Source organism: Acomys russatus, chromosome 1 (assembly GCF_903995435.1).
Source record: "Acomys russatus chromosome 1, mAcoRus1.1, whole genome shotgun sequence".
NCBI lineage: Eukaryota > Metazoa > Chordata > Mammalia > Rodentia > Muridae > Acomys > Acomys russatus.
In genome coordinates, this window is record NC_067137.1 from 4,390,986 (window position 1) to 4,535,164 (window position 144,179).

Below are 144,179 nucleotides of genomic sequence, written 5' to 3' on the forward strand. Positions count from 1 at the left end.
GCCCAAGCAATGTCTTCCTCAATTACCAAATCTGAATCAATTCTCCTTACAAACACATCCTAAAATGCAAATTGAGTCAGGTTTCCAAACGTGTCCTCCATCAGTCTTGAACAAATCCAGGATGTCATAGAAGGTTTAGTTTTAAAGAAGCGGGGCGCGGGGGGGGGGGCTGATTTAAAGCAAAAATAAACCAAGTAGCAATTTGTGTTAGGAATGTGAAAAGGTGCCTAAGTTAGCATCTGCTTGCCTCTCCCTCATCCAGCATCCATACAACCTTGGAGGCAGACCACAAAAGTATTCTAACAATTCTTTCAGTGTGTATTGCTAGACATTTCTCAGGTTTGCCTAAGGTCTTGACTGCTGTTCTGGAATGATCGTCTGCCTATCTCCCCAGTCAGTGTCTAGGAATTTTCTGTCTCTCCCAAGATTCATTTGAAGTACTAATATCTTAGGAAACTAATAACCATTAGACCATCGTTGCCGTTTGTTGAACACTAACATACGGCAGTCACTGGAGTCATATCTGAGAGGTTATCTCATTAAATTTAACACAGCTATCAGGAGATGGGTGTTGTTATTCCCATTTCACAAATGTTGTATCTTAGGGAGTCTAAAGTCACAGCTGTAGACCACGTAAGAGGGAGCAGGGTGAAATTTTCATTGCTCACTATTGAATTTTCTAAACCAAGAAATCAATATTCTCTCTCAATTTTTTTTTACTTAATAATAATCTCAACTTGCTAAATTGAGACAGTATTTTTCTAGGTTTGATTATAGCTTTGGAAAGTTATTATCAATCAGACTTCTATTAAATTTCATAATAAAAAATGCATTTAACCTCTAGATATTGGCTGTGTATCTAGGATACTTTCAAAGGATTAAATATTCACTAATTTATAGAACAGAATGAAGTCACTAGAATTCCAGACACTGGCCCTAGGATACCAAATGAGCTTTCTATAGCTCTTCCAGAAAGCATTCATCTGTCTGTAACATTCAACAGTTATAGAAACACTATTACTGACCCACTATGGACTCCGTCCTGTACTTGAATTGCGTGGTGCATAATAGGCCAGGGAGTGGGATTTATTCTTCTGATATAGAATTACTACTAGCAACTGCCCCCCCAACACAAGGACTGTCTGCCTTGGAGGAGGTTTGTTGGCATTGTAGACCAGGTAGCGTTTGTTTGCAGGGTTACCCTGTTCGTTGTAAAACACACAGGAGATTTTCTCTAGGTTTTCTAACCTCTAGATATCAGTAGAAATCATCCTCTCATTGAGACATAAAAGAACAAGGACAAATGTCTCCAGACACTGCTTTTGTCCCCTGGAAGGCAAAACTGTCAGATTGAGAATCACTACTTTAGAGTAAGCAATCACCCTACTTGCAGCCCCATTAGTAAGATGGACTCTACTAGGAAGAATGAAATAAGTATTCTTGCCAGAGACGTAAGATGAATTAGAATCAATGACTTTAGAGCTGAGTTTTGTTATATATTTTCAATTTTTAATTTTTTTGCAATTAAAATATTTTCACCCTCCAACCTTTTGCTTGAATCACCTTACTTTCTCTCAAATTTGAATCCACAGCCTTCATTTCTTTAATTATTGGTGTGTGTGTGTGTGTGTGTGTGTGTGTGTGTGTGTGTGTGTGTGTGTGTGTTACATAAATGTATAAAGAAAATCTGCTCTGGATGTACAATTTTATTATTATGTTTAAGATTTCAGTGCTGAACTGGAGAGATGGCTCAGAGGTTGAGAGGCTGCTCTTTGAAAGGTCCTGACTTCAATTCCCAGCAACCACATGGTGGCTCACAACTGTCTATAATGAGATCTGGTGCCCTTTTCTGGCATGCAGGTGTACATGCAGGCAGAACACTGTATACACTATAAATAAATTTAAAAAAAAAAAGATTTCAGGGCTGACCACTTGGTATTAAATAACCAGTTGGGAGGCTCTTCCTTAGGACAGAGTATTTTTCCCATTCTCAACATCCATTATTTGCCTATAATTCTTTTTGTGTAGTGTTGAGGTCACATAAGATCGCCCCTCTCCCTTCCATGTTAGCATGTTTATTGCTGTCATCCTTGTTCAGGTCTTGTTTGGTAGCCATGTACTAGCCCTGGATGGTTAACTAGGTTTCCAGCACCCACCACAATTTTTCTTCTTAAGTTCCATTAGAGACCTGTTGGCTACTGCCAAGGTATGTGTGTTGTTATTGTATTCGTACAGTTTTCATGTCATGCTCGCCATTGTTTTAGTTCACGTGTTACGTTTTATAGAAAATTCTGTCTTCTAAGTTGTAAAAAATTCTCATTGCTTAGATCAAAGTGAGAATCGAGATAGTGCAGCCCTGTTGCTCAGTCTGTGGTTGAACATGGGAAGAGGAAAGCATTCTCCAAGACTCTCAGACACCAAGAGAAAGAGACAGTCACTGGATTCAGCCTTCCAGGTATGTGACCCAGTCCTTTTGATTTAAGTAATTAGCAATAATATTTTTCCTCCCTTCATTTCTTTTTTCCTTTTAACCATTTTTCCTCCCTCTCTTCCCTTTAGAGCCTAAAATTTATAAAAAATAAAACATTTAAAATTTCAAAATAGCAGCACAATGTTCACCTCCAGAGATTTCCTTTTGCCCTCCCCCTCTCTGAATTATAATTTTCCATCACCTTTCTCACTGTTCTCCTGCTTAGGCTTTCACTTCATCTTTTGCATATATAATAATCAAATCTACTTTTATATAGACACTGTGTAAGCTTATCTTTCTGTGTATGCTTATGAGTTCCAACAAAAAGATATTGGATATTTCATTCTATTTCTAGCATTAATCCATGGTTTTATAAAAAGAGTTTCATTATTTTGGTGTTTGGTTATGTTCCATATGCCCGTATTATATTAGCTGACCCTATTTTATACTATTTTATAGAATTCTGTGTATTTTTATCTTAAATAGTTCTGAAATGGATTTTATGCAAATGTTCACTGTGAGCATGACACGTAAATGAAAATTCTGTAACACAACTATACAGAGAGTATGCATGTGTTTATTTTTATTCAGTACTGATCCTTCCTTCTCAAGAACTGATCCTTCAATGCAAATTTTCATAAAAATATGTAAATGTGCCTCTTTACTCTTGTATCCAGCAACATTTTATATTACCTAACTTTCATATTGTTTTCTGATATGATCCTTAGGAAGTGTAATTCTATTGGTTCCTTTGCACTGCTGAGGATATTAATGAAGGCAAGTGCATGTATAAAATATGTGTGTATATATGTATGCATATATAATTTATATTTATTTCAGAGAATTCTAATGCCTGGATAAAGATGGAATGTAATGATTGCAATAACTGTTTCATAAATTTGAACATGTAAAAGTTATTGTGAAGTAGAATTAACTCTCCTTATTATGGTGATTACTACAAATATTTTTCTTGCTGTTATTAGCAACCAGTCCCTTTCTGTGACTTTCTTGCTCTAAAGTTTTCTCCAAAACTCTACTGAGCTTCTACCCATGTACATACCTTATATTTAGCTATACTAGATATCAAGTGCTGCCTGTTAAATGGAGCAAATATCATCTTCAAATCACCCACAAAGCTGATAGCCTGAGCTGTTAAATGAAGAGAATTATGAAATTGTATGTAGGCAAAGGCACAGCTTTTCCTCTGGAAAGTTTTTCTTTATCCCAGGAGGCAAGTTAGAACTTTTTCATCATCTCAGACTGACATGAGTTTTCCCATATTGTTCATTTTTTTTTAAACTTTAGAGTTATATATTTGGGCCTCTAATCCATCTGGAATTCAGAAATGAGATAGAGGTAAAATTGGGATTTTATGATTTTCAATGCCATGTTCCTATTTTTCTGATACCATTGCTGCAATAATTTCATTATTTACTCCACCAATATGTGATACCACCATATCCTAAAATAGTTTCCCTTCATATATGCTATGCTAGGCTTTCTATGTCTATTTTATTACATTATCAGTCACTGTGTTCTTATGTTAGTGGAACATACTGTTTCTTGTAACTGTGGCTTTATAATAGGTGTTTATATCTAGTATCGAGTAATTTTTTGCTTTGTTTCATTTTGTTAAGGCGGCTCAGGAACACACTACATAGCCAAAGATGCCTGTGAACTCCTGATCATCCTCCTCATTTTCCAAACTCTGCCCCTGAGTATTGGGATGATGGATGTTGGCCATTAATCACAGCCTTCCATCTTGTTTCTTGAAAGCTACCCTCTTTTTTCAACTAAAAGTGACAGTGATAATATTTATTTTTTAATTCTCTAATTTTCTTTTTTTTGTTGTCATTAAAGGTTTTTATTGTTTTGTTTTGTTTTTGTTTTTTGAGATAGCATCTCTCTGTGTAGCTTTGGTTGTCCTGGACTGGCTTTAACACAAGACTGACCTCGAACTCACAGAAATCTCCCTGACTCTGCCTCCCTGAGTGCTGGAATTACAGGTATGTGCCACTGTACCCCACTAAAATTCTCTGATTTCATCAGCTATTTCTTTTTTGCTTTTTAGTTTCATTACTTGCACTAATAGCAAATTTGTTAATTTGCTAAGGGAAAGGTGGCTTGCTGACAGTCTTTTCAATTCTTTTAAAAAAGTGACCTTATGGTGGGGAAAAAGGTCCCCTTCTGTCACAGACCTAGGGGAAAGGGTGAAAGAAAGGTGGGGGGGAGGAACAGGAAGATAAAAGAGAGGGGAAAACAATTGAGATATACTCTGAATAAATTAATAAAATAAATTGTAAAAATATAACAGAGAAAAAAGAAAAGGAACGTGTGTTAGGCTTTGAGAAGCACAGCGCTGTTTTCCACATGTTAGACTACATGAAGTCTGGTAACTCCTTATTTGACCACTTCCCCCTAGTGGAGAGATCTGGTAGCACTCAGAGGAAGGGGAAGCAGGCTCTCCAGATGAGACCTGATAGGCTGTGATTATATGATGGGGGAGGAGCTCCCCTTCTGTCACAGACCTAGGGGAGGGAAATAGGGTGAAAGATGGAAGGGGGTAATGGGAATATACAAGTGAGGGGATAACAATTGGGATGTAATCTGAATATTATTTTAAAAAATAAAATAATAATAAATGTGTTTTCTATGTGGTACAAAGCTTTCTTAGCTAGTGTGAGAAATTAGACCTGTAATTTGCTAGCCAGAATAATCATAATACTAACTTTAAAACTTATGATACAGCAACCCCTTGGAGTATTCCTACTGATTCCAGTATGATTTCTGTGACTGTCATTGTTCCTACGTATCTCAATTTGGAATTATTCACAGAATATTCTGGCATAGAGTTAAATGTTTAAAGTATTTGTCAGAGGATCAACACTGATGAGAGCAAAGAAGAGTCAGCAATGAGTAGTTCACCAGATGTACAGGCCCAAAGAATAGTTTCCCATCTCAACAGGGCACTGAGAAGCTGACTACTGCTTAGTAGCTGATCTACTGGGAACAAAACAGTCAGGAAGTCACACACAACATGCTCGGTAAACAGAAGACAGGTGATCCAGGAAGAGTGCGACATCAAGTAAAGATGCTCTCTCTCTCTCTCTCTCTCTCTCTCTCTCTCTCTCTCTCTCTCTCTCTCTCTCTCTCTCTCTGTGTGTGTGTGTGTGTGTGTGTGTGTGCACGTGCATGTTCAAGCCTGTGTGTATATGTGTATGCATACATACACACAGATGGATAGTCATAACTCTGTTAGTTAGCAATAATTATAGCAAGCATGACAGTAGCATTTCTGAGCTTAAAGGGAAGATGTCCAAGTTTTCTCATTAAATTAAATGAGCTATTTGATGTTCATTAAGATAAGAAAAATACCTTCTATTTCTAGTTTTCCAAAAGTTTGCTTTCTTACTAATGACAATGGGCTGGATATTTATAAACAGCCTTGAGCTCAGGCTGGAGAGATGGCTCAGAGATTAGGAGCACTGTTTGCTTTTCCAGAAGTCCTGAGTTCAGTTCCCAGCAGCTACATGCTGGCCCACAACCATCTATCTACCCTCTTCTGCATGCAGCTGTACATGCAGATAGAGCACTCACATACATAAAAGTAAATAAATAAATCTTTTTGAAAAACAACCTTGAGCTTTCCTATTTTCTCTCTTACAGAAAGAAATGTGTTGGCACATTTGCTGGTTGAAACCATTGCTGCAGGTGATGACTCTACCTTGATGTTGATGTGCACAACAGAATTGCACTTGGGCAAATGTTTTCACACTTAGGATTTTCTCACATCACTAAAATTTGTCTGTTTTATTTTTTGTAGTGGTTGTACATTATAGATAGTGTAGATATTTGGAAATCAAGGTTCTTGTTGTACTGCCCAATTGCTACAAGGGGTTCCTATAACTGCTTAAGGAATATGGGTGTCTACAATCCTTAAGAGCTGAGATTGAGTTAAATTGACCATGGCTTAATATACAAGCCTTATCCTAGAATATACAAGCTCTCAAAGAAATCCAGAGATCTGGAATGATTACATCAAATTAATTCTAGAAAAACAGTTGTCTCAGTCTGGTTATGGAGACAAATTCTTGCCATTTCTTTTGTATTGTCTTCTCTGATACCTAAGTCTTATGTATAACATTAAATTTAATTTAAATGTTTGCTATATTTGCACCTTGGGTTTAGGCATTCAGGTTACCTAAAGTCCTTGCTTGTAAACATATTACAGTGTTTCCATGCATAACCCATCTTTGCTTATTGGCTTGTTCATTGCATTATTTATGTAGTCATCTATTTATGAATAATTGAATTTTTAGTCCTGGTAAGTGATCTAAAATATTATCAGATTTTGTTGACATGATTAATATGTATGTACATATATGTATAATATATCAGGATGATTTTTCTGTACTTATTAATTTGAAATTCTATATGTATTTGTATATTTAAAGTAATATTTTAAATTTCATTATTGAAGCTTTATTTGTTCTACTATATTTTCTTTTTCTAGGTCTAATAGTTATATTGTAGATTGGTGTCTACAGCCTGTTGTAGTAATTACTGATTTTTCTACATCTAATAGTTTTATCAATTTTCATTCTATCTGATTTTAGCCTATAGCAGGTCACATATGCATGACTTTGACTTATCACTCCATTGCTTTGCTTGATTATATAAAAGCAGATACATGTCATGCAGCTATGCAACATAGGTCACCATAATATTGTCAGATTGTTTTACTTGGATTTACTTCATATTTTTCATTCTTTGACCTGTACCCTTTATATGCATAACTATTTTTACATATTTACTAGCTTGCTTATCTGTTTATTCATGACACAAAGATTGACTATCCCAAACTGGCCTTGAAACCCATGATTCATCCTCTTCTGCCTTCTCAGCATGCGACCATACTAAGTATATCTCACATTTAACATTGCAATGTCTCATTCATCTATAAAATTACGTCATACAGTCAAAAGTCACTGACTTACAGCCCACAGATTCTGAAATCTTTGGAAGTGGTTCCTTTTTTTTTTTTTTTTTCCCCACTTATTCAGGAGCAAGACTGGCATTCTCCAAGTGTGCATGCAGGTGAGATAGATCCAACATAACTCACGTCAGTGAGATACAGAGGTGATGCTCCTGCTCAGCTCTGCTCTGACTGCTCATTTTCATTGCATTATTTTCTAAAAGTTACTATGTCTATATATGTTACAAATCCCCCAGTACCTTATGATAATTATTTTATATAAGCTATTTAAGGAGCAGCAAAAAAAAAAGAAGAAAAGCAATGGCACAATTAGAGATTTTGCTGTGTTAATCCTTTGGCCTTGTCTGAGTCACTGTCTTTGTTCCTGTGGATTTGAGTTACTGTTCATACCATTCACTTTCCCAGATGCATCTTAATTCGCTTTTCTCTGTGACAGGAGTAACAAAAACATTTCATTTCTCTATGCCACTGCCCAACCATTAAAGAGAAAATGTAATGTATATGTTTATCTCTGTTTTCAAATTATATGATTATCATTGCCATCACTCTGTGTTTTTCAATTGGGATTTGAATATTTGCATTGTGGTGGTTTGAATAAGAATGGCCCCTATAGACTGTTTTATTTGAATGACTAGCCCTCAGGAAGAGGCACTACTGTAGAAAGTGTGGCCTTATGTGGCCTTCTTGGAGGCAGTGTGGCACTGGAGTAGGATTTGATGTTTCAAAAGCCCAAAGCAGTGCCAGTATCTCTTTCTTTCTGCTACCTTTGGATCTGCCTGTATAACTCTCTGCCATGTCTCCAGGACCATGCATGCTGCCATGCTCCCCACCACGATGATAACAGGCTAAGCCTATGAAACTGTTTTCTTGAGTTGCTGTGCTCGTGGTGCCTCATTGGACAAACTATTTTAGTTTTTTGTGTATCTAGTTTTTGTGTACCATGATTTTGGCATTAGGTTTAAAAGATGTGTTTTTTAGTTATAGAATAATAGGTTGGTAGTTATATTCTTTCAGAATGTGAACATTTCACCCTCTATATTTTGGCCTCCATTGTTTCTGATGGGAAGTCAGCTGTTGAGCTCGTTAAGCTTTTCTAGCTTGTCTGGACTGGGCTTTCACCCGCGGCTTTAAAAGGTTCTCCTTGTCCTGGGCTATGAGAAGCTTCACAATCACATTTCTAGGTGGGAGTCTCCGTAGGAACCAGGCCCGACTGGGCTGCCTGCCTGTCTTGCTGTTTCATGTCCTGTTTCTAGCAGGTTCCATGTCCGTGTTTATCTTGGTTAGCTAGTCGTGTTTACTGCTCTGAGAACGCGCCCCTCCCTTCCTCAAGACTTGTCCTCCTGTGTGCAGTCACCTCTTGAGGGATTTCACCTGGGAGGAGGATTCCTGTTTTGCTGCCTGTAAGAAGGCTCTTTGAAACTCTGGGTGGATGAGAATAATAAACCGCTGCCACGGCTGCTGCTGCTGCAGCTGCTGGTCTCTTAGCACGAAGGACCAGCTGTGTTAGTATGTGTGTGTGTCTGTGTGTGTGTGTGTGTGTGTGTGTGTGTGTGTGTGTGCGTGCGTGCGTGCGTGCGTGCGTGCGTGCGTGCGTGCGTGCGTGCGTGCGTGCGTGCGTGCGTGCGTGCGTGCGTTAAATCCGCAGTCCCTCGCCCTGGACTTGGTACTGCGGTGGTGCGGGCGCCACAAGTCTCTTCATGTTTATCCTCCTTGGGACAAAGGTCTGAGCCTCTCCTCAGCAACTGGAGGTGAAAGCAGTGGCTGGCTTCTCATGTATGGCACTCCCCCTTTACTAGCAGGAAGGTAGGGTCTGATCTCCACTGCTTACCTCTCATATCAAAGCAAGTAGGCCCAACAAACACATTGGTAAAAGGGTAACTGAGCTCTACTGTTCTGTACCTATCACACCTGATAAACTTTTATATTATAAGTTAGAGCTCAGTGGCAGAAGTCGGACCCTGAACTGTGAGTCAAAATACTATCAGCTTCTGCAAGTTGGTGCTAGGAATGATGAGGGTGCCCTGACCCTCTTGATAACTACTCTATTGTTTTACTGTGAAATGGAGAGAGAAAAAAGCTTGGAGGAGAGCTGCTATCAGGCTTAGTTAGGAGAGTGTAACTAAAAAGGCAGCAGCTGTTTCATTCTTGTGTGCACTTAAGACCATTTCTGTAGATTCCAACTACATCTCTATATGATGGTAGTGATTTCATGTTAGCTAGCTATAGATAAAGATCCGTACAGATAAATTGATATATGATAGATAAATAGACAGTAGATAGGTAGATAGATAGATGAAGATATATGACAGAGTACATAAATTCCCTGAAGAACGCCCTCTAAGAAACCCTGCTCTTACAGCAGAATTTCTGAGTTATGTTCTGATATTATCTGACACAGTCTTTCAACCTATTTTTCTACTGAGTTGGATAAGATGGTAATTTAACATTTTTTCAACCCTTCCACATTTCCTATGAGTATCTCCTGACTCCAGAGAATTTCAGTGATTCTCAATCCCAAGGCATACCTTTCTCTGGAATCCTCACATCCTTTATATTTAATTGGTTTTACTAATTATAAATGGAAGAACTAGGAAAGTGGATAAGAATGGCCTATGGTAGTACAAAGACATATAGTTACAGTTTCCATTCTGATAGGAACTTATTGCCCACGGCTAGCACTAGACTGAATCTCCCACTTCTCTCTCCCATGATAACTGTTGGGCACTTGATGACTCCTTAAGTAGATACACTAGAGAGGAAAGGGCCTGAATAGAGCATTGCTTCTGGTAAATTCCCTGTATCCCCTCTTACTGCAGTCTATTTTTCTAGTCCATAATTTTTCTGATCTGTGACCTCATTTCAATTCCCAAATGCACATTGCAAGAGCAGATCATCTTCCTTGGACTGAACAGCATAGAAGAGAATATTGAAGACTTGTTATGGGTTGAGTGTTGCAGTTCCCAGGAAGATGGATAAGATGAAATGGCAATTTTAACGACGTTACTATTTGGTAGAGAATGAAGAAAGATACTGGACTTGTGTTTTCTATTGATTTTTAATGTCTCAGTAGATAAGCCCACAGAATCAAGAGTTAAACACATAATGATATTCATGGTTTTAGAGAACCAGTAAATGGAAGAATGATCTATTACTTCCCAACTTTTTTATATTGATAACTAATGCAAAGGTAAATTTCAGCTTTGCCTCAAGTCTTTTCTTCTGCTAGGTACTGCTGTACTTAAGTGTCTCCCAAAGCAATTGCTTTTTGTTTCTGCTTTCAACATCTCACCATTAATCCAAATGTTGTGCTTGGAGTAAGGTGGTGTGTGTGAATCCAGGCTTGGGAATTATGATAGTTAAAAGCCTGTTTAGAGAGGCAGTTGCAAGATAGGATTCATTTCTTTATGGCATCATGCTTTTAAGCATCAGAAAAATAAAAATCTGCTGGCAGAAAATTTTCAATAAGAGCTGTAGCTATGATTTTTTTAGTCACAATTCCTTCCACATCAGCTGCAGATATGAATCTCATTGGAATAATGATAGCTAGAAACCATGATTGTATAAAATTGATTTAAATTTTTTGACAGTAGGTCTACATTCTATAGCCAATTAAAAAGAGAGTTTTGTGGGCTATAGATGTTATCACTGTAACACAGATATGTCTCTTCCTCAAAACTTGCAATTCAGGGCTCTATTCTCTACTGTTTTGCATTGCAGTAAGCCTAACAGTGCCCTTGAATCAAGCCCATTTACTTGATGTATATGATGAAAAAGTAAAGCTGATTGAGAGACATACATTTGGTTGAGATTGTCATTGAAATGGAAATATTTTTACATTCATATGAGAATGAGAACTTTTACATCAAAATATCTCATACTTTTGAGGGTTTCTAGGATTAAGAGAGATTCATGTAGCGACACAGATCAAACACTCTTTTTCTGACATAGGTAAATGGGATATGAGCCTTCTCTTTGGTCCAGATGCTGCACTAGAAGACTTAGGTTCATCTCTTCACTTCTCCCTCAGACTAGGCAGGGCATGAGGCTCAGACAAGAAATAACCGGTGTCCATGATGAGGTTCACCCTGCATTCTCACTGTTTCTATTTCTTTGCTGGTACCTGAATGATTCATGGTTAGGGTGATTCTCTATCTTCTGTGACTCAGTATATTAAGATCCACAACCACCATATAACAAATCATATGTTGATTTTTCAGTATATCAGTGAATTTCCTAGGGAATCTCTTTTAATAGTCTGGCATGTAAAAATTTACAATTTTAATGATACATATTAAAATACTGATTTAATAATTATTTTACATCTAGCTAGCATTTATATATTTTATATGAAGTGCTATTAAATAGGTTGGTATTATTTTAGAGCTATTTTGTAAGTAAGGGAATGGAAGCATAGAGAGTAAATGAACCAGAAGGTGGTAAAGGTATGGTTTATACTCAATTGTCTGTTTCTGACCTTACTCTAAAAGCAAGTGATGACAGCAGAGATGATTCAGTCATTGCTGTGTTCATAGGTATTGTCTTAGTACTATGAAAGCTAGCTGTCTTGGATGAGGCATTCAGATCACTTCCATCTCAGGAGTCTGTTGGTCAAGTTTCTGAAGTACATTCCACCCTATGGGGGTGGGGGGCAACCAAAGGTAATAAAAATAGGCTGTATTGGAGTCCCTTGGACAGTGCTGAGCAACAACTTAAGAAAGGGCTCTGCATATCTGGCCTTTAGATTTTTCTTAGGTAGGCTCTGGCTCATGTGGGGAGCATTGTCAGCCCAAACAAGAAAAGCTCATTTAACCTATATATGTACATATAAATACTATTGGCTGGAGTTTTGTTTGTTTATTTATTGCTGGTTTTTGTTTTATTTTAATATGTGACTGCTGAGCATATGGATTGTCTATAAAGTATTCTATTTGAAGGTTCATGTTTAAGGGCTTGAACCAAACTGATGGCACCATTGTAGGAGGCTCTGGACAGTTTAGACAGTAGAACACTAGGGAAAGGTCCTTGAGTATGGCTTGATCTTATGGCCCTCCTATTGACCTCTTTGTTTTCTGTCTACGATGAAGTAGTGTTTGTTATATGATCCTACCTCCATGATGCTCTGCTTTACCATAACTCCAGAAGCAACATAGCAGGATAAGATGTTCTGAACCCTCTGGAACCGGGAGCCAGAATGAATCTTCATGCGAAGTCATTTCTGTAAAGTATACTAGTCACATCATGCTGTCACATTGCTATGGTATAAGGCATCCTAATGTGGACACCTATCTGATGAGGTTATCAGTTTGAGTCACTAAGGCAGTGGCTCTCTATGGTGCTCATCTACAGTGACACATTTTCTAACATTCTTGCCTATTTACTGAGCCCTTAAATTTTCCAGTAGAAATCCACAACACATGTTTCTCCTCTTTCTTCTTCCTGCCACTTCCCTAGGGGAAAAAAAACCACAATTGTTTTCATAATAAGATATAGATTTGAAATTTACAGAGAGAATGATGTGGGAGCAAAAAACCTATGTATAGCTTGCCTTTGCGGCTTTGGGGGTGCTCTGAGGATAGGCCCCTGGGATTTGCACAACATGCTTGTTTCTTGCTTTTCCTCACTATCGCAGTAGAGAATCTGCCCAGACAAAGTCCTCAAGCTACAAATTGCCTTAGAGCAGCTAGTGACAGCTCTTCTCTATAAGGAAGCCTATGGCAGGGCACAGGGAGTGTTGATCCTTCAGTTTTCAAAAGCAGGTGGGTACCTCTGAGTACTTAGTATTCAAGAAGAACAGTGATGTGACACGGAGATGCAGAGCTAAATGTAAACTTCTCTGCACACATAGGATACTAAGAACACTCTCAGTTCCAGAGGCTTTCTAGTCCTGTGCCACAAAACCCCACCATACATGTTTGGACTAAAGTGATATATTTTGAAATTCCACCCCCCAAATGCCCTCTCCATGTGTCCCTGATATTTTAGTCAGATAACTTCCATTTAAACATTTTTCAGCCTTCTATTTGCAGCAGAAATATTTTTTTCAGTTCCTCATCATGTGTGGAATGAAACTCTGAATGCACTGACATAGGAGGTAACTCCTGTGTCTCTGTGTTTATGAACTTTTCCTCTAGCACAATGCATGACAACTGAGGACAGTTTGTCTCATGGCTGCTGTAAATCTGTTGGCAAGCAAATAACTGTTAGAGATCGAGATGCTGAGAGTTATCTCACAATTCCCCAAACAGCCTCATAACAGTGAAGTACAGGATACCAATAGTGCTGGAGTTGAGAATCTTGCTGTATACCAGCAAGACTGGGAATTGGTGCTAGATGCACATGCAAACCTCAGTTTGTTTTCTTTGACACTCAGATTTCACTCTTCCTTTTTTTCCTACCACTTCCCAAAACCTTCTTGGTGAAACCCTCCCACTCCCCTCTGTTATTTTAGACTATGTTTGGTATCATTCATGGATTGTTTTCTATGTCTTCAATTTTATCCGCATCACGATCCCCTTTTGATATCTAAGGAATCTATCTTCTCCTTTTCACGCCCCCCCCATTGTTTGTATTATGGAACTGTATATATAAAATGTGCAGAAAATGCTTGTGGTTTGCCTGGACTCAAAAAAAGCTGCTCACTTTGACCGTAGTCTCCCTTTGTAGCATGTCTGTCTATTTGTTATATAATTTGATCACTGCTACCACAGTCATTGAATTCCTAATATATAGGCCCAAGCACAATATCTTTGTTTTAAGACAGTGACAGTTTTACCAAGCCCACAGCTCCGGGGAGCATAATGGAATATTGGTGATCAGGTATGGTCCTGTCTGATTTGTCATGCCTCTTGCCCTGCTATTATCGCAAATGAGTGGCCATGTAGAACAAATCACCAACGTGAAGGACAAGGCAAAATTACCAGGAAAGAAAGCATGAAATGGTAAATGTTTTATTTAATCTAGAATGATATGGAAATGTGTCATCTGCTGCCAGCCTGCTGTTTTAAACAACCTCAGTTTCATTATTCAGAGCCACTCACATTAATGCATCTTTGCAGGGAAAAGCTTGCTAAGTAGGCTGAGGGAGCACATTAGTGCAATTGTGTCTGTGCTAGTGACTACTTCTCATGCACATAAATGGCTCGATTTAATTTAATTTACCAAACATGCATAGAGCACCTAGTATATAAAGTGCACATATGTCTGGAGCCGGGCATCTGTACTGTATGAAGGGAACATAGATGGGCATCTGTGATGTTATAAGGATATCAGTTACTACAAAGTGAACGGTTGTAAAAATGGAGTTATGGGCACTACAGGTGTAGGGAATGCAGGTGAACCCTGCTTTTAAGACCCTAGATGAAGGAAGACTGTGAGAGTTTTGCTTTTTTTTTCTAATTGTTTGAAATGTATTAAGTTTGTATTGTTTTGCCACAGACTGTCATAGTTCACTGGCTTCAAGAAGCAGAAAGGTGGGTCATGAGTTCCACTGTCCTGACTTAAAGATGTCATCGAGAATACATGACTACCCACAAGTTCCAGAAGAAAGTCTGTTTCCATGGCTTTTCACTTGCTGTCCATATTCCTTGGCTTATGCTCACTTTTCCAGCCTCAGGGTCCTTGGTGCTGGACTGAGTCGTAATGCACCACCAAGAGAAAGATGTAAAACACTTCCAACACTCTTGGTTTTTGGAATAACCTGTTCATTGCTCACTATCCATGCTAGTATCAAAAGAAAACCATAGCTGGGCCTTTTATTTACTTTTAAAACTCTACGTAAATGGAATAAAACAAATTGTATTACTTCTATTTGTGACTACTTTTTTATAACATATTTGTGAATGTCACCATCCTTCTACAGGAACAATTATCATTCTTGTTGCTTTGGCCTATTTGATACTGTGGACACTATTTCACTTATTTGATACATTTAGCATGCTTACATCTTCAGCTATTGTGAGTGTAGCTATCATAAACTATTTTTCTTTTTTTTAAATTTTATTAATTTATTCATATTACATTTCAATGGTTATCCCCTCCCTTGTATCCTCCTATTCCTCCTTCCCTCCCATTTTCCCCTTACTCTCCTCTCCTATGACTGTGACTGAGGGGGACTTCCTCCCCCTGTATATGCTCATAGGGTATCAAGTCTCTTCTTGGTAGCCTGCTATCATTATGATAGGCAGATTTGGGCCCAGGGGTCCCGCTCAAACTATGGCACCAGCCAAGGACAATACAGGCCGTAAACTTCAAACCCCTACCCAGATCTAGCCAATGGACAGGACATTCTCCACAATTGAGTGGAGAGTGGGGTCTGACTTTCACACGTACTCTGGTGCCTCATATTTGACCATGTCCCCTGAATGGGGAGACCTCATGAACTATTTTTCATGCCTGTTATTCATACACACACACACACACACAAACACACACACACACACACATGTCTACATATACTGAAAGGGGTTTCTAGTGCAGTTGGACTAATTTACACTATGATAAACCTTGGTAAGTGTTTTAGTTGACCTATTTTCTCATCAACAGATAACGGTTATCACACCTGCTAATTTGATGCTTCATTTTGTTTGGATTTGCATTTTCTTGATGACTAATAATACTGAGCTATTTTTGCTTGTTGTTTCCCACCCTCCCTTTGGGCATAGCGTGTAGCAATGTAGCCTAGCTGACCATGAACTGCCCCAGTCTTCTGAACCCTGGGAGTAAAATCATGTAGGACACACCCATTATTTTAAGCACATTTTCCTATGCTTACCAGATATGTGCACTCTCTCAAAGTATTTCGACCATTTTTAGCTTATTTTCACTTTCATTAAAATGTACACATTTTGAAGAGGTTTTTACTTTTCTCAGAAGAATCTATTGCAGTATGTTTGGTATTTGTGATAGACTGCTTGTTCAATTTATTCATAATCATTTTTCGTAGAGAAAAGTTCGTGATTTTAATAAACACCATTTTAACCATCCTTTTGAGGTTAATGATTTACTATTCTAGCCTATTAATGGAATGATCTTGTTTCCCTGGGTCATCCAAATGCTTTTTAGCTTGGCTTTTCATTAGGACTAGAGCTTATGACAGTTCTCCTTATGGACGGTATGGCATAGGGTCAAGTTTATTTGTTTCCTGTATAAACAACCAGGTAACTAAGAAATGTTGACACTTGTTTTTAAACACTATTTTATTCGGGGTATTGAAGCCTCTACCTCCCTTCCATCAATCCCTTAACCCTGGGGAGGAGAAAGAAGGTTGGGGGGACAGGGGACACAAAGCCCTTTATTTCTCCCAATTGTTTAGGGTCAATGGTTCTTTGGTAACAACACTAGTCTCCGTCAGCAGCAAATGCAGAAAGCAGTCTCCTTCAAACCACTGCATTGAAACATTTCTCTCCATCTATCTCCAAGCTGCCACATCATCCATCGCTGGTCACTTCAAACCACTACACACCATGGACCACATGTCAAACTTTCTCAGGGCTCCTAGATTTATCTCCCTCCATGTCCTAGACCTCTCCCCTCTCTATGATGGATGAGGCGGGCATTACCAGAGGGCAAAGACTATGCCTGGTAGGAGCCAATTATCAGCTGTGGACATACTAAAGCCCAAACTAAAATCTCACACTTGGGATTAAAAATAAAAATGTATTTACAGCTGGGGTCAGATCCACAGATATTTCTGGTTGTGGGGTCTGCTCAGTATTAGAACTCACAGACACTGGATATTTTGTAGTCTCAAGTGAGGCCTAACAGATAGATATAATTCTATAGATAAATAAGGTAAAATAATTAAATAAGGTCTTCAAAATCCTCAGAGACCTACAGAATAGGGCATTTAAATATTTTTTTTATTATTCTAAAGAATCTTTGGCAACAAGACAAGTTAACTCCTGGCAACTCCCTGCCTACCTCAAAAAAGATGATGAGCATCACAGAAACTTGTTATGGAATTGGCTTCAAATGTGGCAAATCAGCCACTGGGCAAAATGTCCTCATTTCTGACACAAACAGAATCCTGCCTAAAAGTGGGCTAGCTTGGATGCAGGCAGATTTGATGGAAGAACTCTGCCAACACAGGATAAGCAAGTTCTCAATAGTTCCTGCCTTGAAAATATGTCTGACAGATATATTGGACTAGAAAGCTGAAGATGATGCTCCAACATTGTAGTCTGTGCTCGGAGACTGTTCAGGCAGCAAACTGTCTTCGTCATTTTTTCATTTTGGAAGCTGCTAACCAACTTGCACTTCCAGTTCACTCAGGTATTTAAGTTTTATTCCTTCTCAAGTCTCTAATGGGGTTGAAGACCAGATAGTTCAGTCTCATAATTAAGCTTAGCTGGTTAGGGGTTAAGATGTTTTTAGATCAAGATGGATATTTTAAGTTAATAGAGATGAGCTAAGATAGATATTGATTTTTCATTCAGAAATTTAGACCCAACATATAGGAAAGATATTTACTTCAAGTTTGCCAAATACAAATAGCCAAATCACTATGAATGTAACATTTATACAATTCCTCATTGTCTCGTGGTTCTTCCTGCTGTACATAGTTTATTTTATTCATGTGCAATAATATAAATGTATATGTTAAAAAGAGAAACAATAAAAAGTTTAAAACAGATTTATATAACATAAGTGAGTTTACAAAATAGTCCAAAACTTCCATTACAACTATATCAATAAACTACCATTTACTGAAAACCTATCCTTTTCTTCCCATATTATCCTGTACTCTGCTCTGTATCAGAAAGATATACATTTATAAGCATAATTTAGGGTCTCTAGTCTGAGCTTTTGGTATTTTTCTCTGCTCTCAAGTCAAATCACACTGCCTGCACATTCCAACATGGAATGCCTTCCTAGGGTATGCAGACTAATAATCTCTACACTGGTTGAGACAGCTAAGAGGTTCTTATGCTATTATACTCATTCAATACAATGATCTTATGCATCAATATTTCTACTTGCAGTTTTTGAGGAAAGCAATTTTTCTGTCTATTTTGTAGTCACTCCATATCTAATAAATGTTCAGTCCTCATTGATTACTGACAGCTGTGGAGTTTCTCAACTAAGACATGAATAGCAATAATGTAGGTGTATTTAAAGGCTAGAGTGTTATAGAAAGGAAGACAGTAAACTGAATATTATTCAGGAAAACTAAGTAGAAATTTATGATTAGACTGAGGAAACTAGAGCTGTAGAAGTGGCTCTGAAGAAGTGTTATCCTGCACCTCCCCAGTCAAACTACTCAGTCTCGTGTGTTCTGTCAACCTGTCTATAAAATGAGAAAATGATGGTGTAACAATGCTTCAGCTTTAGGGGACTGCTGAGAAACTAAATTAAGAAGAAATTCAAAGAGAAAATGCTTGCTGGGAAAAAAATTTATATGGTATGCAACCCTTTTTTGAATATGCAACCTGAAGTTGACATTCTTACTGTGCAACTGTTATTGATATGTATGGTGACAATTCTAAGACCCTGCAAGAGAGAACATTTTAGGTTAGCAACAAGAAAATAAACCTTTGAACAGATACAGAGATAAATGTATTGTACCACACTCTAGCTGAAAACGAGTCATCAAATTACACCGTGCATATATATAGCAACTCTCAACTAGAAGCCCCTTTTCATTAATTTAATCAAGGAAGGGAATATCTATAATGGCTGAAAATAATCTGGAAAGTTGCTGGGTCTTCTGCTGAATTGGAGTGCTGTAATTAGGCACACTCATGTTCAGAATCAAAGGCAAGGAGCAGTTAGGAAAAGAACAATCTCAGAAACACTTCTACAATAGAACAGAGATCAAAAGATTTCTTACCAGTTTGCTGCCCTGGAAAAGAAACAGTTTTACAAGGAAAGAAATCCAGAATATCTACCTCTCTTCCTTTTGATCTTTTAATTTATTTTTAATGTCACTTTTCCTCAGCACCCTGCGCACATCCACCCCATAGTCATTGTTCAATAGTGAATGGCTGAAAATTTGTTATTTTGTTTCAGTTTCCAAAGTCCTGAATATTCCAGTCTTTTCCATTGGAATATGCTACCTTGTGATCTTTTTTTTTTTAATTTATTCTTGTTACATCTCAATGTTTATCCCATCCCTTGTATCCTCCCATTCCTCCCCCCCCCCATTTTCCCATTATTCCGCTCCCCTATGACTGTTCCTGAGGGGGATTACCTCCCCCTATATATTCTCATAGGGTATCAAGTCTCTTCTTGGCTACCTGCTGTCCTTCCTCTGAGTGCCACCAGGTCTCCCCCTCCAGGGGACATGGTCAAATGTGAGGCACCATAGTACGTGAGAAAGTCATATCCCACTCTCCACTCAACTGTGGAGAATATTCTGACCATTGGCTAGATCTGGGAAGGGGTTTAAAGTTTACCTCCTGTATTGTCCTTGGCTGGTGCCTTAGTTTGAGAGGGACCCTTGGGCCCAAATCTGCCTATCATACTTTAATTTGCGTGTTAGTTCCTCCTCAGACACAAAGTCCTTGAGAGTAGAAATTGTCCTTTAAGAGCCATTTTTTACTAAGTTGTTTACCTATTCCTGATTGCTTTCTCCCAATAACCTCATGGAGACCAAAAGAAGCTTTACCCACTATGAAGCTCAAAGACAAGACAGGCCATAGAACAGAGTTTTCATTAGTGACTTGTATTGCATAGTGTGTTTTTCACATCAGTTAAAATGGGAGTGGAAAAGGAGAAGGATTCTCTTACAGTAGAAAAACTATGAAGAAGAAACATCCAGAAACTGTGCTTTCCAACATGCACAGCTGATCTGAGTATGCCTGAGTATGAGTTCTGAGCTAAGCATGTGTTTATGGAATCATTTCTATATGCTACATACTTTGCACTGTCTTCCTTATGACAAAGACTTTATTTCTTTTATGTGTCCTATCTCTTGTGATACAAAAATAGATCTTTTTTTTATTGGTTAAGAAAGTTTTACTTTATTTCTGTCTTATTAAAGTCTTACTTCTAAAGAATGAGCAAATATTGGCTTATATGAAGTGCTATTATATCCGTGCTAGGATAATTATAATGTTATTCCCCTTTATTAAGTGAATTTACTGAGTGACAATTATGTATTTTTTTCTTATGTAAACCAATTCATGAATTCCTTGGATAAAGTGAACAACTGCAGCAGGTTACTGAGAAGAGACTTGATACCCTATGAGCATATACAGGGGGAGGAAGTCCCCCTCAGGAACAGTCATAGGGGAGGGGAGTAAGGGGAAAATGGGAGGGAGGGAAGAATGGGAGGATACAAGGGATGGGATAACCATTGAGATGTAACAAGAAGAAATTAATTTAAAAAATTTTAAAAAAGAGCATTAACAGACAATAAGCCAGTGACCTACAAAATGGACCTCTACTAGCCATTTATTCTCTACTTACCATTAGCCAAAATGTCGACTTGTCTCAGCGAAGGACACAGCATGTTACCACAGATAGTGAGCTATGCTAGGTAGGTGGTCCTGCTGGGTGGACAGAATGCATTCAAGAATATTCTTTTGAATATACCCAGAAGATGCTCCAGTACACAGCAAGAAAATTTGCTCAACCATGTTCATAGCAGCCTTATTCATAATAGCCAGAACATGGAAACAGCCTAAGTGTCCCTCAGTAGAAGAGTGGATAAAGAAACTGTGGTACATATACACTATGGAATACTACTCAGCTATTAAAAACAAGGAATTCCCGAAATTTGTGGATAAATGGATTGAGCTAGAAATGATCATAATGAGTGAGTTAACCCAGAAGCAGAAAGAATCAAATGGTGTATACTCACTTATATCTGCATACTAGCCCAAGGGGCATGTCCCACAAAAGCCTTCACTTACCAGAAAACTGGGACGGAGGGGAAGGCATCTTATTGGGACTCTAAATGAGAGACGCATGGGAGAACAGCAAAATAAAAGGATACAGAGGGTCCTAGAAATCTACAAGTAGAACAATATGATAGGCAGATTTGGGCCCAGGGGTCCCGCTCAAACTAAGGCACCAGCCAAGGACAATACAGAAGGTAAACTTTAAACCCCTTCCCAGATCTAGCCAATGGTCAAAATATTCTCCACAGTTGAGTGGAGAGTGTGATACGACTTTCTCACGTACTCTGGTGCCTCACATTTGACCATGTCCCCTGGAGGGGGAGACCTGGTGGCACTCAGAGGAAGGACAGCAAGTAGCCAAAAAGAGACTTGATACCCTATGAGAATATATAGGGGGACGTAATCCCCCTCAGGAACAGTCATAGGGGAGGGGAATAATGGGAAAATGGTGGGGGGAGGAATGGGAGGATACAAGGGATGGGATAAACATTGAGATGTAACAAGAATAAATTAATAAAAAAAAAAAGAATATTCTTTTGTCTTCCGCTATTTGACTTGCAGAACGTATAGGATGAGTTCCCTTGAGACTGAGCAAAAGACCCTGAGAGGGCTAAGTGTTTGTTTTCCAAATGGTCATTTCCCCAAACACAAGTAATCATGGCTTAATTAATAGCAGCCAGACAGGACCAAGTGGATATGAGCTTAGAGTCCCAGATATGAGGAGGTCTTTTGCATTCATGTAGAGGATTCAATTAGGCACAGGGCATGGTGATAATGGGTGGGGCATGTGTTCTTTTCTAAGCTACTCCTTGGGGAACTAAATATTGAAATTCTCTGTGGAGATAGGAGAGGCACAGAATACAGGTCCACTCCCCTACTGAAGTACCTGCTGTATGACTTGTACCTAATAAACTATCTCATGTGTTTCTCACAATTCTGTAAAGAGCATCTATTGTTACTTCCCTACTATAGATGTTAAGGCTAGTAGTCTAAGAGAGTAAATAATTATTTCAGGCTCATAACATCAGAATTACAGAAATAGCTAAGCCTACTCTTCCACAGCAATAGCACTCTGACTCTCAGAAAGATTTGAAAAGGAAGAAGTGCTTTAGAAACACAGCTTAGTACAATACCACAGTCATTGGCCACCTGTGGCTACTGAGCATTTAACAAGCAGCTGTTTCAAACTGAGATGTGCTGCAAGTATTAAATATACACTCCATGTCAAAGGTTATAGAGATAAGTAAAGTAAGTCAGACATAGTTCCTAAAATATAGTCTTACAATTGAATCCACTGTGGTTTCTTTTTTTACTTTGCTTATGTATCTATTAGAAATTTTTAAGTTAAATTTTCTATTGCCCATTTGAAACTCACATTATTTTTCTATTCGACATCACTGAGAATCGTAAAGCCCCGTGGCAGTTACTGGCACCTATACTGGAAAGCAAGAACAGTGTATTGGACCTCTGGAGTGAAATAAAACATTACTTATCAACCAGGGATAACTTTGCCATCTCCCCAAGTGATGATAGCTTTGCTGGACATTGTGGTTTGCCATGACTGAAACAGGAGCACTACTCATTCTCGGTGTGTAGAAGTTGAGGACGCTGTGATGAATCCCTACAATGCACAAGAAAGCTGCAGAGCTGAGTTTCAATGCTTCAACTATAGTAAAACCTGTATTGAGAAAGCCTGGGTTTGGGTGTGGCTCAGATTAGCAGACAAAGGTGAAAAACTACTGTCCTAACTGAGAACTGAGTGACTAATCCAGAGAGGTGGGCTGCATCAAGAGCTGGGATCCATGCTGGGACCAAGGCACAGTATGATGACTGGGCTTCAGAAAAAAAACTGTATGGGTCTGTTTATGTGAACTGGGACACACTCCAGAGCTGAGCTCCGCCCCCCCACCCCCACCAATGTCACTCATTCCTTTCAGGGAGGAGGGAGATCTTTGATGCAAGGGTTAGAGAGGGGCCAAAGGCGGGACCTGGCTTGTGGCTCTTAAAAAAAGCCCACAGAGGCTCCAGGCAAAGCCTGACAAACCTAACAAATGACATCAATTACATGATTTTTTTCCTTCATATTTCTTCACTGAAACTGTGGACCGGGTGTCAGGCCCCTGCACTTGCTTGTGTCAGGGCTCAGAGAACAATCTCTTCAACCAAATAACACAAATTGAATTCATGAAGAGAATTGGCTGTATGGGTTAAGCCGGCATTTTCTGGAGATGCTTTATGAGTTTCAATAGAGATTTTTCTCACATCTGAGAACACATTTCAAGTCAAAGAGACAGCTAGGCTTTTGTTGAAGGCTGAATTTCAGCAGCAAAATTTGAAACCTGTGATGTGTGCATAATATTAAACCACAGCGGGCTTCACATTGAAGGACTGAATGAGTAAATCTGCATCCTTTCCTGAGATTCAGCTTAGGCAGAAAACATAGTATTCTTTTCTGTGCCCCTTATAATGATGTATCTTTGACACTTCAGATAGTAGTCAAATATATAACACCTCTATATCTCTAAAATGGAGGAAATGCTACCCTTTACCTACTGAAGTAATATGAAAAAGGAACAAAGCCCACACACGGCTTTCCATTCCTGTGTCACACTGATGCTCAGCATTGCGCATGACACAGATTACACAGGGGAGAGAAATTTGAACGGGCTTGAGGATGCGGGCACTGAAGTGGAGTGAGTTCATCAAAGGAGGTGAGGATGAAATTGACTCACCTACCAGTATATGAAAACATTTTATAGAATTTGAAAATCAAGATCGGTTTCTATTGGCATGTAGATAAAGAGGCAGGCCAATGTAACAGAATAGAATTTCCAGAAATAGAATCAAATATACACAAGAACTCAGTATACCATAAAGGTAACATTTCAAGAATAAATGGTGCCGAAATAAACTATGTGCCATCTGGAAACAGATAGCGTTGGATCCAACTTTATACTTTTAAGATTTCAAATGAACTTCTTGATGAAGAAAAATCAAAGCATGGCTTTATCAACTCCCAAGCAACTTTTCTGTGAGTAAATTCCTTACACCACACAAAACAGTAACAAATTAACCTAAACCACAGTTTAGCAAATTGGTATTTCGAGAGACAAATGATGACCCAGAGAAGATAATTGCAATGGTGCATACCACACAGAATCAACTCTTGGATATTAGGATAAAGATAAACGAAATGACAATAATTGAACAAAAATAGCAAAGGATATAAACAGAAATCATGGGAGGAGATGATAGCAGCCCTTAAACAAGTTAAAAGATACTCCCTCATGAAGAGAAATAAATGGAAATTTACATGAGGTACTGCGTGTTATTCACTGCCAGGTGGGCAGCAATGCACAAGTATAAGCATATCCTCTGCCAGTGAGGGTAAAAGATAACACTCACAGCCCATGCTGTGCTGATGAGAGGGTGGCAAGACACAAAGCCCACTGGAAGGATAAGGGGACAGAGATCACATTACATATGCATCACCCTAAAAATCATCACAATGTAGTAGGTCAAAACAACTAAAATTCATCCTTTATTTCATAGAGACTGCAGTGTCAAAGCCAAGGAAATGAAGGGAGTCATTGAACAAGCTCTGTGGAAGAAATCCATCCTGTCTGTTGATAGCTTTCTATAGATGCTGAAAGCCTGTGGCATTACACTGTCTCCTCCAGTTTCACATGCCTTCCTTCCCTGCATGTTGCCATGCAGATTGTCCTTTCTGTAAGGACCCTAGCCCACGTTAAGGTAGTATGGTCTCATTTAATCTTCATTGTATTTCCAACAAAGGCCAGTTCTTAAGGCCTTTTGTCAAACTGGTTTTGAGAGGACATGGTTTTGCTCGTATCTAATTTTCCTTTAACCCTGAAATGTCATTTGGAGAGGTGTTTCTACACACACAAAGTTATTATACGCCTTCTGTAATAACAATTTATTAAGATGGCTTGAAGGGTCACATATAAGGGCCAGTTAAATAAACCATGACACATCTGTGCAATGGAATGTTCATAGCAGGACAGAGATGCAAGAGAGAGTTACTGCAGAGCCTAAAGCTGTTTTTATTTTTTTAACTTTGTGAATATATTTCTTACTCAAACTATTTTGTTAAGATTTCCATGGAAACAATTAGAGCATAAGATGAGGACTGGAGAGTGTGAACACAGACACCCTTGCTGCAATTTCAATGCTGGTGATTTTCTTCCAGAGAGTGCTAATGGAAAGTTTTCAATCTGGAACCAGGACTCAGAATCTGTCTTTAAGTGATTCTCCCAGGGTGTCCAGACTGAGCTGAGGAAGACTTGCCTTACAGCAGAGCTGAGTCTCAGAAAAGGGACAAACTCCTAATGTCAGAACTACATCTTGATGAGAGACATTTACACATATTGAAACTTTCATTTTTTTATTTCAAAGATGTTGAAATGTAAAAAGTGATCAGTCTTAGAAAGGGTTAAATGTGGTAGCATATTGCAAGTCTGAACCAAGGACAGGTCTTCTGACTATCAGTTTGAAGCAGAGGCTGCTGGCCTGACTGTTTCTCTCTATTCACATTCAGCTCCCAAGATTACAAGAATGGGTACATGGGTGGACTCATCCAGCATGGCAGAGTCACCTGAAGATAAAGCAAAGCATTATAAACTAAAGACAACATCTGTTATAATGCATATCACACTGAATTATCCCTCTAACATTTTAAATTGAAACAAAATATAATAGTGAAAATATAATAAGAATTCACAGTAAAAATCAGTAATATCCTTATATGTGGAACAATATACTCATTCCACATATGAATTAAATATGAGCTAAAACTACAAGAAACCAGAGATCCAAGATGGCGGCGAGCAGTGTGGACCGCGTTTGGAGGCTCCAGTGAACAATTCAGGGAATTGCACAGATTTCTGAGCCAGGAACACCGAGGTCCGAACATCACGGCAGCAGGAGTGCTCCACGGTTCGGAGGGACCAGGGTGCGGAGGACCTGCGTGCCCCTGCACACGGGAGGAGTGTGGTTTTTCTCTGATCGGAGCGGCAGCGGCAGAGGCGGCAGCACCAGCGGCACCAGCAGCGGCGGCTGAGGTTTGCAGCTCATAGCCTTCTGGTGGAGGCGATTGGTGTGGTGGCTGGTGGGAATTGCTGCGGGAGAGGGGACTCGGGGCAGGATTTGGGTCGCGTGGAGCCTTTGGACCCAGACTGGACTCGGCGGACAGTTCGGCCCCAGAGTCCCGGGTATTGGCCCGGCCCAGCAAACAATTCTGCCTGAGGCACTAACTCAGCGTGGCCATAGCTCCCCTGCTGTGGCGCAGGCTTAGTTGAGCACGCTGCTTCACACTAGGCACTACCTCAGCTCAGCGGCAGCTCCCCTGCGGTGACACAGTCTGGGCGGAGCACTTGGTTTCACCACAGGCGCTAACTCAGAGCAGCTGCAGTTCTCCTGCTGTGGCGCAGGCTTGGTGACGTGCTCGGTTCCATCCTAGGCACCACCTCAGCTCAGCGGCAGCTCCCCTGCGGTGACACAGTCTGGGTGGAGCACTTGGTTTCACCACAGGCGCTAACTCAGAGCAGCCGCAGTTCTCCTGCTGTGGCGCAGGCTTGGTGACGTGCTCGGTTCCATCCTAGGCACCACCTCAGCTCAGCGGCAGCTCCCCTGCGGTGACACAGTCTGGGCGGAGCACTTGGTTTCACCACAGGCGCTAACTCAGAGCAGCCGCAGTTCTCCTGCTGTGGCGCAGGCTTGGTGACGTGCTCGGTTCCATCCTAGGCACCACCTCAGCTCAGCGGCAGCTCCCCTGCGGGGACACAGTCCGGGCGGAGCACTTGTTCCACTACTGGCGCTAACTCAGAGCAGCCGCAGTTCTCCTGCTGTGGCGCAGGCGTGGTGACGTGCTCGGTTCCATCCTAGGCACCACCTCAGCTCAGCGGCAGCTCCCCTGCGGGGACACAGTCCGGGCGGAGCACTTGTTCCACCACTGGCGCTAACTCAGAGCAGCCGCAGTTCTCCTGCTGTGGCGCAGGCGTGGTGACGTGCTCGGTTCCATCCTAGGCACCACCTCAGCTCAGCGGCAGCTCCCCTGCGGGGACACAGTCCGGGCGGAGCACTTGTCCCACCACTGGCGCTAACTCAGAGCAGCCGCAGTTCTCCTGCTGTGGCGCAGGCTTGGTGACGTGCTCGGTTCCATCCTAGGCACCACCTCAGCTCAGCGGCAGCTCCCCTGCGGGGACACAGTGCGGGCGGAGCACTTGTTCCACCACTGGCGCTAACTCAGAGCAGCCGCAGTTCTCCTGCTGTGGCACAGGCTGGACAGAGCTCTCGGTTCCACCAGCTCTAAGACTCTGGTTGGACACAGTGTACAGTTTGAATCCAGAATTCCTGGCTGAGATTGGTGGTCAGTTCGGGCCCTGAGTCAATAACTGACCACAGCACGCACTTTGGGCCAAAGGCCCTAGTGGAGCTTGGTGCGTAGTCCCAGCCCAAAAATTCTGGCTGGGCCCTGTGTGCATTTTGGGCCCAAAATCCCTAGCTGAGCTTGGCAGACGGTTCTGGCCCTGAGAATCTAGCTGAGTTCTGCCCGTGGTTCGGTCCCAGTGCTCCTGGCTGGACTTGGCAGGGAACACAGAAGGCTGTGGATACCTTGGCCTGACCCAACGCTCATTCAGAGACCCAGAACAATTGCAGGATCCACAGCAGAGGGGGACTGAGGATCACTGGCTGTGAGAGACCAGAACAACAGGGCTAACCTCCTAACATCCACACCAGTGAAGCTTTGAGCTCGCAGCCTAGGGAAATCGTAAGAAAACAAGTGAATCTATCGTCAGACACCCTCCATTCAACTCTGGAAGCTACCCAACAAAAACAAAGACGGCAAGATGTCTAAAGGACAACGAAAAAGCATACGCAAAAAACCCCAAAACAACATGGCGTCTCCAGTTTCCAGCTATCCCAAAGAAAACCACCCAGAGAACTCAAATACAACGGAAATACAAGAAAATGACCTCAAATCCTTAGTAATGAGGATGATAATGGAGGAAACAAATAAAATTCGTAATCAAATGCAGGAAGACGCAGACAAACAGGTGAGAGACATAAAAGAAGCACATAGAGTGGAACTGGAAAAATTGCAGGAAAATGCAAACAACCAGATGAAAGAGATAACTAAAACGGTTCAAGCTCTGAAGACCTATAAAGAGGCAATGGAAGAAACTCAGGAATATACAAAAAATCAGATGAAAGAAATCAAAAAATCAGTTCAAGATCTGAAAATGAAAATGGATTCAATGATAAACACACAGACAGAAGAAAAACGAGAACGTGAGACCTCAGAGAAGAAGGCAAGCAACACAGAGGTGAGCTTTTCTAACAGAATCCAAGAGATGGAAGAACGAATCTCAGGGCTAGAAGATACAATCACAGATATTGAATCAACCATTAAAGAAAATGCCAAATCTGGAAAACTCCTGACACAAAACATCCAAGAAATTAAGGACACCATGAAAAGAAGAAATTTGCGGATAATAGGCATTGAAGAAAGAGAAGACATCAGACTCCAGGGCCCAGAAAACTATTCTCAACAAAATCATAGAAGAAAATTTCCCCAATCTAAAGAAAGAGATGCCTATAAACATACAAGAGGCCTACAGAACACCAAATAGAATTGACCAGAAAAGAAAAACTGCCCGCCACATAATAATCAAAACACAAAACATGCAGAACAAAGAAAAAATATTAAAAGCTGCAAGGGAAAAGGGCCAAATAACATTTAATGGTAAACCTATCAGAATTACACCTGACTTCTCAGCAGAGACCATAAAAGCCAGAAGGGCCTGGACAGAGATCCTGCAAACCCTAAGAGAACACAGATGCCAGGCCAGACTACTTTACCCAGCAAAATTATCAATAACCATTGATGGAGAAAACAAAATATTCCATGACAAAAACAAATTCAAACAGTACCTATCCACAAACCCAGCTTTACAGAAGGTACTAGAAGGAAAACTCCATCCCAAAGGGTCAAGCTACAACCAAAACTACCCAGGAAATAGATAACTATCCCATGGCAAAAACACAACTACACAAACGCTCGACTGGAAACAACATCAAAATTAAGACTCTTAACAGTCACTGGTCATTAATATCTCTCAACATCAATGGCCTCAATTCTCCAATAAAAAGACACAGACTAACTGAATGGGTACATAAACAAGACCCAACATTCTTCTGCATCCAAGAAACACATCTCACCCATAATGAAAGGCATTACCTCAGGGTAAAAGGTTGGAAAAAAATATTCCAAGCAAATGGTCACAAGAAGCAAGCAGGTGTAGCCATTTTAGTATCGAACAAAATAGACTTTCAACCAAAATTAATCAAAAGGGATGAGGAAGGACACTTCATACTCATCAAAGGTAAAGTCAACCAAGATGACATCACAATTCTGAACATCTATGCTCCCAATACAAGGGCACCCACATATGTAAAAGATCTCCTAAAAAAGCTTAAACCACACATCGATCCCCACACAATAATAGTGGGAGACTTCAACACCCCACTCTCACTGAAGGATAAGTCATTGAAACAGAAACTAAGCCGAGAAATAACATCATTAACCAATGCCATGGGTCAAATGGATCTAACAGATATCTATAGAACCTTTCACCCAAACAAGAAAGAATACACCTTCTTCTCTGCACCCCATGGAACCTTCTCCAAAATTGATCACATCGTAGGTCACAAAGCAAGCCTCAACAGATACAAGAGGATTGAAATAATACCTTGTATCCTTTCAGATCACCATGCTCTTAGGCTGCAATTCAACAACAACAGAAATAACAAAAAGCCTACACGTTTGTGGAAACTAAACAACTCTCTGCTAAATGACACCTGGGTCAGGGAAGAAATAAAGAAAGAAATCAAGGAGTTTCTGAAATTCAATGAAAATGATGAAACAACATACCCAAATTTGTGGGATACATTGAAAGCAGTGCTAAGAGGAAAATTCATAGCACTAAGTGCCTTTAAAAAGAAATTGGAAACATCGCACATAAGCATCTTAACAACACAACTGGAAGCCCTAGAAAAAAAAGAAGCAGAAACACCCAAGAGGAGTAGACGCCTGGAAATTATCAAATTCAGGGCTGAAATTAACAAATTAGAAACTAAGAAAACAGTCCAAAGAATCAACAAAACCAAAAGCTGGTTCTTTGAGAAAATCAACAAGATAGACAGACCATTAGCCAAACTAACTAAAAGGCAGAGAGACAGTATTGAAATGAACAAAATCAGAAATGAAAAGGGAGACATAACAACAGACACTGAAGAAATTCAAAGAATCATAAGATCCTACTTTGAAGGCATATACGCCACAAAATTTGAAAATCTAAGGGAAATGGACGATTTTCTTGATCAAGTTCACTTGCCAAAGTTGAGTGAAGAACAGAAAAACAAGTTAAATAGTCCCATTTCCCCTACAGAAATAGAAGCAATCATCGATGGTCTTCCAACCAAAAAAAGCCCAGGGCCAGATGGTTTCAGTGCAGAATTCTACCAGACCTTTAAGGGCGAGCTAATACCGATACTCTTCAAGCTACTCCAAAAGATAGAAATGGATGGAAAATTACCAACTTCATTCTATGAGGCCATAGTCTCATTGATACCTAAACCTCACAAAGACTCAACAAAGAAAGAGAATTTCAGACCAATTTCTCTTATGAACATAGATGCAAAAATACTAAATAAAATACTTGCAAAACGAATACAGGAGCACATCAAAGATATCATTCATCATGACCAAGTAGGCTTCATTCCAGGCATGCAGGGATGGTTTAATATACGGAAATCCATCAATGTAATCCATCATATAAACAAACTGAAAATAAAAAACCACATGATCATCTCCTTGGATGCAGAGAAAGCATTTGATAAAATTCAACACCCATTCATGTTTAAAGTTTTAGAGAGATTGGGGATACAAGGCACTTTCCTCAACATAATAAAGGCTATATACAGCAAGCCAATAGCCAAAATCAAAGTAAATGGTGAGATACTCAAGGAAATTCCTCTAAAATCGGGAACAAGGCAAGGCTGCCCACTCTCTCCATATCTCTTCAATATAGTACTCGAAGTTCTAGCCAGAGCAATAAGACAACAAAAGGAGATCAAGGGTATCCAAATGGGAAAGGAGGAAGTCAAATTATCCCTCTTTGCAGATGATATGATAGTGTACATAAGTGACCCTCAAAACTCCACCAGAGAACTCCTAAAGCTGATAAACACCTTCAGCAAATTGGCTGGATACAAAATTAACTCAAAAAAGTCTGTAGCCTTCCTATACACAAATGACAAGCTTACAGAGGAAGAAATTAGGAAAACCACACCCTTCACATTAGCCACAAGCAATATAAAATATCTAGGAGTTACCCTAACTAAGCAAGTGAAGGATTTGTATGAAAAAAATTTCAAAACTCTGAAGAAAGAGATTGAAGATGACCTGAGAAGATGGCGTGATCTTCCTTGCTCATGGATCGGGAGAATTAACATAGTAAAAATGGCCATCCTACCAAAAGCAATCTACAGATTCAATGCAATCCCTATCAAAATAACTACACAATTTTTTAAAGACATTGAAAGTTCAATTCTGAACTTCATATGGAAAAACAAAAAACCCAGAATAGCTAAAACAATCTTGTACAATAAAAGATGCTCCGGAGGAATCTCCATACCTGATCTCAAACTGTACTATAAAGCAATAGTACTTAAAACAGCATGGTACTGGCACAGCAACAGGCTGGTTGATCAGTGGAATCGAATCGAAGACCCAGATATGAATCCACACACATATGGTCACTTGATTTTTGACAAAGGAGCCAAATCCATTCAATGGAAAAAGGATAGCATCTTCAACAAATGGTGCTGGTCTAACTGGAGGTCTATGTGTAAAAAAATGAAACTGGACCCATATTTGTCACCTTGCACAAAACTCAAATCCAAGTGGATTAAAGACCTCAACATAAAACCAGAGACACTAACTCACTTAGAAGAAAAAGTGGGAAAGAGCCTGGAACATATTGGCACAGGAGACAACTTCCTGAACAGAACACCAACGGCCCAGGCCTTAATGTCAACCATTAATAAATGGGACCTCATGAGGCTGAGAAGCTTCTGTAAGGCAGGAGACACTGTCAAGAGAACAAAGCGACAGCCTACAGACTGGGAAAAAATCTTCACCAACCCTACATCTGACAAAGGTCTAATATCCAAAATATATAAAGAACTCAAGAAATTAAACACCACCAAACCGAATAACCCAATTGAGAAATGGGGCTTGGAACTAAACAGAGAATTCTCAACAGAGGAGTATCAAATGGCTGAGAAACACTTAAAGAAATGCTCAACCTCCTTAGTCATCAGGGAAATGCAAATCAAAACAACTCTGAGATTCCATCTTACACCCATCAGAATGGCTAAGATCAAAAATTCAAGCGACACCACATGCTGGCGAGGATGTGGGGAGAGAGGAACACTCCTTCATTGCTGGTGGGAATGCAAACTAGTACAGCCACTTTGGAAATCTATCTGGTGCTATCTCAGAAAAATGGGAATAGGGCTTCCTCAAGACCCAGCTATTCCACTCCTTGGAATATACCCAGAAGATGCTCCAGCACACAACAAGAAAATTTGCTCAACCATGTTCATAGCAGCCTTATTCATAATAGCCAGAACATGGAAACAGCCTAAGTGTCCCTCAGTAGAAGAGTGGATAAAGAAAACTGTGGTACATATACACTATGGAATACTACTCAGCTATTAAAAACAAGGAATTCCCGAAATTTGTGGATAAATGGATTGAGCTAGAAATGATCATAATGAGTGAGTTAACCCAGAAGCAGAAAGAATCAAATGGTATATACTCACTTATATCTGCATACTAGCCCAAGGGGCATGTACCACGAAAGCCTTCACTTACCAGGAAACTGGGACAGAGGGGAAGGCATCCTATTGGGACTCTAAATGAGAGACGCATGGGAGAACAGCAAAATAAAAGGATCCAGAGGGTCCTAGAAATCTACAAGTAGAACAATATGATAGGCAGATTTGGGCCCAGGGGTCCCGCTCAAACTAAGGCACCAGCCAAGGACAATACAGGAGGTAAACTTTAAACCCCTTCCCAGATCTAGCCAATGGTCAGAATATTCTCCACAGTTGAGTGGAGAGTGTGATACGACTTTCTCACATAATCTGGTGCCTCACATTTGACCATGTCCCCTGGAGGGGGAGACCTGGTGGCACTCAGAGGAAGGACAGCAAGTAGCCAAGAAGAGACTTGATACCCTATGAGAATATATAGGGGGACGTAATCCCCCTCAGGAACAGTCATAGGGGAGGGGAATAATGGGAAAATGTGGGGGGGGGAGGAATGGGAGGATACAAGGGATGGGATAAACATTGAGATGTAACAAGAATAAATTAATAAAAAAAAAATTTAAAAAAAAAAAAAAAAAAAAAAAAAACTACAAGAAACCTCATTTATTATCTGTACTCAATACAGGCCCATATAGGCAGAGTGTCATGGGGGCAGAATGGAAGCTATGTAATGAAGGAAGCAAGGCCACAGGTATGTCAGTGACAGATTTACATCTCTCTGTGATATACTTGTATTTCTTGCAAGTATGTTTCATTTGCTACATACGTTCTATCTCAGCATGCCCCACACGACACTGTAAGCTCTGAAAGTGTAATAATGACAAGACAAAAAAGATCCTTCACATTCCTGAATTGTATTCAAATTCCCTTTGGACTGTACTTTTGTCAGAGTGAAACAACCATTCATAAATAACAAACAAAAACAAATGCCTAAACAAGAACAAAATCTAATAATGCTCAGAGCTTTGCAGAGAATTAAATTATGGTGAGGGAGGCAGTGTGGTGGCTCAGTTGGTAAAGCACTCACCACATTTATTCCTCAGGACCCATAAATATTTCCTCTGTCCTCCACCTTTGTGTCATGGTACACTTGTGCTGTCATACCCCACCCCTCTCTCTCATACACACACACACACACACACACACACAGACACACACACACACACACACACACACTCCCTCTCTCTCTCTCTCTCTCTCTCTCTCTATATATATATATATATATATATATATATATATATATGTATATATATATATTTACTATAACATATATTATAGTAAAAAGAAAATTATATGAGAAAGATGATGTGGTCAGCTAATATATTCAAGATAGTGAGGTGACCTTTATACTGGGATTTGGATGACAAGAGTGGCCTGGCCATGTGTACAACAAAGGGGAAAAGTCAAGTAATAAAAGGACATGTGCAGAGTTGGCTTGTGTAGACTACAAAAAGAAGCATTATATGGTAGCGGAGCATGGTCTCTGAGTGTTAACATGGGATACATGAGAGATGGGAAATGGGAAAGGCCAGTGGGCAGCCAGTCATGAAAGTTCTGGAAGCCAAGGAAAGGTGTTAGATTCCATTACAAATACCCATGCTGTGATAGGATCCAGTTTGTGTTTATAAATGCTCAGTCTAAACTAGAGGATGGGGAAGGGTTACAGAAGAGTTAGCAATGGAGAGTCAGATCTCACTCTCCACTCAACAGTGGAGAATATCATGTTCATCGGCTAGGTCTTGGTAGGGGTTTGAAATTAAATGCCTATATTCTCTTGGCTGGTGCCTTAGTTTGAGGAGGAGGACCCCAGGACCCAGATCTGCCTATCATAAAATTCTTCTTGTAGGTTTCCAGGACCCTGTGGGTCCTACTATTTCCCCATTTGAGGCCTGGCTGCACTCAGAGGAAGGATAGCAAGTTACCAAGAAGAGACTCGATATTCCAAGAGCATATATAGGGCGAGGAGGTCTTCCTTAATCACAGACATAGGGGAGGGGAGAAGGGGGGAAGCGGGAGGGAGGGAAGAATGGGAGGAAACAGGGGAAGGGCTAACAATCGAGATGTAATATGAATAAATTAATAAAAAAAAGAGTTAGCAATGGAATTAAACACAAGAATTAGCAAGCTACTGCGCTAATATGCAGGAGAAAATATTGTGCTAAAATATCAAGATGGAGGAAAGTAGACTCACTTAATTCCTCAAAACTTTCCACTTTTATATTGGCCAGTGCTTGATCTTTTCAAAAGCCACATATAAGAGAACAGAAAAAATTCTTTGGGGAGATGAGTCCAGCATTTAAATAGCATCCTGTATTTTATTTTCCCTGTATTCCACCTTATGAGTCACAGAGGCAATGTTTTGTGTAGCAAATGTTCCATTATCCAAGACTTAATCAACTGGCAATAGGCCATTCACTAACTGGATGAGAAAAAAATGTGGAAAAAGGAAAGGGAAAAAAGAAGAAAAGGAAATGAGAGGGAGAGAGGGAAGGGAAAATAGAGGGGGAAGGAACAAAGGGAAGAAAGGAGAGCAAGATCCCTACACTCTGCTTTAAGGCTGCAGAGAGAGCATCATCCAATTTTAGTCTGGTAACTGGAAAGCCATATTTTTTAAGGATATTCAAGATGTCTTTTGTGAGGACCATTTGAAAAGGTAACATTTCTATTCCCATGGAAAATGATTAGACATATTCTGTCCTAATTTTCTCAGCCTCTGTGAGGTAATGAGCAAACTGATCTCCACTGCATGTTATAAATGATGTGGGCATTATCACTACTGAAAATCTCCCAACTGCCTTTGAGATCATGGGATTTCACCAAACAAATAACCTCTAAAATGAAGGGTAATGTTTATATCTGCATAATATGTGAAAAAGGAAAAGAAAACACCCTCCAATGATATGACTGCCTTGGTCTGGAATGTTATAGTAAAAAAGCCTTTGTAACAATTGGAGGAGAGACAAAATCTGAAGTTGGAAACATAAATTCTTTTGAAAAAGTGTAGGTGAAATCAGCTCAGCCTTGTACAGTGGAAGTATTCTTTGGAAGATACCCAACATGGGTGGTTGCTGGGCTATCTATTCAGAATACCTAATTTGAAGAATATTTTGGGAGGAATAATGGTATTTGACCAGAGGACCAATATTTATACAAATTACATTTCTATGGGCAACTACACCTGTGCAATTGTTGTCTTTGGTGACACTCTTGTTCACTAAAATTAAGCCTAACCTCAGCTGAATGTAGTTAGCATGTAAACAATTTTATTTCTATGCCTTAAAAATTGCTTTAAAATTCCTCTCTATGTTGGCCAGAATTCCCCAGGGGTTACAGAAACAAAACTAGTCATAGATTGATGCTGGAAGTATCAAATTGGAGAAAAGATGTCCTCAAACCAGATGCTTCTCATTTACATAAAGGATTCTAGAGACAGTCCTACAAATGAAATGTAGCAGGCTATCACTGATATTTTTAGGGACAATTATTTTGGTAAAATAAATTAAAGCTACAAATCAATCACTAAGCGGAATTGTAATGCTTACTAACTGACTAAATTCTCCACATATAACATTGCTCTAGAAACTTAAAGCCTGTCAAATTTCTCATGACCTACTGGCAAGAGTTATGACATTTTACCTGCTGTCTACTAATGTGCCTATCTGTAAAATGAGCATTCATTTGTTTTGTACTTGATGATCCCAAATAGCAAAGGCATAAGCTGAGAAATGTGTTTGAAACATTCTGTGGTGAAATTAAAGCAGGCAGGATGGAAGAATGTTCTAGAATCCAATTAAAATGGTGCCAGTGAAGGCTGGTTTGTGCTGAAAATATGAAGCAGAAAATTCTTCCTTCACAATGCAAGAAGGCACAGGGTGAAGCAGGAGAGATGGCTGTTCCAGCATCTTGTCAAGGGGAATATCTGTCCTGCACCACCATCTTCAGGAAACCAATGGCAGAGAAATAACAAAGAGTCTTTCAGCAAGCAAACAAGGTCTTCACCCATCTATGCCTGTGTGCTTCCTGGAGAAATTCAGTTTTGCTGAGACCTTTGTTGATCTAGTTCAACATGTTTCCTCCATACTCAACATCAGCTGTATCTGATCATTTTCAGTGCCTCACTGTTCAAGTTTGAAAAATGGTACAAATCAGTTAAATCCATTAAACACAGCCATCATTGAAAATAACAGTTGAGTGGAGAGTGTGATACGACTTTCTCACATACTCTGGTGCCTCACATTTGACCATGTCCCCTGGAGGGGGAGACCTGGTGGCACTCAGAGGAAGGACAGCAAGTAGCCAAGAAGAGACTTGATACCCTATGAGAATATATAGGGGGACGTAATCCCCCTCAGGAACAGTCATAGGGGAGGGGAATAATGGGAAAATGGGGGGGGGGAGGAATGGGAGGATACAAGGGATGGGATAAACATTGAGATGTAACAAGAATAAATTAATAAAAAAAAAAAGATAGCTTAAAAAAAAAAAAGAAAAGAAAATAATGTTATATAAATTCAGATAATTAAAATCGAATACCCAGAACATAATTCTAATTTTTAATTTACTTGTGCTGAAATGGGCCATGGTAGGTAAGAGTGCTCATATTATGGAAATCAGTGAATGTTCGGCATATAGTCTTGATATAATCTAGACTTTTTAAAGTGGTAGAGATGGTAGCATTAATGCACAGTTAACTTATTTATTTACACTATAGTTGTTACATGACAACATAACAGCACAAAAATTCAGAAAATGTCTTTTAATTCTCAAAATCGTTACTTGACTTAAAAATTAAACAAATATTTTACATGATTGATAAATGTGTTTCCCAGTGTTCAATTTCCTGGTATTAACTTCTATCTTTGGTTTTAAAGAAAATTGCAGCCAATATTCATCCATGTTTAAATCACCTTTCTCCATCATATACAGATGAAGGTATTCAACAACATTCAATGAAAATATCCCATGATAATTATTTATCATTTTAGAGTTCTAGGCAAGGTATCACTATTATTGTAAGTGTGTGCCATTTGGCCTTAATATGTGGGTATCAATGGTCCTCTCTTCAAATTAAAAGTTTTAGAGATTCAGATAAGTGAAGAGAGAGTTTTATTTTTGGTTCTCCAGAAGCCAGTCATTAGCCTGGACAAGAGGCATGTCTTTCAGAAAGACATAAAGCAGAAACTATGAAGTATGAGAAGAAGGACACTTCAATTCTGAACATCTATGCTCCAAGTACAATGGCATCTATATTTGTAAAAGAAACATTACTAAAGCTTAAATCACATATACATTCCCACACATTAATGGTTGTAGGGGGATGGATAAAAGTACTAGGAAGTGACAGGAGCTCCACAAGCAGGCCAACACAGCCAACTAACCAGGCCCCAGAGGGGCTTGCAGAGACTGAAGAACCAACCATGGACCATGCATAGACTGAACCTCTAAAGGCCCCCTACACAAATGTAGCTGATGGACAACTCAGGTTTCATGTTGGTACCCTAGTAAGGGGAATGGGGGCTAATTCTGATGTGGACTCAGTTGTCTGCTTTTTTATCACTGCCCTTTGGTAAGGCAGCCTCATCAGGCCACAGAGGAAGAGGACATGGGCAGTCTTGATGCAATTTGATAAGTTGGGGTGGATGAGTAGGGACTCCTCTTGTTTCAGGAATAGGGAAGGGGGAAAAAGGAAGGGAGGATATAAAGGTGGGGGCCTATGATAGGAATTTATAGTGAATAAATTAATTAATTAACACACAAAAAAAGAAAAGAGAGGAAAAAAAAGGAATATGAGCTTCTCTCTTCTGGTATCTTTGTCTCAAGTGAGGATATTCTCAGACCACGAATTCCAGGTCTTTGCCTTACATGGTCTGTTTCTATCTCATGTTCTTATCAGTATGCATGAATATCTGGGTGTAAGAAAATCGAAAAATGGAAGATTAACATGTAAGTGGTAGAAACAGACAGAATTGCCCTTTATTTTGTCTGAGAGCACCTATAATTTTTGTGCATATTTTTCTTTCTTCACAAAAATTAGTAACACAAAAACTACTATTTGAGTGTTCATATACACATTTCTATTTGTCGAATACTGTGCTAAACCTATTGGGTGGATTGTGTATTTAATATGATAATCCAAACAGTCATTATGTCCAACCCCCATTTCTTTAAGATAGAAACTGAAAGATCAGTGTTATGTAAAAATTTGCTCGGAGATACAAGCTACTTAACCCTTTTTTATCCAATATTTTAAATATTGAATATTTAAATATCCAAGAGAGGATATTTTTGGATCACAAGAAGAAGTGTTTATTATCCCTATTAGAAAACACACAACAAAAATAAGTACATATTTCTCTGGCAAATTGTTGAGGATTTTAACCAAGCTTACAGGCAATACCAATGTATTGACTCTTCAGGAATTTATTATGTGATTAAACCTAGCCATTTAATCTCTTACACATGTAGTTCCTATTTCTTACTCTTTGACTTATTTTGGGAGCCTTTTCCTCCCCTTTAGGAACTCTAATACAAAATCTCATCCACCTTTTAGGCCTCAACTCAAATGCAACTTTATTGTTGGAGGTCTTGGTTTTCCAAGTTTACAAGAAATCCTTTACTGACCCAAACAAATTGATTTTCATCTCCTGTGTGTGCTTCCCCAGTGCACACACTGCAGCCTTTCCAAGAATTCCACTCAGTGGTCCTTCGATCTCAAAAGCATTGCTATAGAAATGTTCTGAAGTGATATTGTGGGGAAACACCACTTAGTTTTTCCCAATGTAAACCCTGTTTATATTAGCTCAAAACTCATTTTATCCAAATATACATTAAAACTGCATGGCTTTAGTGTTCCTAAGCACAGTTTGACAAACACTGGAACACAACACGCTATCATCTTACTAATAGGCAGATGGATACATTAACTCCCACACCTAAGACTCAGGGATCATGTGGAACAGGGGTTGGAAAGACTATAGGAGCCAAAGGCACAGAGAGTCTGCTGTGAGACTGAGTCACTGTACCCATAAAGTCTCACCAACATGGGACCTCATCCCTACATAAGGAACTTCAGGCAACTAAAGAATGCTAAGAGTAGGAGAAAAAGTCTTCTCCAGGCACCAGCATACCAATTGTTTATCCAATATCAAATTGTCATCTCTGAAATATACACATGGTCATTGGAATGAGCATGATTTACCTATTTAGGTATGTGTATGTGTGTGTGTGTGTGTGTGTGTGTGTGTGTGTGTGTGTGTGTGTGTGTGCATGCACATATGCTTGCACATGTGTATTTAAAACAATAATCAATGAAAACGGAAGTCATGAATTTGAAAAAAGAGTATGGGTTGAGTATGGAGGGTTATATGGGAGGATTTGAAGAAAGAAAACTAAGGGATTTATGGGATAGTTATATTATATCTACAAAAATAAAACAAATAGTATCTTTTTAAAGCCAGAGACTGGGCCATGCATATAGGGACACAAAAATGGCTTTTGTTTATTTTCACATCACTGGCAGATTTACTCATTGATTTACATGTAGGAACTTGGAAAGTAGTAGTTGATGAAGGAATTATACATTTGATTTAAGGAGATAGAAATGGCCATGGATGAAATGTAGGCTCTGAATGCCCTTCTGTAAAGTTGGCATTTAGAAGAACTGAGTGCCACAAGAGTGGGTAGCATCTCAAAGTCAGGCAACGAGCAGTCTAGCCAGCAAATGACTGAGGCTACCACAATTTTGCTAATTTTTGCACAACATATCTATGAAGCGGGGAAAAGAAAATGAAGAAGTTGAGGAATAGTCAAGATGCCTTGTCACTGCCCTCAGCTCTCTTGCACTGGATTGTCCAATCCTAAAATGCTCCTATCATTACACCTTCTTTGGTTAAGACTTTTTGTCCATCCCTTCTAATTGTGGTATTTCTTGATAGATGGCTCTTATTCTCCACATTACCATGTTATCATATTGTCATCTATTTCTGATTACATGGAAAGCTACAGTTAAACGTGAGTATTTTCCATAGAGTGAGTTCAAGAAGGTGTATAGGAGTGGGTGTGTAAAACATATGGATCTGTGTGTAAGAAGATTTTCTCCTAGCAGGTAACTCTTGAAGCTGTTAGCAGACCTGAAAACCTCAAACAGTTAGAACACGTGTATTCTTAATAACACAAGTGTTCTTTTTTCCTTGACCTAGAGCTATGTTGAGCAAAGCTCAGTGAGAGTCTGAAAGCTGAATACAATGAACCCACACTCTGTTCAGTCTAACAGAATGATGCAGCAATGAATCTTCATTACCAGTTACAATCTGCCTGCTGTGCTTCTTGGAAAAAATGATGGAATCTGTTAACCTCCAAAGCCAGCCACTGAGGCACGTTCTGCCCCAGCCCACCACCTGGAGCTGCATAACTCCAGCCCGGAGTCCAAACACAACCTTAAGACATGACTTAGAGAGAGTAGGACTGCTGAGTGAGCTGTGTATACACACAGAAGGGCACTGGGACTACAAGCAAAGAAAACATGAGGATGGAGTGAACAGAAAAAAGTGGAAAACTATTAAATAATTCAAGATAATTGCCTGCAGGAAAACAGACATTGAGTGAAATTGAGGGAATAAATAGATCAAGGTATATAACAAAAGAGGAAAAAGAGTGAAAAGAAGAAGGAGATAAAAGATGTCACCCATGGGAGAAAAGCAGGAAGGCATTGCTAGTTCTGGCAGGAATATTAATAACTTGGTATTGAATACAGAAGAAACAGCATATAATTTCCCAGCACCCTCTGAAGAAGCCCTCAGCAGTGTCTCCTTGTTTTCTCTGCAGGTTTGTAATGCCTCAGAAAGCTGATTTCTCAGAAGCAGCTCAAGGTTCTTTAGCAAAAATACTTCCTATGCTTACAGGACAAAGGGGAACTTATGGAAGCAAGGGACCTCTAGCAGAAAACAGAGATAAGTTCAGGTTTCAAGATTTGGGACACACACATTCTGAACTCAACCATCTGACTTAACAATGTAGAGTTCATCCCAGTGTATCATTTCAACATAGCAAGACTTGAGCAAGGATAGTTTACCCTATCTGTGGGGGTTGTATATAAAAGACAGTCTACTAAGACTGTTCTTACAGTAACTGAGTAATGATTACAAGGAGTATGAGACCATCAGTACCCAAATCTTGTTTGGCAAGAAGGGAAATATATGAGAGATCCAGTCAAGTAGCAGGCAAAGGCCTTGCTACTGAGCTTTATAACCAAAATTCAATTTCCAGAACCAAATTGGTGGAAGGAACAAACAAGTTCTAGCAAGTTGTCTTCTCACCTCCACATGCATTCTATGTTACACTCCTCCACACAAAAAAATATTAACAAACACAATCATACAAATATTATCAAATAAATATACACAAAAGTAAACAAATGCACCAGAGTCCTCCTCCATAGAAGGAGAAACTGTGTTGGTGAAAGATGTTATTTTAAACACACAGGCATACACACACACACACACACACACACACACACACACACACACACACACACCACACAAAGAGAGAGACAGCATAAAAGCAGACATATATAAAATAATAATAAAATGTTAAAAAATAAATTAAATAATAAAAATTAAAAATGAATAATAACTTTTAGAAACAAAGAACATAAACAAGAGAATTTTACAAGTATTCTAAAAGTAGGAAGTTAGATAGTTTACCAATTATGCACGATATATTTATTGCATATCTGCTATATACCAGTTTGTGTCCCTTCAGAGTTAGTGAAGGAAAACAAATGAAGCAAGCCTATAATTCCCATGTTAGCAAGCACTTGGATTGATACTGGGGTGAAAATGCAACTGTTTTCTGGAATATTCTCTTATAGTAATATATCTCAACCTTTTTTTCAGTTAGACATTTTCTTCACAATCATGTCTCTCTATGGACATGCAACCCCACACATAAACTGTCTCTTAGCTCTCATGAAGCCACTTTTCACCTTGCAAGAATCAATATTTTTACTCTTGCAGGAACATTTAAACTCCCACTGTGATACCAACCATGTTCTCCTTGTTCACTGAAGAAGAGATTTCCCTTAAACAGCTGGATTCAATAAACACTCACTGAGCACACATGTGCCAGATGTTGAAATGTATCTTGGTGCCACTTAGTGCATAGTTGATTTTCCCTCTCCCCACCCGGCACTCTCAGCCATACAGAGGCGATACATGAACAGGTCCACTCTAACAGAGGAAGTGAAAGGACACAGTGCCTCTCCTCACTCTGTAGAGTGTGTGTCAGTAGATAGTCATTGGATGAAGACATCTGAGAGAAGGCACCTAAGGCAAAGTATGACCTGAGGGAAATCAGCCCATGAGAATGACAGCAGCAGTTATCTGTCATCTTGAAACTTGTTACAAATTCACATGCTATGGCTTTGCCCAGAGCTTATGAATTAGAGACGCCACAGGTACAGACAGCAGCTTTTGATGAGGAAGCCTTCTACACTTCTGAGAAGTGCAGAATCAGACCATTTGACCTCTCAGAGCAGAGTTCACTGAGTTATGAAGTGATACTAATGGCCTGTCTATGGCCTATCTGTGACTTTAGGATTAACTTCCTAGAGAAGCTTGCAGAGATCCAGACATAACACTCACAATCTGGAATTAACAAAAATCCACTGAAGACATGGGTGTGGAGAGAGTTAACAAAACTCACTCCTAAGGCAGGACTCAGTCATCCACCTGTTTAACATGGAATGAATAAACCAGAGATTAGAAAATGCACACCAAATTCATGACATGGTATGATACCTGTGACCATTCTCTCTCTCTCTCTCTCTCTCTCTCTCTCTCTCTCTCTCTCTCTCTCTCTCGTTCTCTCTCTCTCTCTCTGTCTCAACACACACACACACACACACACACACACACACACACCATTATGGGGAAAGAAAACACCGTGAGCCTTATAATCTAAAACTATTTAGAGAAGATATTATCCTTTATGCAAACACATTGCTATACACTGAGCCCTCCTGTCAAATCTGTGTTAGGTGCTAGTGTATTCACTGTGCAAGGCTTTGTGCATGAGCAGTGCTAAAAGAATATATGACCTACTTTCTTCTCTGCTGTAGTCCAGAGATAACAGTAGGGTTAAAGAAAAATGACAGTACAAAGGCATGGCCATTCATGTATTTATTGAAAAGTAGATGAAATCCAGCTCAGATAAGTATGTGCTGAGTAAGTCACCATGAGTGGTCCGGACAAGATTGATCAGCAGTGACTGACATGAAAAAAGTTGAGGGACAAAACTGCCTTTCCCCTCATGTCCCCAAGACATTGTAACTCTCTGGGTTCCATTACTGTCTCATATATGCCTATAGTTTCACCTCTAAGTTCAGCAAGAGATTTTAAATATGATTTATAGCTCTTAGGCACACACAATCCACACATATACACCACATATACACAAACCATAAACACACACACACAAACCACACACACTTCATACACACATAAACAACACACAAATATACACACACCACATATCACACATATACACAAACCACACAAACACACATACATACACATACCACACATATACACAAACCATACAAACACATAAACCATACATACACACACAAACCAGACACACACACACACACACACACACACACACACACACACACTCACACACACCACATCACACATATCCACAGCACCACAGCAAGCTTCTGGGGTGGCTTCAAAGTCTTATGTGGGAGTCTTTCTTTAAAGGTTTTAACTCTTGGTTCCTAGTTTCCTAGTATTGGTGACATTCACACTTACTCTTCAGAAATAGCTATATAGATATGTCTGTATCTTGAAACTACTAAAATGGTGGAATTTTCCAATTCTAAGTCTATGCTTTAGGTCACATGGAGACAAGAGCCCTAGGGGACATGAGCAAAGAGCTGTGCTCTGGCAAGCACAGGGTTCAGAAGCCAAGAAGAGAAAGTATCTTCTAAGAACATTAAGATAAGAGGGAAAGCAGTGGGCATGGTGTCACTGGAGAACAAAGAGGTTCATCAAAAAACTAGGGCCATTTGTATTTATTCTACTGAGAAGTTATGTCTTTGAGAGAAAGAAAATGACTAAACATTTCACAGGATTATTTTGTTATGAACCACATTATTTTACTTATGAACCACAAGTTTAAGTTGGTGAGGAATGCTGTTCTCCAGGTAATATGAAGCCCTCACCATCTTACTTAGAGCATCTGTGATCATCAAAGCAAGACACTTACCAGATCAGATTGTTGACACTCCCTCATAGAAGCAGATTGGGAGTGTTCACCAGCTTTCATCTGAGACCCCAGCTATACATTCTCTCTGGCTCTGCTCTGCTCCTCCAGCTGAGGTAATTATGTTTTATGCTATCTCCAGAGATGCTACAACATAAAGGAGATAGATGGGCCAATGAAGGGAAAACTCTAGCTTAAACTGACAGTGGTATGGAGGAATGGGAGCGTAGAAGGACCTAGAGGGTTCAGAAACCCGCAAGGAGACCATCAAGGCTGCCATATCTGGACGCAGGGTGGAGTGGGGGCACAAACTGTTGCACCAGCCAAGGACAATGCATGCAGTAAAACTAGACCCCCTGTTCAGATCTAGCAAATGGACAGCTCATCCTCCATGGTTGTGGGGAGAAAGGGGACTGTCTTTGACATGAACTCTGTTGCCTGAGATTTGATCACTTTGTCTTGCTGGGAGGCCCTGCAGGCACACAAAGGAAGGGTATGCAGGCTATCCAGAGAAGACCTGATAGGTGGTGGTCAGATGGTGGTGTAGGAGGGCCCCCCTGTCAGAAGTCTAGGGGAGGGGAATAGGCCAGAAGAGGGAGAGAAAGTGGGAACAGGAAGATACAAGCAAGGGGATAACAATCAGAATGTGATATGAATAAATTACTTTTTAAACCATAGAAATAGTATAAGAGTGTTTTTGATTTAACCCCAGGTTCGGCGATATGGGGCTGTTTCATAGCAGCTAACTGTGATGTGCCGCCAACAGAGGCATGTTTTCCCCACTGCGGATAATTTCTGCAATTATGTGACATTTGGAATTCCTGGGATTTTTCAGAGAGTACATAAATGCTAGAACACCAAAAGGATTGCTGATCAATTCAGATGGTTTAGTTGTGATTTGTTAGTAGGCATGCTCAAGAAGAAACCAGAAAGTAGTTTCACAGATTTCTCTCACTCTCTCTCTCTCTCTGTCTCTCTCTCTCTCTCTCTGTCTCTCTCTCTCTCTGTCTCTCTCTCTCAGTCTCTCTCTCTGTCTCTCTCTGTCTCTCTCTCCCTCTCCATTCTATCCTTCTTTCTCTTCTATTAGGAACAGAGGGTGAAAGTGAAACTGGGGAGAGATAAAAGGTGGAAAAAGAAAGAATCCACAAAGTAGCAAAGACCAGCTATAGCAGCTCAGTTGCTGTAAGAATTTTTGGTAATGTGATTTTAAGTAACCTCTTACCTATATTCCTCTAAAAGTGTCCAATGAACTGCTTGCTACACTGAGCTATGCTTATATGGAATTATTCCTTTGGTCTGCCATTCCTTCAGGATCCATGATATTTATTTGTTCCTGTGTCTCAAGGAAAAGTCTTCCAGTGCCATCCACCTGAGAATGGTGTTTTCACTGCCATAAAATTCAGAGGAGACAATTTAAGGAAAGTGCTGCTGGCTGTGGGCAGAATGGGCAGGCTGTATGCCGGGGAAGGTGTGGTGACCATAGAACAAAGCAATAAATCAAGGAGGTCCATGTTCTGGAAGATTATACCAAAGCCCTGAGGCACACCCTAAAATTATTGGGGAAAGTCCCAACAGCCTAGAGGCCAGGAGAAACAAATCCAGGTATTAATTGGGTATTGGTAGGCAAATGGCAGCACCAAATAGTTCAAAAGGGATCAGAAGTGGGATCATATATGTCCTGAACATAGGCCAATCATTTTTCACCAAATTTGAAAGAAGGAAAGTTGGATGGAAATATATTTCAGGAATATACAGGAAGACAGAGAAAAGATGTGGGACTACCAAGGAATTGAATGGATAAATCTAGCCTGGAGAGGATTTTCTTACAAAGTGGAAGTTAGGCTGGGTAGTGGTGGCACACCCCTTTAATCCCAGCACTCCAGAGTCAGGCAGGTGAATCTCTGTGAGTTCGAGGCCATCCTGGTCTACAAAGCAAGTTCCAGAACAGTGAGAGATACACAGAGAAACCCTGTTTCAAAAACCAGCCAAACAAACAAAACAAAGTAGAAGTTGGTGAAATACGTGTGGTCTCCTGCCATACCCCAACCTATGTTCATTCTTCAGAAGTGTAGGAGAAATTAGTTGAAGTACTCTGCCTAGGTAGAGAAGATGATTTCTTCAAGATGATAATTTGGCCATCAGGTGTAACGTTGCTTTGGAGAGGCTAATAAGTTTTCTTTTCTCAATGTCCTCATAGGTAAATGGAGAGGTAATTCACCTAGAAAGAAAAAGAAATTCATTTATCCTTCTATATTTTTACTGACCTGTCTAAAAAAAATATAATTAGAAGCTGACCAAATCCAGGACAGAGATTGTTTCTGATGAAGACATATATTCGTATTCATATATATATATATATCCACAGTGGAGCTGTGGGCCCAACAGAAGGAAGCCTGAAATAGCAATAACCAGAAAAGAGGTGCTGCTGCGGCTCCTTCTTTAGCCTCATGCATTATGCCTTTGTTTTAAAAGAGGCAGAAATCTAAGGAAGGAACTGGAACAATTTGCTCTGGGCTGGTAACAAATCCTATGGCTGGCTCATGGCAAGAGTCACTGCTCTCTCACTCACTGTCAGCCTGCTCTCCCCTTCACTGCTATACCAAGAAAATTCAAACGCCTTAAAAACTGATGCTAGTTAAATAGGAATTGGGAACCTACCATGTGGTAGATAAAGTAAAATTTAATGATTTGGTTTCCGCAGTTGAAAAACTCACAGTCCAGTGAGGGACATATATACACACACATGCATAAAATTTTAAATAAACAATACAGATGAATAAAATTCATGAGCCAGCTTTAAGAAGTTCAGGCTGGTTGATATCCATAGAAAGTCTCCTTTCTCTGAGAGGAAAAGAGGGGAGGCATACAGGGAGATGCAGTGAGAAGGAGGGCCTAGGAGGAAGAGGAAGTTGTGACCAAGAAGAGAGGAGGAAGAGGAAGTTGTGACCAAGATGTAAAGTAAATAAATAATTACAAAACAAAGAACAACAAGCCAAAAAACTCATCATTTGTGTGTGTGACTTTGAGTTTGTAGAAAATGTTATGTGTGTAACTGACAACAGTAGCTTAAAGTAGAAAAGTGTGAAATGGAGTTGAAAAAAACACAATTTATGGGGACATAAGACGTTGGCATATTTTCTAGCATCAAGTGCACTGTGATGTCATCATAGGCCACAATCCTTGGTAGAGGGTTGGGGACCTAGCTGTCACCAGTGCAGTCTCAGACTATACACAGCACAGGAATGAGGCTGCATTGCAGGACCCTGGCACTGCCTCTATCAGACATGTGTGTTTTCTCACAACCGCCCCACTTCCACATGAGTGTTCTAGGCACGAACATAACAAACTGCACTTTCTAGTACCAATTTATCAGTCTTTAAGATGGTCCTGGGTATGCTTCAGAGAGTGAGTTATCAACTAAGGCTTGAGAGACACCATTGAGATTACAAAAAAATTAGAAGCAATGCAGTGTTTCTTTTAAGAACAAAAACTGTTGTATTTATTTTAGTTTGTATATATTATATGGGTCATATTTTTTCAATTTCCTCAATAGCACCCAACTCCATCCCCAGTCCCCCAAGTTCATGCTCTCACTCTCTCTCAAAGTAAATAAATAAGTACTCCAGACAAAATAAAATGGAAGTCCAGTAACACAAAACAAACAAAATGAAACAAAAAATGCACAAAAACACACTCTCTGTCAGCATCGCCAAGACCTGCACAAGTGCACTCAGACAAAACCTTGCCTAGAAAAGAATATGGACAAAAGGCCCTACCCCTAACCAAAAGGCTGTTTGCAATTCATACCTGCTGGGGGAAGGGTGTTCTCCATGGGTGTCACTGGGTGTATAGGCCACACTCCAGGGCAGGCCCCATACCAAGGAGCAGTTGTCTAACTGCAAACAATGCAGAGGATAATGCAAATCACCAAGATCCACCACAAAATAGATGACTCTTCTTTTCTTTATAATCCTTCTAGACTGGTTAAGGAATAGTAGAAAACACATAATGTTTGTGCTACTAAGGGTTTTCCCAGGGAACAGACTGATATGAAAATGAAGAAATCCCATAGTATTTGCAAACTAGGAAACAAGTGGCATGATTTGGTTCTTGTCCAAAAGACAGCAGTGACTGTAATGCTCTTTCCTGCTTAAAGCATGGGAGTGCTATGGTCTTTACTGTTAAAACATCCTGCAATCCAAATGTCTGACACAGTAGATGCCCAAGAGTGGGAGAAATCGGTGTCTCAATGGAGGAAAATAATACATCACTCTTTCTGCACCTTCTAATGTTGTGGTCCCCGATAGACTGGATGAAGTCTGCTGCCCATATTAGTTGGAACACATCTTTTCTTTATCAACTGACACAAATGCTAATCTATTTCAATAAATCTTACATATACAACCAGAAATAATGTTTGACCAACTTTACCTGGGTATTCCTTAAGGCAATCAAGTTATGCATAAAAAGTTAACAATCATGATAATCTTACCTTTTATGATTAGTCAATCAGCCTGTGCATACCAGATAAACTTACAGGGAGCTGAAGGCACAGCAGCAGTTCCTATTAGAATGCCCTTCTTAATTCAGTAAGGATGAACTATAGGCTTCCTTCCTGCCAGGCATAAGTTTTGGCACGGTGAAATATAGAAACAAAGAAGTTGTGTCATGACTTCCTAAGCCACAATGGTTTTCAACTTTCCTAACACTGTAAACCCTTAATACAGTTTCTCCCATTGTTGTGATCCTCAAACCATAAAATGGTTTATTAGAAATCTCACTACTGTGCTTTTGCTATTGTGGTTAATCGTAATGTAAATATCTGATATGCAACCCCCAAGGGGTTGCAACCCACACATTGAGAATGGCGGTCCTATTGAAAGCAAGATTCATTCCTTTAGCTCACACAGCCACACACACAGCAGGATCATAGAAGTGAGCTGCCCCCAGACTGTAGCCTAGGAAGATGTTAACATAATAATTAACAAGCATAAAAATCAAGTTCATTGTCTTAAGGTCAGGAAAACCATGGAGTAGTGCTAAAACCTCTAACCATCGGTGCACTTCTGTGCCTGCATTTGTACTGAGTCCCTTTCACTGGGAGATGTGGGAGCTAGTCTTCTGCATGTAAGTGACAGATCAAATCTTCCATCCTTTGCCATCTCCCATCCAACATGTTCTGTGCATTTTGAATTTATGACTGAATGTCTATTAGTTCCCCCACAGTCTTTGCTAGATTAAAGCTGCATCAGAAATTGGATTTTTTTTTTCTACTTTTGCCCCTGAAGAGTGTAATAAAAAATAACTCAATAAATCTAGCAAATTAGCAATAAGATCTCAAACTTTGGGGCATATGTACAACTGTGCTGTTGGGGAAGAAAAGTAAAACTATTGACACCTGAGCCAATCCGATTACACATTACTATTTACAAGCGCTATGATGAAAGACAGTCTCCCATCTAAGTGGAACCAAGTTCACCACCAAGGAAAATCCATCTCAGGGGTAGAGAACTTCATTGTTTTATTTCCATTGTAGCTACTATAACCTTTTGTGAAATAGGATATTCAAAAGGTCGTTTTATAACTTTTTATTTTACTCCAAGTTTGGAAGCCTTGATAGCTATGGATCTGAGACCATTTCTTCATGAGACTCACTGGCCCTAGTATGGGGCTAGAATTGAACAAATCCCCTTCACCTGATCTATGGTTCCTTGGTTATAATAAAAAGGGTACTAACTCCATGCTTCTGAATAGCTCTTAAAGGAAAAAAAAGTAGAGTTTCACTTAAGGAAAATCTTATTATGCATAGCAGACTAACAAAAATCCATTTTTTAAGAGCCAGAGTGACTGTGGAAAGTATTTTACTTGGGATAGTAACATTGTCTACTCCTGTCTTCAGCAATAATATTTCATAAAGTCACCTCTTTCTTGACAGCAACTTATAGATCTTTCTGCAATTATCTTTATAGACTTAAATATCAAAACAAAACAATTACCCTCCATATCAAATTATTCAGCTTCCAAACTCGAGGGGCAAAGTATGAGTGCCTCCTGACTTGGTCAATAATCTCATCTACGCACTCTGCAGTCATTCTGATATACACTGAAACAAGCTGGACATTAATTGGCAAATGGTAACATCCTTGCTCCAAAAGACTCAGGCATATTCCCCAAAAGGAAGAAGCTTTGAAAGTACTGTTCCCATCTATGGGCATGTCCTTTTATGTTTCCCTTACGCCACATTTTCAACAACACTATCACAGCCCAGCACTTCTCCAAAACATTTCCTGCATCCACTCGCTCCATCTTTCCAGCTTGTACTACCCTCTGAGTACCTAACAGTTCTTAATCTAACTCATGACATAAATATTGTCACCATTACTATTTGACATCTGATATTTCCCATGAGTTTGCTTGATTTTTCCTGGACTTAGAATGTATTACCCTCAAGGAAGAAACATCTTCATCTATGATTTTTCAAATTGTTCAAGACTCTGGACAATGCAATATATTTAGAAGGTGTTCAATGACTATAAAGACAGGAAGAAAAGAAGGAAAGGAAGGAGACATGGAGGAAGTATTCAACTATTATCTACTAATCATGTTCATCATGGAGATAAGGAAAGAAAAACATTGAGGCTATACTGCTTTGTTTTGCAAATTATAAAGGTGAGTTTAGTAGCTTTGTATCATGATGGGAGTTTTATTCCTCTTCATTTTATAACACCCACTATCTCTTAGCCAAGTAAGTTATTTATGAGTGATCTGTAGGGAAGTATGGCACCTGACAACAAGTGCAGATGGAAGATTGGCCCAGAATACCAGCTCAGCTTTTGAGAGGAAATTTTGGAAGTTGCAAGCACAGCTATCCCTCCCAACAAAGTCAGGCAACACAATTTGGACCCTTTCTTCAAATGAGATGGTCTAAGCAAGAAACAAGGTTGGCAGACATGAACTGAAAATTCAGGTTTTATGTGTGCAATCTGATCAATATGTGAGCTCAGCAAGATGCAGAAGCCACTGATAGACTTCAAGCCTGAGGTATAAGTTCCAGCAGAAGTTTGGAGAAATAGAAGATGGAGTATTAGCCAAGTGCTGCGGGAAAGCAACTAGTTCTACATCTCATTACAGGTTGCCATGGCAAAGCTAGGATGCAGTGAGCAATTTAATAGTTATTTTGATCATACTTTTGACTAAATATATGAGAAGAAACAACTCAAAGGGAGGAGGATTTTGCTGTTTTTGTTGTAGTTGATGTTGATGTTGTTGTTGCTGATTTGGTCCCCAGCTGGAGGGCACAGTCTGTCATTGTGTCGGTCGTGGAAACAAAGCATGGATCTGCTTCCTTGCACTTCTTTAGAGCACAAAGTAGAATGGGGTGATTCAGGATGCTTCTCTGGATTTTCTCCTTATATTGTCTGTGTTTCCAGGCTTTGGAAAATGTCACCAATAACCAACATTTAGCTCACTGTTCTAGTGAATCACCACTGAAAATGCCCTCACCCCATGCCCAGAAACATCTTCTATGTAATTCTAAACTTAGTCACATTGACAATGAAGACTAACCTGTATAGGCAAATAAATAACATTAAATGGAAATTCATGAGTAATTTTCAAATGCATAAGACATTGAAGACTAGTACTTATGGTCTCAAAGAAACACACCTGTTTTCTCCATTTCTTACGTTTTAGAAAAATTTATGCTAACTAGACTTACAGATATCACAAACTTAGAAAACATCTGCTTAAACAGTTGTGAAGACTTAGTATTTCTGGGCAAATGACAAGATATAGAATTCTCTATATACCAGGTGTCTAACACCGAGCCAACCTTTGTGATTTTATTTTATTATTTTATTTTATTGCAAAGTGGAAAAAAATATCATAGGAGCCAAGTTCTTTCGCCCCCCACCCTTTGGTTTGCCTTTGGGGTTAGAAGTTTCTGTATTCCAGGCAAGAGTGCTGCACACAGTACATTTGATTACACACATAAAAAGCAAACTTAATCTTCTGAGGAATAGTAATAATTCTTTATTTAGATGAGGGGATTGAAGCTGGATCCCAACTTTATAGTGATGAGAGACCTCGAAGTAAAGTGAGGTCTATGTAAAGTGAGGTCTGATCCTTGCCAGACGGCAGACAGCAGTTGAAGAACTGGTTTGTATTCCAGAAGTAACTCGGTAAAAAACAGTGTCCTCTCCAGAGGATACAGCAGAGACACTGGCAATGACCATTGGCCATCATTGATATGCAAAGCACCAGGAGCCTAAAGACTCTTGCAGAAGTAATGGTAGACCTAAAGGAATTCAGACTTGGAAACAAGAGGGCATAGGCAGAAGCTCAAATGGCTCCAGAAGCCAAAGCTGGGGTGCTATTACCCGAATCTGAAGAGCACACCAACACCAATACCAACACCAACATCAACATACAAGGCACAGGGTCAGGTTTGGAAAGCTTTGGCCTCAGACGGTACACCCAATATGAGAAGACTGGGCCCTGAGGGTGGTAATCTCATAAATAAATTAGACCATTGGTGACCTGATGAGTTCACAGCTCAGTGTCCACTAGGAGCTTGAGCCTAGATGAACCCTAACCCTAACCCTGACCCTGACCCTGACCCTGACCCTGACCCTAACCCTAACCCTGACCCTGACCCTGACCCTGACCCCAACCCTAACCCTAACCCAACTGGGGACCCGCCTTTGAAGTGAGATGCCTTTTCTGGGGCACCTTATTGCTTCTCTTCTGTTGTGTCTTGGTCTTTATATAGTGAGAAACTCTTACATGCTCCAGTCACTGTGCTATTTTACTTTTCCTAAAGCACATATCAATGCAGCTGCCCCAAATCACACTGAAATCTCTGGAACCATGAGACAAAAAGTGACTTCTCTCAGTTATTTTGTCAGTGAGTCAGCAGTGAAAAGCTGACTCATGCAGAAGTCTGGCATGGGAAGTGGGTCACTGCTCTCGATCTCTGTCTGCATGCTGAAGAAGCCATTGGAATAGGTTTTGGAAAAAAGTTTGGAAAGATGTGAACCCATGGGCCAGGGAAATCCAAAGCTGTTTAAGCAGAGCATAGTGGATGATCTCAGTGTAAGTTCCAGTGAGCCCACTGCTCATATGAGTGTGGACAGTAAACACTGTTTTGCTAGGAGATCAGATAGAGACAGAGATTCTGCTAGGAAATGGACATAGAATAGCATGTTTATTGGTCACTGTGACAAGACGTGAGACATGGCTTTAGGGAAGAAGCACTTATTTTGGCTCACAGTTTCAGACACTTGTAGCTAATAACACATTTCTTTTTATGGGGGGAAGGGGGTGCCTTGAGACAGGGTCTCTCTGTGTCATCCTGGAATTCACTTTGTAGACCAAGCTGGCCTTAAACTCACAGTGATCTGCTTGCCTCTGTCTCCCAAGTGCTGGGATTAAAGGAGTGGGCCACCACGCCTGGCAATAACACATTTCTAATAGTCCAGTTGTTTCTCCATTTTCAACCACCCAGGCACTCCGAGAACACTGCAGCCATCCTCCTGCTGGTGGCACAATTTGTAACCATCTATTTTTTGCAAGGAACCTGGGATGTACTGAGAAAAGTTGCAGGTAGTAAGTAAAGCCAGATGAGGAGAATGGCATTGGTAAGGACATTAGTTTAGGGCTACCCAAGACTTTGGAGCTCATGTCTACATGTGGTCTGGGTACTAAACGTGTCACTACAGGATTTCATGTTTCTCCTGCTGGCTTTTGGCCTGGCTGTCACCTGACCCTCCTTTTTATACTCCTAATAAGACCTCACTGGCTAATTGTTTGCCTTTGTTCTCAGATGAGACTCAGAGCTTGGATTTGAACTTTACAACCATGCCAGAACTGTTGACACTTGAAGATTCTTGGAGCTAGACCAAATGCACCTCACACTCCAGGCAGGCACAAACCTTTCAGGACCAGTAGCTTGTGATTTGAGTGTGAATTATTCTGTAAAGATTTATGAAGATTTGGGTCCCAAGCTGGCTACTCTATTTAAAAGGTTATTGGAATATGAAGGTGCTATTTTAACAACAATCAATCTAGGCTATTGATCTCATAGCTGAACAAGCTACTAGGAGGTAGAGGCCCTTTAGAGTAAATAGAGACTTGGAAGATGACTTTGACATGCATATCTTATCCTAAGCACTTTTCTCTTTCTCTCTGCTGCACAGTTATGAACTAAGAAGTCTCCCCACCATGTACTCTCACTTATTTAGGCAAAAAAAAAAAAAAAAAAAAAAGAAAGAAAGAAAAGAAAAAAGAAAAAACAATGGAGCTAACTGATTTTGAACTGAAATTGGGATCCAAAATGGACATTGCATTCTTTACATTGACTTTTTTACTTATTTTGTCACTGCAACAAAAGGGTAGCACATGCAGAAAACAGGAAGAAGAAATGAGCCCAGTTAGTGTAAGGTCAGAATGGTCCCCGCTTTCAGTAGACTCTGACATGCTGAGTCAGGATCTTGACTTCCCGAACTTAACTGGTGTGAGAGCTGCACAGGTGACTAGCAAATCACCTGTTTTATAGTCTTCCACTGTTCATGCTTGGCCTGGGACACATGAGTTATACCCACAGTTATCATATTATTAGTTTTGTTTTTCACTGGTGAAACAAGATGCTTGACAGAAACAATGTAAAGAAAGAAAGATTTACTCCAGCTCTTGTTTCTGAAAGACTACAGTTTCTCATAGTTGTGATGCCATGGCAGCAATAGCAACCAAATCCATGGCAATGGGGTGGCAGCAGCCAGAGGACAGGACTGGGTGGGAGTCTGGGCTCTGGCCTTAAGTATCACCCCTCAGCAACTCCACTTTGACAGCTAGGCTCCACCTACTAAAGGCACAGCAACTTCTGAAAACAGCACCACCATCTGGAGACCAAATGTTGAAACTCGCGAGCCTGAGGGGAGTATTTCGGTGTCAAACCTTACCCAAATATAATCACAGTGGAAGACTATCCCTGTGTTCACTCAATAGCAATATAATGAATGCGTACTCACCTAGGACTGAAAGACAAGTCTAGAAAGTGTGGAAAGAGAGATATTTCATAGCACTGCATGGAGATAAAGGGTACATTAGTATTTTGTTCTGAAGTTCACACTGAGTGAGATACAGTGTATAGTAATGTGGTATGTTATAGCATAATTATGGTTAAATTACTGTATTTAGCTAACTAGATGTAACTGACTCTGAGGTGCAGAAGACATTCAGGATCTCTTCTGTTAAGTTGCAATGCTTACATTAAGCTGACAAACTCTTAAGGTGTCTAGAAAATCAACACAAAAATTGTTAGTCAGCTATAAACCCTCTTATCCATATGTGACATATCCATAAGGCCTCTCTGAAAGTATATGATGGTTTCCCTTTCCCTTGCCTATTACATGTGGGAATCCAATACTACACTCACAGAGTGTGGACCAAGTGAATATTGAAATTTGATTGGTAATCAGGTTAACAAAATGCTTACATTAAACATTTCTCCTTGACTATTATAGAATATTTTTCACTATTATACTTCTACTTTTTTTTTTTTTTTTTTTTTTTTTTTTTTTGGGACATTAACTTCTGGAAGTAGGGCAAAATTGAACTATTGCCTAATTTTGAGAACTGGACCAATAAAGGGATAGATGCCCTGAAGGCATCCTTAGGAAAGAAACTTAAAATAAAATCAAGAAAATTGCACATGTCCAGAAAGTTAGCTCAGACCCATTTTTTCCCTCTGGCTAACTGCAATATGATCTGGGATTTGGAGTCAAAAATCGAGGTTCAGGTCTGTTGTTTAACATCGTGTATGACTTTGAACAGGGACATTTGTTTTTTCAATGCTTCAACTTTCATAAATTTAAAATAAAATACTTAGGATAAGCAACACATGGGTTCATTCTGATCATTAAGTGCAATCGCATGCTTTAGAAACACTATAAAATATCTTTACCAGTAATAACTAATCATCACCTCTAAGGAGTTTGATTTGTAGTTAAAAACAGAAGCTAAATTAAACTAGTCTGCACTTACCGTGTGGGCAAGATGAGTCGGGAAATATTTGTAGAAAGGAAGGAATGGCAGGAGAAAGAGCAAAGTAAAGAACATTGCCCCCTTCCAACCCTCTACAGAACCTGTGAGCACAGACTTCCTAAGTGTGATGCAGGAAGTCACTCAGTCCTATCAGATACAGCAATCACAGTACTATTATGTGTTGCTCAATACTTCAGGCCTTACCCTCCGATGTGCCTGAGGTAATACTTGCACACTGTCAAAGGGTCAGAAACATTGAATAGGTGAAGAATTAAGCTCTTGGGAAATCTATTCAACTAAATGTAAGCCTGAAAAGAGTGAGAGGGGGAAAATCTCATATAGAAAGTGTTTACGGGCAATGGAGGGCATGAGCTGTGGAGGTGAGCTGCTTTATTTTTCTGTACACTGTCTGCAAAGCAATCTGTTCCCTTAGAAAATGATGTTTCCGTTGGACTGAAAGCTATTTGTCATTCTAGGCTCCAAACAAAATATTTTTCATTAGAAACATCAGAAATGCCATGCTGGATCAAACCAATGGTCCCTCTAGGGCCAGGCTTTGCCTTTGAAAGTGGTACCAAGAGAGAGTTCATGGGAGGATACAGATGCTCTCTCTATTCTAGGGGCTTTAAAACATTTCTGACAATGGCCCAGCTTGCATTGCAATATCGCTCTCACCCTCACACCTGTGAATTCTTGTGTATATAAACTTTCCTTACACCTCAGATTGGATTTCGTTTATTTGAAGCTACTGACCCCAACCCACTAAATTGATTTCATAAGCCACTAATAGGATCACAACCCACAGCTTGAAAAATTTTGCTCTATTTGCCGTCAACCTCGAAGGCTAAGGACAAATATGTAGCACTCTTATTTTTCTTTAAGTCAGGGAAACCTATCAGCAGAGACTTTACCCAAAGTCATCTGTTGGGGACACAATTTCTTCTAGCATGTTTGGAACCTTTGGTATTCACTCTATGTCCACAGATGACTAACTTGTTCTAGGAATTGCTTTCTTTCCAAGGATACCCAAATCTGTGGTTTCCAAATTCCTTCTAAAAAAATAGTATGGCACCTGAACTTAAACTATGTCTTTCTGGTTGCTTTTTGCTTGTTTGGCAGTATTTTCTTTTATCATCATCATCATCATCATCAATTATTATTATTATTATTATTATTATTATTATTATTATTATTATTATTATTATTATTTCACATTGCATATCATTGTGGTTTTCTTGCTGTTATTTTCTTGATCCCACCCTCCCTCTCTTTTCTGCTCTATTCCCCTCCCCAGGACCTCTGACAGGTGGGGTCCTCATCCCTTACCTTCTGACCACAGGCTATCAGGAATCATCTGGATAGCCTGCATCTCCTTCCTCTGTGTTTCCACATGACCTCCCAGCTAAGGGGTACCTTGATCCAATAGCAGACACCAGAGTTCTTGTCAGAGGCAGTCACCTCCTCCTCCCACTTCACCTTGTGCAGAATGAGCTACCCATTGGCTACATCTGTACAGGGGGTCTAGGTTCTCTGTTCGCAATGTCTTTGGTTCGTGCATCAGTTTGTACAGCCCACCTGAGTCCAGGTCTATCAGCCTTGAAAGTATCCTTGTGGAGATACTGAACACTGCCTCCTTCCATTTCCATCAACTAACTCTTCCATACAACTCTCAGCTCTTCACCCAGAGTCTGGCTGTAAGTCTCAGTATTTGTCCCAATCCCTGATAGGTGGAGTCTCTCAGAAGACATCTATGTTGGGCTAATATCCACTTATAAGTGAGTATTTACCATGCATGTCTTTCTGGATCTGGGTTTCCTCACTCAGGATGACTGTTTCTAGTTCTATCAATCTGCCTGTAAATTTCAAGATTTCCTTATTTTTGATAGCAGAACAATATTCCCTTGTGTAAATATACCAAGGTTTTTTTTTTTATTCATTCTTTGGTTGAGGGACATCAAGTTTGTTTCCAGATTCTGGCTATTATGAATACGGATGCTACGAACATAGTTGAGCAAATGTCCTTGTATGGTGGAGCATCTTTGGGGTATATTCCCAGGAGTGGAATAGCTGGCTCCTTGGGTAGCAGTATTTTCAATTTTCTCAGAAAAAGCCAGGTTGCTTTCCAAATTGTTTGTATAAATTTGTACTCCTGCCAGCAATAGAAGAGTGTTCCCCTGTCTCCACAGCCTTGCAATCATATTCTGTCACTTGTGTTTTTGATCTTAGCCATTCTGATAGGCAAAAGATGGAATGGAGTCTTTTGATTTGCATTTCCCTGATAACTAACGACATTGAGCATGTCTTTAAATGTTTCTCAGCCAGTCGATATTTCTTGTTGAAAATTCTTGGTTTAGATCTGTAACCCATCTTTAATTGGATTATTTTGTTTAGTGGTGTTCAATTTCTTGAGTTCTTTCTGTATATTGGATATCAGCCCTTGGTCATATGTAGGTTTGGGAAAGATTTTTCCCAGTCTGTAGTTTGTCATTTTGTTCTGTTGACAGTGTCCTTTGTCTTACAGAAGCTCTTCAGTTTCATGATGTCCATTTATTAATTGTTGATCTTAGAGCCTGAGCTATTGGTGTTCTGTTCAGGAGGTTGTCTCCTGTTCCAATAAGTTCAAGACCACACATTTTGCACTCCTCTCACCTGGGGATCAACAGCACTGGTCTTTTGTAGTTCTCAGTTTGGCCCTTCAGTCGCTGTACAGTCACTGCTGTCTTGCTGATCAAACAAGGTGTGTGTTCAGCTCCACTATCTTGGATCCTCCTTTCTGGTTGATTTATCTGTAGTTTACTGGTCATATACAAAACAATGTGAATTAATGATTTATTGGGTGTTTGAAGAAGTAATGACAAGAAAAACTATGTCCATGTTCAGAACACACATGTTCTTTTTCTAATATTTCTGATACGCTTGCATCTGCACACGTGAATATAGAAGACCAACTTTACTCAAAACATAAAATATGTGACTGACCCTCACTTGTGACTACATAGCAGTACAGGGTATATAAATTTGTCAAAACAGCTAGGTAAATGACAGTAGAATTGGTTCCTTTCTCTTCTGCAGGGATCCAGTTTCTGTGGCAGAGAAGCTGCATAGAAACTTTACTGGATTCATCCTTTTCATACTAAGCATTTATAAAAACTTAGTCAACACTTTTATAATAAAGATCTTTGAGCACTGCTTTATCAAATACTTATTAACTGTGTCGTGAATTTCAGTTTTCAAAGATGGCTATATTACAGGTTTATTATCTTACATGTTTTTGCTTTTATGTGACCTCACCACATCCTATTCCTGTCTGTTTCTCCACTTCAAATCTGAGTGTACTCTGTTTCCTGTTTGACCAACAGTGTGTGAGGAAATACCCTGTGATAGTTACAGAGTCAGACTCTTGGTCACCATGGAAGGCCATCCACCAGGCAGATGGAACATCTGCTCAAGGCCTGTTAGGGACAAGCACAAGCTATGTAATGAGACCCTAGATTAGAATGTTGAGAGGAAGAGTAGGAAGATCAAAACACTGGGAAATAAAGCAAAAACCTTGGAATACATATGACAGTCCCAACTATAACAAATAATGCAGTCAAATCTTTCCTGAATCCCCAATCACAAATTTAAACAAAACAATAAAATTTTATTATAAGCTTATAGGTTTTGAGATAGGTTGTTACACAGAAATAAAAATTTAAAATAATTGTGTGTGTCATAGACATCTGAAGCTCTTTGATCTCACAAAGAGACTGGAACTCATGACTGACCGGGGGATTTGTTTATTGTACAGCAACAAAATTAACATGAATACTCTGACTATGTGAGTCAAATTATAAGTTGCACATTCAATAGATGGTTATATATAATGGCACAGTTTATGTTTATTAATATCTTCTTAGCACCTATTTCCCCATTTACATTTTTCTGTACCACTCAGTATTTACTGTGTTTTCAAGTATTTTGCTTGGCATGGAGGAAAACAGCATTTAAGGTTCCATCTTTGACCTGGAATGAGCCAATTTAGTAAAATAGAGAAAGAAAGGGATCTTTTATTTTAACATTAGGATGGGAAGAATTATCCCAGAATATTTCAAGAGGTGGAGTGTAAGTTGGATCACTGGGCAAGAGATGCTAAGATGACTTACAAGGGAAATATGATACCGAGAGTGAAAGAATGGTTCCTGAGAGAAGGCGGTATATCAAAAGTCAGGAGATATAAAAGTGTGTGGTGAAGGTGTATTCTTAGGTGTAGCATGAATAGACAAAGGGAATAAAAGCTTAGCATGGCTAGGACTTTGTTTAAAAGGACATCAGATGCCATGCTAAGAAGTGTGTACTTGAACCAGAAACCATTATAGATCCATGGTAGTGCCTTTGAGTAGACATGAATCTTAAGTATATGTTTACAAGGAGATGCAGCAGGGGAAATCACAATAAAGCATGCACGGAAGAGTACAAGACCACAGCCTCTGAAGCCCTGGTTTATTCCAGCACAGAGAGGTACAAAGCAGAAATGTAGTTCTTTCCTGCATCATCAGGACAGAAACTGGGCAGACACTTCCTCATAGGCCATCTAGTGTCATACAACAAGAAACCAAGATGTGGCCAAAATTAAAGGAGAAAACAACTGAAATTGCAGAAACTCCAAATAAGAAACTTTATACTGAAGATGTGTGTGTGTGTGTGTGTGTGCTTGTGTGTGTGTATGTGTCTGTGTGCATGTGTGTGTGTGCATGTGTGTATGTGTGTGTGCATGTGTGTGTGTGTTGGGCACTAGGATAATATACTTTTGCATTGTGTCTAAAATTCTATTTTTATTATAGCTTACAAAACCAAACTAATAGGCTTTTAACAAAAATGTAGCTATGAGGGATTTTATGGTTTTTTTCCCTCTCCTATAGCAAATAATTTAGCTTTTGAACTTATACTTTTCTAACATTAAAGGGCATTATTCAGTGATGGCAAAAGGTCAATATTTTGGATTGGTGGAGTTAACTCTTCTATTACTTCGATGGAAGAAGACTCAAACAAAGAAAAAGCAAGTACAAGAGTTTGTCTATGGCTAATTAACATGTGTGAACATCATAACCTAAGAAATCTTGATGCTGGAAACAAAGAAATAGAAAAGAATGCTACCCTCATCACATGCAAACCCCATGAGAGTGACATGGGCAAAATAAAATTCTCCTCAGTGACATAAAATGCCTTAGTATGATGACCTGATCCCCAGGCTATTTAAAATTCTGAACTCATGTTCGTTGAGTTCTGATATTCTTTTCATCAAAATCACTATCCTGATTTTCACTGCACTTCCCTGGAGGGAGAAAACATCAACTCACTGTATTTATAGCTGGTGCATAATTACTATATGCAATATTTATCTGGCTAGTCATCTGTTTTCATGTCTTCTCTCTAACTGGTAAGACTGTCAGTAGACAGAGCTCTTAACACCTTGCACAGGGACACATCATTCACTATATATTCATGCACTTAGCTTGCTTGGCTTGCTCTTTGGTACCTTAAAAAAATGGCCTATATTTAGAAGCAATTCTTGAGATGTTTTCCTTTGCTCCATATTGTGGCTTAGAGACCAATTAGATTTTATTTCTATCTAATTATTCTGATCACTGATGTAGAACAAGATACCAAGTTATATTTTCATTATTCTGTTACTTAACTTAGCTCCTTAATTCACACAACTACTGTGCAATTTTAGGCTACTTGATTTAATAAGGAAAATATATTACTGTCACTCTATCAAATTGTATGTAAAAGTGCCACCTCCATACTTCCTAGAAATACTGGCCTATTTGTGAATGAAGTACAGACAAGCCACATGAGATTTCCCTATATGTGCTACTTCTCCTTTCACTGAACAAGTGAGCTAAGAGACTATGAACAGAGCACAAACTTGTCCATCATAATAGCATCTTCTTTGCTCTCAATTTTTACTATCTCTGGGATATTAATAGATAAAATTCAAGCTAAACCATAGAGTGGATATTAAGCCTAAGCCAGGTGCTAAAGCTACCACATTTAATAATTATCATGTCAAAATGTAAATTTTTCTTAACTCCTTATTTTCCAAAACACTTGACTTTAGGACAACTAGACATCCCAGACTGACTGTGATTGAGCTAAAATTTGCTGCAACAAGAATGGTTGCACTCATAAAGGAGTTCTTTGGTGTAGGCTTCAAAAATCTACTTTGTGTAAGGTACTTCAATGTTTCTACCTCAGTTCCAACCCCACCAACCAGAAGTAGGAGAGGACAAAGTTTAATAGGGGCAGGGAATGTGGACCTTTTTATATGTAGTTCCATAGGCCAATTGCACTGCATTGTCAGGATACCAGCAGTCCAGTCCAATAGCAAACACCAAACAGCAACATGAATATACGTAGCAGCAATATGATGCAGCAGAAACAGCAAGGTGCTGACAAATCAGCACATGTCATCAGAAACAGCCAGACTCAGCTGGAGTACCATAAGAAGTTCTCTCTGCAAAGCAAAGACTAGTGAAGTGATGTAAACCATTAAAAGGGATAGAATTTCTTTAAGTGTTTCTCAGCCATTTGATGTTCCTCTGTTGAGAATTCTCTGGTTAGATCTGTAACCCATTTTTAATTGGCTTATTTGGTTTGTGTGGTCTTTAATTTCTTGAGTTCTTTATATATTTCAGCTATTAGCCCTTTGTCATATATAGGGTTGGTAAAGATCTTTTCCCAGTCTGTAGGCTGTTGTTTTGTTATGTTGACAGTGCCCTTTGCCTTACAGAAGATCTTTAGTTTCATGAGGTTCCATTTATTAATTGTTGATCTTAGAGCCTGAACTGTTCAGGAAGATGTTCAGGTGTTCTGTTCAGGAAATTGTCTCCTGTGCCAGTGAGTTCAAGGATCTTCCCCACTTTATCTTCTAACAGATTCAGTGTGTCTGGTTTTATGTTGAGGTCTTTTAATCCACTTGGACTTGAGTTTTGGGCAGTATGAAAATTATGGATCTATTTGCATTTTTCTACATGTAGACATCCAGTTAGAACAGCACCATTTGTTGAAGATGCTACCTCTTTGCCATTGTATAGATTTGGCTTCTTTGTCAAAAATCAAGTGTCCATACGCGTGTGGGCTTCTTTCTGGGCCTTCAATTCAATTCCACCCACTGATCAACCAGCCTATTTCTATGCCAGTACCATACTCAGTCATCAGAAAAACGCAAACCAAAATGATTCTTAGATTCTACCTTATACCTGTCAGAATGGCTAAGATAAAAAACTCAAGTGACAGCACATGCTAGTGAGGTTGTAGAGAAGGGGGAACACTCCTCCATTGCTGGTGGGAGTAGAAATGCATACAACCACTTTGGAAATAAATCTGGCTTTTTCTGAGAAAATTGAGAACACTACTACCTAAAGACCCAGCTATTCCACTCCTAGGTACATAACTGAAAGATGCTCCACCTTCCAACAAAGACATTTGCACAACTATGTTCATAGCAGCCTTTTTTGTAATAGCCAGAATCTGGAAACAACAACCTAGATGTCCGCCAACCGAAGAATGGATAAAGAAATTATGGTACATTTGCACAATGGAAAACTACTCAGCTATTAAAACCAAGGAAATCTTGAAATTTACAGGTAAATTTATGGAATTAGAAATGATCATCCTGAATGAGGCAACTCAGAAAGACATGGTAAATTTATGGAATTAGAAATGATCATCCTGAATGAGGCAACTCAGAAAGACATGCATGTTATATACTCACTTATAAATGGATATTAGCAGAACATAGATACCCTCTGAGAGACTCCACCCATCAGAGGATCAGGACAGATGGTGGGACTCTCTGTTGGACTCTGGGTGGAGTGCTGAGAGTGGTATGGAAGAATGAGGCAATGAAAGGACCCAGAGGATTCTGGAGCCCCAAAAGGAGACCATCAAAGCTGGTGGAACTGGACCCGGGGGGCCTGCACAAACTATTGCCCCAACCAAGGACAATGCATGCAGAGAACCTAAATCACCTGTTCAGCTCTAGCCAACAGACAGCTCACTAGTCAGGGTTGTGGGTAGAGCAGGGACTGCCTCTGACATGAACTCTGGTGCCCCGATTTGATCACTTCCCCTTGGTGGGGATGCATGACAGCACCCAGAGAAGGGGGATACAGGCTATCCAGATGAGACCTGATAAGCCTTGGTCATATGGTGGGTGAGGAAGTCCCCTTTTGTCAGAGGTCTAGAGGAGGGAAATAGGGCGGAAAAGGGAGGGAGAGTGGGGATGGAAAGATACAAGTGAAGGAGATAACATTCAAGATGTAATATGGATAAATTATAATAAATTAAAATTTTAAAAGAAAGGCAAAAAAAAGGCATAGCAATGCAAAAGCATTGCCTTACTGTCTGTGGGTTTCAATTTATATACTTTCTATACATCTCATACCTTTTCACCTGTCTCTTTGCAGCAAAACATCACATCCCCTCTCTCAAGACTGCTTCCCGAAAAAGACATCACATGCTTTCTCACAGGCAAGCTTCCAGGAAAATGTTATGTGCCCTCTCACAGGTCTGTTTTTTGTTTTTGTTTTTGTTTTTCTTTTTCTTTTTCTTTTTTCTTTTCCAACAAAGGCCATGTGGCTCTTTTGAGTCTCTTTTCAGTAGACCAAGATCATGTGCCTTCTCATGAGTTTGTTTTCAACTGAGGACGAATTAGAAACATTTCTACATGCCACATTTGGGACCAAAATAAAAACACATAAAAGAAACCAAAACATTCGTTACAGTTTGGCCCCACTTCTGTTTTTCTCTAAGCTGTGGGTTTCTCTTCCAACAAAAAGACCCATGCAATTAGCCAAGCCAGCTTTATTTTCACATTCAGACAATCTTTAATCCATTTTAAATTTGAGTGGGGATGACATTTTGATTATTCTTGCCCAACAAAGTGATTAAAAATAGTAGATCACTAATATTTCACTTATAAGATTTTTCTCCTGTGACTTGGTGAAGTATTTCCCTCCATGAGCACAGTCCTGATGCTGTTTTATTTCCTTCCATTAGCATAGTCCTGAATGTCTGTCTTCCTTTATGTCCACTGTCTCCATTTCTATCTTGCCTAACACCTTTCCTGATTTTCCTTTTCAATTTCTTGCATGTCCCAGCTCTCCTAATTGAAGTCTGAGTTCTGGAATGTCACTTAAAACCATGGGTATTGAAGAGCAGGGGTTGGAAATGGAGCAGAGGATGAAGTGATCTGATTCAAGAAACCCTCTTCCTTTGAGTGCAGCCTCTATCCCTGGTGACCCAGAAGTCTCTGCTCTGCCTCTTCTCTTGTGACTACTATGGGCCTGTGCCTCCTATACACCCCAGAGATGGTTCTTGTAGATTCCAAATTCCTATTCACATTTCCTGTCTGTTATAGCTCCCAGCACCCCCACATCTGTGTGTTCAATACACTCCATGACTGACAATGAAATTGACAGAATTGTTTTAGGAGCCACAGTTTCCTTCATTACCCATGGAAGATTAAGTGCTAACAGCTAAGTGTGGGCCAGAGATCAGCTAGTAATCCACAGTTTCCTTGGAGAATTCCCCTCTTTTTTTTCAAGTTGGCTGCCCTTCCATCATAATATCTGAAAAAAATAGAATCACTATTATCTTCACCTGTCTTCTCCCACTTGCACTTAGAAAGAGAAAAAATGCCTAGTGTTCTTTTATTATTTTATTGTAAAACTGAAAATGCTAGGTGGTGAGTAAACTGTTGGACTTGGGCACTCCAGAACCCTTTTGCTATTTATAGCCCATGTCAGGATTGTATTTATTACTATTGGCTCTTCTCCAAACCACTTAAGCAACCTGTAAATTCTCAATGGCATCCGTGGAAACAAATTGGCCAAATGGACAGAGCACTTAAAAAATGGAAAGGAGGAGGTTATGGTTATAAAGAAGGAGAAAGGCCTTGTCGTAAAATAAAACTAGGTTTCTTTCTAAAATCATACTCTGTCACTTCTACTTTCCAAAGCTAGAAAGCAAGGCTGTTTTCTCATGCATTACCTTTTCTCCAGAGAATCAGGCTGATGTGGTCCAAGAGAAAGCAGGGCAGAGCCTACTGGGAGTCCCACAAAATGGAGTTCGCTTTGCTTGTTTCTCCCTCCCTCTCTCTTTTATTTCCTTCTATTTCTTCTCTTTCTGTACTAACCACTCTCCTTAGAGAGCAACCTCATGGTAACCTGCTTATATCAGAGGCATAGAGAAAACGAGCATCTGTCCTGTATGTTGAGGAGAGCTTTCCTAACACAAAAAGGAGACCCAACAGTTGGAACTTGAAGGTTTGTTTCAGAAATCTCAGATTAAAGATGAATTCGCTGTCTGCAGATGACAAATAGCTTTAGATAAAGGGAAGAAAATTCATTTACTTACTCTTCACATATATTTCCTTGAGTGACTTTGTGTTCTGTATGAGGCAGTTGGGTGGGTGGTACAATAGCAGTGGGAGAGAAAAATAAAAACAAATAAATAAAAGATATATGTAAAAGAATATAAAAATATACATAATTAGCATAGTAATAGCTGGCGTTTATCCACCTACTAAGTGCTGGACACTAAGCACTTAGTAGGATAAACTCATTTAATACCCACAAAAACCTGTGCCTCTTCGCAGGTCCACTTAAACAAGCTGTAAAATTTCAGTGGTTTCTATGGAAACAAATTGGTAAAATGGACAGTGCACTTAAAAAAATACTGAGACTACTGGAGACCAAGAAGACTTCATTAAAAATAAAATTTGTCTCATTCTAGAATTGCATATAAACCCAGCAATGCAGTTACACTGTCAAAGTCTGAAAACAGGAGCAGCACCCCCTCAGTTCCTAGACTCCCTCTTGCAGAGGAAGGCCAGGAAGGCTGCTTGAGAAGCAGAACTGACCTACATTACAAACTCACAAGATTGGAATGTTCATTATGAATGTTCCCTGCTTTATATCAAGAGTCTTCTCATTTTCAGTCCAATGAGGGACTAAAATTACACACCATTTAGGGAGGAGCAAGCCAGGACACAGAAAGGCAGGGAAGTTTTCCCAGTCTCACAGCTCATGATGTCATTTTGATGAAATCTACCGGACCTAGCACTGGAGGACACTGTACTGTCCCTTAAGTCACATATCACCTCATACTACAGAAAGAATTTGATGTGCCCAGAAGCCCAAAGGCAGCAAATCACCCACCTTGCACATAGCACACACAATAGAGTATGCCACATTTGAGTCACACAATTCACCAAGAAGGACAAGGCATTTATAGACACCAAAGGCACATGCATGTCAGTCAACATCACATATGAGCCCCACTACAGGGATGCACATGCACTTCCAGTGCAGATGTTTGGAGCACACACAGTGTGACAAGTAGTGAGAACCAAGCAGTCTGCAGCTGTGAACTTGTGAAACAGCTTCTACTTGCCCTGGCTAGACCCCATGTGTCCCAGAGATTCAGCTCATGCCTTCATTTTCTGAGAACATCTTCCTCTATCCCTGTATCTTAGACTGAGTTCTGGATTGCCATGGTACTTAATTATCCCTGCCTTCCAATGCAGGCATGTTAAAGATCTTAGGTTCTTAACCTTCTCCCCAGTGTCCTTTGGTTTCCTTTACAAAAAAAAAAAAAAAAATTAAAATCAACATTATGGAACTTGTCCTTTGTTTTTTTTTTTTTCACACTTAAAATTACGTTTTATTTTTTTTAATTAATTTATTCTTGTTACATCTCAATGTTTATCCCATCCCTTGTATCCTCCCATTCCTCCCCACCCCCTCCATTTTCCCATTATTCCCCTCCCCTATGACTGTTCCTGAGGGGGATTACCTCCCCCTGTATATTCTCATAGGGTATCAAGTCTCTTCTTGGCTACTTGCTGTCCTTCCTCTGAGTGCCACCAGGTCTCCCCCTCCAGGGGACATGGTCAAATGTGAGGCACCAGAGTACGTGAGAAAGTCATATCACACTCTCCACTCAACTGTGAATAAGAGCACAATGTGCTGAATATTACCTGTATTCTCATCTACTCAAGAACCCCACCCCTGAGAACACTTCAGCTTTCTTTTACATAGTCATTTCCTTTTCATTGAATTATTCACAGCAACCAGAAAAGGATCCTAATTTCTCTCTTATTTTAAAGCCTTTTGAGTTTCTGAGTTTTAAAATTTTCATCAAGAAGTGTTTTAATGTAGAAAAGTAAAGGCTTATGAAAGTGCTGGGAAGTGTGGGAGATCCCAAGAGATGTACACATTGGAGGGGAGCTATGGCTGCTGGCATCCCAGGGGCCAAGAAGTACAGACATCATGGATCACTCTAGTCTCAGCCTCAAGTGCCTCACATGGGGCATCAGAAAGTGATGGGTGAACCCTGACACCATGTAAAGCAAGCCCTCCAGTCTGCGACCCTCGTTCTTTCAGTCCCTCCAAATCTGGAATAAGAGTTTTTCATTTGCAGCCCACACATTGGAACTCTAAACACAAAAGAAACCTGTCAACCTTTGTTCCAAGGCTTCTAGCTCCTCCTAAGGAACAGCACCATGTGTGTCTGTGAGACAAACTGCAATGGAAAATTTAGAAAACCGAATTCCACAGATATTTTATCCATCTAATCCAATCTACCCATCTCAATCTTACCAGTCTCCCTAATGCCACCGATTTTCTTCATCTTGCTTCACTAATCCCACCTTCTTGAAACAATGTTTTTTATTTTCTCCCACTATTTTCTGAATGACATGAGATATGGTCCTGGTTTCATGTCCTTCTCGCTCTATCCTCCAAAAATGAATTGGTGGCTTCTTTCTTCAAAATCGCTCTTTCATGTCCTCCAACTCAGCCAGTAGAGACTACACAACTACTCAGCCAACAAACTAAGATGATGTTCTCCATTTGATGTAAAGAATGGGATTTTGTCTGTGCATACATTCCATCATTCACCTTGATTTCCCTGGTATTACCCTGTCCTATATTGCTACCTCTTAGATTGTGGCAAGTTCCTTTTGTCTCTCTCCTTTTGTCTTATACCACCAGTCTTTTACATCAGCTTGTCCTATTTTCTAAAGTCATTTTTAGTATTGAAATGAAACACATGTTTGGGAAGTGAGTAAAACATGAACATTTAGCCAACTGAATTTATATAAAATTAGCAGCCATAGAGTGCATCACTTGGCAGTTTAAGGTTTAGACTCTTACCAAAGCAAAGATCTTCAAGGTACTCCTCCCTTCTTGGTTATAGTTATCACCTACTTTCATACATGTAGCCAGCCATTTCTTGGTTTGTACAGTAAAACAGTAAGTAGATTTTATATATATAAAGCTTTAGGATAATCCAACTAAAAAAATTAAACAATATGTATTTTCTTTAATTATGATTTCATTCATTCCGTATTTCATTCATAATTATCACAAATATTTGTGTCTGTAATGGTAAACAATCTAGTTCCAATGCTGTATATTCAACAGAAATCCACTGTGACCTGATGTCACCATTTTCCATCACATTGGTGTGGATGTCTCTAGTTTTGTATCATCACAGCAATTAATACTGCTCTGAGAATGTTTATGATGTTTCCAACAAACACTGCAAACATTTCTGTGGGTACAAAATTGTCAATAGAATTCTTATAATGGGTTATTTTTATCCTTAATTCTGATGTAGAAGAAAAACCTTCCAAACCATTTTCCAAAGTAAGGTCTCCAATTTAAAATGACCATAAACACTATAATATGCATTTCTTTTTTTAAAAATTTTTTTATTAATTTATTTTTGTTACATCTCAATGTTTATTCCATCCCTTGTATCCTCCCATTCTTCCCTCCCTCCCATTTTCTCCTTATTCCCCTCCCCTATGACTGTTCCTTAGGGAGATTACCTCCCCCTGTATATGCTCACAGAGTATCAAATCTCTTCTTGGTAACCTGCTGTCCTTCCTCTGAGTGCCTCCAGGGAACATGGTCAAATGTGAGGCACCAGACTACATGAGAAAGTCATATCCCAATCTCCATTCAACTGTGGAGAATACTCTTACCATTGGCTAGATCTGGGTAGGGGTTTAAAGTTTACCGCCTGTATTGTCCTTGGCTGGTGCCTTAGTTTGTGTGGGACCCCTGGGCCCAAATCGGCCTGTCATAGTGTTCTACTTATAGGTTTCTAGGACCCTCTGGATCCTTATACTTTGCTATTTTCCCATGCTTCTCTCATCTAGAGTCCCAATAGGATGTCCTCCCCTCTGTCCCAGTTTCCTGGTAAGTGAAGGCTTTCGTGGGACATGCCTCTTGGTCTGGTATGCAGATATAAGTGAGTATATACCATTTGAGTCTTTCTGCTTCTGGGTTAACTGCATTATGATCATTTCTAGCTCAATCCATTTATCCACAAATTTCGGGAATTCCTTGTTTTTAATAGCTGAGTAGTATTCCATAGTGTATATGTACCACAGTTTCTTTATCCATTCTTCTACTGATGACACTTAGGCTGTTTCCATGTTCTGGCTATTATGAATAAGGCTGCTATGAACATGGTTGAGCAAATTTTCTTGTTGTGTGCTGGAGCATCTTCTGGGTATATTCCAAGGAGTGGAATAGCTGGGTCTTGAGGAAGCCCTATTCCCAGTTTTCTGAGATAGCACCAGATAGATTTCCAAAGTGGCTGTACTAGTTTGCATTCCCACCAGCAATGAAGGAGTGTTCCTCTCTCCCCACATCCTCGCCCGCATGTGGTGTCACTTGAATTTTTGATCTTAGCCATTCTCATGGGTGTAAGATGGAATCTCAGAGTTGTTTTGATTTGCATTTCCCTAATGACTAAGGAAGTTGAGCATTTCTTTAAGTGTTTCTCAGCCATTTGATATTCCTCTGTTGAGAATTCTCTGTTTAGTTCCAAGCCCCATTTCTCAATTGGGTTATTTGGTTTGGTGGTGTTTAATTTCTTGAGTTCTTTATATATTTTGGATATTAGACCTTTGTCAGATGTAGGGTTGGTGAAGATCTTTTCCCAGTCTGTAGGCTGTCGCTTTGTTCTCTTGACAGTGTCTCCTGCCTTACAGAAGCTTCTCAGCCTCATAAGGTCCCATTTATTAATTGTTGACATTAAGGCCTGGGCCGTTGGTGTTCTGTTCAGGAAGTTGTCTCCTGTGCCAATATGTTCCAGGCTCTTCCCCACTTTTTCTTCTAAGTGACTTAGTGTCTCTGGTTTTATGTTGAGGTCTTTAATCCACTTGGATTTGAGTTTTGTGCAAGGCAACAAATATGGGTCCAGTTGCATTTTTTTACACATAGACCTCCAGTTAGACCAGCACCATTTGTTGAAGATGCTATCCTTTTTCCATTGAATGGATTTGGCTTCTTTGTCAAAAATCAAGTGACCATATGTGTGTGGATTCATATCTGGGTCTTTGATTCAATTCCACTGATCAGCCAGCCTGTTGCTGTGCCAGTACCATGCTGTTTTAATTACTATTGCTTTATAGTACAGATTGAGATCAGGTATGGAAATTCCTCCAGAGCACCTTTTATTGTACAAGATTGTTTTAGCTATTCTGGGTTTTTTTTTTTTTTTTTTTTTTTTTTCATATGAAGTTCAGAATTGAACTTTCAATGTCTTTAAAAAATTGTGGAGGTATTTTGATAGGGATTGCATTGACTCTGTAGATTGCTTTTGGTAGGATAGCCATTTTTACTATGTTAATTCTCCTGATCCATGAGCAAGAAAGATCATTCCATCTTCTCAGGTCATCTTCAATCTCTTTCTTCAGAGTTTTGAAATTTTTTTCAAACAAGTCCTTCACTTGCTTAGTTAGAGTAACTCCTAAATATTTTATATTGCTTGTGGCTAATGTGAAGGGTGTGGTTTTCCTAATTTCTTCCTCTGCAAGCTTGTCATTTGTATATAGGAAGGCTACAGACTTTTTTGAGTTAATTTTGTATCCAGCTAATTTGATGAAGGTGTTTATCTGCTGTAGGAGTTCTCTGGTGGAATTTTGAGGGCATTTCTTTATCACTAAAAGTAACTATGATTATTTATCATCACTCATTTGTTTAATGAACATCATGATTCTCCAGCTCTAAATCTTTCTGCACACATCTTAAGAGAACAAACATTTTCAAATGTATTGCATTTTCTTACTAATCAAATTCCAGAACTTTGCCATAAATAAAATACAGTTAACTAATAGAGTGTGGCCTAAACTTTCAAATGTGCACATCATCTAATGAGTCTTCTTAGAAGTCATCCCTGTCTGGGATGGCATTTGGATATCTTTTTCTTTGCAATGTTATAGTCTCAACATTGGGCCTTATAAATGCTGGGGAAATGTTCTAACATTTACCTAAACCCCAATCTATGCTCACAATTTGCATGTGATACAAGATCTCCTGAAACTCAGGCTGGCATCAAACTCACTCTGTAGACTAGAGTAGCCTTGAAATCATAGAGATCTGCCTACCTATCTCCAGAATCCTGGGATTAAAGGTGTGGCTCACCACACCCATCCCACATCTATTATTTTAAAGACAATAATCAGGGTTTCACTGTGGTTTGCCTAGGTGTTGATTTGTTGTTATTCATTTTGTTGTATTTTTCCAAGGGGACCATTGGAACTGGACTTGTGCCACTTTAGCCCTTGAAAACTCCCAGGCCTGAGAGGACTTGGGAGTAATGCTGTCTATTGAACAGTTGTTTTACCTGGCACTGTCCCTTGTGCTCCTGTGAAATTCTGCAGGAGGTATATAGGAAGTCATCAGATCTGTCCGAGCAGCCTTTCTGTCAGAGGGCCCTCTCATCTCCCAGACGTATCTTTCAATCAATAAATGCCTCCCAGACAAAAACAGACCCATGCACTGAGGTCCCCATGACACTGCTGGAAAGGTCTTCACTGACTCGTTGTTCTAACACCCTCCAGCGAGTTAAAATAAAAGCTGCTGTATATTTTGGTCTCAGTAGACTGGCTAATCTGAACTACTTCATCAAGTGTATTCTGAAGCTAACATATCGCTAATCTTTTTTAAACTGTGGTACAAGATTTTTATCTGAGGATCAGTCAAAAACCACCATGAGATAGAAAGGATCAGTGGCAAAGATTTTTTTCAACATGAGTTTCCAAGGAACCATTTGACACTGGGCCACAGAAAAACCAAATATACTAAAGAATTTAAACAACAACAGAAAACCACAGTAGCCTTTCAAGGGGGAAAGAGGTAATCTCTTGATTAGAGAAGTGATTTATGAGACTAGTTTTCAAAATCAAGAAACATTTGTAGTTAGAAAAAAAAAAACTGAACTGATTAGATCTAAAACATCCTAAATGACAGGCACGCTAAAATATCTATGGTTTTAAGGAAAAGAATAGCCCTCCCCCAGCAGTGATAATCCAAGGTACACACACACACAAACACACACATACACAACCCTCAAACAGTTAAAATCATTCTAGGTCAGAAGATGTGCTTCTAGAGGCAAAGACATCTCAACAGAGGGTCTATATGGAATACACTGTCAAAAACAAAACAAACCACAGCAAGAGATTGGAGGGCTCAGGTGTGGGATTATAGAAGCATTATAATCAGAGTGCCCAGCTACAAGTCTTAACAACCCAGGAAGCACCATTAGGGAATAGGCTTTCTCCATCTTTAGACAAAGGAGAAAGCAGTCCTATGATGCAGATGCAATAGGAACACTTGTGCATCACCACCCCTCCTCTTTCCGAGCACCACAGCCCTACAAAGGCCTACAACAGCACTAGAAGAGTAGAACCACAGGAGAGCATGCAAGGAAAAGGCATCTAATTATACGCTACTCCTTGGATGCAAGAAGTTTCATTGCGATGGATTATCTCCACTAGATAAAGGTTAAAGTCTTTAGGATATTGGGGCAGAAATCCAGGGTTTCATATTGAGTTTATAGTTGTCATTTAAGATGAACAGGAGCTTTCATTGTTTACAAGTAATCAGAAACTTCAGAATCCCTAAGGCATTCTATCTAGAATCAAAAAATAAGCTTTTGGTAAATTAATTATAAAGGGTCAGTGAGAGTTAAGAATACAATTTAGATGATTTTATGATATTCTATTTTTCAGAGAAAAGGAATGAAAAGAAAGTTTGAGTAAAATGATTACTGGCAGGATTCTGTAGGCTAGAAGAGAAACAAGTGGATCTAGGAAGGTCAGCGATATACCTGGTACAATTATCCCACAAGGATAAGTAGAGAAATGGACTCTTTTCAGCTTGGGCCACTTGTAAGTAGGGCATGTTCATGTCACTCAGTGCACAGCTATGAGATGCTAGAAAGAGAAATCAGATTATCTTGAAGTCCTCTGTGTTTGTTCTGCCTATATAGTTTACTTTCAGTATTGCTGTCAGTTAATTGTTACCATTGCTAACTGTTAATTCACTTTTCTCACAGAAGAAAAATGAGAAAATAATACCTGAAAAAAATGTTGTAAAATGTATAGCTATGTACAAGCCTGTCATAAATGAAATGATCGTTAAATTGCCAGAATAAGAAAAAGAAAGAAAGAAAGAAAAAATGAAGAAAGAAAGAAAGAAGAAATGTGAATCCATATCAGGAGCAGAAGGAATAAATCCTACATCCTACAGGCCCTTCAGCAGAGCTGAACTTTCTCACGTAAATGTATATTCCTCTGCGTGTATGTGTGTGTGTTTTCAATAATCAAAGTGGTGTTTAAATATTAAATAGATGTTTTGATTGCCACAAGGACTATTCTGAAGAATTCCCCTACCCTGGCACGAACCTACTGGGGTGAGTGACCCTACTTGCTATTCAGCTTAGTGTTTGCCAGCAAGCACTCAGAGCCCTGTGCTAAAGGCTGCTGGCAAGCCTTCCAGTGATGGCTGAGTTGAAATGAATAGCAAGGCAGTGTCAGCTGCCCGCTTTCATTACATCCTCTTTGACTGAGCTGAATATTAAAACAAGGCCACCTGATAGAGTCATCTTGGATTCCTGCAGGAAGGGGCTGGAGGTGCTGGAAGCAAAATAAGGTGTAGGTGGGATAGCATAATAAGTCCTGCAATTTACAAGCGTTAATACGAAAATCAAAATGAGGACCTCACTGGAAAGAACCTACAGGCTATTTATCCACTCAAAGTGACCTTGTAATCCATCAGTCATTAAAAAGATAGCAAAGAACGTGAATGCCACCCTGTGGCTACCAGAAGAAATTATATTTAATATAACATAATTTTACATAATTAGAGGGTAATGAGAATGTGATTAAAAGAATTCATGCAGATGTCATGGGGGAAAGGCGGGGAACAGCTCAGATAAACTGTCGTCACTGCTAGGATATGATTCATGGAATATTACTCAAAGTGCTGATGAGGAGAATGCCCTAATTTTGTCTCTTCAAAGAAAGACACAAAAATAAAATGAACAAATACTGATTAGAGCCACACAAACCATCAGACAGAGACAAGAACAGATTATTGGCAATGGCACCAGAATCAAGCAGGTTTTCAAGAAGGTAGGTTTTATGGTATCCCTGTTGATGAGGACATAAAAATGAGGTGAGCTTCTGGTGTATGTTCATAAATACTTCTACGTGCATTTATATGCCAATTTAGCTGACCATGAACATACCTATTTATTCTTCACGTGAGATTTTTCCACATCTGGAAAGAACAAATCATTTTTTAAAATTATATTCATTTCTTCAACAAATTTTTATGGAGCTAACTTTGGGCCATGACCAATCCTACAATCTGAGCCTATAAAACAACAGAACCCCTTGTGCTCATTGGTCTTATATTCTAAGGAGCTAACAAGATAAACACTGAATAAATGTGTATCAGGTAGTGAAAAGGGCTATATAAAAACATAAAAATTTATTGTAATTGGAATAATGAGTGTTGGAGTAGGGAGGACAGGCAATGGTGTCACTTAAAGTCAATGAAGGAGTAAGCTATACATGCAGAAAAGTAAGAAACCTTCAGGCCTCAAGTTGGGCCAGTCATTAGCTGACAATTCCCTCAATCTCTGCTCCATCTATATCCCTGCAAATGTGGTAGGCAGGACACATTTTGGGTCAAAGCATTTGTGGGTGAATTGTTGTCCCTCTCCTGCCACTTGAAGTTCTGCATGGCTACAGAGGGTGGCCATTTCAGTCTCCATATCCCCTGCTGATAGGAGTCTCAGCTAGGATCACCCCCACATCATGGATGAAAGCCAAACCCTAAACTATTAATGATACTGCACTGTGCTTGCAGACAGAAGCACAACGTAACTGTTTTCTGAGAAGCTTTATCCAGCAGCTTATGGAAATAGATGAAGAAACCCACACAAAACACTAAGTGGACCTCAAGGAGTAGTGTGGAAAAATCAGGGGAAGGATTGAGGGAGCTGAATGTGTCAAGGATACCACAAGAAGACCTACAGAGTTAACTAACCTAGGTTCATTGGCACTCACAGAGATTGAATCACCCAACCAAAGAGCATGCATGGGCTGGACCTAGGCCTCCTACACATATGTATCAGATGTGCAGCTTGGCCATGATGTGGGTCCCCTATCAATTGGTGTGAAGCTATCTCTGACTGTGTTGCCTGCTTTTTGCTTGTTTGTTTGTTTGTTTGTGTGTGTGTGTGTATACATGCATCTGTGCATATGTATGTGCTTGTTTGTGTGTGTGGATGTGTGTGTACATGCATGTGTGCATATGTATGTGTTTGTTTTTATGTGTGGATGTGTGTGTGTGTGTGGGTGTTTAGGTCAGAGGACAACTCCTAAGTATTGGTTCTCTCCTTCCACTATAGGTTCCTGGTATTGAACTCGGGTCATCAGATTTTCCCTCTAAGCCCTTTCAACTGATTAAAACTAGAACTTCTAAAATGTGTTAACTTAGATTATTTTATTATTATTTATTTTATGTGTGTTTTTCTATTTGCATGTCTATATGCACATACATATCTGGTGCCCATGGATGCTAGAAGAGGCTGTGAGATCTCCTGGGACTGGGTTTAGAGATGGTTGCCAACCACTGTTTGGGTGCTGGGAATTAAACCAGTGCTCTTAACTGTGGAACTCTCTCTCCAATCACTGTCTCTTAGATTTCAAAAGAATCAGACTATCTTCAATGTTGATAAGGAACTATAAGGATAAATGTGATATGGCTACCTCAATTGTCCAGCGCATGACATGTCATAGAAGTGATCAGATAGTACACGGATAAGTAGGGTACATTCAAAACCATTTATTACCAAGTTTAATCAATATAATATGAAAAATCCAAATATTAGTAGAGTTCAAAGGTCTACAAAACTTAAAAGTGAGTGAGAATACTAGAGAAAGAAATGCCCATTGTCCTGATCATGTATCCTTCAATATCACTATAAATAACTCTCCTGTTACCCTCCCTCAAACCCCTTCTATGATGCTCCCACTCTTAAGTTGATAACCTCCTTTTCCTTGGCTGTATTTGTTACATATGTATGTGTGTGTGTGTGTGTGTGTGTGTGTGTGTGTGTGTGTGTGTGTGTGTGTGAGAGAGAGAGAGAGAGAGAGAGAGAGAGAGAGAGAGAGACAGAGACAGAGAGACAGAGAGAGAGAGACAGAGAGAGAGAGAGAGACAGAGAGAGAGAGAGAGAGAGAGAGAGAGAGAGATGGATATATGTAACCTGTTGCATCTATTTTTGTTGCTTGTGTGTGTATGGTTTAATAATTGAGCACTCTGTGTTGAGCAACCAATAAGGGGCCTATTCTTTTTTTAATATATTTTATTAATTTATTCATATTACATCTCAATTGTTATCCCATCCCTTGTATCCTCTCATTCCTCCCTCCCTCCCATTTTCCCCTTACTCCCCTCCCCTATGACTGTGATTGAGGGGACCTCCTCCCCCTGTATATGCTCATAGGGTATCAAGTCTCTTCTTGGTAGCTTGCTCTCCTTCCTCTGAGTGCTACCAGGCCTCCCCACCCAGGGGACACAGTCAAATATGGGCACCAGAGTTGGTGTGAAAGTCAGTCCCTACTCTCCACACAACTGTGGAGAATGTCCTGTCCATTGGCTAGATCTGGGTAGGAGTTAAAAAATTTTGCACATATTGTCCTTGGCTGGTGACATAGTTTGAGCAGGACCCCTGGTCCCAGATCTGCTCATCATAAGGTTTCTAGGACCCTCTGGATCCTTCTATTTCCCCATTATCCCTTGCTTCTCTCACCTAGAGTCCCAATAGGAAGTCTTCCCCTCTGTCCCACTTTCCTGGTAAGTGAAGACTTTCATGGGACATGCCCCTTGGGCTAGTGTCCAGATATAAGTCCTAGGACTCTTTCTGCTTCTGGGTTAACTCACTCATTATGATCATTTCTAGTTCAATCCATTTGTCCACAAATTTCAGGAATTCCTTGGGTTTTTTTGTTTGTTTGTTTTGTTTTTGTTTTTAAAGATTTATTTATTATTTATACAGTATTCTGCCCACACATGTGCCTGCTCACCACAAGAAGGCACCAGATCTCATTACAGGTGGTTGTAAGCCACCATGTGGGTGCTGGGAATTGAACTCGGGACCTTTGGAAGAGCAGCCAGTGTTCTTAACCCCTGAGCCATCTCTCTAGCCCCAAATTCTTTGTTTTTAATAGCTGAGTAGTATTCCACACTGTAAATGTACCACAGTTTCTTTATCCATTCTTCTACTGAGGGACACTTAGGCGTTTCCATGTTCTGGCTATTATTAATAAGGCTGCTATGAACATGGTTGAGCAAATGTTCTTGTGTGCTGGAGCATCTTCTGGGTATATCCCAAGGAGTGGAATAGCTGGGTCTTGAGGAAGCCTTATTACCAGTTTTCTGAGATAGTGCCAGATAGATTTTCAAAGTGGTTGTACTAGTTTGCATTCCAACCAGCAATGAAGGAGTGTTCCTTTCTCTCCACATCCTTGCCAGCATGTGGTGTCATTTGAGTTTTTGAATTTAGCCACTCTGATGCATGTAAGATGGAATTTTAGAGTCTTTTTGATTTGCATTTCCCTGATGATTAAAGATGTTGAGCATTTATTTGTTTCTCAGCCATTCGATATTCCTCTGTTCAGAATTTTCTGTTTAGTTCTGAGCCCCATTTCTCAGTTGGGTTATTTGGTTTGGTGGTGTTTAATTTCTTGAGTAATTTATATATTTTGGATATTAGAACTTTGTCAGCTGCAGGGTTGGTAAAGATCTTTTCCCAGTCTGTAGGCTGTCACTTTGTTCTGTTGACAGTATCTCCTGCCTTACAGAAGCTTCTCAGCCTCACGAGGTTCCATTTATTAATTGTTGACCTTAAGGCCTGTGCTGTTCAGGAAGTTGTCTCCTGTGCCAATATGTTCCAGGCTCTTCCCCACTTTTTCTTCTAACCAGTTTAGTGTCTCTGGTTTTATGAGGGGCCTATTCTTGGGAAAGGCTAGTTCTCATCCTCCCAGCACTCAATGGTTGTTTATATTCCTTTGACTAGAAGTAGAACATGCTCAAAATTTGCTCCCTTCTATGATAACATGTCCAATGACATTGCAGGTTTCCTGTCTTATTTAGGTAGCCATTTCTAAGGGACATTCACAGCAGAGTCCCTGGTATTCTGGCTTTCGCAATCATACTGCTCTTCATCTGGAACATTCCCTGAACCACACATGTAGGAGTTGTGATTTAGATGTAGTCATTGAGGCTGGCTCATGGATTGTGTCCAGCTGTGGTTTTCTATGATGTTCTCCATTTTGCTGTAAAGAAAACGTTGAAGGGGTGGTAGCCACACTTATCTGTGCACATAGCGATGAGATTTAGAAACCAGTAAGGAATTATGATGTAACAAAGCTGCAGCAGCATGTTCCTTTCTAAAGCTCATCATCTCGCTAGACCCAGGCAGCTGGCTAGGTTTCTAGTACCAGGCATGATTTTCCTCCTTCTGCGTGGGCATTAAGTCCAATTAGACAGATGTTGGTTGCCACTGGCATATGAGTCCCACATATTTTACCTTTATGCTTATCTTACCCTGCTGTAATTGGCACAGTTCACAGTCAGGGAGAACTATCATTTTTCCCCTTTCCATTGGCAGCTAGCATCATAATCTCTGGAACCATGAAAGCTAGATCCTAGGAAAGAGACTTTCTTATCAGATCCAGGGCAAGTCATCCAAGTCATGTAATTTAAGGGTGTGGTATCACCAGCAAAAGGATGCCACCTTCAACCCCTGAGAAGCAATGAAGGACACATTGATATTCAATTGTTTTGGGAGTAACTATGGCTACCATGACCAGCCCTTCAAAAGTGATTTCCTGTGTCCGGTACTGGGGTTTCTGTTAGTCTATTGTTCTTATGCAAGCTCAAATAGTGTAATGTCCATATATATGTATGTAGTATGTATGTATGTATGTATGTATATATTACATTAATATATATTAATATATGTGTATTATTACAATTTGGGGTAAATATTCAAAGATATAATTCTTTGATGTTTCATAAATAAGTAAAAATATCATGTATCTTTTTAAAATTAAAAGTATATGCTAGTGCATCTATTTATAACATTTGCAGCAGTCTGGGAGCCATTTTTCTTGGATATGGGACCTTCATATTTAAAGATTGAGAGTAACGAAAGTCTCCTAGGGATTCTCAGATATCCCCGTGGCTCTGACATGGTGGTCAGACTTCAACCCGCCCCACAATGCTTCATTAGTCTTTGAACAAGTATCACAATTATCTATGCTTGGGCCTCTCATATAAGAGAGCAGCTCCAGTCTTCCTGCCCAGCACAGCTCATTCCCCACACACTACTCATCCAATGTGCCAAATGAACCATCTTTTCAGGATTGAGATGTGAAGGGACGAGATCGCATGCCCTCCATCCTGGGTCACCATAGTAGCCTGGATTATTAAATTACTTAATCTGCTTTCAAACTCCATCTCCAAGGTGAGAAAAATTAATGTTAAAGAAGACACATTAGGCCAGTGGAGCACAGTGTATGTTCACATTTTAATGCCACAGTCTCAAAGTTCAAGAGAAAGAAAATGAAGGTTTGCCTAGATCTCCATTTTATTTCACCCAACAAAAAGTTCGCTGGATGTCACAAAGTAAAAGAAGCCCTTACTAACACCAAATACAGAAAGCAGTGCATCTCTTTAGAGAGGTAGGGTAGATAAGATGTGATTCACATTTAAAAGATGAACATGTATAGAGAAAGATAATGAGTTAAAACATGATATTGACCATTTTTGTGCGGTAAACACAATAACAGTGTACAGTTCAATCTAACAAAAATATTATGTTATTTAACTAAGTAAATACTGCTTTTGGAGGTAAAAATACTCTAAGGGCTGTGACTCAGAACTAGCCTCTACTACCACAAATAAAAGCACCATAGGAAACAAGAGGATGCCCTTGTCTGCACTTAGAAAAGGGCCAAGAAAATGCCATCTCCTCATCTTTTTTTATTAATTTATTCAGATTACGACTCAATTGTTATCTCATCACTTGTATCCTCCAATTCTGCTCTCCCTCCCACTTTCACCCTATTCCTCTCCCCTAGGTCTATGACTGAGAGGGACCTCCTCCCCCACTATATGGTCATAGGCTATCAAATCTTGTCTTGGTAGCCTGCTTATTCTTTTTCTGAGTGTATATTACAAATGGATAGCCTAACAAACCTCTACATGAAGTCAGCCAGGCACAATGGAGATCAACAGTGGAAATATTCTGTGTAATTTTGTATCCAATTCTTGGCACAAATGATGATGAACAGTCAGACAATCATTGCAGAGATATAACCACTTTGGAAAAAAATGAGAGTACCTGAGAATTTAGGGACAGTAGAAGAAGAATGTTGGCTCAGAAAATCCATTCATAAAAGTTGCCGGCTGATCTACAAAGTAAGTCTAGGACAGCCAAGGCTACACAGAAAAATCATGTCTTGGAAAACAAAAATAGAAAAAAAAAACAAAAACAAAAACAAAAAAGAAGTATATGTGTTCAAAATCATCAGTACTCAAAAACTGTTCTTGGAGGGTCAGGCCTGGCCTGAGAAGAAAATCTCAAAGTCCACTTTGAGGTAGGAAGTAAAGAAAATCAAGAGTAAGAATGAACAGGAGAAACAGGGACTTAGTTAAAAGTGTCATCTGAAAAGCTCGTCTCTTCTCACTCATGGGAATGGCGAAGAAGCTTCTGTGGCATATGTGGAACAAATACATTAAACCTTTTCAGAATCTATGGCTTAAGACAATATTCTGTAAGATGTTTCAGTTTTTAAAGCACTTTCTAATTGTTTTTATTTTCTATCAGCCCCATGAAACCAGGAGGAAGAGCAATGCTACCACTGTGAAGACAAAAATGGGGTGTTAACTTTTTCCTTTGAGGAGGAAATGGAAGGCCAGGTATTTGGTCAAAACCTTCAAGTCATCACAAGGCCTCTAACAGAATGAAGAAATTCTGACTGTTTTTCTTTAGAAGCAACATGCATCATTTCTGAGAGAGTTTAATGTTAGCTATATGAGCATTTTCCTCCTAAGTTTTTTGTTACTTGTAAGATGGGGGAGAAAGGTATCCTGCTGTAGGGCTGTAGTGAGTGTTCAAATAATTTGGGGCATGTTTCTTCTTGAATTCTCCTCAAGCAGGGAGAATGACATTGTGGGGAAATTAAAGTCAGATGAGAGGTATTCAGATCAGCTAGCAATGAAAAGCAGTGAAAATGGTGTTTTAGGTGAAAATTTGAAACTGCCTAAGTATCTTTTGCAGTATGGACCCATCTCAGATGGTGTTATCCTACCAGCTAAGATCAATAGCTTCAGTCTGAAGCTGATATCCTTAAGATTGTTCATTTTCTCTACTGAACATGAATAATATGCTTTAACTGGGAAATAAAATATGCTTTAAACCCTCATTAAAAATGAAGATTACAATGTGCTGCCCTTATCCAAGGAAAACTAAGCACAAAAGAAGTTGCCCTTGAGGTTAATAGGAAAAGAAGTTGTTATCTTGAGTCCTTTACATTTTAAAAAAACATTTCAAGATTCAAGCCTAAATTGAATATTGGATTAGCTATAATAAAGAATGGTAATGTATTGAAAAATGTAGTATGATCCTCTCTGGATGATTTTTTTATTTACATGTTGAAACAAACAGCTTAAACTCGTAGATTTTGCTAAAATATTTCTTATGGCAAAGCTCAGACTACAGTTAGATGTGTGACCGGAGACAATCCCAACCATCTCTTCATGAATACGTGCATCTTAGTGTATAATGAACACGGCAAACTGTCAGGGAAACATAGATGTATTCATTAGTCTAGGTAGCTACTGCCTCCTATTTGCTCTGCAATCAGGATATCAGAAGCATGAACATGGAACATCTGGTTTGATGCAGCAATACTGAATTCAAAGGAAGTTCCCATTTCCATGTGCTTCTAGCCAGCAGGAAAGTACTAGGCAGGGGAAGAGTGACAAGCAACACCAGCCTCTCTCAGTATCTTCTGACTATGCTGGACACTGCATCTATAGGTTAAGTGTCATTGTTCTAACTTATTATTAAAAGCTATTTGTTTGTATGTTTCTTGCTCAGTAAATGATTCAAATTAACAACTATTTGTAACTATAGTAGAAGAGCTTGTTAATTTGTATCCAGTCCTTTCACTGAGCTTATAGTGATCCATAAACATGCTAAAATATGTGTTCATATTTCTTGAGTCAGGTTTAGAAATTCATTAGAGAGTCATCAATTGAGTATGAAAAATAAATTGCAAGCATTCCAAACAATAAGACCTTAGTCAAAAGAATGTTGCATATGTTCAAATGCAATGTGATCAAAGCATAGTGATTGAATTTGGTTCCTGAACTCTAATTAAGAACACATAACATTGTTTGTAGAATCCTAAATCAGAAGTTAGGTTTTGAAAACACTATCAGTTGTACCCTAATTTATTTAGTGTTTGAAAATAACAATATATATCATAAATTTTTTGGTTGTTAATAAATCCTGCTGGGTTCCCCTGGCAACTATTTATGCCTCAGTGTTGTGTCGTGACTCTCCCAGGTCAACCAGGGCCTGGTACATTTGGTATGACAGAGATGACTGTGTTTCTCCATAAATGTTGTCTTTTAACCTCAAGAAAGCTAAACCATAACCTAATTAAGGCTTCTAGTTGCATGTTTCCCATTGGCCAAAGCAAACCCTATGGCTAACCCCACAGCCAATATGATAAAGGATTTCCCCCGGGGCTTGTGTTGCATATCTGGATGACTCGATGGAAGTCATAACACACAGACTCAGCAGCTACAGGTTGAATGCATCTTGGATGCACATGCTAAGACCCACACATTTTAATACACAGTCTGACAGAGGTAAACCAAAAGACTAATTCATCTTCTTAAAAAGGAAAAAGTGAGATTACAAATATTTATTTTTCTTTTTTATATGAACTAAAACTTCTACAATGAAAATGTGTCATACATTGTTTCTATTAAAGATTCCAAGGTCTTTCAAAAATGCTGTGGATATATACTATCTAACAATTGCAGAATTAGGAAGGCAAATGGTTTAGTGCAGTGGTTCTCAATCTTTCTAATGCTGTGGTCTTCTAATATAGTTTTCCATGTTATGATGACCCCTCCCAACCACAAAATTATTTTTGTTGCTACTTCATGATTGTAAGTTTGCTACTGTTATGAAATATATATGGATGTGTTTGTTTTCCGATGATCTCAAGTGACCCTTGTGAAACAATCTTTCAACCCCTAGAGAGGCCGTGACTCACAGGTTGAAAACTTAGTTGGGGCTTAGTGAGTAAAGGCATTTGTAGGCAAACCTGACAATTAGAGTTTGACCCTTCACAAAGTGGAAGGAGAGGATCAATTCCCACAAGTTATCCTCTGAACTTCACACATCACATATGTATCAAAACACACACACACACACACACACACAGAGAGAGAGAGAGAGAGAGAGAGAGAGAGAGAGAGAGAGAGAGAGAGAGACAGAGACAGAGACAGAGACAGAGACAGAGACAGAGAGACTGAGAGAGACAGAGACAGAGAGAGAGATATTAATAAATACATAAATAAATAATGTAAAAAACAGTTTAAGACTATGGAATCAGTTCAACCTTGGTATCTACCACAGTGCACATTTCAGGGTCTCTCCTGCAGACTTTACCACTCCTCATTTTTATGGAATAAAATCTGCAGTGCTTCAAATTCTCATTTTTTTCATAACTTTGACAATGGATTTTACTCATCCATTTAGTTTTGCGGGGTGAAATTAGATATGGGTCATATACTATTCATCAAAAATTACAGTAATATTAGCATGTGTTCAGACAATAATTAAATACACACATTTGTAGCACAGTAGAATAATACTCGGAAAGTCACCTCACTTTCCAACTTTGATATTAGAGTCTGAGTTCTGGGTTGTTCTCATTCCTTTTGTGGTATCATTTTCTCAAGTTCCACGGTACTCCAAAGCATTACTTAGCAAGTTCAGGCCACACCCAAGTCTTTTACTTCCAATGTGCTTGGTCATTGAGTTCTTTGCTGTTTTCTACTGTCATTAAGTGGCCTATCTTCTACATTATATATATGTGTGTGTGTATATGTATATATATATATACATATGTGTGTATGTGTATACATATATGCATATTTATATATACACATATATGTATGTATATGTATGTGTGTATGTATACTCTGTATGTGTGTGTATGTGTGTATGTGTGTGTGTGTGTAGACCCTCACCAAACACAGGGTTTATTTGACTATTTGAAATATTACATACATATCTGAGTTCTTCACATCAGACTTGAAAACAATTAATTGCTTAAATGCCTTCAAAGTATTGTTACTCAAGCATTTGCCTGTTTGTAGGGAAATAGCAATATCCGATTCTATCTTTGGCTTTGGGAAATCCATGTATATTTATTTCCTATTTGTCAGTGTGCAGATTTTTTTTCTTCCAAGTGATGATGCCAGTTTTTGCATGGAAAAATTTTTCTTCTAAGTGGGACTTGCTGGTGTCAGGCAGATGTTCTCTTGTTCGGAAAGTTGCAAATGACATGGTGCTCACAAGTAAAGCCCTTCACAGTGGTAGCTCTTACCTCTGAGAAACTGAACTGACTAATAGTAGAGATCCTTTCTCCTCCATTTGTCTCCTTGCTGAGGGCCCTGCCTGTCACCGGGCTGAGAGAAGATGGTTTTGGCAGAGAAAAAAGACTTACTCATTAATATTTCCTGGAACCAGAGCAAAAGCAGACATCCCTTGTTGCATTATGGAGATAAGAGGAAATGGGGCTCCTTCAGAAGCAATAGGCCTCTCCTGTATGGCCCCTCTTTTCTTCACACTAGCTGCTTAATTCTGAGGGTTCTCTTGCTTTTTACAGATGATAGTTGGTCTAATAAAGTGTGTGTTGTTGACTGTCCTGTGTCAACACTTTCTTCCTGCACACCAAAAATGATTTGGAGCCCTTGTTCTCTTTAAGTGTTTTCTTTTGCTTTCTCTTTTTAAAGCTCTGCCACTCCTCAGGGGTTCAACGTACACATCTGTTTTCTGATTCTTTCAAAGCATCATGGTTACTCTCAAACATCACAAAGTAGGCATTCCTAGGAGTCTGCCAAGTTCAAGAGCAGAGACTAGACTCAAACAGACTGTGTGGTCAGCAAACTCGCTTTCAGTAGTGCAGGCTCTCATGCTTAGAATGACCTGTTTGTGATTTCCAGGCCAGTCCGTCTGCCTACTTTCTCTTTGCCTTCAACATTAAAGAAAGATGGCTTGTTCACATGCGGAGTGTTGTGTATGGACCTGGTCTCGGGTCCTGAAAGTCATTTCCAAGGACAGGAGCAAGGAGAATTGTTCTATCCGCTATCTGAATATAATTAAGGCACAGAGGGACAGAGGAAATTTTTGTTCTTATTGTGTTTTTAAAAATCTATAAAGTGGTAAAGAATACTAAAACCCACCTCAAGCTTGTTGTAATGATTAAATGAATTAATATGTGAAAATCAATTTATATTGGGAGGGGCTGGCATGATTCTGCTTCAAAGTCCAAGGAAGCTGTGGCTGGAAGACCATGTGTGTGAGGCTAGCCTGGGCAGGTGTTAAGATCTTGTCCCAGAAAATGAAACCAAGCCTAAACAAGCCAATCCAAAACAGAAGGAATATACAAACACCAAAATCACTTTAAAGAAAAGAAAGGGAAAAGGGGGAACAAAATGTATTATATTTAAAAATGTAATAAAATGTATGAAGCAAGAGTGTTGTTCGCAATGTTAGGAATCAATGAGGATTGTAATATCTATGTTAATTTCTCCATCCACCTGAGAGTGGTTCCCTTAGCTAATACCTTTATACCCCATGAGTATGTATAGCTGAAAAAGGCATACAAAAAAGGCCAATACATAAAAAGGAAACACAATGCTATACAAATTTAATTCATGCAGCAAGCTTTTGTAGAGTAGCAGAAGTGGTAAATCAAAAATGTTTTAACGTATGATTATCAAAAATGAAATGATTATTAACTAGTACAGCGTAGAATCTTTAAATATATGTTCATACGTAGCACATTACTTTATTTTTTCCACATCTGTCATAATGTTAATGAAGCCACAGTAGTGGTTCTGATATAAAGATTCTTTGAGGGTCACACTGTGTATTCTGGAAAAATCTATCAGATGACTCTAATGCATCTCTACCTATACAGTGTCTACTGGCATCTACCTATATTAAACCAGTTTACAGAAGAGGAAATGAGAAAAATTAGGCTGAGAGATGGAAAACGGCTTTGCCAACGATGTGATTCTAACCCTGCATAACGAGAGTTTCTCTGATTCTCGCTAATTATAAGCAACTCAGAGTAGCTTCAGGAACTCCATGAAACCTATCAGACTCAGTAGGCCATTCTCTTTCAGAATAAACAAGCCAAGCTACAAAGGTGAAGACTCTGAGAGCAGACATGCTGCCTGTAAAAGGGCTAGAACAACCGAGTCACGTGGACAGGACACACGCCAACCTAATGAGCTGCCCACAGGCAGGCATTGCGCTCCAGGTTGCCAGGCTTTGCGAGCTGTCACCCATGCTGGGATGGGTTTTAGTCATGCAGCTGTCTTTGAGTCATTTCTGCCTTTGTAAGTAATTCTAATAAAAGTCATTGGTTCACCAGGTAGGATTTTGGTGGTATCCATACTTTGGTCTATTGTGAGCCTCCTGTCTGGGGTGACTAGACATATGCGTAGCATCTCCCCAGGAAAAGTCTTATCACAAGCCAGGTTTCCAGTCTTTAGTAATATATGTTTGCCCCCATATAAAAGTAACCTCTGAAGTTTTTAGGGATACCATACACACACCCAGAATGGAGACAACCATTCTAGCCATTAAAGGCTTCCTGATCTGTCTTCTATTTGTCCTGGTCAACCTTGAATTATTGGTGTCATGTTCCTGACACTAGTGGGCAATGCCTTCTCCAGATGTCCTATGGCAATTCTTAATTCTCACTCCTCCTTCTCGACATACTGCCTATGTTGGGTACTGATGCCTACTTATTGGTGTGATCATTTTCAGGTGGCACCACTGCCTCCTACTAGAGACTGAAGCCCATTGAATCTCTGAGAACTTGAAAATGCCAGAGGTCTGTGCTGTGTAGAACAGCAAGCAGTACATGCACATTGTAGGCTGCCACTTCACTTCAACATAGGAGCTCTGCTTTGATTAAAGCCTTGCTCTGTTTTCCTTTACCTGTAAAAAGAGCATTCTGAAACTCAATTTATTAATATTTATAATAAAGATAATATATTATTATTGTTACTGACGTTATTATTATCATTATTCAATGCTGTCTGAACATATACTTTGTCCAGGACATGGTGCTAATTACTTTCCCATCAATTCATTTAGTCTTTATACTCTTCATGAGACATATGTATGATTATCCCAATCTATTGATGAGACTCTAGGTTGTTTCTTGGTGTGCCCAAGAGCTATCAGCTAGAATCAGGCACTGCTGAGATTCTACGCACGTGTGCTGCCTGATTAGTTTCTCGCAAGCTGACACAAACCAGAGTCACTTGGGAAGAGGGGGAGCTTCAATTGCACCCTCAGATGACTTTGTAGGTTTATCTGATTGCTGCTTGATGTGGGAAGGCCTACACCCTTGGTAATGAAATATAGCCGGGTAGCTGAATAAACCCTTGCCTCCTCAAGTGGACTTGCCCAGTGTTTTGTTACTGCAACAGAGAAACAAGCTAGGATACCAAAATATACTGCCTCCAAAATGCAAGGACCCAGCCTTCTTATCTTACCACTTAGGTTTCAGAGAATTTCTAATCTCATTAGTCCTATATGTAAACAGCTTCCAATATAAATTTTTTTCTTTCTGGAGAAAGATTTTACATATTCAAAGGGTCACAGAAGATCTTAGAGTTGTGTGAGCTTTACAGTAGGAAGCTCTAGAACTTGTTATGGAAACAAATGCCTGCTCGCCTGAGGGTCAGCACCCTTGTCTGAATACATCAAAACCTGGCTAAGTACTAGCTCAGGCTCCCATTGCAGCTCCTGGAAAAGACAAGCAACGAGGTCATGAGTCTCTTGTTTTCATTTGTTGATAGACTTTGTATCTGCAGTCTTCCTGAATTACTGAAGGCACCATTGGGGATTGATAAGATGAAAATAGAAATGACTCTATGAAAGCTGGAAGTCCGGAAGACCAGTCATTGGAAGCCTCTGTCGTGATCATAGGCAAGAGTATCTGTCCCCATTCAGGTCGGCTCAGGCAGCCTTGAGAGGTGACTTAGAATGCTCCAACTGTGCAGATTTCCATCTCTGATAAACACTCGTCAGAGAGGTATTTGCTGATAATTGTCAACAATCAAATGAATTATAGACAATGTTTGTAAACAAAATGCTGCCTTGATGAACGATGAGCTGGCTCTGGTCTGACATGACTGCTAAGTCATTCAAAGCGCTGATTAAACCCATTACTGTAAAGTAATCGTCATCCATTACCTTTAATGTCGTGAACTGACAACCTAGTTAAGGCAGCTGATGGTGTCGGCAAGATGATTTGTCGCTTTGCATGTCCATCGCCAATAAATCACCATGGTAAATCAATGAACAGTAGCAATAAAACAATATATTTTCATATTTCTTGACATTCAATTACAGAGTGTGTATACGGACTTATTCTTAAACACAAACACTGATAGGGAAGGATTCAGCTTTCACCAGCAGTGAACATAAGATTAATTCTATTTTGGCCCAGACTGCAAGAGGTGTGTACATTTGTATGTGTGTGCACATCTGAGGCTTCCTCGGCTACTGGCCAGACTGCTGACACCAGGATGGCACATTACATGCATAATGATGGCACCAAAAATGTTGCTCATTCTGAAATTAAATAAAGGAAAGGCAGTAATACAGATCAGAGAGCAGTAGACCAGAGGTTAAGGGACCTTATGCTCGTTGGAAACAGCTGTCTGACCTTGCACAGGTTGCTGAGCCTTCCCAGGCTTTACCTCTTCGTCTCTGAGTAGGGAAAGTATCGACTAACCTTCAGCGACCTCTTTACAAAGCACAGCTACCTCTCCCAAATTCAGTATTCATTTCTCTTATTCTGAAGCTGTTACATTAACTTCCAGATTCTCTCATTTTAGATTCCAAGGGCTTTTTTTTTTTTTTTTCAGTTCTAGAGGTCTCACAGCAATTAAATCTTGGCTAACTTAATTTTTAATATGGTAATATTTTATACTGAATCTTTCCTAATTCGCTGACATGTTATCTAGCAGTTAATTTTGTTCCAAGCAGTGAGCTAGGCTCTGCGAAGACATTAGTGAAAAAAAAAATGCTTTGCCATTTCATGCTAGAAACAGAAAAGAAAAGAAACTAAAAGAGGTCTGTGTGAAATCTCATCATACAGACATTAGTCTCCCCAATACCTAAAAAGGGTTTTCCTTTACACATTACAGTAGAAAATTTTTGAATTATATTGCACACTCTGAGCCATCAACTCAGTTAAACAAGTATTCTTCAGAAAGCCCTTAGGCAAAAGGGACCATGCAGGATGTTTACATGAGTGTGCCTTAGGCCTTCTGAAGGTCCAGCTTTGCAATAGGTAGGGGGAAATCACAGTGGCAATAAAGGAAGATGAGATGAAGTTTATAAAGAACAAAACTTTTTAATTACATTTGAAACGACGAATAAGGAGAAGCACCTATACAGCATCTCATTACAGATGGTTCTAGAAGATCAAGTAAAATTTCAATAGAGAGTGATGTGTTATGAAGTAGAAAACTTGGTAGTTCAAATAAGGTAGTTACCAAGGAAGAGAAATACAAAAGCAAAGATCAGAACATAGCAAAGTACAGAGCCAGGCATGTGTCACCTTCCTGTGATCCCAGAATTTGGAATAGAGATTGAAGGATCAAAAGTTCAAGGTCATCCTGGACTACAAGACCCTGTTGGGAAAAAAAATAATAACCAAAAGGAAGAGGGGGAAGGAGGAAGGATGAGGAGAAGGAGCTCGGCTTGGAGCTGGAGTTGAGACATTAACCAGCATTGGTTGTTGTGTTAGACTCAGCTATCTACAGTAATAATTCACTTCATGCACACCAACCAGTGCCTCAGAGGGTTAAGTCCTGCTCATACTGCATTTGACCACAGAGCAATGGGTATTCAAAGTCCGTATTGTAGCTACACAACATGAACTTGAAAACTTCTCTTGTTGCTTCAGGAAAAGAATAAAAAAGCATCAAGAACTGCCCCCATCCATCTATGCTGGGGTGCAGAAGTAACCTTGTCTTTTCTGCTAAGAGCTAAGTAACCACAACTAACCATATGGCCTGTGCAAATGCAAGGAGCTGACTAACAAGGAGAAGACACATGATCGGTGAGCACTGCAGTGTTTTCCCTGGATGGTCTGTCAAATATGTACAGTGGACTTGAAAGGATGTGCCAGTCACTTCTACCCATGATGAGTGATTCTCATTTCCCTTAAGAGAAATGAGGGTGACATTGGAAGCATGTGGCTGGGGGAACAACAGGATGCAGTTTGCTTGAAATCCAGCTGCTAACCAGACAGAGACAAAGGCACTTTCCTAGATACATTCTGAAAGCAAAAATGTTACTCACTTGCCTTTCTCAGAGAGGAGGCATAGTTGAAGCCTATGTTGGTGCCACAACCACGATAACATAAGGAGGGGTTGTTAGGGGCTGAATAGATGGCTCAGAGGTTAAGAGCACCTACTGATCTTCCAGAGGTCCCGAGTTCACTTCCCAGCAACCACGTGGTAGCTCACAACCATCCATAATGGGACCTGATGCCCTCTTCTGGGCACTCACATTAAATAAATAAATCTAAAAAAGAGAGGGGGGTTGAGAGGAAATTGTGAAGGTAAATGCTAATAGGTGGGACCTTTACAGTGATACAGTGCCTGAGTATCAGTGTGTCATTGTATAGGTGGCCCAGAGGAGACACCAAATCTAGGTCAGTTAGCATTGTAAGAATACGTGTTGAGCTGTGACACAGCAAGCCAAGGAAATGAATTCCACAGTGTTTGTCTGTGGTTTCTAACAGGCCACTTCTATATAAATACTACACAATTCGTCACTATAAAATACCATGTTCCTGGAACATCAGCAAACACAGTGGTTTTCAAAAGGCTACCAGGCATCTTATCATTCATCAATAGTTAGTGATGGCTGAGGATATAGCTCAGTAGCTCAGTGTAAGAGTGCTTGTCTGGCACGCCTGAAGGCCTTAAGTTCAACCTCCAGGATTGCAAGTAGTAGTTAATGGTAATAATAATAACATCCAGGCAATTACTAGCTGTTATACAGCTACCAGGTAAGGTTCTTTGAAGTTTTTATTTATCACATAGTAGAATTGGGGTGCCTGTGTTCCACCTTTTGCTCTATACATCAGACTTGAGGAAAATTATTTCATGACTCTATGTTTCTGTTTCCTAACACAAAATATGTGTTCTTCGTTGATGCCAGTTCTGACAGTTGAACAATTGTCACTGTTGTCACCTGATGTGGGAAATGTTGTGCATTTTATCTGTGTCTTCCACTGATACAGAAGCTGCGTGAAGAAGGAGAATGGTGCTTATTCATGGATGTTCAGTGCACAGACGTCATTCTTTAAATGCAAGTAATTGTAAAAATAATATTGCTATAGAAAGCCTTGTAATAGGCCTCCTGGTGGATTACAACAAATGGTTGGAGAAGCAACAAATTGGATCCATGAACTGTATCTGCAATGCCACTTGAACAGAGCATGCATCTCCCTGGTCACCACTGTGCTTCCACGGCAGCACTTGAGAGATCTGTCTGATATTCCCACACAGCTGCCTCCTCCATGTGCAGTAGTGGTTCCCTATGTCCGATTATGTTTCTATGACTTAACCTATAATCAATCAATCTGCACATATTGTCTTTCATCCTCACATCAATCCTACATAAAGAATCCCTAGGTAAGACTATGTGAATACCTTAACAACTTTAGCAAATAAACTGGAATTTTCTAAATTGCCTCCCAAAAAGGAAGAAACAATTTATGTTCCTTTTAAGTTCCGATGGCCTGGCAGTTGTGAGACTATAGTTTCTATCATATACCCTGCAAGCCTATGTTCATCTCCCCCTGCTGAAGCTTCTGGGCCAGTTACTGATTTTAGTTCCCACATTTGTTTTTTGTTGTTGTTGTTGTTGTTGTTGTTTTGTTTTTTGAGACAGGGTTTCTCTGTGTAGCCTTGGCCATCATGGACTCGCTTTGTAGACCAGGCTGGCCTCGAACTCACAGTGATCCGCCTGCCTCTGCCTCCCGAGTGCTGGGATTAAAGGCGTGCGCCACCACGCCCGGCTAGTTCCCACATTTGAAAACAAGTAAAATAATAGAATTTGTCACAGTGCCATTCCGAAGTTTTAGTTTGAAATATATCTAAAGTGCAAAATCAGATCTGGCACATAGCATATATTAAATAAAATTTAGCCACTTTTGTCAATGTATGACACTATCTTTTTCCCATACTTTTCTTAACACTAGATATTTTTCTTATGTGGTGTCAAAGTGAAAATATAACTTTTAATCAGTTCAATTGTTATTTATTTGATCATTAATGGAATGAATATTATTTTTATGGTTTTGATTTCATTTTTTCCATTGGGGTTATCATCTATTACTGGCTTATATATTTTTTTTAATTATTAAGGAAATTAATCCCTTATCTTTGCCCTCTAGATATTAAGGAATGCATGTTAATATTATGGAATTGAAGCTCTTAAAAGTGCTTTCCAGACTGTTACTTGCTTTTTAATTGTGTCTGTGGATTTATTTGCCTCATAAACTTGAAATTTTTATGTTATCAACTTGATCAATACTTCCCCTTATAAGCTCTGTTGCTGGGAATGTGGCTAGGCTGTTCTCTTTTAGCAAGGGTAAAATAATTATTTAATTATTTATTCTAATGCACTCAAGCTTATGTTATTTATATTTAAAACTCCAGACCATCTGGAATTTATTTTGGAAGTGTGCAGTGAGAATCTGGATTATTTTTTTTTTTTACATGCTAATTCAGCTGATTGTGCTGTCTGTCTTTGCTTTTATTCTTTGCTTTGTTTCACTGGTACACTAAGAAAGAAGTAACGGCATCAGGGATGAAATATTAGCCCACTTAATTAAGGCCAGATCATTAGTGTATAAGGCAGTCTAAGGTACAGGCCCTCCTGTCCTGTCTCTGTGAACTCGGTAACAAAGCGCATGGGCTTTGTGCACTCTCCCTGATTGCACTTTCTGTTCATGTCAGCCAAGCTTAGTCTTCAGATCACCTTGCCTTGAGGATCCCAAAAGCTCCATGAGCCTTGGTACCATAGATAGAACCCACACAGCGACACTGGCCACTGTGAAGAAACTGAAGGAATATTTCCTAAGAGTACAAGACTACCCAAGTAGATATCTGTTTCATAGAAACCTGATTTGAAAACACTGATTTTCTTCCCTAAGGCAGTTCTTTCTATTACCTCAAGTGATAAAGAAAGAATATTCAAGCATAACTATTTGAAGCCAAAGTTTAATGTTTTGAAACATAATTTATTTTCATTGTTTTTTCTTTCCATTCTTGGTATCAAAGCTTTCCAAAGATTTATCTGAACATCATAGTAGTAATAATTTATCTGAAGAACTATTTCAGGTTTCTTTTTAGTTCTGTTGTTATTGTTGCTGTTGTTGCTGTTGTTGTTAACTCAGCCATCATAAACTCTTCCCCTAGTGTCTAAGCTCTAAAGAAATCCTGTTGCCTTGGCCTAGTTGATCACTGAGAGCAGACATTATTCGTCAAATGGACTCTTCCAGAACTCCCAGCCATAAGCTGTATAATCAGACAATTGAGATCTCAAATTCTTGATCCAAACCTGACTTTGACACTTGGTGCTAGCCTTTCTTGGGCTTCGGTCATCTTCATGTAGATCCCTTCATCTGCATTTGAAGCATCCTTATCATTGTCAGGATAGCTTGTTCATCCAGGGATCTTATTTCCTTGTAGGAGATGACCAGTTACAGGAATTGCTGTTGTAGGTGGTGAATGACTGATGGCATTGCCATATCAGCTTATATAAAAGGCTCATCAATCACATTTTATTTCACATAGTCATCTCTTTTTATCACTTTTAGTCCCTTGTTTATATTTTACCTGTTTAAATACCCTGACTATCTTTTTATGTCCTCTACTTCCAAATTATAACCATTTATGTGCCATTAAAATAATTTCTTCATCATGAATCAAATTAATTTTCTTTCCTTCTTTCATTTGTTTATTAACTTTACATCCTGGTCATAGTCCCATCCATCTTCTCCTCCCAGTCCCACCTTCACATCCTCTCCCCCTCCCCCCTCACCTCTTCCTCAGAAAGAAGAAGCTCCCTCCCTACCCACCCCAGCTCACCAAGTAGCACCAGGACTGAGCATTTCCTCTTCCACTGTGGCCTGACAAGGCAGTCCCACCAGGAAGAAGTGATCAAAAAGCTGAGAACAAAGTCCATGTCAGAACAGCCACCACTCCCATTTCTAGAGGACCCACATGAAGCCTGAGCTGCCCATCAGCTACATCTATGTTGGGGCCTAGGTCCAGTCCATGCATGGTCCTTGGCTGGTGCTTCAGTCTCAGCAAGCTGCTCTGGGCTCCAATGAGTTGGCTCTGTTGGTCTTCTTGTGAAACGCCGGTCTATGCCAGATCCTTTTCTTCCCTTTCCCTTTTCCACAAGACTTCCTATGCATTGCCCAAAATTTGGATGTGAGTTTCAGTATCTGCACCAAAGCTTTGCTGGGTGGAACCTCTCAGAGTACTAGTCTTCTAGGCTCTTATCTGCAAGTATAGCAGAGTATTCTCAATAGTGTCAGTGGTTGGCTCTCTCCAATGGAGTGTGTCTTGGGTTGGGCCAAGCATTCCTTCAGTCTCTGTTCTCTCTGATTTATCTTCATCCCTGCACATCTGTAGGCAGGGAAAATGTTGGATCAAAGTTTTTGTGGGTGTGTTGGCATTTTCCTCCCTCTACTAGGAGTCTTGTCTAGTTAGGGGGTGTCCTCTTCAGTCTCTATGACCCCTGCTACTAGCAGTCTCTGCTACAGTAATCCTCATATCTTTTTAGGAGCCTACCCTGACTTAGGTCTCCAGCTTGTCACAGAGATGTCCCCACCCATATTTTCTCTTTTTTTCTATAGGCTTTTTGTCCTCCCAGCCCTGCTCTCCCCAGGTCTGATCTCCACCCTCATATTTCCATGTCCAACCTTGTTCCCCCCTTCAATGACAACCTCTGTCTATTCTATTTGCCCTTATGAGTGAGATTTAAACAACCTCCCTTGAATCCTCCTTGTTACTTATCTTCTTTGGGTCTGTGAATTGTAGTATGTTAATCCTGTACTATATTACTAAAATCTACTTATAAATGAGTATGTACTGTGTGCATGTGTGTCTTTCTTGGTCTGGATTACCTCACTCAGGATGATCTTTTCTAGTTCAATCATTTGCTTGCAAATTTCATGATATCCTTACTTTTAATGGCTGAGTAGTATTCCATTGTGTAAATGTACCACCATTTCTTTATCCATTTTTCAGTTGAAGAACATCTGTGTTATTTCCGGTTTCTGCCTATTACAAGTAAAACTGCTATGGCCATAGTAGAGGAATGACTATGTTGTATGGTAGAGTATCTTTTGGGTATAAGCCCAAGAGTAGTATAGCTGGGTCTTGTGATAGAGCTGTTCCCAGTTTTCTGAGAAACCATTAGAAAGATTTCCAGAGTGGTTGTACAAGTTTGTACTCCCACTAGCTATAGAGGAACGTTCCCCTTTTTTCACATCCTCACCAGGATGTGCTGTCACTTGAGTTTGTGATCTTAGCTATTCTGACAGATGTATAATGGAATCTCAGAGTCATTTTTATTTGCATTTCCTTGATGACTAAGGACATTGAACATTTCTATAAGTGGTTCTCAACCATTTGAGATTCCTCTGTTGAGAATTTTTTTCTTTAGCGCTGAGCTCCATTTTTTAATTGGGTTATGTCATTTTTTGCTTCTTAATTTTTTGAGTACTTAATATATTTTAGATAATAGCCCTTTGTCAGATGTAGGATTGGTGAAGGTCTTTTCCAAATCTATAGATGGTCATTTCATTCTATTGACAGTCCTTTGCCTTACAGAAGCTTTTAAGTGTCAAGCAGTCCCATTTCTTAATTATTGGCCTTGTGAACTGAGCTTTTAGTGGTCTGCTCAGGAACTTGTCTCCTGTGCCAATGAGCTCAAGGCTCTTCCCAAATTTTTCATCTGATAGAATTACTGTATCTGGTTTTATGTTGAGATGTTTGATCCACTTGGACTTGAGTTTTGTGCATGGTGATAAATATGGATCTATTTGCATTTTCTACATGTAGACATCCAGTTACACCATCACCATTCATTGAAGATGCTGGCTTTTTTCCATTGTATGGTTTTGACTCCTTTGTGAAAAATCAAGTGTCTATAGGTGTGTGGGCTGTTTTCTGGGTCTTGATTTCAATACATGCATAGACATTCATATCTCAGCCAGTTTCAGAGCTATTCCCATGTAGTGGGGTTAGCAATAAAAGTTACCTGTTTGTTCTGCAGTTTGAAGTCTTTACATCCTGATTGCAGCCCCCTCCTTTCTCACCTCCTGATCCCATCCCCTCCCTCATCCCCTTTTCCTGTCTCCTGTAGTCCTTAGAAAGAGGAGCCCTGTTGCCCTATCATCTGACCTCAGCTTATCCAATATCCTCTCTACTACCTGTACCTCTTCCTCTGTGGCCAGGGGGAAGTGATCAGTGTTGGCGGGTCAAGAGTGCATGCCAGAGGTAGTCCCTACTCCCCATATTGTGGGACCCACAAGGAGACCGTACTGCCTATCTGCTACATCTGAGCAAAAGCTCTATGCTGACATCCTACATTGACCTTAGTTGGCACATTAGTCTCTGTATTGTAATGTAGTTAATCTGAGTTCAGTGGGCATTTGAAGTAAGATCTAATGATTCTTTGGACTTCCTGGGTGTCTGTTGTTATGTCTCCCTTTTCATTTCTGATTTTGTTAATTTGGTAATGTCTGTCTGCCTTTTAGCTAGCTTGGCTAGGGGTTTATCAATTTTCCTGATTTTCTTTAAGAATCAGCTCTTGGTTTCATTGATTCTTCCTATTGTTTTCTTTGTTTTTAATTTACTGTTTTCAGCTCTGAGCTTCATTACTTCCTGCCTTCTACTCCTTTTGGGTCTGTTTGCTCAAATTTTTTCCTGAAGCTTTCAGGTGAGCTGTGCAGTTGCTAGTATGAGAGCTCTCAAATTTCCCCATGAGGGCACTTAGTGCTATGAACATTAACCTTAGCATTGCTTTCATGATGTCCCATAAGTTTGGGTATGTTATGCCTTGATTTTCATTGAATTTTAAGAAGTCTCTGATTTCTTTATTTCTTCACTGACCCAGTGTTTGTTGAGCAGGGAGTTGTTCAGTTTCTCTGTGTATGTAGGCTTTTTTGTTATTTTTGTTGTTGAGGTCTAAATTTGATCCATGATGATCTGATAAAGACCAATGGGCTAAATCAATTTTCTTGTATTGATTGAACTTTGCTTTGTGACCAACTTATGGTTGATTTTGGAGAAGGTTCTGAGAAGAAAGTATATTATTTGTGTTTGGGTGAAATGTTCTGTAGACATATATTAGGTCTATTTGATCATGACATCTGTTCCTTATTCCTTTATTTACTTTCTTTCTCAATGATCTCTCCATTGGTGAATGCGGATATTGAAGTCTCCCACTATTAACATGTGGGAATCAATGTGTGATTTAAGCCTTAATGATCTTTATTTTACAAATGTGGGTGCCATTGTATTTGGGGCATCGATGTTCAGGATTGAGATGCCCTCTTGATGTAATTTTCCTTTAAAATGGAGTGTCCTTTTCCATCTGATTAATTTTGGTTGAAAGTCTAGTTTTTTAGATATTAGAATGGCTACACCAGATTGCTTTTTGGGTCTGTTTGTTTAAAAACCCTTTTTTAGCCCTTTACTTTCAAGTATTATCTACTTTTATTGCTGAAGTGTGTTTCTTGTATGCAAAAGAATGCTGGGTCCTGTTTACGCATCCATTCTGTTAGCCTATGCCTTTTTTTTTTTTTTTTTTTTTTTTTTTTTTTTGAGATTTGAGTCCATTGATGTTGATAGATATTAGTGACAAATGACTGTTATTTCCTTTTTTGTGGTGTTGGTGGTGATAGTGTGCTTATGTGCTTGTCTTCTTTTGGTATTATTGTTGTGAAGTTATTTATAGCTTGTGTTTTCTTGGGTGTAGTTGAATATGTTGGATTGGAGTTTTCTTGTAGAATCTTCTGTAGGTCTGGGTTAGAGGATGGATATTGTTTAAATTTGGTTTTGTTATGGAATATCTTGTGTTCTCCCTCTATAGTGACTGAAAGCTTTGCTAGATATAGTAGTCTTGGCTGTCATGTGTGGTCTTAGTGTCTGCATAATATCTTCCCAGGCCCTTCTGTTTTTCATAGTCTCTGCTGAGCAGTCAGGTGTGATTCTGATAGCCTTTTCCCCTTGCTCCTTTTAACATTTTTTCTTTGTTTTGTAGATTTGGAGTTTTGATTATTATATGGTGGGAAGAATTTCTTTTCTTGCCAAACCTATTTGGTGTTCTGTAAGAATATGGTATGTATAAAGGCATCTCTTTCTTAGGTTGAGGAAATTTTCTTCTATAATTTTCTTGAAAATATTTTCTTGTCCTTGGAGCCTGAAGTCTTCTTTTTCTTCTATTCCTATTATTCTTAGGTTTTTGTCTTTTCATGGTGTCCTTGATTTCTTGAATACTTTATGTCAGTAATTTTTTTATTTAATATTTTCAGATGTATCAATTTCTTCTATTGTATTGTCTGTGTCTGAGATTATCTACTACTCCAACTCTTGTATTTTATTGGTGAGGCTTACCTCTGTTTTTCCTGTCCTATAAGTTTTCCATCTCCAGGATTTTCTCCCTTTGTGTTTCCTTTACTGATTCTATTTCCATTTTCAGGTCTTTAACAGCTGCAATCATTTCCTTCATCTGAAAATGGAAATAGAATCAACAGATAGATCTGCAGGTCTTTGAAGTCTGGAGTCCTCTTCAGGATAGCAGGGAAAGTTTGGAGGAACACAAGAAAGCATGTTTCAGGGTTAGTCATAAAGCAGGTTTCTAGTGAGCAGATGCTGTGCTCTCTGCATTTAGATTCAGCAGGGTTCCACCATCTTAGACATGTGATCCTGCATACTCCTCTTGTCTAGTTGGTTTCCCATGGAGGACCAGTGAGATTGTAGTTTGGAGGCTGGGGTGTTGTCTCCACTATTCAGACATTGCCCTTGGTGAAGTATTCCTACTTCTGAGCTCTGGTTGCTGGATTGGAGCACCCCTGGAACTGCAGACCAGTGCTCAAGTAGGCAGAAAGTGGCAAGCTGGCAAAAGTTCTGGTATGAAGTGATCATTACATGTTGTTCACGGGGATCTAGGAATCTCCTATCTACTGCATTGCAGCTGCAGCTACCTGGGCACAGTGAGTTCATACTGAGATTTTATCACTCAACAGCATACCACAAATCCTTTTTCAGTTTTCCACAGTCCTTCAGATGAGACTGACACTAACAATTAGGGTGGAAAAGTACTTATAAAGCTTAAAATCTGGGTTTCACGAAGGAAAATATTCCAGAGGAGTCCCTGCAAAGCACCAACTCCAAAGTTCAGTCAGGTCCATAAGGAGGATGCTTCATAGGTACCAGAACACTTGAGTCTTCCTTTCCTCCTCAAACACAGGGAAATCAGGCAGTAGATGTTATTCAAAGAAGCAGGTGCAAGGTTGGCATTCACTAATGCAACAACCAGTGCTATGGTAATTGGAGCAGTGAGTCCATACTGAGCACAAGCAGTCTTTAATTCTTTGAAGTGTTTCCATTCTAAATTGGCATACTGTTTGATTTGACTGTCCTGAAAATCTAGTGCTACCACAACTCTTGGCATTCCAGTCTCTAATGGGGACATACTCTGAGGGTTATTTATTAGACTGGAAGCCTTTTCTCTCTGTCCACAATGATTTTTCTCAACATCATCATCAATTTGTATTCTAACTCCCTCTCTAATTGTTTCCATCTCTTAGCTAAACCAACTTCTTTCTCTGGGCCCTGAACCTGTCCCTGAAGTTTTTCAATGGGATCCTGTTGCTCTGGGGGTGCTGTAGACATGGGATGCCAGTCATGCTCCTGAGAGCGAGCAGCTTCCCTTTCTAGATCTTCCTTATCACTATTGCTGGATTCTCTTATGTCTCCTTCCAAGACATCTTCAGCTTGTGATAATGAATCTCTCATTTTGTCACTCTCATGTCTGGGATCAAGAATGTCCCTGATCAAAACCCAAAGGGAAAAAAACCATGGCAGGTATCTCTTCAGATCCATCAGTAACATAGTGACCCTGCAATCTTTTACCAACTGTATCCCAAGTTTTTAAGCTAACCACTTCTTCCTCAAGAAATCATGGACATACTTCACTGACAAAATCTAAGAATTCATCCAACCGTCCTTTATTTACCCTTATTCCTCACATTTGAAACTTCTTTTCCAATGTCTCTCTGAATAAATCTTTACTACTGCTCTGTCCCATATTTGTGTTGCCTACCTTGCCGTTTCTCTGCAAAGCTGGTGAATTCGGGGCAAACGGTCCACTTGTCTTTCACTCTTCTTTCCACCCAGCATCCCTCACTTAACCCCTCATTTTCAGTGCCCTGCTCAGGCACCAAATGTCGGGTCCCGGCCCACTGGAAATTGAATCAGGGTTCACCTGAAAGAGGGAGTGAGGATTGAAAGTAGGATACAGGGACGTGAGAAATAACAAATCAAGTCAGGAAATTTCTGATCAAGATTCACTTTATTCCCAATTAGCAGGAACATATATAGTGCAAAGTCCATAAGATCTATTCTAATCTCACTCACCCTAACCCCCTGGGCAATAACGCAATAGCCTAAATCACTCCCTGTAGAACTTCCTAGTTCTTTGGGTAGTTTCCTGTAAGAACTTCCTAGATCCTCTGGGTGGTTCCAAGTTCTGACTTCCCTATTTCTTTCAAAGGTAAATAGTCCAAGGATAGCCTGGAACACAAGACCTCATGAGGCAAAGACCAGCAACTCGAAGGTCACAGCATACAGCCTAAGCACAGGATTTCTGACATGGCAGAATTTGGCATGGCTTCTTCCCACACAATAGCAGTGTCTCCAACCCTACTACAAAGTGGTCCAGTGCAGTGACTGCCTAAAACTCTTAAAATTCAGCCTATGAAGTGTCCATTTGCACACTTTTCCTTCTCACTAGCAGCTCTTCATCCAAATGAACCAAACTTTAAATGAGAGAATAATATCATGTTTTTGACAGAAATATTGCTGTCCTTTTATACTGCTTATACATGAGGTTTCTATTTGAAATTAGTCAGGGAGCTAGAGTACAAGGGTGTTCTGGCTCCTTAAAAAATGCAATAAAGTCCTGGGATGGTAGCCAAGAGCCCTGGCAAGTAAATACTTGACATGGGCATAGGGTAGGGGATGATACTGGAGCCATATTAGTACCATCTAATTGCTACTTTAGCTCTCTCCATTTAGCTATCCTGGGTGTCTTGGCAGAAACTCAACACTTCAGACAGAAAACCAGGCGCCAAGTGAATTTATCATCAGTTCAAATTTGTTTGTGTCTGAATTAGTCTGAAGCTCAGCCATGAGAAATCATTTCCTTTGATGTTCTTCCAGATGTTCCAGCTGCTTACAGATCATATCACTGTGGATTCAAGTTGCTCCTGGAACTAAAAATGATAATAGATCAACCTGTGGAAGTACAATCCTGGGTCAATTGCTAACAGATCTGTATGCATTCTACAAAGTGGGGCATTGGAAATAATATTTACGTATTATACCAAGAGAAATACATATTTAAATACTTTTGGTATGCAAAGGGAATACAACAGCAAAATTTAAAATGTGATACTTTTGTTCTCCATCTCTCAAGTATTTCTCCACTGTCTTCTTCAATTCTACATTAATTACGGTAGACTCTTTATAAAAGCAAATTTTCTTGGATGGGAGCAAATCCTCCAAACACAGTCAGTGTGGTGAGTGGGAGTGCCTGAATACCAGATGAGGTAAATATGCAGAGAATAGGAGCTATAAACCAAGGTGAATATTAACCTGTAGATAAACATTCTGCTAGAGTGGGAAGAGCTACAATCGTGTCTCTTGAGTTTGTAATACACCTTGTTAAGTCAGTGTTGCTCACAATGTCTGGTGGGTCTCACTGGAGTGTGATGGTACATATGGGTAGTCTCAGCACTCAAAAGGTAGAGTCTTGTGTGATTTTTTTAGTTGGGAGTTGTGAAGAAATGTTTTTTTTTTTTTCAAAATGGCACTGATGGCAGAACAAAGAAATCAGACTACAGAAGTGTTTCTTGGTGAACCAATGGCTTTATTGAGTTTTTTTTTTGTTTGTTTTTTTTTTTTTTTACAGGAGCATGTGTGAGTCTCCTTAAAAAGTACTATAGTCCTACCAGTTGCTACATTCAGACACCACATTTAAAAACATAAGCATCACATACCCAACTTACAGAATACCTCCTATAATTGAAAAAGATAATGCCTTCCATCCATTTATCATACTGCCTCTCTGTTTGTAGGAAATTACAATTACATTTATGCCTTTCTTCAGGGAGCCTGAGGAAGTATCTCTAAAGTCAGCATTTTACCTTTTGCCCGTGCTACAGAACTGATGGAGGGAAAAAAACCCCTCAAATTTAGAGTCCAATTTCCCAAGCATTCTTCACAGGGAGAGTGGATGCTGTGATGAGTCTTCTGCACTGTTTCAACCACCTCCCTTAGTTGCATGGCTCTCTTGTCCCCCATTCCAAACATTTCACTTAGTTGTGTGAACAGCAAAAGAGACATTTGTAGCATCTTCCATCAACTTTAGCCTTTCCTGTGTCAACTTCTCACATCATGAGACACCAGCCCAGACTTTAACATCTGGAAAAGGAACTAAGGAACAGAAAGAGGTAACAGTGAAGTGAAACAGAAGAAAAAAATCTAACAACTTTATCAACTTCTCACAGTGTTTCCACTACTGACCCTGTCCTCTCTTAGATGCTACCTGCCCTCCCTTGTATTCCTTTTTGAAATTTTTTTATTACATATATATATATTTTTTACATTTATATTATTACACATATGTACAATAAGCTACTTAGAGCAAGAAGAACCATGAAATAATTAGGAATTACATAAATGTCACATTCTTAGTGTTTTGGCTATTTGTATTTGGCAGCCTTGAAGAAAACATCTTTCCTATCTTGGTGCATCTAAAATTCTGAATGTAAATCAATACCTCTCATATCTTATCATTATTAACTTAAAACATCTATCTAGACCTAAAAACATCTTAACCCCTGAAAAATTAAGCTTAATTGTAAAACTAAACTATCTGGTCTTCAACCCCATCAGAGACTTTAGAAGGAATAAAATTAATTACCTGAGTATACAGGAGGTGCAGGTTAGCAGCTTCCCAAATAAGATGACAGAGACAGTTTACTACCTGAGCAGTCACCCAAAACTCTCTATAACATTGGAGTATCATTTTCAGCCTTCTGGCTCATTATATCTGACAAATGTATTTGCAAGGCAGGAACAATTGAGGACTTGCTTGCCCTGTCTTGGCAGTCAACTCTGCCAGCATCGAAGCTTGCTCTTTTTTAGACAGAATTCTGTCTGTGGTAGAAACAAGAGGCATTTTGTTCAGTGGCTTGTTTGCCACATTTGAAGCCGTCTCCATAAAGAAGCTTTTTGATGCTCATCATTCTCTTTGATGAGCTGGGTATTCCCAGGAGTTAACCTGTTTCATTGTCAATGAATCTTTAAAATAATAAAAGCTTTTTAAATGTCATATTCTGCATGTCTCTGAGATTTTTTGAAGACCTTATCTAACTATTTTACCTTATCTTTTTATAGAATCATATCTACCAATTGCACCTAAGATGTATATTATTGTGATAAAAATAAACTAGTAATTGATATGACCATGATTTTATCAACTAACAATTAACTTGTATAATTTTTTATCCTAAACAGCCAACAGTAGCACTTTCAAAGTATCGGAAGTAAACCTTGCATTACAATTCAGTTATATGGGCACAATACCACATATTAGATTAGAAATATATATAATGTGTGTGAAGAATAGTCTTAAACTTGAATTCTATACCACGGTATCTAAAATTAAACTTACTTTTCATCTGTATACAAAATTCTGTACCAGTGAATTTAAAATAACCTTGTGAGTGACAATTAAGGCATAAAGTTGAGGAGTAGATGATTGACTAATCTACTTTTTGTCCTATCTTCTCTCTATATTTCTACATTTCCCCTTCTTTCTTTTCAACCCCTATCTCCAAACCTAAGAATAGAAGATAAAGGAAAAGAGACACACTCCTGAATCCAATCTTGCTTTCTCTCTAAATAAGACCAATAATAATAACCAACTCCCATTGAAAATAATGCTCTATAGCCCAGGAAAACAACCTAAAACTTTCTTGACCCCTTAAAGGACATGAGGAGTTGTTCTCTTAAGGTTTCTTTTGGCTGATTTGGGATGAATAGTACCTTTGTAGGGCCCAGATAAAATTGTGCAAATGGTTAAACAAGCTAGAAATAGCTTTTGTGGTCCAATTACTAAATGTTAAGAAATTCCAGGCTTAATTAGAGTCCAGTGTGGAATAGTCTGAAATGCTGGACCAATGGGGATTGGACACTTTCTTCAAGTGTGTCCTAGGAGCTGTCTTTTTCTGATGAGGAACAGCAACTGAAGCACATGTTGCTGGAACATGACAGAAACAGGATGTCAGTGTCCAGCATACTGAGTGGAATCAATCCTGTCAGGTCTGATACAATGTCAGTGTCTGTTTCTTTTGTTCTGAAAGCATATAATTTCTCACAAGCATTATACAATCCTAAAATTATAAGTGTATAAGGTGTATCAGATGCACAGAATAATTAAGGCTGGTTCTCTGCTCTTTGTATGATAAGAAAAAAAAAAAAGATATCTGTAAATCTCCATTCATGCCATACAAAGAATGGCATCTCATAATAACTCACAAGGATTCTGTAGCCAACAAGAAGCTTTAGCTATGCATGGATATCCATGTCTCAGCCTGTATATAGTGGGATTAGCAATAAAAGTTATCTGCTGGCTCTGTGGTTTAAATTCTTCCCATCTTGATTGCATCCCCCTCTTTCATCCCCTCCCTTTCTTTATCTCCTCTCCCTCACTCCCCTTGTCCTCAGAAAGGGGAGCCCTCCTCCTCTAACATTTGACCTCAACCTATCAAGTCTCATCTGTACTATCTGTATCCTCTTCCTCTGTAGCCTGGCAAAGCCACCCTGCCAGGGGAAAGTGATCAAAGTTCAGTGGCCAGAGTCCATGTCCAAAGCAGACCCTACTCTCCACATTGTGGGACCCACAAGGAGACTGCACTATTACATCTGAGCAGAGGGTTTAGGTCCACATCATACATGGTCCTTGGTTGATGTATCAATCTCTGTATTGTAGTGTAGTTATCCTGTTTATGTAGCTAATATTTGCTTATGAGTAAGTATATACCATGCCTCTCTTCTGGGTCTGGGTTACCTCACTCTGGATGATCTTTTCTAGTTCCATCAATTTGTCCTTCATTCCTTTCAAACCATCCCTCAGCTTCAGGAAGTCAGAATGGAAAGTGGATGTACTGAGAGGCATCCAAGCAGTGATTTCACTTCCAACATAAAAAATAGTTGCTTAAACTATTTTTTATATGGTCAGCCACATGGATACTAACTTGACTACTGAGAAATCAAAGTTTCTATCATCAATTGAGACTCCCTGGTCAAATGTTGCCTACTACCCAGTTATATCTTCGAACTATATTGAGATTGAGATTGAATTGAGATTAGGATAGATGATTTCCTGAACTAGAATGTATAGAAAAGAGAGTGTGGAAAAAAATGTGATCTCAATGGAGCCACAAAGATTGAGAGAGAAATGAAGACATGGTCTTTGGGAATAGAGGCTTTTGGATGGAGAAAAAAATCATGCTGAATGTGTTTTCTTATAGGTCAATATTCATCTCATAGGATCATAATAAGAATTAAATATAACATGTGTGAATGCTTTGGAAAGCTTAGTTCACAGTACAATCACCAGGGTGAGGAGGACAGCAAGGTTAGAAGTGTAAGGCATGTTTTGGAATGAATAAACCATCAGATAATTTCAAGTAGATCCAGATGTTCAAAGAAGGTGGGTGACAAAATTTGAGAGTAAGTGGAATCTGATTGCAGGAATTTCTTCATTCCTGGACAGGGGGCCCTGACCTAAAGGACTACAGGTGACTCTTGCTTTTGAAAACATTAAGACAAGCTTAGGAGAGGTTAATGTAAGACTCTATATGTCTGCCTATAGTGTAGATGATAAGAGAGATTTTAAACACTTTCCTGTGTTATTTTATAGGTCAAATATATTCAACCTTTTTCTTTTTTTAAAAAAATATCTCCAGGTTTTCTGTTTTTTTTTTTTTTTTAAAGATTTATTATTATATATACAGTGTTCTGTCTGCATTTACACCTGCAGGCCAGAAAAGGGCATCAGACCACATTATAGATGGTTGTGAGCCACCAGGTGGGTGCTGGGAATTGAACTCAGGACCTTTGGAAGAACAGGCAGTGCTCTTAACCACTGAGCCATCTCTCCAGCCCCATTCAACATTTTTTTAACAATGGAATATGTGCATTAGAATACATTTTTAAAGGATAAAATTCTCACCCATTATCCCAAAATATAAATAAAAAAAATTTAACATAAGTTTATATGAAGAAGCTATTTACTGAGTACCAACTATTAAAAAATAAAGCTACCAAATAATGAATAAAGGACTAGCTCACTATGTTTATGGTGCCTAGCTTCATAGAAGACATAGACACAGATAAAATAAATATAACTGTATATTATATGTAATTGGATAATAACACATATATGCATGTTTTAAGCATATTATAAAGAGGGATTATAAACAGCTATGATAACAGTGATAGGACATAAAACGATCTGCCACAGACTTAACTATGTCTTCCTTAGACTGATTTACTGAAGTCCTAATAGCCCCAATTTGATGAAACCTGGGCTTGTGAGAGTTATTCAGGTGAGGTCCTGGCATTGTTCTCCCTTCCCCTGAAACAGAAAAGGAGCAAGTCTATATACAGGAAGTGAGCCCTCACCAGAAGCTCACCATCTATATCCTTATCTTGTATTGCCAGCCTCTCATGCCATGAGAAATTAAATATCAGCCATCAAACACCCAGTTCATGGTATTTTGCTATGGCTCCTAGATTGATTAATACACACTCTCAGAATTTTGTATCCTTGATATCTACTTATCTTTCCAGCACTGAATACAAATTTGGATTTGTTCCTCTCGTAATCTCCAGAATTGACCCCTGAATGATGTTAGCCAATTTGGGGCCAATTCTCTTTCTGCCTGGAGCAGATGCCTCTCGGATACCCTACTTTACCTTCTAACTTCATCTTCTCTTAACATTCAAGTATAATTCTTACCACTTAGCTATTTTCAGGTGTGCATTTAAATGGTAGGTGTCATTTGGTCATATATGAATACTCTTTCTGCTGTGTACCTCGTATACACTGTGGTCAGTATCTACTGTTTGAGTTGACTAGTTAAGAAAAATGAAAAGCTCCTTTTTTTTTTTTTTTTTTTTTTTTAGCTTGACAGTTTACTGAGTTAAAGTGATTCCAGAGAAAAGTCAGTTGCTGATGTTCTTTTGATTCAAGTTTCTTAAGCAAGAGAAGAGAGTGTTTCAGTTAGAAGTCAAGTCAGTGCTACTGACTCTGTGTTCTGATGCCTTCACCAAGTGAAAACCTTGGAATGTCTCCACCTGACCAGTGCCAAACCTCTAAGCAGTCTCTTGTCACTGTCTTTCCTTTTCTCCACAGGGTATGCAGAATCATATTAATAAGCATAAATCAGATGTTCATAAGCAGAAATCACATCCTGTACAAAGTGCCCCAGTGGTTTTCATATGATCAGATCCAAACCATTCACTATAGTTCACATCTGCTCAAATCTCTGGCCCTGTGTGACTATGAACCTTACTGCCAATGGCCTGCTACTCTGGCAATCTTCCATCCTTCACCTTCCTGGCCCTGTTCTTGTATTAGGCCATGCTGAGACTAACCATCTGAGCTCTGCTTTCCCACATTTCCTAGCTGCCCAAAAAGGGCCCTGTCAGGTTTCAAACATGAGTATTACTTCCACAGAGAAGGTTGGCAGTAGGCAGTCTGTCAAGTGACTTTTTGTCTTCCTTTTCCATGAAACTTTGAAACAAACATTATTTCCTTTCTGGGAAGAATATATCTTTTTTTTTTTTTTTGTCATTATAGTGTCAGAATCCAACCTTGTATCCTATATATGGCTGGCATTCAGGGGATTTTTAACCAGTGAATGTATACAAACATGGGTGGGAGACGGGTAGTTGAGCAGATGGGTGAGTGGCTGAATGAATGGGTGATGGATGGGTGAATGGTAGAAGGCTAAGGACAAAGACATGTGAATAAGGTAGCGATTGAAAATTTAAAGCACTTTTACTGGGCCAGCACAAAGCTCTCTGTGTTTGTCCCCTGTTTGTCCACCTCCCTGACTCCTTGTAGTACTAGAAGTCACTACTTTATGCTTAGCCTATTTACCTTGTTTCACATGATTCTGTTTACCACTTCATTTCTGGCTTATAGAGCTATGCCCCACATTGAGAAGTTTCTTGGTATACATTATTTTTTTAATAAAACAAACCTTGGTAGCAAAAACTTCCTAGGTAGTTTAAGAAATCAAGTAACATGTCAAAGCATGAATTGGCATTAATGGATCTGGGCAATAATCCTTAGATACGTAAACATACTAAGAACCCTGAAATACAAGATGCTGATTTTTGTTATTTCACATGTAGGCCAATGAATTTAATTTGATATTTTCTCTGTGTCTTGGGATTACTGATGTCAATATCATTTATTGTTTGCTTCTGTCTTTAAGGAAGTAAAGGAGGTCCATAAGTAAATGTGGCTATCACAGCTTCATCCAGCCAACTCTGACAAGTAACCCAGAGTATGTAAAATGGAAATTCTAAAGTGACCAAACAAATGATTTTCACTGAGAAAGACAAATAGATCCAAATGAGAGCAACTTTTATTTTTCCTTTGAAGGCAGCAACACAGACATTGAAGTTCTAGAGTAGGATGTCTCTCTATCCTTATTTAAACTTATATACAATTAAGAAAACTTTCTCGCTCTGCTTGTAAATTCCTGCTGTCACTTTCAGAATGATTCTGAGAAAGTACACTGGCAAGAGCACTGTGCATGAAGGCAGATGAGGCTGAATCTGCATTTGAGGTTGGCCATTACAAAAGGCATGGTGGCACACACCTTTAATCCCTGCATAGCTTCCCAAGACCAGCAAATGCCTGACTCATGGGCTTTCTCATTCTATTTCTGCCTCTCATAAAGGATTCCTGTCCCTTGTCTGGAGGAGGTGCTCAGCTTCCTTGCTTTCTCCTTCTGTCTTGTGCCACATTCAGACCTATAGAAAGAATGTATTAATTGATTTAAAGGTACTAAATGCTACAATTACTAACCTTTCTGGTTTTTACTCTAGAAGTATTTGTATCTGCGATGGAGATGATCAATCCATTTATCCATCAGCAGCTCTTTAATAATAGATTGTCAAGTACTATAGTAAAAATGTTGGTACAGTTACTTTAGGGTGTTGGTTTCCTCATTGATATTTAAAGTGAATCATGAGGTAGTGATTGCTCTGCCTTCACACAAAGCAAAGACTTGTACCACATTTCTTAATATTTATAATTAAAACTTTATGATCATATCTCTGATTATATATATGAACTTCCTTCAGATGTAATATAGTAAATCTTAGCTGATGTATTTCCTACCAGGAAAATCATGTAACTGCTGTGTCTTTATATAGCTGCATCTCATTCTAACTTATTGAAGGATTTCAGCTTTTTATAGAGAGGGTTTTAACAAAGCCACTTTAAGCCCTTTTTAGGTTTGAAATGATCAAAGCAATGGCACAACTTATAAGAGATAGCACAGGGGTTTCCATATGAACATCTTTTAACAGTGGAAGCTTGCCCTCATCCAAAGAGAACACTCTGCCATTTACCAGGACTTAAGGAGGAGGCCGAAGTGCAAGCATGGTGTAATTTTGAAAGGCCCCCTTGAAAGCAGGCATTTCTATGCCCAGTACAAGGAGGATTGGTTTGTCTGAGAGTCTGCAGGAGGCATGTTTTCTATTTTGGTGACCATTAGAGGCTGATTCCTAGAATGGAAGCTAAGTTGGGACATTCTAAGGTTTCCCCCTGAAAGTAGAGTATCTTTTGGATAAACTTTTAGCAGGTATGGCGCTTCATATGGTGGTGACTTTTACTAAACATATGGGCTAAAACAGAATACTGTTATAAATGTAACACCCAAGAAGTAAGCCTGTATTGCAGGGTAGAAGGGGAGGTAGTTTAATTTCTCTGTCTGTTATTGATTTTTAAAGCAATGATTAACTGACATCTTCTGAAGTGGCTTCAAATGATCTTCACTTTCTAGTACTCACACACCTGTGTCATCCCGCATGGCTTGAATGTAGGATACATACAGTGACCTGCTTCTATTTTTAAAAATACAAAAAGTGTGAGTTGTCACCTCTAAGACTTGGTAGTAAAACACTGAAATACAACCACACTTCCAGGCTGTTCTTTTGTGGTTGAGGTTTTGACAGAGGCTCTGAAACAAAACACTCAGCCAGGCCACACAAGATCCCTGAACCGTGGGTACTGTAGGTTTAAGTCACTAAGTTTGGGGGTGATTTTTTTACATGCCAATCCATAAGTGTTTCAAGAATATTTAAAACTAAAATAATTTTTTATTACAAGAATGGGAGAATTAAAAAGTGATATACATCTACAAAATATCAGAAAGACTAAGGTTGAAGGCTGTTATATCTCCTGTAAGTGTGTATCTAATTGCATGCATAACTTCCAAATAAGATACACCAATTCACTTAGAAATCTACAATATAAAGGACTCAGAGCATCTGGATAATATAAGACATAATTTTCCAAAAAATTCCATAGATAAATCTTGATCATAATCTTAAAGACCTTTATTCTTTTTTAGTCAATGAGTATTCAGAGAGAAAATGGGAATTGTTCTATAAGCATATGTAAAGAGAGACTTAAGACAACAATAAAAAGTAGGGTTGGGGGTATGACTTGTGGAGTAAAGTGCTTTCTGAGCAAGAGTAAGGAGTTGAGTGTAAATCGCTTGGACCAGTATAGGATCCAAACAGGGTAGCTTGGGTCTGTAACCTCAGTGCTTATATAGTGTCACTGGACGTTGAAGCAGGAGAACTCCTGTGAGTGCAGGCCTACACAACCTGGTGTACAGAATGACATGCAAGATGACATCCTGTCACAAACAGGACAAAACAAGAACCAATGTGACGTCCACTTGTGCCCTGTGGCACAGGACATACCCGCACTCACACTTGTGAACCTGCACACATGCAACAAGATTAAAACAATCATAAATTAGAAAGGAAAGTGTCAAAAGATATGAGGGAGTAGAAGCTTGAGGGTGGCATTGCCCAGACGTCAGGAATGCAGCTAAGGATATTCAATAGGAGCTCTTGCATTAAACTAAAAAGAAGTGTGAGGCTCATTCAACCAGCAGAACACTGAGTATATGGTAAATGACACATGACATACATGTGAAGCCAGCTTCAATAGTGGCATGTATTCTTCAAAGTTACTACACAAGGAATCATTATACAGGGCTCTTCTAGTATTTTATATAAGTTTTACAAAATGAAACACAAAATTACCACTGTATTCATATGAAGATAATGTAACTGGTTAAATACATCAATCCAATAATATATAAAACTTAGAGATTCTGGATTTTAAATTGCCACTCAAACCTTTTATAGGAATGAGATTTTGACTGAACAATTTAGTTAATCTAGTCACAACAGTTTATTCAGAAATACCTTATATATAGTTGCTTACCAGCTTGATCTGCCCAGATTTAGATCCCTATTTCACTGAGATATGGAAGCAAAAATATGTATGCTTTGGGAGGCAGAGGCAGGAGGATTTCTGTGAGTTCGAGACCAGCCTGGTCTACAAAGTGAGTCCAGGATGGCCAAGGCTACACAGAGAAACCCTGTCTCGAAAAACCAAAAAAAAAAAAAAAAAAAAAAAAAAATGTATGCTTACTTGCATTGATTTCAAATCTAAATATTTTCCTTGTCTTTGTTCATTTATAAAACTTGCATTCCAAATATTCAGCACTGCTATCTTCAAATACATCTGGCAATACTCATTGCCCCTGACTAGCTGACCTTTCACTCTAGACAAATTTTGCCCCCATGCATTGGGAGAAAATCATATTATTAATTAATTAATATGATTATAAGTCTTATTTTTCTTATCTTAATTTCTACTGCTTCTATGGATATATTAAAAATCCCTTACCTCTTACTTTCTAAAGAACGGACCACATTTTCAATTTAGTAAGTATTTATTAATTATTAAAGGCCATGGAATTCCATGTATAGTAGTATGCACTAGGCCACCTCTTTTGAGGATCTGTAATCTGAGAAATCTCTGTCTGGCCTAGTACTACTTATAAGTGAATAATTATCAAACTACTGCTCAGATCAATAAAACATACAGACTCAAAGGAACTGAGGGCTTTCCATTAAACAAGTTTACCTTTCACTGCAACAACTTTATTTCCAATCTGTCCACAGAATGCCTGGTAACTTCTCAGTGGCTTTGCTATTACAGAAGATGGGAAAAACCATCTTGTTTTTCTTTGTGGTTTGGTACAGGGGATTTGATCTCTTCCTTCTAGAGACAGATTTAGAAAATCATGTCTCTGTCCCTTTCTCTTAAATAATTTCCAGCACACTTGAACACAATGTTTCCACTCCTCATTGAAGCCTTTCCTAAGGAGGAGAGCTAAAAGAGACTTCTGTTTTTCTATGTGGGATTGCCATTTGCATCAGAAAATCTGGACTGGACACCATAATATTCTGTAGCAACCTGGAGTAAGGGAAAGCCATTCTTACCAACACAAGCCATGATGCTATTTGTTCATTCAGATGAGGGAGTCACACTGTCGATGTTGACTGAGTAAAGGCTGAGGGTCTGGCTCAAGTGCAATGAAAGATGGATGGTGGCAGAGGAGGCATAAACATCACTACCTCTGGTCCCTTTAGGACCCACTGAGATGATAAAAAGCAAGTTTTCACAGGATTAAATTCTTAAATAAAAGAACAGGAAATCATGGCAACAACCGTGTAAATATTGGAGAGAGATGTGCCAGAGCAAACCTAAAAATTAGGAATTATGTGAAGAAGAGAATGCTTAGAACCACATTCATGCTGCAGAACCTGACTAAATGCTCAGAAAGGAGGGCACCTAGCTCCTATAAAGGTAGGGATGATGGTGGGGCTACGTATTGAGGTTCAAGTACATTTATAAGGTATTTGCAGCCTTAGATTTTCTACCTGGCTTCCTGTATGTGTCACCCCATTAGAAGACTAAATATCTGTTCCCCAGAATGGAAAAGAAAAGAAGTGCAGCAAGGAGGATAAATGTGATAGCAAAATGGAAGAAATGGGAAAACCTGCATATATAGATTCATGAGATATCTCCATCTCCATTCCGGTCCCAGCCCCTCTCTTGTCAAACCTTTACAGTGTTGATATAAGGTTTAACATCCCCTAGAGAAGACTGGGAAATTCTACCTTTGGAAATCTAATTGGTCCTACAGAAAATATCTCAGCTATGACATTGATGGGTTGTCATCATAATAACACTATTTGCTACAGGTAGGAATCAAGCAGTTTGTACAAATGGAGTTTCCATTCTCTTAAGTATGTCAAGGAGCCAAGAAATGACATAAACTTAAAAAGCAAGAAACCAAGAAACAAATAAAATAAGGCAACTCTATTTGAAAGGGCAGAAACCAAAATAGAGAAAATAACATGGGTAAAAAAGATTAAATGAAAACATTCACTAAAAGGCTTAGAAAATTAAGAAGTTATTGTGCAAAGGAACCACCAAGAGAAGGAGAACAACTTCTAGACCTCACAGCTGTGACAATGCATTTCAAATATTTAATAGAAAGAATAAGAGAGGACTTCCAAAGATTACAGTGCCCATCATTCACCATATCTGAGTAACAGAAGATCAGAGATTGCAGACCAAGTGAGTGACCTGGTTGCTAACTGCAAATGTCTATGTTTCCTGGACAAGAGAAGGCATTCCAGGAGCTAGGAAAACACAGTTCCAGACCTCACCCCCATGGACAACTCCTTGGTCTTAGAGTCACACTCAGGTCTAGACTCCTGGCCCCCAGCACTTTCTGTCTACTCAAAAAATGATTTGGAGTTCCAGAAGTACACAGCTCCAGAATCTGGACTCCAGACTCCTCCTGCCTCCCAATGGACAACTCCTGGATACCAGGATCAGGGTCCTAGTTACCAGTCCATAATTATACTGGTCCTCCCATGGAGACTACCTGGGCATTATGAGCAGACAGGGTTCCCATTCCAAGATGGAGGCATCCAACTGATTCTCAGAACCAGGAATATAGTGTCTGCTAGGACAGCAAGCCACCATGCTGCTGACTCCCAAATGCCAATCTCTGTTTCTGTTTCTCTAGAGAGATGAAGAATCCTAGCTGCCAGACATGCACAAATACCACCTCAAACTTCCCGGATACCCCTGAAATCCTAAATAAGGTTCCATATTCTAGAAGCATGCAGATCTATCCTACTATCTATCTTAGAGACATTTGCAAGACCTCACTGAATAACACAGGTTAGAAACCCACACCCTAATTCCATGCCTATAGGTCCAATTATGACACAACCAGGAGAGCAGAGATGTGGGCTACAGGAGGAGCTTCAGCCCCCATCACAAAACCTCCTCAAGTATAAAACACACACACACACACACACACACACACACAGCAGGTTCTGGAGAACAACCAAATGATGCCAGGGAAAACCAGATGTCTAAAGGGCAGCATAAGAACAGAATTAACAAAATCCAGAGGAATATGACAACAAGCTATGGCTATACTAACACAGCTGAAGCAAATGAAAATGACCTGAAAACTATGCTTATGAGGATGGTAGATGCACTTAAACAGGAAATAGGTAAATCACTTAAAGAAATATAGGATAACACAATCAAATAGAGGCCTGTAAGAAGGAATTGAATGAATCACTTAAAGAAATACAAGAACACACAATTAAACATATTAAGGAAGTGAATAAAAAATTCAAGACCTGAAAATGGAAATAGAACTAATAAAGAAAACGCAAATGAGGAAAATCCTAGAGATGGGAAATTTAGAACAGGAAACATAGAGGTAAGCATCGCCAACAGAATACAAGAGATGGAGGAAAGAATCTAAGCCATAGAAGATACAATGGAAGAAATTGATACATCTATCAAAGAAAATATTAAATTGAAAAAATTCCTGACATAAAACATCCAAGAAGTCAGGGACATCATGAGAAGATGAGACCTAAGAATAATAGGAATAGATGAATAAAACGTTCCTGGCTCCAAGGAAAAAAAAGTATTTTTTAAAAATCATAAAATAAATTTTCACAACTTAAAAAAAAGAGATGCCTTTCAATATGCAAAAGGCTTACAGAACATAAAATAGATTTGACCAGAAAAGAAATCCTTCCTGCCACATACCAAACTTATGGGACACAATGAAAAGTAGTGCTAAGAGGAAAGTTCATAGGACTAAGTACGTTCATAAAGAAATTGAAGATATCCCATACCTGCAATTTAACAACACACTTGAAAGCTCTAGAACAAAAAGAAGCAAACATACCAAACAGGATAAGATGACAGAAAATAATCAAACTCAGGGTTAAAATCAATAAATTTGAAACAAAGAGAATAATGCAAGAATCAATAAAATCAAGAGCTGGTTCTTTGAGAAAATCAACAATATAGACAAACTCTGACCCAAACTAACTAAAAGGCGGGGGAGATTATCAAGATGACAAAATCCAAAATGAAAAGGGTATAAAGCAACAGACACTGACGATATTCAAAGAATCATTAGGTCTTACATCAAAAGGCTATATTCCACAAAATTGGAACATCTAAAAAAATGGGTGATTTTCTTGATATATTACATTTACCAAAATTAAATAAAGATCAGTTGAACAGTTTAAACAGTCCAATAACCCCTAAGGAAATAGAATCAGCCATTAAAAGTCTCCCATTCAAAAAAAAAAAATGAAAAACTGAAAAAAATCACAGGGGCCAGATGGTTTCAGTGCAGAATTCTACCAGACCTTCAGTGAAGAGATAATACCAATACTCCTCATACTTTTCCACAAAGTAGAAACAGAAGGAACATTGAAAAACTCATTATATGAGGCTGGGTCCATCCTGATACCTAAACTACACAAAGACCCAACAAAGAAATAGACTTTCAGACCAATTTACCATATAAATAGTGATCCAAAAGTATTCAACAAAATACTCACAAACTGAATCCAAGCACATAATACAAATATCATCTATCATGATCAAGTAGGATTCATTCCAAGCATGCAGGCATAGTTCAATATACAGAAGTCCATCAATATAATCCATCATGTAAACAAATTGGAAGAAATCATGTGAAAGTCTAATAAGATGCTGAGAAAGCAATAAAACAAAACAAAATAAAACAAAAAACACTCCTTTGTCTTAAAAGTCTTGGAATGATCAGGGATATAGGGCACATACCTAAACACAATTAAGACAAAATGCAGAAAGCCAATAGGCAACTTCAAATTAAATGAAGAGAAACTCAAAGCAATCCCTCTGAAATGAGAGACAAGCAATAGAAGGCTGTTAAGGCTCACCATATCTTTTCAATATAGTACTTGAAGTTCTAACCAGAACAATAAGACAACAAAAGATCAAGTGGATACAAATGGGAAAGGAAGAATAAAAAATATCACTATTTGCAGATGATATGATACTATACATAAATAACCCCTAAAACTCTTATAGCTGATAAACACCTTCAACAAAGTGGCTGAATACAGGATTAAATAGAAAAAAATCAATAGCCCTCCTATATATAAAACACAAGTGGGCTGATAAAGAAATTAGGGAAACAACACCCTTCAGAATAGCCACAAATAATGTAAAGTATTTTGGTGTAACTCTAACCAAGCGTATTATAAGAACTTCAAGTCTCTGAAGAAAGAAATTGAAGAAGATATCAGAAGGTGGAAAGATCTCCCATGCTCATGGACTGATAGGATTAATGTAGTAAAAATGACCATCTTACCAAGAGTAATCTACAGATTCAATGCAACTCTCATTAAAATACCAACACAATTCTTTTTAAAAATATTTTATTAATTTGTTCATATTACATCTCAATTGTTAGCCCATCCCTTGCATCCTCCCATTCCTCTCTCCATCCTGCTTTCCCCCTACTCCCCTTCCCTACATCTGTGACTGAGGGGGACATCCTCCCCCTGTATATGTTCATAGGGTATCAAGTCTCTTCTTGGTAACCTGTTATCCTTCCTCTGAGTGCCACCAGGCCTCCCCATCAAGGGAATGCCAACACAATTCTTTATAGACCTTGAAAGAATACTTCTCAACTTCATATATATATATAAAAAAAAAAAACAGAAACAAAACCAAAAACAAAATAACCCTCAGAATAACTAAAATAATCCTATACAGTCAATAACTTCTGGAGATATCTCCATCCCTGACTTCAAGTAATACTATAGCGCAATAGTAATAAAAATTACATGGTACTGGCATAGATATATACTGCTTGGCCAATGGAATCGAAATGAAGATCCAGGAATAAACCCACACACTATGGACACTTGATTTTTGACAAAGGATCCAAAATAATACAATGGAAAAAGACAGCATCTTTAACAAATGGTTCTAATCTAACTGGATGTATACAAGTGGGAAATTGTAAATAGATCTGTATTTGTCACCCTGCACAAAACCCAAGTCCAAGTGAATCAAAGACCTCAACCTAAGTCCTAATACACTAAATCTATTAAAAGAGAAAATGGGAAAGAGCTTACAGATTGGGAAAAGATCTTCACCAATCCTACATCTGACAAAAGGCTAACATCCAAAATATATTCAGAACTCAAAAAATTAGGCACCCACAAACCAAATAATTCAATTAAGAAATTAGAGTATATAGATAAACATAGTTGCTATTTCTCAACATAGGAATATAGGAAAACATTTAAAGACATGTTCAATTCCTTATCATCAGGAAGATGCAAATCAAAACAAATCTGAGATTCCATCTTATACCCATCAAAATGGCTAAGATCAAAATTTCAAGTGACAGAACATGCTGGCAAGGATGTGGAAAGGCAGGAGCATTGCTCCATTGCTGGTGGGAGTTCAAACTTACAAACCACTTTGGAAATCAATTTGGTACTTTCTCAGAAAACTGGAAACAGCTCTAGCTCAAGACCCAACAATACCACCGCTGGACATATACCCAAAATATGCTCCACTATACAAGATGACACTTGTTCAACACCCATTCAAAGCAGCTTTAATTGTAATTGTCAGAAACTGGAAACAACCCAGATGTCACTCAACTGAAGACTGTATAAAGAAATTGTGGTACATCTACACAATGAAATAATACTCAGCTATTAAGAACAAAGAAATCATGAAATTTGCAGGCAAATGGATGGAACTAGAAAAGAGCATCCTGAGTGAGGTGACCCATACCCAGAAAGACACACATGCACATGGTATATCTTCACTTATAAGTGGATTTTACCCACATAGTACAGGATTAACATATTACAGTTCACAGACCCAAAAGAAGATAAGTAACAAGGAAGACCCAAGTGAGGATCATTAAATCTCACTCAGAAGGGGAAATAGAATAGATAGCAGAAGTGGTTGAAGAGAAGGAACAAGAATAGAGAGGTAACACAGAGAGAAATGAGGGTAGAATTATACCTGAGAAGAGTGGGAGGCAGGAAAACAGAGCACCTGCAGGAAGAAGAAAAAACTTGGGTAGAGTCATCTCTGTGACAAGCTATAGGCAGAGGACAGGGTAGACTTCTGAGAGGATAAGGATGTGACTCTAGCTGAAATTCCTAGTAGCAGGGGTAATGGAGACTGAAGAAAACACCCTCTAGTGGAGGGAGGGGAACACCAACGTACCTGAAGAAACTTTGATCTAAAATTTACATTGCCTACAAGATTTGCAGGGATAAACATAGAGCAGAGATTGAGGGACTATCCAACCAATGCCTGACTCAACCTGAGACCCACCCCATGGAAGAGAACCAACCACTAACACTATTAATGATACTCTTCTATGCTTGTGGACAGGAGCCTAGCACAGTTATTTGCTGAGAAGATCCACTGAACAGAGATCCAAACAGATGCAGATACTCATAGCCCAACATTGTAGGAAACATACAGAGTCTTGTCAAAAAGTGGAGGGATGAAGAGAAGTACCTGGAGGTGACAGGATCTCCATAAGGACACCAACAAAGCCAACTAACCAGGGACCAGAGGGGCCTGCATAGTCTGAACCACCAATCAAGGACAAAGAATAGACTTGACATAGGCCCCTTACAGAGATGAACTGATGGGCAGCTCAGGTTTCATGTGTGTCTCCTAATAAGGGGAGCAGAGTTGCCTCTGAAATGGAATCTGTTGCCTGCTCTTTGATCCCTTCCCTCTGGTGGGACTGCCTTGACAGGCCACGGGGGAAGTGGACATTCTCAGTCCTGATACAACTTGATGAGCTGGGTTAACTGGGTGAGGGGTGTTCCCTTTCTCTGAGGGATAGTGAGCTGAGTGAAGAGATGAGTGGGACCAGGAGAAAAAGAGAAGGGTGCTATGCTTGGGGTGTAAAGTAAGTAAGTAAGTAAATAAATACATAAATAAATAAAATTTTAAAATAAGAAAGAATAAAAGTTTAAATCTGAAGAGTTTTCTCCCTGGAGTGTACAACATGACAAAATAGAAAATTGGGTCTTATTATTGTTCTTGTATTTTGTTTTGTTCTGAGACATGGTCTCATTTCTGGCTGTCCTGGAATTCACTGTGTAGAAAGGCTGGCCTCAAACTCACAGAAACCTTCCTTTCTCTGCCTCTTGACAGCTAGGAGTAAAGGCATGCATCACCATGGCTCAGGGAAAATATTTTTAAAGTGTGGCATGATAGATGAGAGTAGCAAATACTCATTTACTATTGGGAAAGAGGAAAGAGAGAAGTGCTAGTATCGGAGGTAAGAGAGAGTAGTAATAAGGAACATATAAGTAGCAACAGTAATGCTGTGATAACCAAACAAGATTGTTGGCAGAAGTTGTATTGGGAACTGAAAATCAAGGTCATGTGGCAAAGACTGCTAGTTTTCATAAGAAACTTTGAATTGCTCTTCTAAATGTTTTTGCTCATAACTTTAATAAAATAAACAGTGTTTTTCTAAATAGCACAGTGTATTTAGATGCTTTTTAAAATATTGGCTCTATTTCATACATTTTAAACATGTTATTGAATTATCTAAGTGTTCCTTATCTTTATATGGGGAGGAAATATCACACCAAGTTTTGTGAACGTCAAATATGACGTATGTGAAGAATTAACCAAACTAGTATGTATTAAAAAGGCACAACACCCATTAGCCTTATTTTTCTTTTATTTTTTACTTAATTAAAATATAATAACATCACCTCCTCCTCCCTCTTAAGCTTTCACACACCCTTGCTCTCTTTCAAATTTATAATCTATTTATTATTAATATTATACAAATAAGCAAATAAATACAATCTGCCGAGTTGTTTGTATGTGTGTCTTTTAAAGCTGACCCCTTGGGACAGGATAACAATTTAGGGGCTCATCTCTGGGGAAGAGTAAGTTTCCTTCTCTTGACTGTATTCACTTGCTTGCAGTTCTTTTTCTAAGGGTAGGGCCTCATGATATTTTCCCCATCTACATTGTTATGTCATTTGAAGGCCTTATTTTAAGCAGCCACATTGCTGATATTTTTAGTGGCAGAAAACATATTCATTCTTCAGCTCTTCCCACCCATTCTTCTGTGATGTTTTCTGAGTTCTGGTAAGAGTTGCACTGTAAATGTGTCAACTCAGGCTAGGTCGGGTTTTCCTTGCATCATGTACTGCAAAAAGAAACTTCTTTGATGAGTGGGAAAAGCTACAGTTATCTCTGGGTATAAGGACTAATATTTAGAATGCATTTAGGAATTATACTGGTGTAGAGAATGGCAGCACCAGGTTCTCTTCTGAGATCTATGACCTCACTAGCTACAAGATACCAAGTATGATTTCCCTCCTGTTGAGTGGGCCTTAATTCTAATTAAACAAGTTATTGGTAACCACAAAAATATAAGTGCCACTATTGCCTGCTTAGTGATATCTTGGTGTGATGATTATTGATGTGGTTAATAGAGGTCACACATATGTAAAAGTATTGCTTTCATCAACTGGCAGTTTGCATAGGATTTTCCTCAGGAGAAAACCTCTTGTCATATCCAGCTTCATTCCTCCTTGTCCTGTATCCAAAGGGTATAGCAACGTAAACTTCTGAGAGGCAACCAAGGACAGCATTAGCTGTCACCTTTATTCCCAAACTTAAGTAGGAATATATTTCTTGGTCAATTTACAAAGGATTCTTTGCCTCCACCTTTAAGAAGACAAAGATATAAATGTTTGTAAGAAAATTCCACTTTTAGGTATCTTTGGACTTTGTAGGAAAAAAAAAAGTAAATAGTAGGTTTTATATCTCCTCTACATCTGAGATCCAGGCCTATGGTTTAAACCAGTATGTGAGAAAAAAGTCATCTGGGCACCCTTACTTCATGACAAAGAACACTTTATTATTTAATTCTTCTTCTCACTCTAATAGGTTTCAGAGTCTTGATCATCAGAAGAAAGAAAGGTATTAACCATTTTTTTGTGGATGACAGAATGGTTCTCCAAAGATGCCCATCCCCAACGCCTTCGACACTGAACCTTGTCTGACTTTGCATAAGAAGTTTGCAGATGTTACTAAGGTTTCTAACTATAAAACAAAGATATTTTTCTAGATTATTTTAGTTGCCAAATCTAACAAGAATTCTTTTTTTAATTAAATATTTTTGTAAATTTTTTATATATACATTTATATTATTACACATTTATACAATAAACTATCTATAGCAAGAATATCCATGACACAATCAGGAATTATATAAATGTTACATTCTTGATGTTTTGGCAATTTGTGTTTGACAGCCTTGAAGAAAACCTCTTTCCTATCTTGGTGAGTCTAAACTTCTGAATGTAAATCAATATCTATCATATCTCATCATTATCAACTTAAAACATCTATCTAGACCCAAAAACATCTTAACCCTTAAACAATTAAGCTTAATTTTAAAACTAAACTATCTGGTCTTCAACCCCATGAGAGACTTGAGAAGGAATAAAATTGATTACCTGAGTATGCAGGGGGCACAGATTAGTAGATTTCCAAATGAGAAGACGGCAGAGATAGTTTACTACCTGAATAGTCACACAAAACTCTCTATAACATTGGATTATCATCTTCAGCCTTCTGGCCTAATGAATCTGACAGACATATTTGTGAGGCAGGAACTATTGAGAACTTGTTTACCCTGTCATGGCAGTTTGGTCATCGACTATCCCTGCAGCCAAGCTGGCCCTTTTTAGGTAGAATTATTCTGTCTGTGGTAGAAATGAAAACATTTTGCCCAATGGCTTGTTTTGGGAAATTTCCTCAGGTTGGAGAAGACAAAAAGTGGAAGACAGGAATAAAAGGAAGTAGAAGCAGGAAAAAGGTAGAGGCAAGAAAAAGACTTGACCTGCTCCATTAGGAGTCACTTGGGAAGCAAGGAAGGGATACAGGCAAATTCTAGGAGCAACTGCCAGTCCTGGCTCAATGGTTAACATCAAACAAGTATATCAGATGTGTAACTGCAAGAAACTGAATTCAAGAAACAACCTGAACAAGTTTCAAAACAAACACTTCCTTGATGGCTTGAATAAGAATGGCCCCATAGGCTCTTATATTTCAAAATCTTAGTTATTAGGGAGTGTAACTCTTTAATAGGATTAAGATTAGGAAGTATGACTTCCTTGGAGGAAGTGTGTCAAAACCCATGCCCGCCCCCTCTCTGCCCATTCTCCAGCACCAAGCCTGACATGCCTGCTACCATACTTTCTACCATGATGATAGTGGACTTCACCTCTGAAACTGTAAGCAGACCCCAATTAAATGCCCAAGTAAGTCACGCCCTCATTCAGAATGGGTCATCATTGGATTTGGCATATTTTCAGAGTTTTTACCACATTAAAGACAATAGTGTAGCAGCTTGCATGTTTTGTTTTTTAAAAAGTATTTGTAAGTCCTTTCATCTTCAGTAAATCAATGAGACTTTACCAAATCTGCATGCTTTTGCATGCATAAAAAGCCAGAAAACTCATATTTCTCAATATAACTACCTTTCAAAGGTGATTCAGTCACTTCTTAACATCATAAATGGTAAAAGACACTAATATATACCATAAAGTATAGCTTGTCAATTTTTTTCTCATTGCTATCAGGCTACATTTTAGCCTTCACGGAAAGGTGATAAAACATATTACAGAAAATTACTTAATTCCTTTCTAAAATAGAACATTTAAATTTAAAAAGAAATAACAATTTAAAGTGTAGAACTTTAGTGAATTAGAATGCTATCATTTCTGATTCAGTATATTATCATACTCTATACAATATCCATATTCTATACATGGTCTCTGGGATAAATGTTAGAAAGAAAAACAAAGAAAATGAGGTATGTTCCAAGCAAGGCTTTGAGACTATGTAATTTGCAGAAAAGTAAAAACAATAGGGTGCCATAATGGGTCCTATTAAAACAGTGAAGTAAGCAATGGTAAGCCTCAGGGGAAGGCTACAAATATTACTGAATTCACTCATGTCCCCCAACACACCCAAAATTCTAGAACAATGAGCTAGAAAACACCCACAGATAACTTATTCTGTAGAAAAGGGTGATACATTTCCCTAGGCAACCCAAACACCAGCAAATGAGTCTAAACTACTGATTGGAGATCCTGTACATCAGTAACTGAACAGGAATACGAATAGGAAAGGAGAAGAAATTCCTGGTACATTTGAATTCATCAAACATTAAAAGAAAACCCAGAGATGCTCTTGAGAAATAGAAGAAGCAGGTTATCCTAAGAATAAAGTCTAACCCGAAGGAAGTTTGCAAATGCCTGTGTTTTGTGTATGCAAATAGCATGAAAAGTCAGACCCTTCACTGTTCTTGATGATTAAAGAGAGAACTCTCAGGTACTCACAGGTATTTTTGGCTCTTAAGAAGAAGAGGTAAAAGGGATCAATCCAGATCAGTGTCAAGGATGTAAAAAACTTAACTGTCCCAGCACTCGGGAGGCAGAGGCAGGTGGATCTTTGTGAGTTCGAGGCCAGCCTGGTCTACAAACCGAGTCTAGGACAGCCAAGGCTACACAGAGAAACCTGTCTCAAAAAACAAAAAAAACAAAACAAAACAAAAGTTAACTCATATCTATATTCAATAGTCTCACCTAAGTGCCATCCAGAATTAAGAATCCATGACAAGACACTATATACATATACATATGTACATATATACATGTATATATACACATATACATATATGTATATATATTAACACGAATGTGTGTGTGAGAGAGAGAGAAAAGGAGAGAGAGAGAGAGAGAGAGAGAGAGAGAGAGAGAGAGAGAGAGAGAGAGAGAGAGAGACTTTATATATATGAGACTTATATGACTTGGTCCTTTGCTAAGGTCTAAGAAAAACACATGCTCAGGAAGTGTCTCAGTCATTGCCCTATTGTATTGCTGTGAAGAGACACCATGATAGTGTAAACTCTTATTTTCTTATTTTTTTTAAGTCATTTAGTTGGGGCCTGATTACAGTTTCAGAGGTAGAATCCATTATCATCATTGGTGGGAAGCATAGTAGCACTTATGTCAGGGTTGGTGTTGGAGAAGTAGTTGAAAGGTACATCCTGATTCAAAGGCACAATGCAAGTATATCCTTGCCTCTGAGACATTCAAGTCATTTTTTGCCTAGGAGCATATGTCCTAACTATACTGTAATCCCTCAAGAATATAATTTACTTCTTAACCACTTGATTCTCTGCCACAGCAGTTTGGATGGATGGCTAGGTGATAAACTCCTTTAGTGTTTGAATCAGGCTGTGAACTCCTTAAGGATGAGAGCACACACTAAGTTGCTCCAGAGACACTCAGCGTTCAAGTTATAGCAAACAACAGGGTAGGTATGGATAAATGGCTTGTGACAGATGCCAATGGATAGAGCTTCCCACCTACCAGAAAAGAATTCATTCGCCATCCTGCTACTGTTCAATTAATCAGACTTCCATAGCATCACTTTAAATAGATATATAGTCAAGGGAACCTCTTCTACCATTTGCCTGCTATAGAAAAGAAAATTTGCTTTTTACCTTTCTGTCCTCAGGGGACTCAGAGAGACAATGGTTGCTATTTTGAAAGATAAATTGCTAGGGAAGTTGATGGTTCAAATGAATGGGCAAGCACTTTGACTGTGAAGAAAGAATAAACACTATAGTATTAAGGCAGCCATTAAAGGAAGCTATCCACAGAGGCTGAGTAAACCCATCTATGGTGACATTATTCAAAACTATAGTCCAAACTGCAATTGTCTGGCAAATAGACTCTCACACCATTAGGTGAAATGATAGGTGGTGACAGGTAAAATTGAATAACCCTACCTGTTATAGATATGGAATGCCAGGGGTCATTTCTCAATATGTGGTTTACCCTATGAGGTTAAAGCACACTGTGTTGCCAGAGAAAGAGTACAAGTAAGGAGCATGATGTAGATGTGTGGCTGCTGCTAAGCAGGGATAAGTTAAGCAATCAAATGAGGGCACAAAACAAAAGGTACAATCTTCAAGGAGAAACCAGATATCAAATAGACATCCCTAATTTGAACATTTGCCCCTTACCTCTTCAGCTCTCAGTCACTATTCTCTCATTATAAATTAAGGTGTATTTTCAAAACTCAATACTCAGTGGATACAATGGTGGGTTTAAAGGGATTTAAAAATATTTTTTTCTTTTTCCAACTTAATATTCACAGGTACTTATCCAAAGACAACCTTCTCGCCAGTCACAAAAACAGCAAAAATTATGTTATGCTTATTAGGATCAAAGATGTATGCCTTTAATAGTCTTAACAAGCAGAGTTTTACTGAAAATACTATAGTATTTCTGGAGAGGCACTTTCACTTTGTTTAACATGCCATATCTCACCTGATGAAGCAAGCTAAATGGGTTCAGAAATGACTAGACTTAGTAAATGGGTATTCAGAGAGGGATAGAAATTAAGCTGAGAATTAGCAAGTGGCTGAGGATAACCAGTTCTGAACAGACCCACATCATTGCCACCAAGGCAACATGCAGATTAGAAATTGGCCACATCTACAATCTGTAGTGAATTGGGCATCAACTCACCTTTCAATTAGTTTGGCCTCAAGAATCCCCCAACTCCATTTTGTGCTTGCCATCTTCCAGAATTCACCCATTAAAAAAAAATAAGATGAATTGCCCTTTATATTTCAAGAGTAGCTTTCAACTGAATAGTTCAAAACATAACCAAATTCTCACATCTTTCCTAAAGAGAGCTACAGCATATGAAATTCTTTTTAACCTATTGTGCTTTTTTGTAAAATGATCAGAAACCATTAGAATATAAAGTTTGTGGGATGGGTCATACTTGGAAATTGTTCATTGACTACAGAAAGATTTACAGAGACTTCCCATGGAGCACTGGGCCATCTATAACACAGAACATTGTGACTATCTCAAAATGTGGCCAGTGCTAAGGTAAATGTTGATGGAAAAAAAAAAGAAAAAAGAAGCCATCTTTCTTCAAAGATCATGGTAAAATAAAGAGAAAAGCAGAGACATCAATATTTTCATATGGCCCCTATGCATTTATGGACATGTCTGAACCTGTATGGATCTTAGCACTCTTGCTGAATACCATGCAAGGAAATGAGTTTGGATTCTCAGCATCTACATAAAGTCTGGGCATGGTGGTCCATGCCTCTCACCCTTGTACACAGAGTCAGGGTCAGGGTGAAAGACAGGAGTATCCCCAGAGCTTTATATTGAATCCTTTTAGCCCAAACAATAAACAGCAGGTTAAGTGAGTGATTCTGCCTCAAAAAAATAAGGTAGCGAACAACAGCAGAAGATAGCAACATTGATCCCTCACCTCCCCCCACACCACACAATTTAATTAACTAATTAAAAGTAATTACGGGTGATACATTATCTCATGGGTTATTGTTAACACATGTTACCCTTTCATAGTAAGGAACATGATGTTTTTGTCCAAACCTTGCTCTTCTTCCTCAAGCTAGAGAGACAAGGTACGTCTGTTCTCTTTTTTTTTATTATTATTAATTTATTCTTGATACATCTCAATGTTTATCCCATCCCTTATATTATTAGTTGCTAATATTATTATTGGTTATGTTTATGGAAGCCAGATCTCAGAGAGAGACAGAGACAGATGGAACAAGGACCAGGTAAACTCTTGAAAGGTTTGCTCTCAGGGATTGCTTTCCCCAAGCTAGTTCCTTCTTCTTATGTTACCAAAACCTCCCTAAACTGTGCCACCAACTGGGAACCAAATGTTTAACACAAGCACCAATATGACATTTCATATTCAAGCCACAGTTAGTGGAAGAGGCATGACATACTGCAATGGATACAGAGGATACAGAATACTATTTCTTTCTTTTTAAAATATGTTTTATTAATTTATTCATATTTCATCTAAATTGTTGTCCCATCCCTTGTATCCTGCCATTCCTCCCTTACTCCCATTTTCCCCTTATTCCTCTCCCCTATGACTATGAATGAGGGGGACCTCTTCCCCCCGTATATGCTCATAGGGTATCAAGTCTCTTGGTATTTCTTCTGTAGCAAAAGCCAATTAATACAGGTCCCAGATTAATCTAAACTGTTCAAATTATGTCCCTTAGGCCGAGTCACCTCATCAGTAAAACAAAAGGAGAAGCCAACTATGACGCTAATGACTGAACCATATAAGTAAGCATGCAAAGAGAGATCCTATTGTCTGAAAAGACCTTGTTTAGAGCCCTGCACTGGCTCTTCACAAAAGAAAGAAAAGATATTTGCTTCTGTCTGATGCCAACAGTCCAGTAAAGGCCAGGAATCAGATCTCAGGAAGATATGTAGGACAAGCAAGAATGATTCAGCAGAGCAGATGAGAATATGGGAGCACAACAGAGCCAATAATGTACTTGATGACTTAGCTCTTCTCCATGGACAGCCAAATTTTCTATGCATTTTCCCTATCTTTTATCGTCCTATATATATTTGTACAATATTCAAACTATATATGTTCTGTCTTCCTAGTGGGCAGAAAATAGACACCCAAGGAAGAATACACATGGACTGACTGAAGAGTTAAATCAAATGAGGTAGTGTGTAATCTATGTGGATTGGCAATATAGTTCAAATTATATGTGGTCCACGCAAGCAAAATAATATAAAACTAAGCTCCAACAATTTTTTTCTATAACATATAACATAGTAGAAATTCCTTCAATTATCAGGAACATTTCTCAAAAATATCAAGCCAAAAATTCCCTCCTTAATTTAACACTTACCCAATTATATCTGCTCCTGGGCCCTTTCTCAAAACTTTCTGACGTCCAATCCTTACAGCTTTGTTTTCTTTCTGTGTTCTTCCCATGCTCCACCCTCTACATTTTTTATTCCATGTGCTACTTATGTGTGGGGGTTTGGGGGGGTTAGAAAAAGTCATCAGAGTTAGAGTTACAGAGGGCCATGAGCCACCTATTGTGGTCCCAGGATCCTAACTAGAGACTTTTGGAATAGCATCAAATGCTTTTAACAGCTGAGCCATCTCTCCAGCCCTTACATTTTTGCAAGCTCTACATAGATCCACCCCAAGCCCAACATGCACACTAGCAAGGATTAAACCCAGAACTTCATACATACTAGCCAAGTACTCTGCCACTGAGCTTTGCCAACCTTCCCAGTTCCTCTAAAGTCTTAATTCACCAAATTCTTTAAAACATTTCCTGGAGGGAAGCCAAGAGATATAGAACAAATCAACATGGAACTCATGAGAGGGGAAGCAGGGAGATTTTGTAAGGATTTATGTGTTAACCATTGTATACAAATGTCCATCATCTACTCTATGTTAAGCAAATGGAGCAAGGATGAGTTAACCAGCTGTGCTTTACTGTAACAGACACTGGGGATAAACCCATCTAGAAAAAGGAAAGGGTTAATTTGACTCACAGTTTTTGGAGGTTTCAGTTCACAGTCTGTCCCTACTGTTCTCAGAACTATGGTGAAGTAGTCAGCCACAGAAGAAATATATGGGGGGAGGTGTTGCTCATCTCAACAGAGCAGAGAGGAGAGTCCACGCAGTGCCCCAGAGGCCAAGGCCTGACCTTTTGAAGATTTCAACCACTTTCCAAAAGCACCAACCATGCTAGGGACTAAGTCTTTAGTGCATTGGTCTCCAGTGAACATTCCTCATCCAAACTCTAGCATGTCCATTCAGCGTGTTGCATCTCACCTAAACTATGCTAGAGCTAAGCTGGCAGGGTGGTGGTGGTGGTGCTGGTGGTGGTGGTTGTGCTGGTGGTGCTGGTGGTGGTGGTGCTGGTGGTGATGGTGGTGGTGGTAGTGTTGGTGCTGGTGGTGGTGGTGGTGCTGGTGGTGGTGGTGGTGCTGCTGCTGCTGGTGGTAGTGGTAGTGTTGGTGCTGGTGGTGGTGGTAGTGGTGCTGCTGCTGCTGCTGGTGGTGGTGCTGCTGCTGCTGGTGGTAGTGGTAGTGCTGGTGTTGGTGGTGGTGGTAGTGGTGCTGCTGCTGGTGTTGGTGCTGGTGGTGGTGCTGCTGCTGCTGGTGGTGCTGGTGGTGGTGCTTGTGCTGGTGCTGGTGGTAGTGGTGGTAACTATAGCAGGAGGCTACTATTCTGTTTAGTGGTGGATCTGCTGGGCTGTCAGGGTTTATACTTCCCCTTAACTCTCTAGGGAAGTAGTTCCTAATGCTGCAGCCCACAGGATGAGAACTGCTGCTGTAGAGGAAAAGCACAGGGACTGTCCCAGAACCAGGAGATGGTAGGGTCTATTCAGAATAGGGAAGACAGAAGTCACTTGGACAGTCTGGATATTAATACAAGTCAGTCTGCAAAGTTCCTCAGTGGAATTCTGAGTTTCTGGTTTGCCTAGTCCCAAGGGAACTACTCCCCACATAACTCAGAAGTATCATGTCTCCTGTTACTGTCTCTACTCCTGCAATCCCTTTATCACTGGGTCAAAATATCATTTGCCTCTTGGGTACCTGCTAAAAATGAGAAAAATTGTAATTCCAAATTGCTAAATGAGCCCTGTCTCTCGTGTCTTGGGGCAGAATCCCTGCCATGCCTGCCAATGCCTGGGGAGAATAAAGAACAAGGATGACTTCTTGAGGGCATGCAAGTGTATTCGATCCAATATACCTTTGCCTTCATCCCCATGTAGCACAGGAATCCCTTATTAACCAAGGGCAGTCTGAATCTCATTTGCATATTCCCACATTAGCCAGTCCTCCTGTGCTTTTTATACTGAACCTCTTTATCTACCTCTCCCAAAGTCTCTGTGCATAATCTACTTCTCAGGAACTATGTTCCTTTAAGCCGGAAAGATGCCCTACATATATTATTTTTATTCCAAAAAATAAAAAAAAAACAAACTGATCACTCTAAAAACAGCTTCAGCCAATTTAAACCGCTTCTTATAAAATATCATTTGCATCAGGTTTGACAGGCTGCCATTTTCCCAGCCCATTAAGAAATGAAACAACTGAGCTACCAACTCTGGGGAAAACTGATTTTCTGCTGGAAACTGCCACTTGGTAGCAATGGTCAGAGGCCAAGAAGCTGCCTTCAGGATCCACTACAGAGCTGAGCCTGAAAAAGGGAAGGAAACTAGATCAACTTGGAAAAAGCCAAAGGACTTAGTTCTTCTAAGAGATATTAGTAGAGAAAAAAACCTCACTGATCTTACACTCTATGGGGCCCAGATGCCATCCAACCTCCTTGGCCTTTGTAAAGCTTCTGTGGGACACTGAAACCCTTTCACCAAGAAAGCTGCATGTAGGATGGCTTAACAAATGCCTGCGTGCTTGGCAGATAGTACTCCCCAAATGGAGTTAATAATCAAACCTAGTGGGCAGTTTGAAGATTGCCTGGAATTAAGGAATTGCCTAGAACTCAAGTTGGGTTTTATGTCTCCAGAATATCATTCCACTACAAGAAATTCCATGTCCCAAATATGTCTTCTGTTTTTGAGGAGTTTTGTTGTGAATCACAGGCTAGCCTCAAACTCACAATCTCCTGCTTTAGCCTCCTGAGTACAGGGATTGCGGACATCTACCACAGCACCCCACTTGTGCCCCACCTTCGATAGAACTGTACAATTTAGACAAGCACACGGAGGCAAGTGGAATATACTGTCTAACTGGCCCCAGACTGTTTAAGCAGATGCCTGTATTCTAAAACTAGAATGCGTCCCCTGAATGGGGAGACCTGGGCACTCAAAGGAAGGATAGCAGACTACCAAGAAGAGACTTGATACCCTATGAAGATATACAGGGGGATGAAGGCCCCCTCAGTCACAGTCATAGGGGATGGGAGTAAGGGGAAAATGAGAGGAAGGGAGGAATGGGGGGATACAAGGAATGGGATAACCAATGAGATGTAATACAAATAAATTAATAATATATATATATATATATATATATATATATATATATATATATATATATATATATATATATATATATACATGTAAAAGAAAAAATAAAATAAAATAAAACTGGAATGCCCATAATTCCAGAGGTTCGGGGATGAGAAATGTTTGCTCCTAGTTCTGTCAAATTGTAACAGGAAGACTTGGGTCTTCCAGTTCAAGTGCTCAGTGGAGGCAGAAGGTAGGAGGATTACAAGTTATTGTTGATTGCATAAGAAAGCCCTGTTTCAAAACATCTAAAGAAAATAAAGAAGTCTGGGCTTGTCTGGGCTCCAATCAGCCAGCTCTTCACAGGAGGGAGAATACCATCAAGAAAAAAATAAATCCCCCCAAACCCCTAACTGCCCAATCCCATCCGTATCCTTTCTGTGGAACTTAGATCTTGGTAATGAGCAGTCCTAGACTTTTGAAAAACTTCAAAAGTCCACAGAGAGTTGCTCCAAATGCCCAATCCTCCATTTGAGCTGTTCATTTATGCTGGTTGACTTTAATCCTGTGTCTTTCAAGTCATCCCCTCACCCATCCCCCGATCAACCTTGACTCAGACCCACACCCTTGCTGGAGTACTGTTGAGGCTTGTTCTGCCCTTCCTGACCAGGATTTGGGCTGGAAGGCTATGATCTCTCACTTTAGTTGGACAGCATAGTGGCCTCACGATCTGAACCATGTGAACAGCATTCAACTGTTGCACTATTTGAGCAGAGAGAGAGAAAGAGAGACAGAGAGACAGAGAGAGAGAGAGTGACAGAGACAGAAAAAGAAAAAGAAAGAGGTAGAGAGACAGAAAGAAAGAGAGAAAGAAAGAGAGAGAAAGAGAGAAAAGAAAAGATATTGATAGATATGCCTTTCCTGGGAGAGATTCTGATAAGCAGAAGAAACAATGACTTTAAACTTTTTAAGAATGTCCCCTAAAATATTTCCTTCATTCCCTCCATTTTCCAATAGTCAACCCCACTCTCTCATATTTTTGTTTCTCTGTGATAGAAACAAAATTTTGTTGTTTTAATCCAAACATAATATTGACACTTTCTTTGTATTTTCAATCATTTACTGAAAAGTTTTCTGAACTTATTTTGACATTATTTCTATTTACAAAAATCTAGAAACAATGCAGATAATTTAGAAAGCCTTCCTGGAGCTAATGTCTTACATCACTAGTGCACACCTCATGAAAGGAAGGCTGAGTGATGTATAGTCACTAACTAGAGCTTAGACTGTACTCATATTTCACAAACACTCTCTATGTCTGCAAATCTGTCTTCATTTCTAGAAGTCAGCATGGGACCTATGTCCCATGTGCATTCCTTACTCTCCTCCGATCCATTTTTTTGTTTTCCTTTTCATGGGCATTGAAGCATACTGATCAAATATTTTTAAAATGCTCCATTGTTTTCTTGTTGTTTTTATGAGATTTGCTCCCAGTTTGACAGAGATTATAAATTGGGGGGAAATCCCACAAAGTGATGAGCGCTTCATTGCATCAGCTTTAAGGGCAGCTGATGAATCAGCAACTTGCTGTGACCTCTGGGTTAAATGTGTCCTCACTATAAAGAGATGCGAGTCAGCTTTCAAAGAGACAGAAAGCAAGCTGCACCTTACAGAAACTAAAACACTTAGGAGTTTATAGACACATTAAAATTACAAATCCAGGAGGGATCCAAGATGGCGGCGAGCAGTGTGGACCGTGTTTGGAGGCTCCAGGGAATTCCACAGATTTCTGAGCCAGGAACACCGAGGTTCCCCAAACCACGGCAGCGGGAGTGCTCCACAGTTCAGATGGACCAGGGTGCGGAGGACCTGTGTGCCCCTGCACACGGGAGGAGCACAGATTTTCTTGGATGGGAGCAACAGCGGCAGAGGCAGAAGCAGCAACAGTGGCACCAGCGGCACCAGCGGCACCAGCGGCGGTGGCTGAGGTTTGCAGCTCACAGCCTTCGGGTGGAGGCGATTGGTCTGGTGGTCGGTGGGAGTTGCTGTGGGAGAGGGGACTCTGGGCAGGATTTGGGTCGCGTGGTGCCTTGGAAACCAGACTGGACTCAGCGGACAGTTCAGCCCCAGAGTCCCAGGTTCAGCTCAGTACAAAGTGCTCTGGAGACACTGGCTCAGCTCAGCAAGCAATTCTGGCTGAGGCACCAGCTCAGCCCAGAGGCAGCTCCTGTGCTGTGACACAGTCTGGGCAGAGCGCTCGGTTCCAACAGCGGCGCTAGCTGAGCACAGCCGCAGTTCTCCTGCTGTGACACAGGCTGGGCGGAGTGCTCAGCTCCACCAGAGGCGCTGGCTCAGCTCAGCAAGCAGTTCTGCCTGAGACACTAGCTCAGCTCGGCAGGCTGTTCTGGGGTGCTGACGCAGGCTGAGGTCAGCACACAGATTCAGCCCAGAGGCCCTAGCCGGACTTGCTGGCCAGATTGGGCCCAGAGACTGTAGCTGAGCTGTGTGCACAGGCTCGGCGGCCCTAAGATTCTGGCTGGACTATCCACGCAGTTTAGGCCTGGAGTCCCAGGCTGATCTCAGCGCGCAGTGTGAGTCCAGAGTCCCTGGCTGAGCTCGGTGCACAATTCTGCCCCAGAGACTTGGGTGGGCTCAGCGTGCAGTTTGGGGCCAGAGTCCCTAATTGTGCTTAGCAGACAGATTGGGCGCAGACACTCTAGCTAAGCTTTTGGCACAGTCCTGGCTCTAAGACTCTGGTGGGACACAGTGTGCAGTTTGAATCCAGATTTCCTGCCTGATCCTGGTGGACAGTTCGGGCCCTGAGTCAAAAACTAACCAGAGCATGCACTTTGGGCCAAAAGCCCCTAGCTGAGCTTGGTACGAAGTCTCAGCCCAAAAATTCCGGCTGGACCCTGTGTGCATTTTGGGCCCAGAACCCTAGCAGAGCTCGGCAGACGGTTCAGGCCCTGAGAATGTAGCTGAGATGGGCCCATGGTTCGGGCCCAGTGTCCCTGGATGGACTTGGCAGGGGACACAGAAGGCTGTGAATACCTTGGCCTGACCCAATGGTCATTCAGAGACCCAGAACAATTACAGAAACTACAGCACAGGGGTGCTGAGGACCACTGGCTGTGAGAGACCAGAAAAACAGGGCTAACCTCTTACCATCCATACCAGTGAAGCATCAGAGCTTCCAGCCTAGGGAAATCATGAGAAAACACGTGAATCTATCATCAGATTCTATCCACCCAACTCTGGAAGCTATCCAACAAAAACAAAGACGGCAAGATGTCTAAAGAACAGTGTAAAAGCATACACACACACAAAAAAAAAAAAACCAAGACAACATGGCATCTCCAGTTTCCAGCTATCCCAAAGAAAACAACCCAGAGAACTCAAATACAATGGAAATACAAGAAAATGACCTCAAATCCTTAGTAATGAGGATGATAATGGAGGAAACAAATAAAATTCGTAATCAAATGAAAGAAGATACAGCCAAACAGGTGAGAGACATAAAAGAAGCACATAGAGTGGAACTGGAAAAATTTCAGAAAAATGCAAACAACCAGATGAAAGAAATAAATAAAACAGTTCAAGCTCTGAAGACCTATAAAGAGGCAATGGAAGAAACTCAGGAATATACAAACAATCAGATGACAGAAAAAAAAAAACTAATTCAAGATCTGAAAATGAAAATGGATTCACAGACAGAAGAAAAATGATAACGTGAGACTTCAGAGAAGAAGGCGAGCAACACAGAGGTGAGTTTTTCTAACAGAATCCAAGAGATGGAAGAACGAATCTCAGGTCTAGAAGATACAATCACAGATCTTGAAGCAACCATTAAAGAAAGGGCCAAATATGGAAAACTCCTGACACAAAACATCCAAGAAATTAAGGACACCATGAAAAGAAGAAATCTGAGGATAAGAGGCATTGAAGAAAGAGAAGATATGAGACTCCAAGGCCCAGAAACTATTCTCAACAAAATCATAGAAGAAAATTTCCCCAATCTAAAGAAAGAGATGCTTATAAACGTACAAGAGGCCTAAGGAACACCAAATAGAATTGACCAGAAAAGAAAAAATGCCCGTCACGTAATAATCAAAACACAAAACATACAGAACAAAGAAAGAATATTAAAAGCTGCAAGGGAAAAGGGCCAAATAACATTTAATGGCAAACCTATCAGAATTACACCCGACTTCTCAGCAGAGACCATAAAAGCCAGAAGGGCCTGGACAGATCCTGCAAACCCTAAGAGACCACAGATGCCAGGCCAGACTAGTTTATCCAGCAAAACTATCAATAACCATTGATGGAGAAAACAAAATATTCCATAACAAAAACAAATTCAAACAGTACCTATCCACAAATTAGGTTTACAGAAGGTACTAGAAGGAAAACTCCATCTCAACGGGTCACGCTACAACTAAAACTACTCAGGAAATAGGTAACTATCCCATGGCAAAAACACAACTACACAAACGCTCAACTGGAAACAACATCAAAATTAAGACTCTTAACAGTCACTGGTCTTTAATATCTCTCAACATCAATGGTCTCAATTCTCCAATAAAAAGACACAGACTACCTGAATGCATGCATAAACAAGATCCAACATTCTTCTGCATTCAAGAAACACATCTCACCCATAATGAAAGGCATTACCTCAGGGTAAAAGGTTGGAAAAAAATATTCCAAGCAAATGGTCACAAGAAGCAAGCAGGCATAGCCATTTTAGTATCGAACAAAATAGACTTTCAACCAAAATTAATCAAAAGGGATGAGGAAGGACACTTCATACTCATCAAAAATAAAGTCAACCAAGATGACATCACAATTCTGAACATCTATGCTCCCAATACAAGGGCACCCACATTTGTAAAAGATCTCCTAAAAAAGCTTAAATCACACATCGATCCCCACACAATAATAGTGGGAGACTTCAGCACCCCACTCTCACTGAAGGATAAGTCATTGAAACAGAAACTAAGCCGAGAAATAACATCATTAACCAATGCCATGGGTCAAATGGATCTAACAGATATCTATAGAACCTTTCACCCAAACAAGAAAGAATATACCTTCTTCTCTGCACCCCATGGAACCTTCTCCAAAATTGATCACATTGTAGGTCACAAAGCAAGCCTCAATAGATACAAGAGGATTGAAATAATACCTTGTATCCTATCAGATCACCATGCTCTTAGGCTGCAATTCAACAACAACAGAAATAACAAAAAGCCTACACGTACGTGGAAACTAAACAACTCTCTGCTAAATGACACCTGGGTCAGGGAAGAAATAAAGAAAGAAATCAAGGAGTTTCTGAAATTCAATGAAAATAAAGAAACAACATACCCAAATTTGTGGGATACATTGAAAGCAGTGCTAAGAGGAAAATTCATAGCACTAAGTGCCTTTAAAAAGAAATTGGAAACATTGCACATAAGCATCTTAACAACACAACTGGAAGCCCTAGAAAAAAAAGAAGCAGAAACACCCAAGAGGAGTAGACGCCTGGAAATAATCAAACTCAGGGCTGAAATTAACAAATTAGAAACTAAGAAAACAGTCCAAAGAATCAACAAAACCAAAAGCTGGTTCTTTGAGAAAATCAACAAGATAGACAGACCATTAGCCAACCTAACTAAAAGGCAGAGAGACAGTATTGAAATCAACAAAATCAGAAATGAAAAGGGAGATATAACAACAGACACTGAAGAAATTCAAAGAATCATAAGATCCTACTTTGAAGGCATATATGCCACAAAATTTGAAAATCTAAGGGGAATGGACGATTTTCTTGATCAATTTCACTTGCCAAAGTTGAATGAAGAACAGATAAACAAGCTAAATAGTCCCATTTCCCCTACAGAAATAGAAGCAATCATTGATGGTCTCCCAACCAAAAAAAGCCCAGGGCCAGATGGTTTCAGTGCAGAATTATACCAGACCTTCAAGGGTGAGCTAATAACGATACTCTTCAAGCTACTCCAAAAGATAGAAATGGATGGAACATTACCAAATTCATTTTATGAGGCCATAGTCTCATTGATACCTAAACCTCACAAAGACTCAACGAAGAAAGAGAATTTCAGACCAATTTCTCTTATGAACATAGATGCAAAAAATACTAAATAAAATACTTGCAAAACGAATACAAGAACACATCAATGATATCATTCATCATGACCAAGTAGGCTTCATTCCAGGCATGCAGGGATGGTTTAATATACGGAAATCCATCAATGTAATCCACCATATAAACAAACTGAAAATAAAAAACCACATGATCATCTCCTTGGATGCAGAGAAAGCATTTGATAAAATTCAACACCCATTCATGTTTGAAGTTTTAGAGAGATTGGGAATACAAGGCACTTTCCTCAACATAATAAAGGCTATATACAGCAAGCCAATAGCCAAAATCAAAGTAAATGGTGAGATACTCAAGGAAATTCCTCTAAAATCGGGAACAAGGCAAGGCTGCCCACTCTCTCCATATCTCTTCAATATAGTACTCGAAGTTCTAGCCAGAGCAATAAGACAACAAAAGGAGATCAAGGGTATCCAAATGGGAAAGGAGGAAGTCAAGTTATCCCTATTTGCAGATGATATGATAGTGTACATAAGTGACCCTCAAAATTCCACCAGAGAACTCCTAAACTGATAAACACCTTCAGCAAATTGGCTGGATACAAAATTAACTCAAAAAAGTCTGTAGCCTTCCTATACACAAGTGACAAGCTTGCAGAGGAAGAAATTAGGAAAACCACACACTTCACATAAGCCACAAGCAATATAAAATATCTAGGGGTTACCCTAACTAAGCAAATGAAGGACTTGTATGAAAAAAATTTTAAAACTCTGAAGAAAGAGATTGAATATGACCTGAGAAGATGGCATGATCTTCCTTGCTCATGGATCAGGAGAATTAACATAGTAAAAATGGCCATCCTACCAAAAGCAATCTACAGATTCAATGCAATCCCTATCAAAATACCTACACAATTTTTTAAAGACATTGAAAGTTCAATTCTGAACTTCATATGGAAAAACAAAAAACCCAGAATAGCTAAAACAATCTTGTACAATAAAAGGTGCTCCAGGGGAATCTCCATGCCTGATCTCAAACTGTACTATAAAGCAATAGTAATTAAAACAGCATGGTACTGGCACAGCAACAGGCTGGTTGATCAGTGGAATCGAATCAAAGACACAGATATGAATCCACACACATATGGTCACTTGATTTTTGACAAAGAAGCCAAATCCATTGAATGGAAAAAGGATAGCACCTTCAACAAATGGTGCTGGTCTAACTGGAGGTCTATGTGTAAAAAACTGAAACTGGACCCATATTTGTCACCTTGCACAAAACTCAAATCCAAGTGGATTAAAGACCTCAACATAAAACCAGAGATACTAAGCCACTTAGAGGAAAAAGTGCTGAAGAGTCTGGAACATATTGGCACAGGAGACAACTTCCTCAACAGAACACCAACAGCCCAGGCCTTCATGTTAACCATTAATAAATGGGACCTCATGAGGCTGAGAAGCTTCTGTAAGGCAGGAGACACTGTCAAGAGAACAAAGCGATAGCCTACAGACTGGGAAAAAATCTTCACCAACCATACATCTGACAAAGGTCTAATATCCAAAATATATAAAGAACTCAAGAAATTAAACACCACCAAACCGAATAACCCAATTGAGAAATGGGGCTTGGAATTAAACAGAGAATTCTCAACAGGGGCGTATTGAATGGCTGAGAAACACTTAAAGAAATGTTCAACCTCCTTAGTCATCAGGGAAATGCAAATCAAAACAACTCTGAGATTCCATCTTACACCCATCAGAATGGCTAAGATCAAAAATTCAAGTGACACCACATGCTGGCGAGGATGTGGGGAGAGAGGAACACTCTTTCATTGCTGGTGGGAATGCAAACTAGTACAGCCACTTTGGAAATCTATCTGGTGCTATCTCAGAAAAATGGGAATAGGGCTTCCTCAAGACCCAGCTATTCCACTCCTTGGAATATACCCAGAAGATGCTCCAGCACACAACAAGAAAATTTGCTCAACCATGTTCATAGCAGCCTTATTCATAATAGCCAGAACATGGAAACAGCCTAAGTGTCCCTCAGTAGAAGAGTGGATAAAGAAACTGTGGTACATATATACTATGGAATACTACTCAGCTATTAAAAACAAGGAATTCCCGAAATTTGTGGATAAATGGATTGAACTAGAAATGATCATAATGAGTGAGTTAACCCAGAAGCAGAAAGAATCAAATGGTATATACTCACTTATATCTGCATACTAGCCCAAGGGGCATGTCCCATGAAAGCCTTCACTTACCAGGAAACTGGGACAGAGGGGAGGGCATCCTATTGGGTCTCTAAATGAGAGACACATGGGAGAATAGCAAAATAAAAGGATACAGAGGGTCCTAGAAATCTACAAGTAGAACAATATGATAGGCAGATTTGGGCCCAGGGGTCCAGCTCAAACTAAGGCACCAGCCAAGGACAATACCGTAGGTAAACTTTAAACCCCTTCCCAGATCTAGCCAATGGTCAGAATATTCTCCACAGTTGAGTGGAGAGTGGGATATGACTTTCTCACATATTCTGGTGCCTCACATTTGACCATGTCCCCTGGAGGGGGAGACCTGGTGGCACTCAGAGGAAGGACAGCAGGTTCCCAAGAAGAGACTTGATACCCTATGAGAATATACAGGGGGAGGTAATCCCCCTCAGGAACAGTCATGGGGGAAGGAAATAATGGGAAAATGGGGGGGGGGGGGAGGGAAGAATGGGAGGATACAAGGGATGGGATAAACATTGAGATGTAACAAGAATAAATTAATAAAAAAAAAACACCAAAAAAAAAAAACATAAAAAAACATTAAAAAAAAAAAAAAAAAAAAAGACAAAAGCATGTGACACCATTCCTGGCAGAAGAATATCCAAACATACTCTGTGTCCTTTTTTAACTTACTTTTATTTAGTAGAATATTTATATGGTCGTAAGAGTGAAACTCAAGGTCTCTTGCATGCTAGGTATGCCCTCTACCACTAGGCCATAC